This window comes from Bidens hawaiensis, unplaced genomic scaffold, assembly GCF_021521415.1.
Source record: "Bidens hawaiensis isolate Kalapana, Puna unplaced genomic scaffold, B.hawaiensis_p1.1 tig00001685_1, whole genome shotgun sequence".
NCBI classification, from domain to species: Eukaryota; Viridiplantae; Streptophyta; class Magnoliopsida; order Asterales; family Asteraceae; genus Bidens; species Bidens hawaiensis.
In genome coordinates this window covers 1397524-1541702 of record NW_027491095.1, presented here as the reverse complement: position 1 = coordinate 1541702, position 144179 = coordinate 1397524, and the positions used below count along the sequence as shown (strand labels likewise).

Sequence of the window (144179 nt, the reverse complement as noted above, 5' to 3'; positions counted from 1 at the left end):
CTGCGGGAACAGCCGGCGTACTGCGCGTAAGGTCTTCATCTCTGAGCATGGTTGGTTCTGCGGAACCAGTTGGTCCTTGCGCAGACGTCCCTCTTCAAGGTGAGTCTTGCGGGTCCAACTGGGCTCTGCTAGGACCTACCTCTTCACCATCACCCAAAAAAAACCCATAAAAGACAATGGTACATGTTTGCCCACACTTGAATACTATCAACATAAATCTTGATTCTTAATTCAGTAACTATGCTGGACTAAGGCACCCAAATCATTACACATAAACACACTCAGATGGCTAAGCATGTCCCAGTAACAATTGTGAATAGATTTAAACTTAAACACATCAAAGATTAAATCGTACAAACCACACATAATACTATCAACACATACAACAAGCATACAAAGAATTTTACCTGTACCAAAGCCTAATTGAACATATTCGATGCACCGGTCGGGAGATGATTCGATTTGGAGGAGATTAAAATGCTTAAATAACCAAGACCGGGAATACCACCATCACTACTGCTTCATTGTTCAAGGACCGACTCTGATTTTTGAAACTCAATTCGATGCTTCATTTTACCAAACTAACCCAAGCCTAACTGAAACATAAGCCTAACATATAATTTACTTATAATGTAATTCAAAAATTAGGGGCCTTAATATGTGGAGGTCTAATTTTGCCGCTTGGGTTGCTTGACCTTAGAGTCGGCCCTGACACACACTAATTCATCTAACAACAAGCTCTCAATTAAGCAAACTAATATCACCTCAGCAGCTAGTTATCCGTCAGATTTCAATCACCATCTCCATATACTTTATATCTCTAATATGCATATCTATATTTACTGGTTATGTACTCTTATTAGATAAAATCGCTAACGTTAAGTGTCAAAAGATGATTCAGAGACCTTAGTCTCTAGTTGTAACATCACGGAAATTTTGAGCCAAAAATGTCAACTTTTCAAAGTTAAGGGACCAAATCTGCCAATATCCAAACTTCAGAGACTAAAATGAAAATTCTGTTTTCTTGTCCTATCGCGATACGCGACGGGACAAAAGACAAGCCCATCGCGTACCGCGATGGGGCTTGGTCAAAGTTTCTAGAAGAGGTCAACAGCGATACGCGATAGCTGTTGAGCCTACGTCATCACGTACCGCGATGACGTGGCCTGACATGTCTGACACCATTTCACCACGTGTCCACACGTGGCACAACGGTCGCCACGTGTCCTGACACGTGGCCACACGTGGCATGTCGTCCGCCACGTGTTAACACGTGGTACACCGTCTGCCACGTGGCGACACGTGGCAGACCTACTGTGTGCGTCACCAAGGCTACGTCGCAGTACACGACGGGTGCCTTGAAGGCGGTCGCGTACCGCGATGGGATCCCAGATTTTGGCTATAAACAGCAAGGTTCGGGTCTTCACAAATCACACCTCAAAACCTGCTCTCATATCTCTCTCTAACATTTCACTAAACCTCGAAAAACGTACCCTCGATCCACCTCGAAAACCGTGCCCGATTTCTCGTTTTTCGTGCCATACCTCGATAATCGAGCCATTTGCCGACGACTTATATATCAAGAAGGTGATCCCGTACCGACGTCCCGACGATCATTTTGGAGTACATGCCGTGAAGTGTTGGTGCCTCAAGAAGCGTGCCGACGAGTGATTCGTTGACGAGGGAAGTGTTGATCAAGTGACGAGAGGGTGCTGCTCGAATCCGTAGAACTTCCAAAACGCCAACAAGGTTAGGCGTAATATCAAAAGAATAAAATATAATATTTTATTAAAGGCTTAATACCCTAAGTTGAGATTATAATTGATACCTCGAAAATAAAAGAAATAACAAAGAAAAAAAATAAAGAAAAGAAATGTATATACATATATGTGTTATATAATTCTTTGTTATAACTATTATTATTTAAGTATAATAAGTATTCTTAAATAATAAAGAAATAAATACGTTTCTTAAAGAAGAAGAAACGTAGGGTTTTTATATAAAAACTAAAGGTTTATAAACAATACTTTTAAACTAAAGGTTCTCAAGTAAACGAGAATTGAACTAAAGGTTCAACGAGTTAAAATAAAGACTAAAGGTCTTAAGTCGGATTGTATATCCGACTAACAAATGGTTATACTCGTACTATAGGTGCGAGATAGCAAGAAAGAGACTCAAGGACAGTGTTGGAAACTGATCCCAATCAAAGGTGAATACGCCCCACTTTTACAAACTTGTTTTCAAATAAATAAATGTGTTATGTGTAAAACTTTACATGAGACCAAGTGTCTCTAAAAACATTATGAATAAGAGTAAAAGCCTAGCCCTCAGGCTGTAGTATACGTTTGTCTGGATCCTTACATATGTGGTTAAACGCGGTGGGCACATCGCACCACGCCTGGTCACGACCTCCAGCCACGATGGGCCGAACCAAAGTATGTTCGAGTGAGAATGACATTGTGTATATTTATGGTACCTAAGTACGTCGAAACGCCGCGGTGTTTTGCTGGGGTGACCTAGTGTAGAGACTCGAGTTTATAATGATGTTGTTTTAACTTTGTTATTCATAAGCCAAGATGGGCCGAGGCTTGCGTAACCCTCGAGGGGTAACAAAGTAAAAGAAAATATTTTTGCGTTAGTATATTCAACAGCAAATGTTTGTTGACGTATTTATATAACATTTTGCAGGTAACCAAGAATAGATCTTGAAGGACGAAGGCTCAAGAATTCGATGGCTCGGATATTTTTTTTGAATATTAAAATATGGTGATTTTGTTAAAACTTATAAACAAGTAAATTTAAACGAGACTTTCGTCTCGTCTTTTGTAATGTAAATATTAAACTTTAAATCCACATGTTTTATAAAGTCTTCCGCTTAAACTCGTAACTCTGATTTATTTACAAATGTGATACCAACTGTCGAGTCGCACTCCTAGACAGAAGATGAGGGCGTGACACTAGTCCCTTTCTAATGAATCCTTTCGTGTTGATAAGTACACGCTAGAATGTGATGAGGCTTATTCCTGAAACGTCCATACCATCTCCTAGCCATATTATTGTTATAACAATTGTAATTTAATGAAACACTCTAGAAACACTAGTCTAGTCTAATCTCTCCTATTTATCTATCTTACCTTACCACAGCAATTGTAAATCTTGTGGTAGTTTGATTGAGGATTTGGGGCATCTTTTCTTTGATTGTATAGTGGGGAGACGAGTATGGTTAGGCGTCCAAGAGTGGACTGGGCAGAAGACAACCGAGTGCAACTCGCTTAACCAGCTGATATCAATCCCGTTTGCTGGTACCATGCACAAAAATCTAAGAAACACAATTTATGCGGTGATTTTGTCTAGTTGTTGGTGGTTGTGGAAAACTAGAAACGCCAAATTATTCGGGGTGATTTTATTGCAGTGGAAAAGATTTTGGAAAATATTAAAATTAGCTCATACACTTGGATTAAACATCGGGCTAAGATACATGCTATAGAATGGCAGAACTGGTGTTTGTTTGATTGTTGTAGACTTGGTTAGTGGGTTGTATATTTTTCTTTGGCTACTTCCTGCTGTGTTTTTGTTCTTGGTTTGGGTCTAGCCTCTGGCTAGTTTTCTTATTATAAGCATGCAGTTCTAAAATAAAAGTATAGACACGATAAATTGGTTATGGCTCAATGATAGAGCACTCACTTTGCAAGTGAGAGGTATGAGGTTCAAACCTCACTACCACCAATTTATATGGGAGATATGAGGGATGACCCTGGCTTGCCAGGGTTCGAGTCCTGATCTCACCTGGGTTTACCGGCTCCTCGCTGTCGTGCCATTTGGCGGGCGTGGGGGTCGGGTTTTATCCGAGGAATCCCTCAATAGGTGGATCGCTAGGGACTCCGTCCGTCCAGACTAGTGACCGACTCGGGCTACCTTTAACCAATGAGGGCTGCGTACGAAATACCCGACGTTATTTAGCTGGTGGTTAAAAAAAAACAAGTATAGACACGAAAAGAAAGATAAAGAAAAGCTATTAAATGTTGTTATTATCATTAAATGTCCGAAAATTCAAAAATCAAATAGACCTACCTATAATTATTGAGCAATATTGTTGTGTGAACATACAATATATTAAAAGCTAGATATGTGTGGATGAGGTCCCGACCAAAGTTGATACGGTGTGGGCAATTAGATCCAACCGCCATCAACTTGACACATATTAAAATCCAATGGAGAAGAAGAAACTTCTGGAAAATGTATTCTCTTTGCGTACCTTCTCGTTCTTTCCTCTTCCTATGCAAATTCAATTACTCTCTCTCTCTCTCTTTTTCCCTTCATTTTCTCTCTATCCTCCATTGCCTTCCTCCTCCTCTCTATCCACCCACCCAGAACGTTCTAGAATCCTCATACTTACTCTCCGATCTATCAATTTTCATCAGATCTCGTTATCATCCGTCAACATTAATTGATTGTTGTAGCGGTTGTTTACGTTTCTTGTGTTATCTAGAATCGTGATTGTTTTAGGGTTTGGTGTTGTTTGTGATGGCTCCCCCACCGGGTAGTGAGTCACCTGGCGGAGACGCCACAGCCAGATCGTTGCCCACGCCTTTTTTGACCAAAACCTACCAGCTTGTTGATGACAAGGCGATTGATGACGTGATTTCATGGAACGACGATGGATCTACGTTTATTGTGTGGAATCCGACGGAGTTTGCCAAGGATTTGCTCCCGAAATACTTCAAACACAACAATTTCTCTAGCTTTGTACGTCAGCTCAACACCTATGTAAGTTGTTAGTGTTGTATTTCCATATTAATACTTGCCAGATGATATCTGTTATTTGTGCTTATAGTTTGTTAAGGTTTCGGTTAATATTAATTAATAGGGGTTCAGGAAGGTTGTACCTGACCGATGGGAGTTTTCAAATGATTGCTTCCGTAGAGGTGAAAAACGATTATTATGTGATATTCAACGTAGGAAGCTCACCCCAGCTCAACCGGAACAAGTACCTGTACCTGGTTCGGTTCCAGCTGTTGCAGCTATTGCGGTTGGGCCTCCGCCGGTTAGAACGGTGTCTAGTGACTCAGGTGAAGAACAAGTGTTGTCGTCTAACTCGTCTCGAGGTGCTACGACTAATTTGTCTCGAGAAACAACGGCTTCGGGTGGAAGTAATGCCGAGCTTGTTGGTGAGAACGAGAGGTTGAGGAGAGAAAACGTTCAGCTTAATAAAGAGTTGAGTCGGATGAAGAATTTGTGTTCGAATATATACGCCATGATGTCTAATTACACGACGGGTAAACCGTTGGAAGAGAGCGGTACGCCGCAAGTACAACAACAGGTGGAAAGGACGACCTTGGAAGCGCTAGATCTGTTACCGCTGAAGCGATTAGCGGAGGAATGTATAGGTATCGGTGGTGGTGGTGGTGGTGGTGGTGGTGGTGGGAGTAGTGGCGATCAGCTAGAAACGATGGAACGTTCGGGGATCAACCCGAGGTTATTTGGTGTAGCATTGGGTTTGAAACGGTTGAGGGAGGGGGGTTCTTCGGGTGAAGCTGGAGATCAGTTCAATGATCTCCAGCTTCAGCCGCCCGGGGCGGGCGTTAAATCAGAGCCGTTGGATCGAACGGATCGCAACGAGAGTGGTATTAGTGTTGATAACCAAGAATCATCTACTTGGATGATGAGGCAATCTCAACGGTCAGATCGTAATGCGTAAGTTGGAATGAAGACTTGACTTTCTAAGTTTAAAAGTCGAAGGTTAAAAAAGGTGAAAAGGGAAAAGTGTAAATTTGGTAAAAGTTGTTCATCACACGAAGAGAAGGCACGTGCGAGTCACGTGGCATGCATATCTACTGTTGTCGGCAGACGTGGACCAAGTACCAGAAGTTTCTTGGAGCTTTTTTGCATTTTGGTCTTAAAATGTGAATTTTTAATTAATCTTTATATTATTCATAAAAGAGATGACCGTATGAGAATCCACTTATTTGAAAAGTCAAGTTTTACAATAGTGAACGTGAACAATTAATTAACTACTATGAAGATAAAGTAGTAGTTATCAAGTGTCAAAATTGTTGAACCTTCTTGTAGCTGTTGTGGAATTATCTTTTATAAATGCTTTTTTGCAAATTTTACATCAACTTTGAAATAGCCTAAAGGTTCCTTTTTAATATGGATTTTGCTGCTAAATTGATTATTGACTACAGGATAGATTAAGGGTTACCCATTATGCCCAAGTTATGCCGCATATTAGACATGGTTGAAATAATTAAAAAGTTGACGCAGCTTGTTGAATCTACACTAGCTTATATTGTCTCTCTTGAATATACGATATGAAATCTCTACAAATATCTATTTATTCAAAAACTGTGTGAGGTTAAGAATAAACATGTAATATTTAGAAACATTAAATATAAATCTTCTCTCTTTTTTTGAACGACCAACGAAGTAACGTCGGGTACTCTGTACGCTGCCTTCACTGACTAAAGGTAGCCTGAGCCGGTCACTAGTCCGGACGGACGGAGCCCTTAGCGGTCCACCTATTGAGGGATTCACCGGATAAAACCTAACTGCCACGCCCGTCAAATGGCACGACAGCGAGGAGCCGGTAAAACTGGGTGAGATCAGGAGTCAAACCCCTGGCAAGCCAGGGTCATCCCTCATATCTCCCATATAAATTGGTGATAGTGAGGTTTGAACCTCTAATAATTATCAAATTTAAAGATAAATTTCATACGATGAAATTTTTACAAAATATAAAGGAAAATATATGTAAAAACATCATTTTCTTGTATGTATTCTTATTCCATTATCCATCTCTATCTCTATAATTACACACTAAAAACATCATTTTTTCTCTTCTATTTTCAATTAAATAATATTTTTTATACTTTTATCATTACCTTTTATCTTTTCTTCACTCATAACCACTTTCAAAAACATTAGAAAATTATAGAGGTGAAAAGTGTGATTCTCCAAATTTAACTATGAATAATAACATTTTCTCTCCTTTTCTCTCTCAACAACTTTTAACCATCTTGAAAAAATGTTGACTCTCCTCACATTATTTGAAAAATAGAATGGGAATGCTGTAATATACTCAAATATTCAAATAATGTTTTGATATATTATAGTTTGTTTCTAGTTTCTGCTATTGCTATATTAAATAAAAAAAATACATGCTAAGAAATTCATCATGGTCAACTAAATGCTACTGATTTTTGACTAACCAAGCTGATAAGATTAACGTGTCACAATATGATATTATAACTTCTCCAATATAAAATCGTTTATGTATAATTAATAGTTTCTAAATGGATAGGATAGTCACATTATACTTTTGCTTTGTGTAAATTTTCTTGTATGTATTTAATACTGTTACAACTGGATACTTATAATGTTCTAATGCAGGTTGTATTTACTTGCTCATTATAATATTTATTACAAAGTTCTCATATAACTAACAATCACAGCTAATCCCTCAAATTAGTTCCTTTATTATAATACTCAGTTGTGATAAATGAATTGAATGAACCAAGCTTTCAAGAAAAAAAAAAACTTAATGAAAACTAATGTTTGATTCCTTTCAAGAATTTAAGAACGCCCGAAGCATGGAGGAACGATTTGCCAGATTTTCTGATACAATCGTTGGACCGGACACATGAGCGGCCTACATTTTCTTGATCTTATTGCACAGCCAGTTTACTAGTTGAACCAGTTTCAGGAACTGGATAACATCATAATATCCTTGGTCGCTTTCTTATCCAAATGATGGAACCTATAGATTTTGGATTAAATTTCAGATGTATTTTGATCCACAAACAACAAAAATCTCATCTATTTTGTGTTTGAAAAAACATAACAGGCTAGAGTGGTCCTTTCACAGTTTCAGGGACCTGCTTAGTAAAACTTCAAGTGGGCCGTGTCGTGACAGCGATAAGAGAGGCTATGGGGTTCAAGTTTTATATCCTTAAGTATGTAAAGTAAAACCATAAAGCTTTTGCAAATATACTTTTTACACTGACATAGTAAAACATCAAATATAAATGGGTGATATATAATATTTATAAGTAAAATGGAGAAACACAAGTTTGACAGGAGCCTAACCGGTAATGGTTAGTTGAGAATCTTGAATCTAAGAGCGCGATATGTTACGATCTGCAAATACAAAGATGCAAGGAAAACTATCATGTGGTTGTGGTTAGAAGGGAGAAACGTTTCCAGCTCAGAACAGTGTCATCGCCTTCATGACGCGGTCTCTCTATGCACACAACTACACAAGAAAGTGAACTATGTGTAGTGGAGGGTATACAAAATAGTGCGACTTGTATCATGTGACGCCCACAATTTATAAATTGTGAGTTTTTGTTTTAGGAATGTAATGGTGTTGTAGCCTCATATATATATATATATACACATCACACACACAAACAATTAATAATAATAAAACAAAAGTGATAAAGGGTGACAAGAATTCACCCCCCCCCCCATTTCGCCCTTTTGTCGCGCGCGCGGGGGTGGGGGGGGTTGTGTTCACCAAAAAAATCGCTCTCGTTTTGCCTTGTTTTGTTGCCCCACTACGGCTACCTTTATACCCAAATGTGTGAAGTGTTCTGGAAAGCTTGTTGGGCCACGTATGTGGGAATATTCGACATGTCCCTTCTGCAGTGGTTATAGTGGAGATCGTGGGTGCTATTTTACGCGGGCCCACTGTTCAATACTATTGTCTCCTCTGCATAGCTTTCGTAGTGATCCTCCGCGCACCTGCTATACAACTCGTTGCTGCTTTTTCTTTCACATTTCTGGTACTGATGGTGGTCTAATTATACCCTTCTGCGTGGCGCTTTGGATGTATCCATTTACAACACTTTGGGTGTTCTAGGTTCGAGCCATAATCCGAAACCATCTCTCTTTATAAAATAAGGTTGATACTCTCGAGAGCTACTCTAAAAAAAATAGATACCTGAAAATAGACAAATAAATAAATATAAATAGATGATAATATCTCAGCCGCTCAATGTGGTATAAATATATCCCGAAATTAGTTATTTTGTTGATTCTCCCTTCAATTATTGATCTTCTATACCACCACCAATTTCCTGCACTACGTTTAATAAACGTGAGGGGAAAGTTTATATTAGCAGTTAATTTTGGCATTGTACTTTATAGAGGTTCTGAATGTGACATGCAAAAGGAATAATATATCGACCTTTTAAATCAGATTCATATCTTAAACAAAGTTAGGTTGACAAAAACACATGAATATAACACCTAAAGTTTTTTTTTTATTAAACATTGTGTTTTGGAAAGAAAATTGTCCAACTAATGTGTTTTTGTTTTTTTCTTACCAAATTACCTGCTATTTAGGGTCAAGTCAAAAAAAAATATAGATGTATTTACCCGGGCCGTGGATGGGGAAGCTAAGAAAAATACTGAAATAGTAACCAAGTTTGTGCCTTGGTACCCTAACCCAAAATCTAAGCTGGGCCCTATTTTTGATTTCTTGAATTTATTGGAGTTTGATGAGTTGTAAAAAGTTTTGACAAAAATTGTGTTTGGTAGCACATGTAATTAATTTCATAATTCATTAAATTTTATCATCTACTTCCACTTTCACTATAATCAATCTCAATCTCAATCTCAATCTCAATCTCAAGTATTATTATTATTATTAGTATTTTACTATAAGGATTATTCTATAAAATAATAACCAACTTTGAAATTTGTTTTAATCAGGTCAATGATAAAAACTTTTGTTTTAATTAGGTCATTGAACTTTCATTTTTGTTCCACTCCTATATATTTTAACTGCATAGCAGGTAATCTAGGTTTTTTTTATTTTCCAATGTTTTTATTTTTGCATAATAACTTTTAAAGGTTGCTAAAATTAGTAAATATGCAAAATATAATTTTAAAATTCCAAAAATTTGTAAAAAAAATTCAAAAAATTGCAATAAATTGCAAAATCTGGAAAAAAAATACAAAAATATTCATTTTTTTTGAAAAATTGCAATAAATTACAATCCTTTTATTATATTGTTATTAAAGGTGGCAAATAGGTTGGTTGGGTCGAAACGGATCATGGGTCGGAACAGGTTAGGGTTGAAACGAGTTAGGGTCGAAACGGGTCACTTAAAAAAAAGGTTGTTTTGGTTCGGGTCGGAACGGGTTAGGCTCGACAGGTTCGGGTTAGAACGGGTCAAAATGGGTTTCGGGTCAGTTTTTTTTGGACCGACGAATCAGCGCGTTTTCAACACGTTACAACTCGTGTTAACAACAAAAGCTCGTTTAAGCGATTTTTTCTGTTCATTTAAGCACTTAACAGCTCGTTTAAGCGATTTTCAGTTCATTTCAGCACCTAACAGCTTGTTTAAGCGATTTTTTAGTTCGTTTCAACACGTAATAGGCCGTTTAAGCGAGTTTTCAGTTCGTTTCAGCACCTAACAGCTCGTTTAAGCGATTTTCAGTTTGTTTCAGCACCTAATAGCTCGTTTAAGCGATTTTTCAGTTCTTTTCAGCACCTAACAGCTCGTTTAAGCGATTTTTCAGTTCGTTTCAGCACCTAACAGCTCGTTTAAGCGATTTTTTAGTTCGTTTAGCACTTAACAGCTTGTTTCAGCACATTTTGACCAAAACGGGTTGTTTTGGTTCGGGTCGGAACGGGTTAGGGTCAACAGGTTTGGGTCAGAACGGGTCCGGGTCGGAATGGGTCCAGGTCGAAAAGGTCAAAACGGGTTTCGGGTCGGTTTTTTTTTGTTTTTTTGTTTGTTGAACGAGGACAACAGACGAAACGTTTTAGTTTTTTTTTTACTCTTTGGTTTTTTTTATATATTTTGAATTATGGTTTTTTAACTAATTTTTTTGAATTTTTTTAGGGTTTTTTTTTTAAAAAAAAACCTAGATTACCTACTATCTAGGTAAAATATCTAGGATTGGAAAAAAAAAATGAAAGTTTAATGACATGATTGGAATAAAAGTTTTTATCAGTGACCTGATTGAAACAACTTTCAAAGTTGATTACTATTCTATGGAGTAATCCCTTTACTATATATAAAGGACTAGATTTAGAGTCCGTGTAATACACGAGATGATCTAAATACTTAACTTACAAATAAGACAATACATCTACCCGATAATACTAAACGAATAGATTCAAATGGATAGATTATATATTAACCGAAAAAATAAATGGATAGATTTAAATGATAATTTATATATTTATATGACAATGTACAAAAAAACCAACAGAAAATAGATTTATTTAAAAAAAATGTATCGATTTATAAAAATATATTTTAAATTTAATGATTACAAAATTACTTTTTAAAATGAAAACAATTTAGAGTTTTTTTATTTACAATCTATAACAATATGTATAGTATAATATGGTAATGATAACATTTAGAATTATAATTTTTTTTTCAATCTTTATAAACACGGTTTGTTGTTGATTTTTGGATTTCACCAAATATGTTATGAAATATATTCTACCAACGTATAATAGTATAATATGTAAATATTTATTTTTATAAAAAGTGTATATGTACAATATAAATAGAGTTTAAAGAAAAATGAGTAATTTAATAATTTAATAAATATAATATAAATGGAGTGTAAAAAGAAAGTGAATAATTATTATATATTAGTTTTGGAGGGAACAAAATTGTGAGGATTAACCATAAAGTGACATGTGTATACAATTATTTTACTTTATTAAAATAAGTAGATATGTAGATAAATTTGGTGTCCCGAGTGGCCTATTGGGCCGCTTGGCGGAACCGTATTGGTCGATGATCCTTTTTTTTTTGTTTCTAGTTCAGTTATCATAATAAACGTAATGGAAACAGACCAAACGTCAAATTTTTTTGTTTTAGTTCCGGTATCGTAACAAACTTGAAAGAAACTGACAGAGTTCGCGCATACACGCGACCTTATTTAAAGCCCATGATCGACAACGCTTGGGTTTTACCAATGTGCATATTTACCGACCGACACCCCCCTCCCACCCTTAAAAAAAATTTGGCCGTTGGTCTGCCTCAATTTTTATACATTCTCTTATTTTAGCTCTGGTTCCGTAACGTACGTAATCAAACCGACTGAATTGTGTTAAGTTACCGCCCGGGTTTGCCAACCAAATACACATCGTCTTTAATATTTTATTTTCGTATATGTTAATGTTTTTATATGTTAACTTGACGAATTAATTTTTTGGCTTTTAACGATCAAATTTTATCAAATGTGTCTATATCGTAACAAACGCAACCAACACTGACCGAGTGACTCTTTTTCGTAACGCTCGGGTTTTACCAACACCCGTGTTTCAACGATGGGGTTTTTCCAGCTGCTCCGGCGCAACTTGTGACATTTGTCAATTTCGGGTCTTATTTGTATTCGTTTATGCATTGTTTTACGTTGTAAACCGACCCGTTTTGTAAACCGATACTCATGATATATAAAATGTTGGATTTTTATGTTACCAAATTGTTCCCATTTGTTTAATTTGAAAAACCTCTTTTACGGATTCGAAAACGGACTTAAAACGAGCAAAATACATCAAAAACGAACTTTCGGACGCGAAACGAACCACTAGACGAGCTGGGCCCCCGGGCACGCCGCGCCGCACGACCAGAGGGCTAGGAGGAGTCCGCACGGCGTCTAGCACCCCCTGTACACCATTTCGTTTTTGTTTGTTGTTTTGTGTTTTGCTTGTTTGTTTAAACAACCTATTTTCATATAAAACATAAAAGAGAACCTTGTAAATAAGCTTTGACCCTTATCCTATATATACAAACTCATCTTCTTCATTTTACACCTGCTCTTGCTTCAAATTCTCTCTCAAAACTCCATAGATTCAAGATTGTTTGTTTATGTGTTCTTGAAGTTTTGACTTCCAAATGTCAAACTAAGTTTAATCTTTCTTTCTAATTTGTTCATCTAACTTTACTAACACTTGTTTATGGTTGTACAACATATATATAATAATACCCCTTGTTACCTTTGGTAGTTACTTCTCCGACTCCGGTTGGTTAAGTTTCGGACCTCGTAAGGCAAGACTTCATGGAGAACTTCGTGTTCTTGATATATATAGGATCAGGATCATGAGAGAACTTTTTTGAAATTGAGAACTATGAGAACCATTTGGACCACCAAAAACCCAAAAAATAAAAAAAATCATAAAATAAAAAAAAACACAAAAATCAAAAAAGTATAAAAACCAAAATTCTTATTTTATCATCCCGGTTTCATAAAAAAAACTCGGTTTACCTAAATTATATACACATATATGTATATTTACATGTTTTTTTGGTACACATGTGTATAATTTAAGATAAATGATACTGTACATATGTGTATATTACGTAACTAAATATTATATAAAATTATACATATGTGTATAATACGACGTTTTTTTTTTATTTTTTATATTTTTTTATTGAAACCGGAATGAAATATAAGAATTTTGTTTTTTTTACTTTTTTAAAATTTTTAATATTTTTTGTTTTATGATTATTTTAAATATTTTTTAAATGTGTTTTTAGTGGTCCAAAATGATTCTCACAGTTCTCAATTTGCAAAGTGTTCTTTTAGGATCCTTACCATATATATATATATATACTTATATAACTTGTTTATACATACTAACCATGTTTAACTTATGCTCTTTTTAGTTTGTTTGTCATATTTATGAAGTTCCATGGTGGGGGTTTGTAAAGACTAACTCGGTTTAATCGTAAATAGTCCAAACCGTGAACCGAACTTGTTATTAGTTTTGTTAAATAATTGTTTTAAACATGCTTTATGTTAGATTTAAGTTTTTAAAATTCATTTATACAATTTCTTGGTTATTTGGGCATGTGGAGACCATCAAGGAACGTATTGTGAGATGGAAACCGAACCGATCCGATTTTTACTCGCTTAAGACACACAAGTGTGTTTTTAGCTATCAAGACTTGTATATTTCTTTAAAAATAGTTTACAAACTGATTTTAATTATTTTCTTAAGTACATGGAAATGTTGAATCCAACTTGATCTCATAACAATGTTTGGACCAATAAAAACCGAACACTCGCTTAACGTACGTTGTTAGTTCTAAAACAATAGATCTACATACTTGGTTAAGTCTTATAAATTTTTTGTGAGTTATCTCATAACAATTAATATTTTGGAAAGTTGACTTTGGGTTTGACCATTCGTCAAGACCCGAACCAACAACACGAACACTCGTTAAAGACCCGTTTTAGTATCTTTAGCCCAATGGAACTTGCATTTTAGCATTTTTCCCACCTTATTACTTAACATTGGTTAAGTAAATATTAAGGTTAGATACTTTAACCCGGTTTCGAGCAAACTTACATTTTTAAAGGGTTATTATTCTAAATTCTTAATAGTTACATTTTAAACCTTGAACTTTAATTGTTTACTTTTTGCAACAATTATTTTATTTAAAGATCTTTAAGGCAACCTTTCTAAATCAAAGACTTTCTTTTATTTAGGCTTCATACGTTAAACCCGTCGTTCCGGCAAATCTCCAAATTACCAACTTTTCAAGTTTAGTACTTGAACGTGAGTACTTTCATACCCCGTTTTCTATCTTTTATTTTGGGGGTGACATTTCATCTTATCTAAACTACATGTTTTATACTTGGGTCTTAAACCACAAACGTTATTGTATACTTTACTTGAATAATTGCTCGATTTGGTGTTCTATGCTTAAATGTCTATATGTTTATCGCTTTTGGATGGTGGAACTATAAATCCTAGACCATTTGGCAACCCCTTATGGCAAGGTGTCGTTAACGTAATGCAATTAACGAAAACTATAAAATCCTAGACTATTTGGCATCCCCTTATAGCTAGGTGTCGCTAACTTGTTTAGCGATAACTATTTATCCAAGTTTATAACTTTTATTTATTGTTTCGTATACAAGTTTTGTGGATCTTTCATACTATATATCTATATGTTCAAACTTATGAATTGCTCACCAACCTTTGTGTTGACAAACTTTATTTGATAAAATGTTACAGGTTTACAACTTGGTTGATTTTGGATGCTTGAAGAAAACCTCTCAAATACCATTAGGATATTAGCAAAATGAACAATATTTGATTTGCTATATTTGTTATATTTTTTCGTGACTTGTTATGAATATTGTTGTGTGACATTTTCGATGTTGTGAAATGAAATGAGTTTATTAAATATTGTCACTTTAATAGTGTCATGTTCTTATGGGCAATTGTAACACCTCGGCGTGTTCCGCCGCCTTTGGTCGGGGTGTGACACAACTTACCAGGTAGAAAAAACTAGTTCATTTGTATTTCAACTTTAGTACCTTGTTTGTCCTCTCTACCTTGGGTTGTCGCGTGATACCTTCTGCAGCTTGACCACGTTTGTAACAACTCGGATTATCAAATTTATATTTTATATCCGTTACCCGTCCTATTTCCATGTTCGGGAATTTTTACCAGTAAAATTCCGCGTCTATCAAACTATTATTATTTTATTATTATTTGTTATTATATTTATCTAATATAAATAAAACAACTTTGCTATATATACATTATTAACCCTAAAACAATAGTTTAACCCATTTTGTATCCTCGTCAATAATTCAAGGACCTTTCTATAAATTCTGGCTATTATTATCCATTATCCTAATAACCCAACCTGTATCCATGAACCAAGAACCAAACTCGTGGCCTGTTTACGTAGCTTGCACCTTAATCTTCACTCTAAACTTGGAATTGATTTGTAATATTAATTTCTCTTGCCTTAATCGACCTTGACGACACTCGAATTTTGGTATCCAAGATCAAATTGATACGTATTAACCTTATTAACTAACTGTTCTTAACTCGTTTGGATATTATACATTAGAGATCGCTTTGATACAATTAATCTTGCCTGCACAATCCTTCTAGCGTCGCCAGTCGAAGCCCAATAGTTAATGTAATTATAAGCGTATGCAAATACCCGTCCTTAAGCGTCTTATTGTCGGCGGCTGTTGATCAAATTAACCATCAATTATTCTGCGTTTTAGGATTTATCCGTTGATATTCTCGACAAGCGTGATGTTTATTACTGTTCATATCGAATTCATTCCTCTTGCTTATGAGGTGAGTATTTCACTCCCATTTTTACTTAATTTTTAACCCTTTCGGGGACATATGCGTATCTTATGATATTTACCTAAAATAAAGTATTCACAATTGCAACTGTTTAATCATTGTGTGTATATCAGTTTAAATTCTAACTTGCTATATGTTTATTTGCTTTGTTTTACCGCATTCGAAGAGGTCCATCATAATCACGATAATAGTATGATCATACGACTGTCGTAGTGGCCGGCGTCCAATCGCATAACAACGGTTTCCCCGACAACTCACTCATAGTAACCAACGCCCGATTCGCATGACAACGGTTTAGCCCATATTTTATTACCTGTTTGAATTTTTTACATGCTATGGCTTAATTGTTTATTTCACAGGAACAGTTTGCGTTTTCTTTTATATATTATATTATATCTCAAACTAATTGGTGTTTTACCCACTCAACGTCGTGTTGACAAAAACTATTTTATTTTATAAGCATATGCAGGTTATCGATTGAATTGATTCAGGATTTGGTGAAGATTTAGGATTGCTTATGTTAGAAGAGATATTATCAAGGCTAAATCAAGACTTAGTGAAATTTAGATTTTGAATTATTTTGTTTACATGAATTATGCATTTTGCGTTTGATTTATTTGAATAATTAATTAAATTTAATAGATATTGTCATTTTTTAATTATTGCATGATAACAAGACTGATAGTACCTTGAGAGCTGTAAGTAATCGGCTCATGACCCGACATTTTCGTCTTAGATTGGGATGCAACAACGTGTACCAATGAGCCTTGTTGATTAATTTACACAAAAGAAAACAATTATATATATGCTATCAGGGGATAAAAATTTTTTTTTATGTTGTATGAACCTCCACAAACTTACCATGAATACTCATTGGATTTTTTACCTTTTTTTTATAAAAAATAATTTATTTTTAATGTAGCACTCAAATAAAATATTCATCTCTTTTCACCAATCTTTATTAAAAGCATACTCAATTACAAATCACACGCCACCTAAACTGATGGAAAAAAATGGACTTCATAAAAACAATGAAAATAGAAAGAAGTTCATGGGCTTCTTGTGACAATTCACTTATCATCTACACAATTTATCTCTTCTATTTTTTCTTCATAGTATAACCTAGCCCAAAAGGTTTTATTAAAACGTGACTACTGGGATTTGAATGTTCAAACAAGTTCAACAGGCCTTGGCCCAACCATCAATGGACTCGGACTGGGCTCATGAAATGAGCTTGACTTTTGTGTAGTAAATCAAACGAAAAAAAATTGACTTTTGTTGCCCCCGTTCCTCTTACGGAGGACCCAAGGGTTGTTATGGTAGTCAACCATAACCGCAACCAAGACATATGGAAGAATTGGGATTTGATTGTGGATGACGAAGGTTATCAAAAGGCTCGTTGCAAACTATGTGGTTCAATATTAAAGCACGATTCCAACTCTACTTTGAGAAAGCACATCTAGAAGCCATATTGCAAGGCGTTGAAAGGGATTGGCGCGACCGATCAAATTGACTTGGGTAAAGATGGTACACTATTTCGTTACAACACGACTCAAGTTCAAGATAGAATGTCAAAGTTCGTTATTCAACGAGGTTTGCCGTTTAACCACTTTGATGACCCGGAGTTGACGTCGTTGATTCGCGAAACTCTACAACCGAGATACACACATGTAAGTCGTACTACCTTAAGACGTCATTGTATCAGGTTGTGGGAGTGTGCTAAAAAAGAGTTAATCGAGTCTTTTCATTCTTTAGAAGCCATGGTTAGTTTAACTACCGATGTTTGGTCGGCACCACACGGGTTGCCCGAATCATATATATGTGTCACCGCTCATTGGGTTGATCCGGTGACATGGCAATTGATGAAACGCACCATCGCTTTTGAAAACTTCCCGTTCCCACATACCGCCGAAATATTGTTTGAATTACTTGATGAAGTTATAACGACTTACAACTTTAGAAATAAAATATTTTCGATTTCGTTTAACAACGCTTCAAACAATACTAAGGCGGCTGAAAAATTTATCATTAAATATTCACCACCTTGTTTCGGGGATTTTTTTCATGTCCGATGTGTTGCACATATCATCAACTTGGTTGTTCAAATAGGTCTTGACAATGAAAACATTTGTGATGATTTAAAATACTTTAGACTTATGTTACAAGATGTCTTCAAAAGTGGTAAAAGAAGACATATTGAATATAAGAACTATTGCAAGTCGGTTGAAAGAAAGTATTTGGAGCCGAATTGGGACGTTCCAACCCGTTGGAACTCAACTTGTCATATGTTAAAGTGTGCTTTTGCCCAACGCCAAACTTTACAAGCTTTTCATAACAATCTTGTTGAAGAACGCGGGGCCGATATGTTTCCGGAAAGTGTTTGGGTCCAAGTCGGTTATTTGTTAGAGTATCTTGACGTGTTCAAAAAGTCAACAACAAAATTAACGGGAGTCTATTACCCTACTAGTTGTTGGGTTTTGCAAGAATTGTACTATATGTCTTGTGTTTTTAAAAGCTTTGCGGAGAAGAACAAACTCTTCGAAAATATTGTTGCGGTGATGAAAGAAAAGTTCATAAAATATTTTGAAAACATACCGCCGGTCTTTACTTGTGCCGCCACATTAAACCCCTATTGGAATGTTAATGGGGTTGAAACAACGATTGAGGAAATATTCGACAACTTAGGTATGCACGAGATTGACCCGAAGTTGTCGACGGAAGCGAAGGACAAGTTCAACAAAAACCTTAAAGACCTTTATGACCATTATTTTCAAATGTATGGTCCAAGCACGAGATCGTCTTTTGTGAAAAAAACAACAACTAGTAGGCCGTGCAATGACCCACTTATAAACTTGATGAATGGGATTCGTGAATCGGCATCTAAGAGGCAAAGAGGAAACACACCAAGTAGCGAACTTGGTCGATATAGTGGAGCAAACTATGTTGAGGGCGCAACGGTCGACGAAATTCGCAATATTGATTTGTTGGCTTGGTGGAAAGGTAAACAAAACGAATTTCCCATTCTATCCGCCATGGCTCGTGATTTGCTTGCCGTACAAGCCTCAACGGTTGCTTCCGAATCGGTTTTTTCTCTTAGTGGGAGGCTGTTATCTATGCGAAGAACAAAACTAACTCCCGAGTCTCTAGAGGTTTGCATTTGCCTAAAGGACCATTTGGATGCGGTGGATCGTGTAAAACACAAGGCGAACTTTGAAGACGAAATACCAATAGAGCGTCATATTCATGATGAGGAGGCGGAGGACGGGGTTTCTTCCGATAACGAAGACGAGGGTGAAGACGAGAATGAAGACGAAGAAGAGTTGTAATTATTTGTTTTGGTAAAATTATTTGTAACTTGTTCAACTAATATTTAGTTTTGATTTGTTTTATTATAATTACTTTTGTTATTCATGATTAATTTTTGTTACTTTTTTAATAACGACGAACATTTTATTTATTTAAAAAATAACTATTACAAACATTATTAAAACATAAACGATACTAAACATAACAACTAAAACATAAAAAACAAAGTCCGTCGTTTTAATCCGGGAATATTTATTTTTGGGTTGTAGAGCCGGACGACTCTCCCACTTCCGTTTTTTTAGCTTCCAAACTTCTTTTCTCTCGACAATACTTATTCGTATGTTTTCGTAATGTCGAGTTGGACCCTGCTTTAAGAAACTTCGAGCAATATTTGCAACGTCCCAACACATGTGAGTCGGTCATGAGACACAAATCATAATGAACCCAAACATCGGGGCATCTTGTTGTTTCGATCACCATAACAACGTCATCATTAGTTGCCATTTGTTGTCGGTTTAAGGTTAATTATGGTTTGGAGTGTGTTTTATAGTTTTGGAAGTGGTTTAACAAGTACACAAACAAACCTTGCTATTTAGAGTAAAAAAATAACCTATTTATAGTTAAAAAACCAGTTCCAACGGTCAAAAACGGATATATAGCCGTTGGAACCGGTTCCTAACGGCTATGATATTTAAATTTCAAAAAAAAAACGGTGGAACCGGTTTTTACGTAAAAACCGGTTCCGGTTCATACCCTACCCGGTTCTTAAAAGTTAGCATATCTGGGCATCGGTTCGGGTAGGGAACCGAACCGGTTCTTGATTGGAACCGGTGCCATTTTACAACCCGGTGTGAAAAAACCGGTTTCGAACCGGTTCGGGTTTTCCAGTTGAACCCGATTTGTGCACCTCTATAATAATATATGACATGTCTTGTCGTTTTCGAAATCAAGATTTTATCCACTGATCTGAGATTGCAATCCATTCGGTTTTCAGAATTTTGGTTTGGTAAAGGTAAGGTGCGAGTTTGGACACTTGTCACAATTGTTTGTGGGAAAAAGACTAGGACAAAAGTGATGATGATGGACCAGCTACCAATCTACCATGCATTATATTGTATTATTGTTGATTCATTTAATATAGCGTCTAGAATAAACTACAACCACTCTACTTGGCTCTAAAGAATCCCAGAGAGAGACATATTTGTATATGCTTTCTATGCAAAGCTTACCCACTTTCCATGTCGATCTATTTCGACCATATGTTACATTTTACGAACCCTCAACCCTAGATATTTTTAGATATTTTCATGGGACATGATATATTTGTTGTATAGGTAACTAGTTATGTATATGTTCAGATTTTACTTGACATAATGAACCTGTATTAACTTTGACTTGTACATCAATCTTATGTCCTAACAGAATTACTTTTTGAGAGATCATAGTCAAACCATATTATCGTATAAACTTTGGCTCGCGTAATATACATTTTGGTTGTAAAATTTAGAAAGTGATACATGCTAATGTTAGGATACTTAATAATATTATAATCAACAATAAATATGCATAAAACTTATGTTTTATTCAATTTAAAGGTAAAACGGATGAATTTGAATGAAAATAAAGATAAAATATATCAAACGTTACATAACAAATCAATCATGTCTTAAGTTAAGTTTGTTGTATAACGTACACCTTCGATTTTAAATGACTTTCTAAGTTGGCAATGACAACATTTTGCTAATGTTGACATGCTTTTTAAGGTCAAGCATCCTCGCGCTATGTATAATATAAGGTGTGTTAAATATGTTACCATCTTATTAGTTGTAGATTGGTTTAAGAAAAGAATCACACCTTGATGCCATAACATGTCTCAAATGTATTACAAGTTTTACCTAAACAAATAGGTATTCAAGAAAAAGATCAAAAGCACTTTATTAGGAGCGTTTATTATCACCAGGTGTTTGTCCTAGCCTATTTTTACAAGGTAGAAACTCTATTGTTGTGATTGCTTCTTGTCACCTCCCTAACTCCCACTCTTTAAAAAAAATGAGAGGCTACTAATGATGTATTATTATTTTTTTTAATAATGCTAAAAAAAATAATGATGTATTTATTGTTAAAATCGATCGCTAATTTAAAAAGACAAAACAATAACTAGACATTATCAACATGTTCAAAGATGAGGAGGTGTAAACAACATTGATGGTGTAAAATGATGAAAATGCATAACCTTGGTGGCCGATGCTAGTTGGCATGAGCTAGTTGCTATTTCTGGACGAAGTTGAAAAGGAAAATAAGTAGGGGCGCGACATGGATAGTACCGGTACGTGCCTCCCTCCTCTATAGTTGCAAATTTTGAGCCCCGGTCTGGGAGTACATCTCAAATGATTATTGATGCGCATTTAACCTGGTACAACACTTAATACGTGATGTACAATAGATGTTACAATTTTTTTAATTTAGTTTTTTATGAAACAAAAAACCTAGTGAAAAAGTACGTGTAGGTTTTAGTGTTTCTTATGGTTAATGAAAAAGAAAGGTAAATTTCACAATTTCGTTTTCAGTCTTGTAACTAATGGTAAAATACATATTCAATTTACAGGTTTATGCTTTTTCAATAGTAAGTATACATATGTATTATTCATTAACTTAGATATAATTTTTTAGACACCTTTTCACTTAATTAAACCTACATTTTTATAAATGTATTTAATTGTAAAATGCATTATTGTTATTTATTTGATTAATATTAGCTTTGATTGTTTTAATTAACTAACTGAAAAATAGTTTAGTTATGAGAAATATGTGTTCCATGGGATTAGCGATGGGATCGGATGGAAGGTATGAAAAAAGCATTCCCTCCACCCTAAGCAATTTGAGTTTATTAAAATGAAGATTCACACATTCAAGCATTTGCAAAAAGAGCAAAAAACAAGATGTGTGTCCTACTGTCCTACCCGTTAATGGTCAGATACTCAGATTTCATGAAAACATGTAGCTATGAAGTCTCGTCATTCGTATTCTGACATATTTGGTCTTAAGAACCAAATATAATTGTTGATCATCTTGTGATTTTAAAGAGAAATATATACTTGGATCATATGTCATTTATAGAATACTATTGATTCATATTGATATCCTAATTTAATGTATATGTTTATATGAGTTATGAAATTAGTTTATAGACGTGGTTATGTCTCAAATTCATGCATTAAATAGTAACACCAATAGCTAGATGCATAAATAGTACGGGGAATACGAGTCAGGCTAGTGGATTAACTGGATTTCATATGATATGCAATGTGAAGTGACAAGCAAGCTGAGTTGTTTCGTGCTTGATGTGACTTTAAGTAGGCGTTTCATGTAATAAAGACGGATACTTGAGTTAAGGTGAATACACGATTATTGTGTCTCGTATTGTTAATATACACAATAATTTGTGTTAAGCTGATCATTGAGTTAAAAATATACGTCGTATATACATATACGACATATATACATATTCACACATATCTCCAAATCATGTGTTATTATTTAATCAGTGACATATGTAGTAACATGTCTATAGGGTATTGCTCATAAAAAAAAGAACATTTTAACTTACATCCTTTTAATTCTAACACTGTACCATTCTTGTTTATTTATTTTTTCGAACGGCAACTATTCTCATTTATTTAATCTTTTTAATTAACATCATAAAACACTTACATGTGAATTATATTCACCCAAAAAAAATTACATAACTATTATAACTATCAAAACTGGGATATATTTAGGGTGAAATCAATTAAGCAAAGAAGGTTTCTTAAATTTCTTTTTAACAAGCCTTATAAGCATACTTTAACTATCATCCATATAGAAGTTGAATAAAGTATGCGGCCAGTAATTCTTGATCGTTAACACTAAAACTTCAATGCTAAAAGTCGAATTCTAATTCACCTAAAACGTAAGGGAGTATATTTTGAAGGTGGAAAAGTGTAGTGGCTAAAGAAAAGGCAATACCTTTATTCTTCATGCATCATAACCTCAATTCCTGATTTGGTAGAAAAAGTTATGATCCATACAAACTTGAATATATGAATGAATCTTTTTAGCTCTTAAGATTAGCCCACCATATTATGCATATGCATATGCATATGCACTTGCACACTTTTTGTGTCTATAAAAGGCCACCTTACATCTTGTTTCTTTACGAACAAAATCATATTTGACTTCTCAGTTAAACTCAATTCCTGAGTATATCAGCATGTCACTTGCAGTAGGGAGGGTAATAGGAGATGTTGTCGACCAATTCACACCGAGTGTAACGATGGAAGTAGCCTATAATTCCTATCATGCGGTCTTTAACGGCCATGAACTCAAGTCTAATATCATAGCCTCTAGGCCTCAAGTTCATACTGGTGGTGTTGACATGAGATCATCTTATACTATTGTAATTAGTTCTGTATATCATATTTTTAATAACTTATAATTACATTCAGAAATTAATATCTACATATATTCATGTACTAACCTTTGCTATGTATGCATGTATCCACTTAATTTTACTTGAAGGTCATGACAGACCCGGATGCTCCAAGTCCAAGTGATCCCTACTTGAGAGAACATCTTCATTGGTAAGTTTTGTCACTATACCATTAATAAAATATATCTAGATGGATGCTCCAAGAGTACTCTAAGTGCATGCAACTAATGAAACTCTATGTTACAGGATTGTCACAGACATTCCTGGTACAACTGATGCAACTTTTGGTATGTCAATATATAATGCATTAACCAATATTAATAATAATAATTAATAAAGGGGTTGGCTAAACGTACACCGTGTAAACATAATAAGGGTTTCTACTTTCTTTTGGTGCGAAAATGATAGAATATTGTTTTGTTACTGTCGAAACATGAAATGAGGATTCCCAACCTTTTAGTTTGGCGTGTGGCCAATGGGTTTATGAGGATTCCCAACCTTTAAGTTTGGCGCGTAGCCGTATGGGTTTATGAGGATTCCCAACCTTTAAATATGGCGTGTAGCCGTATGGGTTTATAGGTGACCCGCGGCGTTCGTAATGATCCGCGATGATCGGTGTTCGTCTAACGGAGCGTTGATCTGCGGTGCGCGCATGCATGGAGGCGGAGTGGTGATCCAAGGTCACGTATGCATGGCGGCTGAAAGTTGAGCGCGCATGCATGGCGGAGAGTTGAGTGCGCATGCATGGCGAAGAGTTGAGCGCGCATGCATGGCGGCGAGTTGTGCACAAGCATGGTAGAGGGTTGCGTGCACATGCATGGCGTTGGAGTCTTCTACGTAAAACCAAAAGCATGGAATCGTCTTTTGAACTCACATGGTGGTTTCCGCGGGCGCGCATGCATGGATGCGGAGTGAGGATCCGCGGATGCAAGAATCCAAATTTTTGGAGGCGCCCATCCATAATGACACGGTGTTGTTCCGCGACGGCGCCCACACGTGTGGCGCAGTGTTCTTTTGTGACGTGACTGCGTAGTGGTGATCCGCAAGTATGATGGCGGTGTGTTGTTTTGCTGAGTTGTCCACCCTTCATTGGCAGCCGTCAACATCAGCACATTTTTTATTCCTTAAAAGATATCTTCTGGAAGGTTGTCTGATGAGTACAATCATGGTTGTCCTTATCCTGATTTGGATAAGGACGGGGTTGGTTGTGTGCGTATGTGATATGCGCCACGCGCAGATGTTTCATGCGCAGATGTGATATGCGTGAGCATATGTGATGCGTGAGCATGTCATCTGCGCCACGCGCAGATGTGATATGCGTGAGCATGACGATGTTCCCACGGATTTTCGAGATGAACGAACCACGACTTGATCTTCTTCTCCGATTGCTTGAGACCTGCAATGGCTTTTCGGGGGTGTGGAGGTGACTGCTAAGAAATCTCGAGGATCTCTTGTTTACAGACACAAAAATAGTATAATGGTGGCCCTTATTGAGAGCAACAACCAACCCTTAATAAGGAGGTGGAGACCTCCTTATATAGGGAGCCTCATGGCCACCATCATGGTACCCTAATGGGCCTAGCCCAGCTAGGGTTACCTCCACAAAACCCCCTCAGCCCAATAACATTGTATTAGTCCATATAATAAAATAAGCCAAACATAATAAATTTAGGGTCGTAAAACCGGGTTTAGTACCATACCCCTACACTAGGCAAGACAAATACATAAATACATGTAGTAACAGTAGCAACAGCAACAACAATAGTAACAGTAGTAGAAGCAGCTAGCAGCAGCAACAGCATGAGCAAGAGCAGGCGCAGCAACAGTAACACATTTTATTATGAAATGATAAGGAAAAGAAATTGAAAAAGAAAACAATATAAAAAGACAAGGATAAGAAAACATCAAACACGTGTGGTTTTATATGACACATATGGCCTCCAAGGTTGTGTATAGTGATCGGCACTGGGTGTTTTTTTGTGTGATTTTCATGTGGAACATTGCCCCTAAGTAGGGAGAGAGGGTGATATAGATTTGTCGTCAGGTTTCGGTTGTTTAGGGTTGTAAAATATAATATAATATAATAATAATTTTGTAGCTTCTCTGTGAAATACCACTATATCCCTAAAATAAAAATAGATTCTCTGCTGACGTAACACCACATATCAAAAATCCCCAAAATTCTGTAGCCTCCACAACACATAGTCTAAGACTATGTGTAATGGGGCTACATTGGAAGTGATTTTGCCCAACATTGCCCTCCATATCTGTCACAGCCCCCGACCCCTATACTCTGGGAGGGAAGCCGTGAACATTGATTGTGATATCGGTGTTTATTAAATTATTTTGCAGCGAAAAATTTCATCAGAGCTGTAATTAGAAAAAATGATCAGAGTTATAAAAACACCATGATTATTATTATGATAAATCGGGAATTTAATCCCTTTTAATACAAACATAAGTTTTATAGGGTTAAACCCTAATTTACAAAACACGTTTCTTTATTCTGGTGACAAGCCACTTATTTAAGCTGGAAGCACGCAGGCATCATTCCTTTGTCTCTAACAAGTCACCTGAAATATGTTTAAAATATTTGATCAGCAAGAAATACTGGTGAGTACATTCATTTGTAAATGACACATTTTACAGTTACAACATTAAGATGTTTTTACATCTGCCTGCTTAAAAATTACCGAAAGTGTAACATCCTACTTTCGGTTATATTAATAAAATAAAGTTCGTTTATTTTATAGCGGGTCGTTATCGGTTTAGTTGAATAGAATACGAGATGGACTTGTGTTAGGTAAATGGATATGGGTTATGGACTTGGGTTATGGAGGAATGAAGGAAAGACCATGGACTTAAGCCCATGATCAAAAATATATATACCCTTAATCCTCCATTTAATTCATTTACACATATCCCTTACACCATCCAAAACACACACTTAAGATTCTCTCTCTAGTTCTCTCTCTCTCTCTCTAAACCGATATCAAGAAGGAAACCGAGAACCGACCCGAGGTAATGATAGTATTTTATTGTTTGAGCTTAAATCCGTTAGATATAATCATGAAACGACGAGTCGACACCGTTAAACCGTTTAAGTCATGAGATCCGGGTGGAATCGGGTATAAACCGAACCTAATATGAGCTTAGGGGTCACCCTAGCTCAGATCTGGATCGAACGAAACGAAAAACGATGAAAAAAGGTGTAAAACGGTGAAGATACGTTTTTCCGGTGAGTTTTCCGGCAATGGCGGCGCCGGAAAGGTGGCGCCGGAAAAACGTGTACGAGGTTGTCAGGGAATGTTCTGACAAATCTGACCTAACCCTAGTTCTCTAAGGAATAACTAGCGAATTAGAGGTAATTCGCCAGCTGATTCGCTAAGGAATAACTAGCGAATTAGAGGTAATTCGCCAGCTGATTCGCTAAGGAAAGATTAACGAACTAGCTGTAGTTCGTATCCAATTCGTTAAGGGAAAAGGGTAACGAATTACCCTTGATTCGTTATGACCAGTTCGTTAAAGGAGATAACGAATTAGAAGGTCCAATTCGCTACTTGGACTGGTTCGCTACATGGACTGATTCGTTAAGAGTCCAGTTCGTTAAAAGTCCAATTCGTGTAAGTAACCAGTTCGTCATGGCAAGTCAGTTCGTTAAGAATAAGTAACGAATTAGAAGTTTAACAGAATGACAGAATGGTCCCTGGACTTAGAAAAGAATGATTTAATTACAAATAAGCCCTTGAACTTTTAAGTAGCATATTATTCAATGATTCAAAATGCCAATGGAAAATGTGTTAAGACAGCTTAACTCCAGCTAGGGGCTCTGCCCCTTGGACCCCGCTAGGGGCTGCCGCCCCTAGAACCCCGCTGCCAGGGGCGCTGCCCCCGGACCCCCGTTCGTTGAGGGTAATAATTAAACTAGAAAGGCGATATGTGTAGTGATAGTTTACTGAAACGTATAATTATTATACAGTTAGTCGTGCACAGCTCAAGAAGGGAATAACCGTAAACGGTGAACGCAACCGCATTAAGGTGAGTTTCTAGCCCCACTTCCTTGTTATGTTTTCGGGGCTATGTGCATACTCGATGTGATAGTTAAGATAAGATGCATGTATGAATATTTATGATGTATGCATAATGTACGTATGATAAGTTAATGGTACGTGAACGCTCTTCGGAGATTGCACGTATTGTCAGGAAAAATATTTAAGGACAGGTATAGTGTGAAGCTATGGAAGAAAGGGTACCAGACCCTAATAATATCCGAGGATGAAGGGTACCGGACCCTAATAATATCCGAGGATGAAGGGTACCGGACCCTAATAATATCAGAGGATGAAGGGTGACCGGACCCTAATAATATCCGATGATGAAGGGTGACCGGACCCTAATAATATCCGAGGATGGAGGGTACCAGACCCTAGAAAAAAATATCCGAGGTATGTAGGGTGAAACACCCTTTATAATGTATGGTTAGATATGAATGTGTATGGTCGAATGCTGATCTTGATATGTTGTAATGCGTACCTTCGGGCACGTATATGTGTATGAAAAGTAAGTTATGTGATTAACTAGAACTCACTCAGCATAGCTGACTTTTAGTATGCACGCAGGCAAATAGGTTGAGGCAGCTCGCGTGACTGAAGACACATGGCATGGAAATCGAAGATACTGGCATCTCGACAAAATGTTGTGATGTTTTAAAGACTATGTTTTGTTTTAATTGACTACAAATGTTTTATAAGACATGATTTGATGGTTATGTAAAATGTTATGGTTAAAGTTTTATTATTCCGCGAAAGTTTTTGTTAACTCTGATATTTAGAACTGCGTTTATGAGTAAGTCCAACGTTAAAGTAGGGCTACCGGTAACGGGGCCTTACAGAAAGGTACTTGTCACTCGATCGTATCTATGACTATGGTCATATTACTTATTGGCTAACACTTGTCCAATAAGTAACGTGTAATAGCCCGGTAGGCAAGCCTTGTATACAAAACCCCACAATACCAGTAGTAACCACCCCCTAAGTCTACAGAGACTTAATCACTGTAATGTATTTAAAATACTTTATAAATACATTTGAAAATATTTTGACAATCTATCATGTGTTTTATAGGTTTCGAAATCACCATGACAGTGTCAGAAAATAGTTGTCTCACGTAAATGTGAGTGGTACAAAAACTCGAATGTCTCACCTTGCAAGTTTACACTTAAATAACACCTCCTGGTATTAAGCACCTGGTATTAAGCACCTAGGATAAACACAATGTAGTATACCTAGATTAGTATAAAACCAATAATCATAACGATAATCACGAGAGTAGAAACTTTACACGATGACACAATGGCATACCTTAACAGGCAGAGCTTTCGGATTCGTGTATTTTTTCGATCGGGTATCGTTACAATAACTCGGGTATTATACTATTACTTAATATTATGTATGTGTGTGAAAATAGAGAGAATTCAGAAGTTTTTGAGCAAGAAATGAAGTCCCGTAGCCAACCTATTTATAACTGATTTTGGACCCCGTCGCGGTACGCGATGGCCATGGGCAAAGGCGTCGCGTACCGCGAAGCATCTTATAGCTTTGCTAAGGTAGCAAACACGTCACGTGGCAAGTGACGTGTCTCACCATCAAAGTGCGCCATCAAAGCGCCACATTGCGCCCATCGCACTTCACCCGTGCCCGAGCCCGTGCGCGTGCGTGTTCGGGTGCTTCGCACCCTCCGCTAGGACCACTGGGTGTGATATGTCTTATAAGAACATTAACTGATGTACATATAAATATACATCTTTTCGGCATCAAATAATCTCTAAAAACTGCAATTTCTATCCAATAACATAGCATAAAAGACTTATCATAATAAAACATAATTTCAGGTGAAACCAAGCCTCAAACGAAGAAACAAGCAAAAAGACGAAGAAAAACAGAAGAAAACACAAGAAAACAAAGAAACACGCCCCCATGCTTCTGACACAAGAAAAGACAAAATCTGGAAGCAAAAGCACGGGGCCGTGCTCTTCATGCACGGGGCCGTGGACGAGAACACAGAAAAGACAAAGAAGAATTGAGCACATGTCACTAAAAATCACGGGGCCGTGCTCTTCATGCACGGGGCCGTGGACGAGAACACAGAAAAGACAAAGAAGAATTGAGCACATGTCATTAAAAATCACGGGGCCGTGCCTTCCAACCACGGGGTCGTGGCCACGTCACAGAAAAGACAAAACAAATCTGACACATGTCATAAAAATGCACGGGGCCGTGCTCATCAAGCACGGGGCCGTGCTTCACAATCCAGATTGCCTATAAATAGTGGCTCTTGTGCCATTTGAAGAGTGTGCATTGAAAAGAATTCTCTCCGGTTTTCACTTATAAAAACACACACTAACACTCACTTTGAAGATCTAGTGAAGAGTTTGAAGGTTTGGAGGTCATCACCACTAATCATCATCATCAACCATCATTACCATCATTAAGAAGAAGGATTCATCTACATTTGGTTAGATTGTTCTAAGTTTAATCATGTAATTGTTATTATCAATCATCTTAATGTTCTTCATTATGCTCATTATGAGCTAAACTCCTTTTACCATCTAAAATCTATGAAGAAGCTTTGTTTTACTTGATAATTAATCAAGACATGTGATGTAGTCTAGTAAAGTACATGGTTATATTACAATTATCTTTTGATGAGAAATGTTTCACCATCTTAAATCACTAAATCAAAGTTGGTGGTTGTCAATATATTTGGAAATCGTTCATGATCGATTCATGTTCTTGAAAGATAGAAATACTTTGATACATTATCGAAACATGGATCCTTATATTGTACTTAGAAATGATGAGATATAAGTTATGGTGTATTTTTCTAAACCTTGGTAATCCGAAAATGGCTTTGCTTAGGATATCAAATTAGTTAAAGAAACCATATGTTAACGGAATGTGTAACTATAACCTACATAAATCAACCAAGGGTAGGTTGTGTGACTAAACTACAACCACCCGAAGTTGTTAGAATTGGTATTTGAGAAATCGAAGTCAATCCTAATCTTTCTACTTTACGAAACTACTTGCCAACTTAAATCGACATCATTGAGATGGTATGACATTAGGAAATGGTGGACTTTAAATGCGCATACCATCTCCTTAGTGCTAAAGATGCTCACTTAAGGCTTAAGGAGCTATCTATCATATATTTCTATGGCAAGTTTATCACATGTTTACATATTAATTATCAATGCTAAAATGGAGTGGATTCTTGATCTTAGATGGTAACCTTCGCATAATTGAACAACTCGTTTAGAATCTCTTTTCTCGGTCACCTATATATTATATATATATAAGTATTTATATTTTATAAAAAGTTTAAAAATCAACCACAAAATGATTAAAACCTCCGATTGAAGTAAAACAACGATTTATTATTAGAAACCTTTGTATCCACGGATCGATACTTGGTTCTTACCAATACTATTCTACATATACGATAGGTACACTTGCCTGTTTTGTGTGTGTTTAGTCTTTGTAGAAATCACTTTTATAAATTTAAAACACGATCTTGTGCAAAAGCAAATCATCCAACCTTTTATAATTTTAAGACGCACGCGCACGCACACATCAAAAGTTTTTGGCTCCGTTGCCGGGGATACACGCTACGTTTCTAAGAACAATCCAAGTTTTAATTTAATCATTGTTTATAATTGTACAATTTTTTTTTACTTCCATTTTTATTTTTTTATTTTTTTACTAAACTATATAATTTTACTGCTAGCCTACTTTTTACCTTTAGTTACCTTACTTTACTCTAGCATTAATTAACTTAGACCTTAGATAGTTTAAAATAGCTTAGCCTAACTCGTAGTTTAACTTAGACTAACCTTTAGATTAACTTTAGCTAACTTTTACTTTAGTGTTTAATTTTGATTTAGTCCCATGTATGTCCTCTACTTTTGAGCCCGAGCTTGTTTCTCCACTTTCTGAACCGGAACGACTCTTTCGTCGACGAACTCGCAAAAGTAAACGAGCTACAGAAACCACAGAAGAAATCAAGGACGAATCAGTAGACGACACCACATCAGGAGAAAATTAAACCGAAGAAATGATGGCGGCCCAGAACAATGAGCCGAACATGAGCCAGTATGCCAAGCCAACTCTCGAAGGCTACGGTAATGGAGTGGCTCCACCAGAAATTACCGAAAACTTCGAAATCAAATCTAGCACCATTCATATGGTGGAAAATTCAGTTCAATATCATGGTCTCCTCGACGAAGACCCTCTTTCTCACATATCTCGATTTCTACGAATCTGCGGAACCTTTAAAATTCAAAATTGTTCAGACGATCAAATCAAACTCAAACTCTTTCCTTTCTCTCTCAGGGGCCAAGCCCTAGAATGGATAGAATCTATTTCTTCTGGTTCCATTACCACTTGGGACCAGATGGTTGAACAGTTTCTCCTCAAATATTTTCCGCCCGATAAAACTGCCAAATACCGAGCTAGCATTACCGAATTCGGAACCGATGATGATGAATCGCTACACGCAGCGTGGGAAAGATACAAAAGTCTTCTAAGAAAACGCCCACATCATGGACTAAGCGTGTGGTTACAAGTCCAAACTTTCTTTGACGCACAATCCAGTCAAAACAAACAGGCCATCGACCAAATTGCTGGTGGAGACCTGGGATCCAAATCACCTAACGAAGCATTTGAAATCCTGGAGAAAGCCGCAAAGAAGAGTTTCGCCTACAACCCACCAAGATCTACACCTACCCATAAAGGAATACACCACGTTGACTCCAACACTCTTGTCATAGCACAGCTTGAAGCTCTTTCTAAAAAATTCGAACAACTTCAAGCCGAACTATCAAAAACCAGACTCACCTGTGACACTTGTAGACGAAGTCATAAGACGAGTGACTGTAAACAAGTCATTATGGCCATGGAAGAATTCGATTTCATCGCTCGACAGAACAACGCTTTCAGCAATAACTACAATCCAGGATGGAGAAACCACCCGAATTTCAGCTAGAAAGACGGAGGTAACACTCAACCTTTATCCGGATTCGAAAAGAGACCTATGAATCAACCCTTCTAGCCTAAACCTCAATTTCAAGATCAAAGTTCTAGTAGCCATCAAAACCCAAGCTACTCGAAGATCGAAGAAATGCTAATTCAATTGATGACCAAAACAAATGAAGCAGAAAAGAAAGCCGACTCAAGAGCTGTTGATATCAGCGGAGTATCATTAAAACATGAAGCCGATTTCAAAAGTCAACAAGCATGGCTTAAGAACCTAGAAACCCAAATTGGACAAATTGCCCGACAATTATCCGAAAGACCACCTGGCACTCTTCCAAGCAATACAATCACCAACCCAAATGCGACAGCTAACGCCGTCACACTCAGGAGTGGTACAACCACCGTTGTTCCACCAACTTTGGAGAAAAAGTCTCCTAATGAAACACAGGAAAGACTGACCCCAACAAGCACAGTACAGCCTAAGGAACCAGTCCGAACCTATGTTCCGCCTATTCCATACCCTGGAAGACTGAAGCAGGAGCGATTAGAAGCCCAGTACGGGAAGTTTCTAGAACTTTTTAAGCAACTCCATATCAACATCCCTTTCGTCGAAGCCATTGCTCAAATGCCAAAATATGCCAAGTTTCTCAAAGAAGTGCTGACAAACAAAAGGAAGCTGGAGGAGCTCTCGCATGTTACCCTAAGTGAAGAATGTACAGCTGTCCTCCAAAACAAGCTACCGACAAAGATGACCGATCCAGGGAGCTTTACTATCCCTTGTCTCATAGGAAATTTATCTCTTATCAATGCCCTGGCTGACCTAGGAGCTAGTATTAATTTAATGCCTTATGCGGTTTTTGCAAAACTAGGGATAGGAGAACCAAAGCCTACCCGCATGAGCATTCAGTTAGCTGACCAATCCGTTAAATACCCCCGGGACATTGTTGAAAACATGCTTGTCAAAATTGACAAGTTCGTTTTCCCAGTAGATTTTGTGATTCTAGACATGGAGGAAGACATAAGCGTACCTCTAATTTTAGGAAGACCCTTTTTAGCCACTGCAAAGGCTATCATTGATGTTTGCACCGGCAAAATCACTCTTAGGGTCAATGACGAGGCAATCACTTTTGACATAGGAAAATCTATGCAATATCCGCAACAACACGATGACACCTTATACTGTGTTGATATCATAGACTCCATCGTAAGTTGCTATATGCGAGATTCCTCCATCAATACTCCCTTAGAAACACAAGTCTTAGACAAAACACTAAACAAACCAATTTTAGAAAATGAAAATTTCAATCAACTACCACGAAGAATCAGAAACGATATACGAAATCATTGAAAACAATGAAAAATCAAAACCATCAATCGAAGAACCACCAGCCTTAGATTTAAAAGAACCTCCAAAACATCTCGAATACGCCTTCCTAGAAAAATATTCTCAACTCCCAGTAATTATTTCATCTCACATTTCCAAAGAAGAGAAAGACGAACTTCTTAAGGTTCTAAAAACCATAAGAAGGCTATCGCATGGAAGATCATGGATATCAAGGGCATCAGTCCTTCGTTTTGTACTCACAAAATTCTCATGGAGGAAGAATACAAACCCGTGGTCCAACATCAAAGACGTCTCAACCCCAACATGCAAGATGTGGTGAAAAAGGAAGTAATCAAACTGCTTGACACTGGATTAATCTACCCAATCTCAGATTCACCTTGGGTAAGTCCCGTTCAGGTAGTACCCAAGAAGGGAGGAATGAAAGTCGTAATGAACGAGAAGGACGAACTAATACCAATGAGGACCATCACAGGCTGGCGAGTTTGCATCGATTACCGGAAGCTTAATGACGCCACAAGAAAAGATCATTTTCCACTTCCTTTCATAGATCAAATGCTCGAACGATTATCTGGAAAAATGTTCTACTGTTTTCTTGATGGATTTTCCGGATACTTTCAGATCCCCATTGCTCCTGAAGATCAGGAGAAAACCACTTTTACATGTCCATACGGAACCTACGCTTATCGAAGAATGCCATTTGGATTATGTAATGCTCCAGCCACCTTCCAACGCTTCATGGTGGCCATCTTTCATGAAATGATCGAAAACTCTATGGAAGTTTTCATGGACGACTTCTCAGTCTTTGGAGATTCCTTCGATCATTGTCTGAAAAACCTAGACAAAATGCTAGCTAGGTGTGAAGAAGTAAATCTAGTGCTCAACTGGGAAAAATGCCACTTTATGGTAAAGGAAGGCATTGTTCTAGGTCACAAGATTTCTCAAAACGGACTAGAAGTTGATAGGGCCAAAATAGAAACCATATCCAAACTCCCACCACCAACTTCAGTCAAAGCCATTAGAAGTTTTCTAGGTCACGCCGGTTTCTACCGCCGCTTCATAAAAGACTTCTCAAAAATCTCAAGACCTATGACCAAACTTCTAGAGAAAGACGCACCATTCGTCTTCTTTGAGGAATGTGTTGAGTCATTCAATACACTGAAAGACAAACTTGTCAACGCACCAATCATGACTACACCCGATTGGACCCTTCCATTCGAGATCATGTGTGATGCAAGTGACTTTGCAGTTGGAGCCGTACTCGGACAACGCAAGGAAAAACACTTTCACCCAATTTACTATGCTAGTAAGACTCTTAATGATGCACAAGAAAACTACACCACAACAGAAAAAGAGTTACTAGCAGTAGTCTTTGCCTTTGAAAAATTTAGATCATACCTCGTTCTTTCCAAAACCATGGTTTACACCGATCATGCCGCAATACGATACCTATTCAACAAACAAGATGCCAAACCTAGACTCATCCGATGGATCCTATTACTCCAAGAATTTGACATCGAAGTTAAAGACAAGAAAGGAGCAGAAAATGAGCCGCAAACCATCTTTCACGATTAGAATGTCCAACTCCCGAAGAGCTTCAAGAAGAAATTATCAACGATAATTTCCCACATGAGGTTCTCATGCACATTCAAGGAGTGATAGAAGAAAAGGACGAAAGTCCCTGGTATGCCGACTTCGCCAATTACTTAGCTTGTAGGATCCTCAGAAAATGACTTACTCATCAATAGCGGAAGAAGTTCTTCTCTGATCTTAAGATTTACTTCTGGGAAGATCCATACGTGTTTAGGATAGGTGCGGATCAAATCATTCGTAGGTGCGTAGCAGGAAAAGAGGCCTTAGATATTCTCAAACACTGCCATGAAGGACCAACAGTCGGACACCACGGTACCTCCACCACAGTCAGGAAAGTGTTTGATGCAGGATTTTTCTGGCCCACTATATACAAAGATACACATACTTTGATCCAAGCATGCGATGATTGTCAAAGAGCCGGGAACATTTCATCGAAAAATGAGATGGCTCAAAAGGGCATTCAAATTTGTGAAATCTTTGATGTATGGGGGATAGATTTCATGGGGCCATTTCCTAACTCATTCGGAAATAAATACATCCTTGTAGCAGTCGGTTACGTGTCTAAATGGGTAGAAGCACAAGCTCTTCCCACCAACGATGCTCGAGTAGTTGTACGATTTCTGAAAAAGTTATTCTCAAGATTCGGTACTCCAAAAGCCCTCATCAGCGACAGAGGTACTCACTTCTGTAACACCCTGATGGACAAGGTCTTAGCACGATATGGGGTTAACCACCGACTGGCAACACCATATCACCCTCAGACCAGTGGGCTATTAGAGGTCTCGAATCGAGGAATTAAAAGGATTTTAGAAAGGACTATAGGAATGAATCGCAAAAATTGGGCATAAAAGTTAGATGACGCATTGTGGGCCCTCAGGACGGCCTACAAAACTCCCATAGGAACGACACCCTTCAAGCTCGTTTACGGGAAGGCATGTCATCTACTAGTGGAATTAAAACACAAAGCTTATTGGGCTCTCAGAGCGGTGAACTTTGATCTTACGTCCGCTGGAGCAAACCGGGAAGATCAAATTCGTGAGCTCGAGGAGCTGAGAACAATGGCCTACGAAAATTCATGGTCCTACAAGGAGAAGACTAAACGCATACACGACGCTCATTTAAAAGGAAACAAAAAATTTCAAGTTGGCGATCGTGTACTGTTATACAACGCTCGTTTACGTCTTTTTCCAGGAAAACTGAAATCCCGATGGACAGGTCCATACGTAGTTGAAACAGTTTTTGACTATGGAACCATCGAAATTTCAAGTTCAAACGATCAAAAGTTCAAGGTCAATGGACATCAATTAAAACCATACATCGATGGTCCACTTAAAGAAGTTTTGGAGGTACTAACCCTCCAAACTTTTTAAATAAGACTTTAAGGAAACAAGGTCTGGCCAAGACCTTCGCAAAAATAGGCCTTGTAAGCTTTGTTTTAAAAAAATAAAATAATAATAATAATAATAATAAAATAGAAAATTTTCAAAAAAAAAAACACGGGGGTGTGCTCCTTAAAGCAAGGTCCCGTGCCTAAAAATGCGGGCCGACATCTACGCTGCAAAAATCTCAGTCAGACTGGTTTGTAACAGAATTGTCAGAGTTAAAACATGGGGGCGTGCTTCCATAAGCACGGTGCCGTGCTCGGTTTCCTGTTTGGTTATAAAAGGCACCTTGTGTCATTGCATTCCTTGCACAAATCAAAACCAAAACCAAAAACCTCTGATAATTCAGCATGCCAACTGAGATGAATGAAGCAATTCCCGTTTCCCGACATCCGAGAAACGATGCCCGCCATCTTTCCAAAACCGAGCTTCTCTTGAAACTTCAAGAACTCGTGAGAGAACTCACCGAAATGAATGTCCTCGCGGAAATGCATCTCATACAACTCACCGAACCGGTGGAGAACATGAAAATGGAACTCCGAGACATCAACGAACAACTCCAGTTTCAAGTTCTCGGTTTCACGTATTTTCTATCACCATGACCGTTCGGAGGGGGAGCGCCTTTCGGAGAGCTCTAGGAAACTTAATTTTATGTTTTTATATGTTAAAAAAGTGCATTAAGCACAATGTGTTGGGACTTCGGGCTTAACCCAATTATTTTCTTTTCTTAGGAAACCCGGGCTTATCCTGTAACTGTTCTTGGATCTTTATTTAATGAAAAGTAATCTTTAGATGACCAAACTTCCAAATTATTACAATAAACGTCATTCTAAAAATTCTGAGTCGTGAATCATGTTGAAAACTAAAAAAGAAATACAGTCTCTATATAATGCATGCATAAATTCACTATTCCATTCACACCAAACAAAAACTACCTAAATGGAAGGAAACGGGTTGAATGGAAACCAGTGAAGAAGGGGAAACAACATGAATCTTCCTTCCTTGAGGAACAAATCATGAGACTCCAATGCATCGTAAGAGACCAAGTTGAGAGCAACATGCAAACCGAGGCTCGAGTAGTCGAGTTGATCAACAAAGTCGACCTGCTTAGGTTCGAGAACTTCCATGTTGTGGATGGCCACCACAAAGATGTGACTTCCAAACTTAACTTTCTCAACCGAGAACTCGTCACGCTCAACAAAAAGCTTGACGAACTTTTGGAAGCCAAACGAGCACCACCACACATCCAGGACTTGTTCGGGGGTGGTGGCCGTTGAAGTTCTGACTTTGTTTCGTGTTTAAGTTGTTTCCGCTAGTACTATGTGTTAGGACCCGAGAATTGTTGTTGTACTTTTAATTTCATCTATCTTTAGTTATGTCTTTAGTTTTATGTTTTAATGAAATTTATGATTTTTAATTACCATGTTAAAATAACCAGAAAATAAAAACCCAGTAAAAACAGAACCAATCTCGACAAACAAAATAAACAAAACAGTACTGTCTGCATTAAGCAGCACGGTACCGTGCTCCAAAAGCACGGGGCCGTGTTTTTGGTGTCAGGGCAGTTACGAGTTTTAACTTAATAAAATAGCTTTCTCCAACCACCAACCCTATTTTTCACTGTGTTCTGAACCAAGAAACCGCCGACCTTCAATAATTTTGCTAATTTCTTCATCTAATCTTCGATTCTAAACCTAATGTATGTTAATTTAACAATTGCATTATTCAAATTCGTAATTTTAGGTCTAGATTAACCCTAAATTTGTTCAAATCGACCAAATCGGGTCAAAACCTGTAACATCCTAAAATTTATAATGTTAAATAAAGAAAGTTACGTTTAGTGATTTCGCATTATTAATTAATTAATGTCGAGTAAAGAACGGATCATGGACTTAGATTAATTAAGATGGGTTAAATGAGAATGGGCCTTAGGTCCATGGGCTTTAAGGGATATAAATATCCCCTAAACCAACCTAAAACCCTAAACCCTCATTTCATTTCCATCATAATCTCTACACACTCAAAAACACACACATACACTACACCATATTCGGCCGAGAGAGAGAGAGACATCCGAGACCAAGAATCAAGCCGACCATTATTAGATCTTCAATATACGAGATAACCAAGCAAACCGCGACCACACCAAACGTATAAAAGGTATGTTCTTGACCTTTAAAGTTTACGTAGTATTGAACGTTTTTACCTTAAAGGTCCAAGCTTTATAGTATATACGGGATATGTATACGAACGAAAACGGTTAGGGAACGTAGGGGGTGATGTCGAACCATAACAAGGGTATTAAAATCGCCAAAATGCTTGATAAAAACCAAACCCGTAGCTGACCTGAACAACTTCGCCTGCAAAAGCTTAACTTCGCCTAAGGCCAAGTTCGCCTGATTGATAACTTCGCCTAAGGCCAAGTTCGCCTGATTGATAACTTCGCCTACGGCCAAGTTCGCCTGATTGATAACTTCGCCTACGGCCAAGTTCGCCTAACTGATAACTTCGCCTAAGGCCAAGTTCGCCTAACTGATAACTTCGCCTAAAGCTAAGTTCGCTTAAGGTTTAACTTCGCCTAAAGTTAAGTTCGCTTAGAAAATAAATTAAAAACCTAATGGAAAATGTGTTAAGACAGTTAATGTAAATAAAAGGTTTAACTTCGACCCCAGCCAGGGGCTCTGCCCCTTGGACCCTGCTAGGGGCTGCCGCCCCTAGACCCCGCTGCCAGGGGCGCTGCCCCCGGACCCCCGTTCGTTGTGGGTAGTAGTTAAGACTAGAAAGATGATATGAGTAGTGATAGTTAATTGATACATATACTTGTTATACAGTCAGCCGTGCACAACTGAAGAAAGGGATTACGATTAACGGTGAACGTAACCGTGTTCAGGTGAGTTTCTAGCCCCAATTATGTGTTATGTTTTCGGGGCTGTGTGCATACTCGATATGTTTGTTAATACGCTTATCCTAAGAGATAAGTGTATGCCTTATGTGAATGATGTGATATGTATGAATGATGGCTTGACGGTACGTGAACGATCTTCGGATATTGCACGTACTGTCAGGTTGTAACGCTAAGTATAAGGTAAGTATGATATGTATGCTTATGTGTATGAATGTGATAAAGTTAATAAAAGAAGGAAAGGATGGTTGTATGGTTACGAAGAGGGTACCGGGCCCTAATAATACTCGAGGTATGATGTATGGTTGTATGGTAATGAAGAGGGAATCGAACCCTACTAATATTCGAGAACTAGGGAACCGAACCCTACTAATATTCGAGGAAAGAGGGTACCGAGCCCTAATAATACTCGAGAAAAGAGGGTACCGAGCCCTAATAATACTCGAGGAAAGAGGGTACCGAGCCCTAATAATACTCGAGGAAGGAGGGTACCGAGCCCTAATAATACTCGAGGAATGTAGGGCGTAATGCTCTTTATAACGTAAGATATGAAAGTAAGTTAATACAAAAGAAAGTATGAAAGTATGAATGAAAGAATATAAGTTTATGTGTATTGTATAGTGTATGATTAACTAGAACTCACTCAGCGTAGCTGACTTTTAGTATGCACGCAGGTGAGTAGGATGAGGCAGCTCGCTTGAGGAGACATGTGGCACTGAATAAGAGGCTGGCATCGGAAGACTCAAGACGTTTAAGTTTAATGTTTCGTTTATTTTGAAAGACAAAATGATGTTTTAAGACAATACGTGTTTTGTTATGAAATGTTTTATGAAAGCTTTTATATTCCGCGAATGTTTTAATTAACTCTGATATTTAGAACTGCGTTTATCAGTAAATCCAACACGAAAGTAGGGCTACCGGTAACGGGGCCTTACAAAACCCGAAAAGGGTATGGGTTATTATGCTTGATTATGATGAATAGATTGTTGAATGTTTGATGGTTAGGGATTAATTGAAAGAAACAATTCGGGTTTTGGGTGTTAGGATAAATACCCAACAAACAATTAAACCCAATTGATATAACCGGTTAGAAACGAGGGTTCGAGTCTAAGTAAGATAGAAGTCGGTATTAAAAACACGAGCCGTGGAAACGAGTTTTTAACCAGACAGGGGATTCAATAACCGAACTTACAAATGAGTTCCTAGCCTCATTCAACATGAAGAAGAAAAGGTTCGACATGTGGGATACCAAGGCAATAGAGTTCGATGTGGGGGTATTTGGCATACAACCTCTGTCACTCAACTGAGAATCGATTTGGGTATCTACACAACCGAGGAAACTGACACAGATATCTGGTTCGAGGCTAAAACGACTTTTACAGATGAAAGTGATGATGACGAGGCTGAAGCAGGTGCCATTACGGACGAAGCTTGGGAACAGTTGAGTTATGGAACAGCAAGCTATAGGCCGAGCGTTTCAAAGAGCACAACACTGCGTGACCCACTCATGAGGTACATCCACCGTTTGCTGAGTCATACCGTCACAGCTAGAGGTCAGAGCGGAGGGGTTGTCAACCTAAGGGATCTTTGGGCATTGTACTACATGAAAAACGAAATACCATGCAATATCACTATGCTATTCTGCAAGCTTTTCATGTCAAATGCCATTGTCCGAGGAAATACCCCGATCTTTGGTGGTCCCTGGATCTACAACCTCTACAGAGCCTATGGTGCATACATAGAAGGAACTCCGAGCCCAGATTCGATAGCTCTCAACCTTGATTACTGTGAGAGCATGCAGATGGTTCAGCAAATCAGCCCGGGTGTGTGGAGATTTTGTGACAAGTACAACCAGATTTGGGACCCAGAAGACCCGTCAGAGATGATGATACATGATGTGCATGAGAGACGACAATCACCGCCCAGACAACACCGCCGCCAAACCTACCATCAGACAGGAGGCCCATCTTCATCAGGGGCCGGCCCCAGTTCATCACATGATAGCTGATACTCTTTGGAGGGCATTTATGGACTGATCGATCAATTCTCAACTAACACTATCGCCTCGTTTGACAGGATCAATGAGCAAATGGCTGCCTCCAATGCACAACGAGCAGCCGAGTATGAAGCAACGAGGCGAGAGATTGAGCGATTGGACTATCGCATGGACAGGCAGTGGGGACCGTTTGACCCGGACACGGGTAACTGATGACTGACGGCACAGGTAGATTGGGCATGGGCATGGGCATGGGCATGGGCATGGGTTGGTAGTTACTTCATGAACTTATTATTATTTGTGTTTGAACAATTTACTTTTCGTCGTACTTGTTTATTTGTGTTTGTGTTGGTTTGGATACTATCATGGCCATGAGTGCCAAAGACATTTTATTAGGGACTAATTTAGATCGATAGGGCAAGAGATGGATGATTTCTTATCCAATTTTCAGTAGTTATGCTTGGTTGTTTGTGGATGTTTGCAGTTTTATATTATACAGGTACAAAAACAGGAAAACGGACAAAAAACAGGGGACGCTCTGTCGAAATTTCATTAACCCGTAGGGAAGTAACTCTCCATTTATACCCATAAATTAGAATTTTAATATTTTCATGAATCTTGTCACATTGAGGACAATGTGAGATTCAAGTGTGGGGAGGGGAATTACTTGACCAATTGTTTGTCCAACTAATAAAAAAAAAATTCTCTAAAACAAATATTTTTTTTGCAGCAGACAAAGATTATTCGAAACCTAAAATCCAAGAAAATTTTTTGCAAATAACCAATCATTTAAAAGTGAAAAAGTAAGAAAAGGTTTTGTAATACTGAGAATAAATCAATGCAAAATATGGCGTTAATACCCAATTCCTTCGTTACTGTGAGATAAACCTCATGCCGTATAAATATTTTTTCGAAAGCTTTGAGTGAGTCATATGTTTCATGTGATTTAGAACTTGTCGCAATTATTCATTTCAAGACCGAACGAAGAGTTGTATAAAGAAGAAGGTAATATTTACACCATTCCATCAAACCCGTTACAAAACCCAAAAAACCCGATCACTTTATCCATTTTCACAGGTAAAATACAACACTGGTCTTTTACCGACAGACCCTAAAGAACTGGAAATGCATTCTTTCGATTTCAATTTCCTTTGCTGCATACATTTCGCAAAACCTAGGTTGCCTCCAGAACTTAGGGAGAGAATCTTTCTCTTTAGCAATGGAATAAGGAAAAAGTGGCGCCAAGACGAACAAATGCCACCATTCTGTGGAATTTCAAAAACGCAGTGAAGAGAAGAGCAAAAAGATATGAACGATGTTTAGGTTGCGGAAACTGGTCCCACGAAGGAAGATGTAGAAAAAGTCAAACTCAGTCTCAGCATGAGTATACCAAACTAATGAGGATGGGGGCTATTAGGCTCAAAGCCGAACGATCCATTAGAGTTGGAAGTTATATTCAGAACAGGATTGAGGAAGAACTAATCCACATCCTCAATAAAACTGGTCTTGAAGATCTGACCTTAAAAGAGTCATTAAATATAAAAAAAAAACACTCTCGGAGAAAAAGGAGCTAACCATTGAAGACATCTCAAAACTCCCAAACAAGTGGAAGTTGTATTTACCATTAACCCTTGAACCACCACAAAATACCAATTCCGACTCACACTAAATCAAAACCCCTCTTTACCTTCTAAGCTATGCAACCCTTCAAAAGATGAAGATTTGAACTTGTTACAAGCTTATTTATCACAAGTTGCATTTTGGCTAAGAGTGTTCACATACTTACATCACAGGTATGATTAGATATAAAACCGAGTGTGAGTGAACATTGTGAGAACGTGACGTTTTGCATAAACGTAAACTCATAAAAACAAAAGTTCTATCTTTTATCACTAACATAAAGATTGGTTATTTTGTTTCGTCTTCTTGAAGCTCACTTAAGGGGTAGCTATGATCTAAATTTGCTGTTTTTAGAGGATACTTATAAGAGGATTGCTTGAGGACAAGCAATGTTCAAGTGTGGGGATGTTTGATGTACATATAAATATACATCTTTTCGGCATCAAATAATCTCTAAAAACTGCAATTTCTATCCAATAACATAGCATAAAAGACTACTTATCATAATAAAACATAATTTCAGGTGAAACCAAGCCTCAAACGAAGAAACAAGCAAAAAGACGAAGAAAACACAAGAAAACAAAGAAACACGCCCCCATGCCTCAAGAAACACGCCCCCATGCTTCTGACACAAAAAAAGACAAAATCTGGAAGCAAAAGCACGGGGCCGTGCTCTTCATGCACGGGGCCGTGGACGAGAACACAGAAAAGACAAAGAAGAATGAGCACATGTCACTAAAAATCACGGGGCCGTGCTCTTCATGCACGGGGCCGTGGACGAGAACACAGAAAAGACAAAGAAGAATTGAGCACATGTCACTAAAAATCACAGGGCCGTGCCTTCCAACCACGGGGCCGTGGCCACGTCACAGAAAAGACAAAAAAAATCTGACACATGTCATAAAAATGCACATGGCCGTGCTCATCAAGCACGGGGCCGTGCTTCACACTCCAGATTGACTATAAATAGTGGCTCTTGTGCCATTTGAAGAGTGTGCCTTGAAAAGAATTCTCTCCGGTTTTCACTTATAAAAACACACACTAACACTCACTTTGAAGATTTAGTGAAGAGTTTGAAGGTTTGGAGGTCATCACCACTAATCATCATCATCAACCATCATTACCATCATTAAGAAGAATGATTCATCTACATTTGGTTAGATTGTTCTAAGTTTAATCATGTAATTGTTATTATCAATCATCTTAATGTTCATCATTATGCTCATTATGAGCTAAACTCCTTTTACCATCTAAAATCTATGAAGAAGCTTTGTTTTATTTGATAATTAATCAAGACATGTGATGTAGTCTAGTAAAGTACATGGTTATATTACAATTATCTTTTGATGAGAAATGTTTCACCATCTTAAATCACTAAATCAAAGTTGGTGGTTGTCAATATCTTTGGCAATCGTTCATGATCATTCATGTTCTTGAAAGATAGAAATACTTTGATACATTATCGAAACATGGATCCTTATATTGTACTTAGAAATGATGAGATATAAGTTATGGTGTATTTTTCTAAACCTTGGTAATCCGAAAATGGCTTTGCTTAGGATATCAAATTAGTTAAAGAAATAATATGTTAACGGAATGTGTAACTATAACCTACATAAATCAACCAAGGGGAGGTTGTGTGACTAAACTACAACCACCCGAAGTTGTTAGAATTGGTATTTGAGAAATCGAAGTCAATCCTAATCTTTCTACTTTATGAAACTACTTGCCAACTTAAATCGACATCATTGAGATGGTATGACATTAGGAAATGGTGGACTTTAAAATGCGCATGCCATCTCCTTAGTGCCGAAGATGCTCACTTAAGGCTTAAGGAGCTATCTATCATATATTGCTACGGCAAGTTTATCACATGTCTACATATTAATTATCAATGCTAAAATGGAGTGGATTCTTGATCTTAGATGGTAACCTTCGCATAATTGAACAACTCGTTTAGAATCTCTTTTCTCGGTCACCTATATATTATATATATAAGTATTTATATTTTATAAAAAGTTTAAAAATCAACCCCAAAATGATTAAAACCTCCGATTGAAGTAAAACAACGATTTATTATTAGAAACCTTTGTATCCACGGATCGATACTTGGTTCTTACCAATACTATTCTACATATACGATAGGTACACTTGCCTGTTTTGTGTGTGTTTAGTCTTTGTAGAAATCACTTTTATAAATTTAAAACACGATCTTGTGCAAAATCAAATCATCCAACCTTTTATAATTTTAAGACACACGCGCACGCACACATCATTAACATAGGAATTTTCTTTCTTATAAAGTGCTTACTAGTTTTATAATCTAGCGATGTGGGACAAGAAACTTACACTCCTATTTATACTAAGGTGGAAGCCTCTCCTTTCCTTTCCTCCACCAATGTGGGATTAAGTTTTCTTTCTTTCATTTCCTTTCTTTTTCCTTTTTATTTATTTTGTGGTTTGTTATAACATCGCTCCCCTTGGCGATTGGGGGGGGGGGTGCAAATACATGCCGTCCAAGTTTTTTAGAAAAATATTATTTGTATGTAATATTTATATATATATATATATATATATATATATATATATATATATGGGTGAGTTATAATAAAAAGAAATAGTACATAGGAAAAGTAAAAATAAATCTAAGTCCTTAGATCTATGATCTAGTGGTTGAGATTGATAGTTTTTTAAACTACCAAATAGTTTCCTAAGATCTAAGATTTAGGTTACGTAGTTTCCTAACTCTAAATTTTATGCCATTCACACTATTCCTAACTATATAGAGTTTCCTAACTCTCTCTCTATATATATTTAATGTGATGGGGCAATTAGGTTACAAACCACTGCACAATTAAAATGAAAATAACTACCCCTGTTAACGTGATGTCACGTGTCAAAATTTGTCCCTAAGTAACTCCTCCATTACACATGATGTAACAAAGATAACAAATCATTGTCTATGTTGTAACACCCTTGACAAACACATCATCATCTCACTCTTAGGCTATCCCACATCGGTCGTGGACTAGAGAGATCCTTGGTTCATAAGTAATGTCCTGCTTCTTTAATCACCAACACGTTTTGGGCAACCAAAAACAAATCCGTGAGCTCTTCGTGGGCAGAGCGGACAATATTGGTGGTGCGAGGGACCGGGTGTTACATATGTCACATCAGCCTAGCTTGTGGTAAGCCATACGACCAATAGGGCTTTCATTTTGGCTTGTATACTATTCCAATCAAATAACTCGTATGAAGCCATATGTCCAGATGATCATACGCATATCACTCTTAACATGTGTTCCAATCGACCCATATGAAGACATGCAACATGTATGGCTTGTCAACGGTAAACCTTTAACAACATAAAATAAATGAATTATTGTTAGCGCCAAAGCATGACTATACTGATGTTTGATTTTCCCTGCGCACTACTAGCTTTGTCAAGCCATTCGCTAATCCTCCTATCTACTCATGTAATCTAACTATAAAGTCAAGCCTTCCTTCACCTCCTAATCCATGTCTCTACTTCTCCGGGTTTCTCACCCAAAGGTGAGATCCATCCAACACCGATACACATGTCTCTCAGTATTCATATCATTCAACAACATCATAATACCACCATTCACTTCTCCACACCTCAACATAACCTTTTCAATCAACCTTCTCCGTTACTCGAAAGAACATCCAATTGTAACTGCGAAACGAGAGGAACGTGATACAACTTGATCCAAGAATAAGTAGATTCTTACATGAATCAAATATACTAAGACAAATGTGACATAAGGCGAGCTTCTTCCGGTCCAATGTTAGCTTTTGCTTCCTAATGCTACACGTCGAATAACTTTTCCATACTATTTTCTTTTTCACCAGGATTTAGTCAACTGTCTAACCTAGTTTAGGATCTATTATATATATTATATTTCATTTAGTTATATATCGAGTTTCTGTTTTCGAGATTAATTTCTATGTTTTTTAGTGTTTTCGTGGTATCGATAGGCATAAATATTATATAAAAAATAAATAACTGTATATACACACTAAACTATATTTTTCTAGCACCAACTTACTCATTTTCTTAATTTTGAACCTTTTAGACCTACTTACATGTATGGTACATTCTTTGAATATAAATTAGTAAATTAGTTGGGCAAAATATCGTAAATCTAAACTAGAGGGACTATAAATAAAAATACTGTAAACACACACCGATGATGTTATATAGAACCCAATCGTATTAGGGTTTCATTCATCGAAGACATAACTTGTTGCAGCGGCCGCCATGGTTCTCAAGTATGATTCCTTACATTATTTCATTTCCTTCGATCCTTAATTCCTAGTTTTATATTTATATATTCGTAAGCTTGTCTTATTGATTCAAATCTCGATCAAATTAACCAGTTTTGTAGCCATTATTTTAGTTTAAATTAGGGCTTGAATTTGAATCCTGAATCAATTGCAATGTTTTCATTCGAAAATTGTAATCGGTTATGCGTTTAGTTTATTTTCCCCAAAAATTCGATCGCATTGATATTATGTTTAGTGCTGGATTGGATTATTTGTTGTAAAAATCTCGACTAGGCGTCGATCGATTAATCCCGATTAGTTTATAACGTGAGATGGAATTATTATTATTTTTTGGTTTTTGAACTGGACAAAACTACTGAGATTATTTGTATGTTCAGAGTAATAATAATGTAGTCATTTTCAATTTAGATTCTAGATTATGACAACTTTTGTTGGTAATTATTAGGACTGAACTTTGCCGATTTAGTGGCCAGAAGATTTATCCAGGAAGGGGCATTAGGTTCATTCGATCCGACTCGCAGGTATATTAGTAAAGGTTTTGTGTCTGTTTAATTATAAATTAAACATACAGAAATAAAACTTGTTTGTTGTGAAATTAGGTCTTTTTGTTTGCAAATTCGAAATGCAAGAGGTATTTCCATAATAAATTGAAGCCGTCGAAGCTCACATGGACTGCAATGTACCGAAAACAACACAAGAAGGTAAGGAAATATTGTTATTTTTGGAGGTTTTTTGTTGTTTTTAGTGTAAATTGGTTTAACTTCATGTTTGATAATATGATTGAACAGGATCTTGCTCAAGAAGCGGTTAGGAAGAGGCGTCGTGCCACCAAAAAGCCGTATTCTAGGGCTATTGTGGGGGCCACATTGGAAGTAATTCAAAAGAAGCGAAGTGAGAAGCCTGAAGTTCGTGATGCTGCCAGGGAAGCTGCTCTTCGGTATGAAAGTTTTTTAATATTGCCAATTTATGTTAACTTGGTAATTGTTTTTTAATGTGTTACAGCTTAATTGATGGTTTGTTAATGTCTTATTTGTAGTGAAATAAAGGAAAGAATTAAGAAAACTAAGGATGAGAAGAAAGCAAAGAAAGCTGAGGTAGTATCGAAACAAAAGGCGCAAGGAAAGGGTGGAAACGTGACAAAAACAGGTAAGGGACCGAAGCTTGGAGGTGGTGGTGGGAAACGTTGAAGTTTCGGATATTAGGAAACTAATGAGTGTTTTTGTATGGTTTAAGATGTTTTCTTTACTGTTTACAGTTTCAAATATAGACCTTTTTTCTACACAATTGCTCTTTGATATGTTTTGATCTTAGATTGCAATGCTTATCAAAGTTTATTATTCTAAGATCATGTGTTCTATCGCACACTAGTTTTGTATCATTGTATTTTTGCACAAATACATCTTTTTCAGAGGAGAATCATTAGTGTTTTTGATCTTTTTCTAAAAGATTGTTAGGTGATACTGGTTCTATGTTGTGAAGAATGTTCTTGAGGCTTTCGTTTTGGATTTAGCGTTTAGGGCTTTGATTTAGGATAACAATCTAATTAGTGTTCTTTAAATGTTGCAACAATGCAACTAGATGTAATCACTAAACCTGATAACTCATTAAAAGCTTAATTAAGATGTTCATCCTTATTTGTTTTGGTGAACTGATCAATGATCTGCTCTTCATACCATATGTTGATTAAACTGGTATTGCTTTTTGTTTGATTGTTTTTTAGAGCAAACGTTATATGGTGTCCACGAAACTGCAAAACCGCACCAATACCACTACATCTTTCAAGAAAATGGGCGTTGCCCCTCTAAGCGTTAAACATGCGTGGCGTTGTGTCATTTTTGAATCCCACTTTTCATCAATCACCAATATAAAAAAAAAATTAAAATTTATTTTAAACATATTTTTTTCCATTTTTGGTGGAGGACCCTGATGCATATTATTTTGGAACGTCTTTTACCCACGTAGCAGTGGCGTGTGGCTTGAAGCTTTGAACGGTCCTTTGGTCCTCTCTTTTTCTCTATCCTTTATGGAGCTAACAAACATCTAGTGAACCTTTAACTTTTGAAAATGACAATATGAACCTTCTACTTTTGAGCTTTGAAGAAATAAGATTCTAGTCCCTCTACCTTTTGATATACCTTTTTAATATTAACACTTTTATATGGGGTTTCACTGGCTATTGTGTGACGATGGATCTATTGCGGCGATCGATTTGCTGTGATGGTGAGGGAGGAGGGAGAACGACAGTATGGCACCGTTAAGATAGTGAGGGAAACACAAGTGTGGTATATGATGGGGTTAAAATAAGAATTGGAGTGTGTTTAAGAAGTGTAAAAAGTAATCTGGTGCGTAAGATATGTTGATCTAACGGTGGATACGAAACGTGTGTTTGTTATGCGATGTGTTTTATTTTAATGGTGGTGTGTTTATTGTGCGGTGTATATTATTAGATCTAATGATGAAAACACACTTTCTACAATTATTAAGAAAAATCTACTTATTATAACATTGCTCTATATATATAATATGATATCTAATGATGGTTTGATGTAGTTGTAGAAACGAGGCTAGGGTGTCGATTACAATGCAATTCGGTTTTTAATACGCCAAAAGAACAAATACAAATAAAATACAACTTATTTTTAATACAACACATAATAATATTAATAACAATAATAATAATAATAATAATCTACCAAAATACTATCCGTAGATTTGGGGGAATTATGAAACGCTAAAGTCAAAGCCGACTTTTAAATATGCTATTAAAATTATACTCGTCGAATGTCTCTTTCAGTGATCATATCCAATATTCCAATTACAAAAAAACGAAATGGCACGTTACCATGATTAATTTAATTTAATAAAATATCGCAATAGAAAACTTAATATAATAACAAAAAAATAAATAGGAAATAGCTAAGTTTGACTTTTAGGAAGCTTGGTCCGAATCAGCAGGAGCAGTCCAATACAATTTCACAGCAAAAAGAACTTTCTCCCTCTCCAATGGCCCATCTTCATGGTCAACAATTCGACTTTCCCAATTTAACCCTTCTGCTATTCTTTTTATTTTCACCAATATATCCACGTCATCTCTTATTATCACACTACCTTCTGGTCTTAATATCCTGTCCATTTCCAACATAATATCTTCCATCTCGCATCTATAACACATAATATCTAATCAGATAACTCAAGAACAATATAGTTTAAAGTCTTTTGTAACGAGCGAAAACGTGACAACATACCTGTCCTTGTATAAGGTAAATACCGAATCAGCATGGATGAGATCGTACGTCCTAGGATGAGTTGACATTGCTTCACACCTATATAAAACCGTTAAGTTAGTCTATGAGTTTAGAATATGTTTTGTGTAGCGTATAATTTTAAAATGACCATTTTCATCGGGTAAGTTTGATAAAATAGCCTATACTTTCAAAATTCTCCAACCGAGCATTGCGTATTAGATTTCTATACTAGCGGAGCAAAATTTCAATGCCTTTGCAATGAATCCATTTTTCCGCGCCTGATAGAAATCTAATGTGACAGCTGATCAGAGACCGTGTCATGTAGAAGCTTCTATGACTGAAAACTTCTTAACTAATAATAAGAAAAATCAGAGGGTAGTTTTGTAAAAAAATAGTTTATAAGGTTCAAGGCTATTATCAAACTAGTCGGTCAAGAACTCAAGATGGCCATTTTAGTGATACTAAAATGTCCCAATTAATAATCGATGTTATAGTATTATACCAGCTTTGATAAGTTCCAATGAGCCCACGCTCATAAATAGCGCCTAGCGTATCGGCCTTAGCTTCAACCGGGACAACGTTCATGACCCATAAAGGATCTTCCACAAGTGAGGCCGCGAAACCACCCAAGAACGCGTTCATGTCAAGAAGATTTCGGTATCTTCCAGGTTGTCCAAGTTGATTATTAACATTCTTATAATAAGAAGCTCTTTTCTTCCATAAAATAACATCTTCTTGGAAAATATCCGAGGTCACACCATCAATACTTCCACTACTAACTCTAGGTGGCACCATGTCTAATCTCTTTGGCCAGTTCGCAATTGCACCACCCGCAACTTCATCTTCGTGTGATACTTCAGGCAATCTAGTCAAACATGTTTCTATGTCGGTATACCAAGCTGAATCGGGGTTTTGAACCGGGCAAAAAGGGGGTGTTTGGGTGAATTTGGGGTTGGTTTTACAATTCAAATGGTTAATTGGTTTTTGCCATATTGCAAGATCACCCTTTTGGATTACTTTTGTCCAACAAAGACTTTTGGCAACCTTTTCAATTTGGGTTTGTTCCTCGTTCAAATCCTCTTGTGTTCTCTCCCAACCTCTCCAATGGTTTTCCCAATTAATCGGAGGCCCGGAGAGGATCCAGTATCCACCAGGTCGAAGAACACGATCCACTTCGATTAAGTATATTCCATCTATAAGTCATTATCCCAAATTAATTAGCATGCTAGATAATATTAATAACAAACATTTTAAGTTTGGTTACAAGAATAAAAAGGTGGTGAGGGGTAATTACCATATTGACCCCATGGGATGAGACAACGTGAGCAATGAGCCATGTCGAAAGCCCTAGATGGGTACGGAAGGCGCTTAGACGCCATGATCCCGATTAAAGCGGGAACACCGCGTTCTAACGCAAACTGTACTTGAGCTTCGTGTGTGTCCCTTGGAGCAAATGACATCGCGGTACTGTTTCGTGACAGAAGATAAGCTCCCCAACTAGCTACCTAAGAGTGATATTGATTACAATTCAATTACACAAAAACTAAAAAAAATGTGTCTAGACAGACAAGAAAAATGATCACAAAAAGTTTGTGATGCAACAGTTTTTAATCAAGTTGACAACAATACTTTATGTACCTAATATAATCCTACATGCAAATTGTCGATGGTTAAAATTATAAATAAGATACAACAAAGCAATTTTTCAAACTTATTGTATACAAAAATATACTCACCATTAATTGCATGTCTCACCTATTAACCAACAATTAATTACTAATCAATAGTCTACAAATCGCAAATTTCATTGGGGTGGTAAATAACTAAATATAACCAAATTCCCAGTTTCAGAAAACTGAAAAAACAGGCGTGGAGGACAGTTGACCTAAATAAAACCAAAATGTTTTTCTAAAATATTTACCAAATTAATAAAATAAAAGTAAAATGTTAAGCTGGGTTTGACTTTGACTTTAACTTAATAATCTTATCCCACAACCAGTATCAATGGCGGTACGAATAGACCCGTCGTTAAGATTAATCAGTTCCCCAATATCGTCGATATAAGCATCGGCGCCATTGGGAAACAGGGTCCCACCACCGGGGAATCTAAACCGGTCACCTTCGAATCTGATCCAGTTTTGAACCGCTTTCTCGACCGTTAGATCTTTATGTGGCACATTGGCATACCATGCAAGATCCCTACTCGTAGGCCACTTGAACGGGTTCTTGTAACCGTACGGCGCGGGTATTCGGCATTTAAGAAGCTCATGTTTCTCTGGACAATGTCTTTCTCGGTATATTAATCGGTCACGTGGGAACTTTAAGGATCGTTTTTGGTCTTGGCATGGTGTGTATTCGGAGAAGTTGAGGTTGCATGGTGGGTAGGTTTTGATGGTGACGGTGTCGGCGGTGGCGGCGGAGTGGTGGGTGGTGAAGTCAAGGCTTTTGTCAGACTCGGCTGCGGTGGTGGTGGTGGGGCAGTTGATGGTGGCGGCGGTTGTGGTGGTGGCGCGTGGTTGCCATGTGCCGAATAAGTAAAAGAAAGAGCATAAGAAGATGACAAGACATGCTAGTAAAATGTTGTCTTTACGGAGGAGATGGGTGGTGGTGGGTTTGGCGGTGGGGTTGTAATACAATGTAGTTTGTCCAGCCATGGTTGAACTATATAGAGAAAGTAAACTACTCGTATTAATTAATTAATATTAATATTGATATCAATATTAAAAAAATTTGGAATATGAGAAATATGGAGAGTGGTGGACTCGGAAAGGCCAGGCTGGGTCGCAAGTCGCAACCATGATCCGGAGCGAAGTTATTTAATTAATTAAGCACTTTTATATACTTCAAATTTATATATGTTTATATCGAAAAGTTTTGAACACGATTAATAGATTTGTAAAATTGAACCAAGAATAATAAGATATGGATTCTTAAGTTGGTTTGGCTTAAATGAAAAAAGGTTTGAGAAAGTTTGTGAAACTTTTATTTAGGGTTGTATAAAAGGTCGGGAACTCGTTAAAAATCTTCCTAAAATTTTATACGTGGTATAATTTACTCGTTTTCGTCAATATATAGAATCATAACTCAAATAATTATAACTTGAATTCATTGTGTGTATGTTAAAATAATATGTATGTGTTTTCTTTATATGTATCAAAATGTGTAAAAAATGTTAAAAATAAATACTTTTTTAAAGGTAAACAGGATGGCTAAAGTGCTGTTTGTTTTTCCTCAGAAGCACTTCTCCACCTCTTTTGTCTGCACTGAGAAGAGGGCGCGCAGACGTTGGGCTTTGCAGTGTGTTTGTTTTTCCAAAGACGTTTCATTAAAAAACGTATGTGCGCCCTCTTCTCCCAGAAGTGTTGGTATTGCTACTTCTCACCTCTTCTAACCCAATTTCTTTCCATCATTCTTCTTATTCCATCAGAACTCCCAAACCCTAATCCCCTCCTCCTCTCCACTGCCGCCCAACTCCCCCACCGAACCCCGTCGCTCCACAGCTTCAGCGCTGCCGCCCCACCGCTGCAACCTTGCCGCCGCCTTTCTACCTCCTCTGGTGCATTCCGACTGTATTCATACAGTAAGGACCAAATAGAAACATATAATAATAATAATAATAATAATAATAATAATAATAATAATAATAATAATAATAATTGTTTCTTCCGGTGCTGAATTGGAAGAAGTCAACGTCATCTTCTTCTTCGTTGACTTACCGGAACACAGTACCTGATGGAGATTGAATGCTTATTAATTGATTTATAGTTTATGTATTGATTTGTTATTCTTTTGATTCAGATTTGAAGTTGTTTAATAATGTTGTTGATCAATTAATATGTATGTTTCACTCATGCCATTGCTAATTTGCTAACAAAAGAGAAATTATTATTATCAGCTTATTTTAGTAGTCTGTAGATGTTAAAAAACAAACAATCTTCTTGTTACAGACTGCAGAGTTTTGGTCCACCTCTTCTACTACAGATGTTGGCAGATGTGGTTTCGCAGACTTCTAACATTTTACCTCTGAAAAAACAAACAGCACCTAAGATTTTTGACAAGCCGAACTTAAGGTTAACATGTCAATTCATTAAGATAGAGGATCCGAACTCAAGCCAACTTTGAATCAGCTTAGCTTGTCTCGACTTGTTTATAGCCCTGCTTGTAAGTGAAAATCAGTTTGTCACTTCTACGTTTTCAATAAAATGCTAATGCAAATCCATATTTTATAATTTTCTTGAGTGACTGTATCATAGTTATTAAACATAAATACAGCCTAATTAAGGATATTGTACGTAGGAGAAAGAAATAATTTGTTTGATTTTTTTTATTAGAACAAATTTAAGGATTGGTCCAAACATGTAACTAATAAATATTAGTACAGCATAGTGAGAATAACGTGGGGGTGCATGAAAGAACAATAGCACATGACCCCAAATAAACAAGGCAACGACGTACACAACAAATCAATTTCTATTATTATCTTTATCGGATGTTGCCTAAGTGACAAGAAGTGATAAGGGTTCAATTAAGTTGATTTTTTTTTTCTACATATTTTGAACGGTTAAATGTTGCATTGTATAAAGATTAAACACTTGATATATGAAGAGGTAGGTCCCAGCAGAGACCAGTTGGTCCCGCAAGACTCACCTTGAACAGGGTTGTCTGCGCAAAGGCCATCTGCTCCCGCAGGACCCACCATGCTCATAGAATCTTACGCGCAGTACGCAAGCTGTACACGCAGGGAAAGCCTCCCAATGGTGAAGTACCCCGCCTGTTCCCGCAGTTGCGGATACAAGCCATCAGGGAAGGCTACCCGCAGACAGCAGGGCTACACGTACAAGATTAGCTACTTCAGCAGTCACGTGAAGGCATGAGCAAGGCGGGAACAATCCCGCCCAAATGAGCCAGTCTGATTCTGAAAGATCTTTTGTACCATACCTACCAAGGTATGGATAGGACAGACGATCTGACCAGAACAGCCCATGAGCCAATCACAGGGTGACAGCTCACCGACAACAGTGCGAGGAGGAGCACCCTCTAGTACTGTTTGTCACTATTAGCCGCTGCCTACTCACCAACCCTCACTGTGGAGCAGGCGCAGCCTACAGTTGGTGGAATAGTATTACTGTTGGCCGTAACCTATTCACCAACCAGCATGGCCTGCGTACAATCCACAGTCAGTGGGACGTGCATGGTCTACAGTTGGTGGAATAGGGCAGCCGACTTTATTACTGTTGGCTGTAACCTACCCACCAACCAGTATGGCCTGTGCGTAATCCACTGTTGGTTGAACAGGAATACTATTCAGCCGGCTGTACCTTCTAGAAAACCTACCTTCGGCTATAAATACTCCAATATCTTGGAATGGTAAGATCATCTACAATCTCGTATAACTTACTTGATAACTGCTCTTATAGTATTCATATACTTTTATATTCAAAGAGCAATATAGACTGATTCTCACGCCGGAGGGTGGTCACAAGGAGGAACCCCCCCTTCTCAGTGACGAGCTTACGGTGTCTGTTTTGCAGGTTCCCTGAAGTACAACTTACTCTGCTGGACCTAACCTTCGTGGGAAACATTACCTGGCCCCCAGATTACCTATAATCTGCCCGGGGTTACTTAGTGTTTCTTCATTGGCGCCATCCGTGCATAAAGCTAGAACTACATCCTTCTCCAGTTTTTCAAAACTTCCAAGATGACTAGAGAAATTCCGGTAACCACAACCCCAGCCACTGGGGTAAACACCGGCAACACAATGTTTACAAACACTACCCCAGCCACCCAAGCTGGGGCAAGTGAAATACATTTTACGAACACTACCCCAGTCACTCATGTAGGGGCAAGTGGAGTAAATATTCCACTGGGATTCACTGATGCCCAGCTGGAAAAACGACCTCGAGCCCCTCGCCAAACACTTGATCAAGTGAAGGCATGGGCCGAGGCACGTCAAAGAGAATTTCAGGCTGAGTTGGACGAACGCTTGCGTTCAGTCCAACAAGCTGAGGAATTCGGTAGTACTCGCCAGCACCTCAACATGAGTAGTGAGTACGAGTACTCAGACGGCGAGGGGGAAGACTCCGACACCGACGCGAACCCTCGCCATAGGACGAAAGGGAAGCGTAAGGAAACGGATCCCCAGCCAAAAAGGAATTTTGGGGAAGCATTCCAACCAGTCACAGAAAAAAGCGAGCGTGACTTCTCCAAGGCCTTTAGACCTACTGCTACAAACGCAGGAAGGTCAAAATTTGCAAGGGACATTGCAGAAGCAATCGCCCCGAGGAGTGCCAAACAAATGTCCAATATTGGCACATACGATGGTCTATCCGACCCAGATGACCATCTGAACAGGTTCATTGCGGGGGCAACCGTCAGTAACTGGACGGAACCCACGTGGTGCTACATGTTCCAGATGACTCTGGTAGGAGCAGCCAGAGCATGGTTCGACCGTTTACCGGTCCACCACATTTATGACTGGGCAGACTTCCAGAACAAGTTCAGTCAACAGTTTAGTCAACAGAGGAAACACACTGAGGAGCAGTGGACGATCCTCAACTGTGTCAGAGAAGAGGATGAATCCTTACTGGACTTCATCACCCGCTTCAACTCCAAGAAGGTGAGTCTGGGCAACATCAGTGAAGACCTCGTTCGCGCCGCTTTCATTCAGGGCGCTGAATACCCAGAACTCATCCGCACTCTGACGGGTAAAGACGGTATGCCATCCACGTGGGATGCCATAATGACGGCAGCCAAGCGCTTTGCCGAAACAGAGAAACAGCTGGGAAGAGATCTCCCCCACAATACAAACCTCTACACGCAGAGGACAAGGGAGAATAATGTAAGAACCGCACGGCTAAACAAAAAGAGGCGGCAAGGTATTTGGCAGTCAAGGATAAACTTTGACGCCCCCTCAAGCTCTCGCCCTCTGGTTGGCGGAAGGGACAAAACGCACCCTTTGAACCGGAAAAACCGCTGGACGCCACTCACCAAGAGCGTCACGGAGATATTTGCCACGGAAAAACTGCCATGGCCAAAAGCTCCAGTGATCCGACAGAAACCCAATGCGGATCAAAGCAAGTCTTGTGACTTCCATGGGACAAAGGGCCATAGCACTGAGGAGTGCACATCCTTGAGGGACATCGTCGAGACATTCGTCAAGGATGGGAGGCTCGCACACCTCGTGGCATCTATCAAGAAGGGAGGAAGGAACGACAACAGGTACAGGGGTAACGGACGGAAGCCCGTCGACATTAGCATCAACATGGTCCATGGTAAGGTCAGAGGAAGAAAGAGACCAATGACCGAACCATGCGCATGGAAGGAAGCAGAAGTGCGCTTCCCGCGAGTGCCGGGAGGCCCAAACAAAGAAGGCCCCATTGTCATTAAAAGCCAGCTGGGGCACTACATCACCTCCCGCACCCTCGTTGACAATGGCGCATCGTCGACAGTGATGTACAGGCAGTTCTTCGACAAGCTCGATGATGAAGACAAGGAACGCCTGGAGACGGTCTACGCTTCAATGGAAGGGTTTGACGGCAGCATGAACACTCCCTTGGGCATCCTATCTTTCCCCGTCACTCTCACTGATGGGAATTATTCACGCACGGAGGATGTGGATTTTGTTGTGATGAAAAAACCACATCATACGTATGACATCCTATTCGGGAGAGACGGGATGGCAAGAGTCAACGCTGTGGTATCCTCAGTCCACGGCATGATGGGATGGCCAACAACTGAAGGCGTAGCGATGATCACGGGCATTCCCCAGGTATGCATCGCATCTGTCTCCTCTAAACCCAAACCGAAGATGGCCAAACAAACCATCACTGAGCCTGAACAGTGGGCATTCAATGGGAAATATCCCGATCAGGCCGTTACCATTGGCCCGACAATTGTTGATCCAACACGCACCTTACTCAAGCGCTTACTGCAGCGAAACGCAGACATCTTCGCGTGGACACCAGCCGACATGACTGGTGTACCCCGGGGAAAGGCAGAGCATAAGCTCAAATGCGATCCGGCCGTAACGCCGATCGTACAAAAGCGCAGAGTAATGGGGCCCGAGCAAACCAACGCGTGCAGAACCCAAGTCAAGGAACTCCTTGATGCGGGCATCGTGCGCGTTAGCAAATATCAAACATGGGTTGCAAATCCCGTAATGATACCGAAGAATAACAAACAATGGCGCATGTGCATAGATTTCAAAGATTTGAATAAAGCATGCCCCAAAGATTGTTATCCGTTGCCAGAAATTGATCTCAAGGTGGATTCGGTGGCACCATTTCGCCTTAAATGCTTCTTGGATGCGTATAAGGGGTACCATCAAATCCACATGGCTGTGGATGACCAGGACAAAACCGCCTTTCGGACGCCCGATGGCACATTTTGTTATAAAATGATGCCGTTCGGACTTAAGAACGCGGGGTCCACGTACCAACGACTAATGGACAAAGAGTTTCACGCCCAAATTGGGAGAAACTTGGAAGTCTATATGGATGATTTGGTCATCAAAAGCCCCGAGCCAGAGACGATGCTGAAAGACATTGAGGAAACTTTCAACACGCTCAGAAAGATAAACATGAAGCTCAACCCGAGCAAGTGTTCATTTGGGGTGGAAGAAGGGAAGTTCTTAGGGGTCATTATTACTAAAGATGGCTTCAGAGCGAACCCTGAAAAGGTCGAAGCCATTGTCAAAATGGAATCACCTACCACCATAAAACAGGCTCAAACACTTAATGGACGATTAGTCGCGCTTAACCGCTTTTTGGCAAACCATGCGGATAGGTCGTTCCCTTTTGTGTCAACACTAAGAAATTGTTTAAAGAAAACGCACTTCCGCTGGACACCAGAAGCGGAAGCAGCTTTCCAGGAGATTCGATCACGCCTGATCGAACTCCCAACACTCACAGCACCACAAGCGGGAGAGGAGTTAATCCTATACCTCTCCGCAACAGATAGAGCAACCGGGGCAGTCCTGCTTGTAGAACGAAAAGGCATCCAGATGCCAATCTATTATGTTAGCCGCGTGCTGGCAGACGCGGAAACCCGGTACTCTACCCTGGAAAAACTGGTCTTGGCACTTATACACGCTTCACGCAGGTTGAGACGATATTTCCAGGGTCACCCAATCACTATTCTCACCAACTTCAAACTCTCAAATGTTCTAGGCAAACCCGAGTTATCGGGACGCCTAGCCAAATGGGCAATTGAATTGGGAGAATATGCGATTCAATACAAGCCGAGACCAGCCATTAAAGGCCAGGTCCTGGCTGATTTTATTGCCGAAGTCCCCGCTGCGCGGGAGAAAGAGTGCCAGGAGGAGGTTCAACCCTCCCCAGCACACGAAATCGATGAGGTCTGGCGACTCTATACTGATGGAGCAGCTAGTAACGAGGGTTCAGGCGCAGGGTTAAAATTAACAAACCCAGCAGGCCAGGAATATACTTATGCTATTCGGCTGGATTTCCCAAGTACGAATAACGAAGCCGAATATGAAGCATTCCTGGCCGGATTGAGGATTGCGCGTAAAATGGGTGTAAAAAATTTGGAAGCCCATGTAGATTCCATGCTAGTGGCAAACCAAATAAACGGGACGTACACGGCTGTAAATGACACAATGGCCCTGTACCTTGCCCAGGCCAAAGCCATCATGCGCGATTTTAATGATTGTAAAGTGATACATGTCAAGCGCAGCGAAAACAAATCTGCGGATGCGTTAAGCAAGCTTGCATCACTGGCCTTCACCCACTTGGGTAAGGACATCCGCGTGGAACTCCTCGAAACACCATCAGTCCCGCACAAGGAAATTTGTGCCATCCAAACCGGTACAGAAACATGGATGACCCCAATAATAAAATACCTTGAAGCAGGAACGTTACCAGAGTCGAAGTCACAGGCAAGAAAACTACGCTGTAAAGCACTGAATTATCAGCTGGTCAATGACACCCTTTACAGACGTAACTTTCTTGGCCCATTGTTAAGATGCGTGGACAACCAAGATGCTGACTACCTCCTAAGGGAGGTTCACGAAGGCATCTGTGGAGTACACGCAGGTCCCCGCGCTGTGGTAGCCAAGCTAAACAACGCGGGATACTTCTGGCCGGGTATGCATATGGACGCGTTGGCATACATCAGAAAATGCAGATCTTGTCAGCTTTACGCACCCAACACGCATCGCCCGAAAAATGAACTTGTTCCTGTCACTTCCTCATGGCCATTTCAGAAGTGGGCCATTGACGTGACAGGCCCATTTCCAACAGCAGCTGGGAATGTTCAGTTCCTAGTGGTGGCCATTGACTACTTCACCAAATGGATAGAAGCGAAACCTTTAGCCCAAACAACCGCAAAGCATATCAAAAAATTTATTTGGGAATTTATTATTTGTCGTTTTGGACTTCCACAGAATTTGGTAAGCGACAATGGCACCAACTTTGCTGACAAGAAGCTACAGCAGTGGCTGAAAGAACTTCAAATCACCCACACCTTTACCTCAGTGGCACACCCGCAAGGTAACGGTGAGGTAGAAAGAGCAAACAAGAGCATCGTCGAAGGCATCAAGAAAAGACTCTTGGAACACAGATCCGGCTGGGTGGACGAGCTTCCGCACGTCCTTTGGGCAAACAGAACGCTGAAGAAGACCAGTACGGGAGAAACCCCGTTCAGTCTCACTTATGGCACTGAAGCCATGATCCCAGTCGAAATCGGTTTACCCTCACCAAGGGTCTTAATCCAACCAGAAGACAATGATGCGGAAAGACGGTTAGACCTTATGCTAACCGAAGAGCGCAGAGACTTAGCCGCCGTGCGTGAAGAAAACTACAAACGACAAATGCAAAAGTACTACAACACGCGGGTAAAACTCTGCAACTTCAAGGAAGGAGACTACATACTGCGTAACAACGAGGCTTCGAACCAACAACGCCCAGGAAAGTTGGCCCCGATTTGGGAAGGGCCATACATCATCAAAGAAGTTCTGGGAAAGGGCGCGTACCGGCTCGAAAGGCTCGATGGCACTCCCATCCCTAGAACATGGAATGGAGCTCAATTACGCAAATGTTATATGTAGATCAATTCCAACTTGTAAAGAAAAGGCCTAGAGCCACTTCTAATGGAAATGATTCTCCTTTCATGATGTATTGATAGCTTGTAACCTATGAACTTCCCTTACGGGAAGAAGTAGTTGCGTGTGGAAGGCGGCAATACCCGCATAAACACAACGCCAAAATGTTAAAAAGTTCTAAGGAAAACCTACACGCAGGTCAGATGAAGGTAAAGTTTAGACATCCTTGTAAGTGCAAGTGACGGTCTTACCCGCACAATCGCGAACAAGGAAGCCAAACTTAACTTACCATCTACCACGTTAAAAGGTTAACTTATGAACACTTAAAAAAGAAGAAAAACCTACACGCAGGTCAGATATAGGTCTGAAGTTAAAGCCATCCTACTAAGTGCAAGTGACGGTTACACCCGCACAATCACGAAAGAGGAAGCGAAAACTTTAGTCCATTATCAACCACGTTCAAAGGTTTAACTTAATGCCTTAGAAATTTCGAAAAGGAAACCTACACGCAGGTCAGATAGAGGGTAAAGATTAGCCATCCTACCAAGTGCAAGTGACGGTTTTACCCGCACAATCACGAGGGAGGAGGCGAAACTTTAACCCATCATCAACCACGTTCAAAGGTTCTTATTCTAAACACTTGGAAAATTGCTAAATCAAACTAAGTATGCAAGTCATAAGTTTATAAAGCAAGGAACCCAAGGAAGGAAATAACAATCTTATACGCAAAGAGATTAATATTTCACAATCAATTACAAGAATGGCTGGGTAACTACCCGCCTAAAAGAAATCTATACAAAGCTAAGTCTATCCTAGCAGCGGGAAGGGATCTTCAGGATCAGGCTTCAGGGCCACCTCCGCTTGGGCCAGCACCATCAGAGCGCGGCTGCCCAAGGAAAGCCTTAAGGATGTTTAGCCCATCATCAGCAGCAGCGACTTCATTCACCTTCTCCACCACTGGATGCGGGAAGGCAGCGTACTGATTCACAGCTTGGTCATAAGCAGCTTCAGTATTAACATTGAATAAAGGGAAGTTGGAGGGCGGAAAGCCTCTCTCAGCAAACCCTAGACCAAGCAGGAAGCCAGTCTTCTGCCCATCCTCATGAGAAGCGTTGAGGGCTGCGCTCATTGCATCGTCGTAAGAGGTCTCTGAGAGGACCTGACGCACAACCTACAAAAGAATACTTAGAACATTTTCTAATTACGAGCAGAAAGCGTAAAGAAAAAGAGGATACCTGAGGCAACGCTTCTCGAAGCAACCATTGGAGGGTAGCTTGACTTTCTTTACAAGCACGTTCGGCTCCGCTTTTATCAAGGTTGGCAAGTTGAACTTCCTTGGCGGCAGCTTCTTCGACGCTTTTGAGTTTCCTTTCAGTACGGTCAAGCACCCCCCTCTGGTCAAGGATCTCCTGCAGCTTCTTGGCATCTTCCATTGCCAAGGCGTCATGAGCATGCTGAAGAGCCTTTAATTTGCATTTAAGCTGCTCATTCTCTTCGCGAAGTGGCTCAGCAACAGCTTCAGCCTTGGCAGCCCTCTCAGTTGAGTTTCGCGCAGTCTCCTTGGCCAGCCGAAGCTGTTCATTCACAGCTTGGGCAGCCTTGGAACGGGCCTCGAGTCGCGCCTGGACTTCAACCTCAAGGGCCTTGAATGCCTTCTCCTTCTCGGCTGCGGCAGCGGCCAACTGCCGGTTCTCCTCCCGAAGAGCCCGCGCTTCAGATATATCTTTGGCGCGAGCTGCTTTTAACTTGTCGTTTTCACGACAAAGCAGCTCGACGCGGGGCTGCGTTCGGGCCTGGAGAACCCGAAGCTCATTGGTTAGCCTACCCTCTTGGTAGCTAGCCATGGCTTCCCCCAACGCACCATGAGGAGCAGCGTGGCGAGCCCAGTCCACGCACTCCACAGGGGTGCGAAGGGTTGTTCCTCGGCGTATGTTCCATCTTGGAACATACACTTCATTGGAATCCGACACTGCAAAAGAAACAAACGCAGTTAGGAAAAGATGATAAAAATATGTAAAGGAAAAAGAACCCTACGTACCTGTAGGGTCAATAACAGGCCGATAGCCGCCAAACCCATCACCTGAACCTAAAGGAAATCCATCCAACAGGTCAGGCAGACGGGAAGGTGGCATAGATCGGCGGGAAGCCTGGCGCATACCTGAAGGTCCGGCCGTCGATGCCGGTGGCGCAGGTATAGTGGCAGCCGCTGTGGTAGCCATGGTTGGCGCCACCTCCTCAGCAACAGTAACCGCCGGCTCCATGAAAGATGCTGTAAAAATTGCACTCACGGCCGGCGGAGACACCTTCTCAGCTGGAACAGCCTCAGGAAGGCTGGAACCAGCGGAAGCAGGCGTAGACGCCTGGGTCGATGCCTCGGGAAGGCTGACCGAGCCTACCGTCATTGGCGGGGGAATACTTGCTCCAACTCCACCCTGGAATGCGTCAACATCCACACCTACACAAGCAAAAGTGTTAGAAAAATTTATTTTAAACAACAAATCTAGACAAGAATTATGGGGGTACTTACGGGGTTTCTTGAGCTTGAACGCACGGACGAGCGGGGGCGAACCCGATGGAGCCGGCCTCTTGACACCGGTAACCGTCGTTGCCGCTGCCTCCTCGGAGGTGACACCTGCAGCCTCCGGAGCGGTGGTCTCGTCACCACCGGGCTTCCCCGCCACCTCTGCATTATCTGACTCCGAGTCAGATAGGACTACCGGGTCGGCCGTAGAGGCCACCTTCTCCTTGCCCTTCGCGACGGCAGCCTTTCTCTTCCGCACCAGTGGAGGACCTTCTGCGGATTCCTCAGAAGAAGAAATGTCATGAACTCCAGCAGCAGGCACAGCTTTGAGAGGTTCAGGGTAGAAGATAGGCTTACCTGGCCGACGGTGGCTCAGGATCTCTTGGCCTGGCGGGTAAACCTCCACGAACCGACCCGCAGTCTGCTCGAGGATGGGCAACTCGTTCTCGTCCAGAGCACGAGTACCCATCCGCGCAGGACCATCTTCCTCCCGCGGATTCAGGAGCGACTGAAGATCGTTACCCTCTGAAATCAACAAGAAAGTTAGAAAAAATCGTAGTCAGCAAAAAAGAAACAAGACATACCATAAGGGGTAGAGTTCGAACCATATTCAAGGACGATCGGAACCTTATCCGCATTCGCCGCCTTCCACACCCGGCTCATCCCCAGCATCACCATCGCCGACTCCGGAAAACGGAAAACCGGGGACTGGACCCGGGATATCTTCGAAAACCATTCCGCCTCCTCGTAGTTAAGGGCGGGAAGGTTCGGAAGCGCCTGGCCATTCTTAAACTTCATGGCGATGGGGACGGCGCGAGCGGATATGAAGAAGAACTCTCTTCTCCATGAGCGAAGACTCCGCTCGGTGGTACAAATCTTTAAACCCTTTATACGGGTTGTAAGAGTGTACCACCCCTGGATGCACCTCCAAGTGTAGAAGGTCATCAGACGGTCAACAAAGGGCTCAAGGCCCAGTATCCGGCACACCCACTCAAAGTGCCGGACCTTGGCAATGGCCATGGGGTGCACCTCTGTCAGGTGCACACCGTGCCTCTCCAGGACACGGTACACAAACTTTGTCAACGGAAACCTAAGGTTTCCGTAGACAAAGAATGCAGCATAAACCCCGATCTTGCCACTAGGGGCATCGTACACAGTATGGTGGGGTTCAGGAAACTCAGGCTCGAGAGACTCGAGCATGAACTTCCTGACGATATACTGGTACAGATCGACAGGAAGAGAACACTGGCATTCGCCAGCAGTCTTCTGATCATCAGTATCATGAGAAGACATGGTGGAAAAAAGAAAAAGATTTCAGAGTAAGGCTTTACTGAACAGAAAAATTTGCCGGAAATTACTTGAGAAGAAGAAGAAAGGTGAAAGTGTGAATTACAGATAACTCTCTTCCCCTTTATATAGTAATCGCAATTAATGCGGTGAATTTAATGCGGAGGAGAGAGAAATCAAAGGTGCAATGAAACTATGACACGTGGCAAAAAGCAGGCTGGCAACAGCTGTTGAAAGGACGTGTGCCAGTAATTTCGCGGCCACGCGCCAGAAAACTCACGCCCACGCGCCTGAAAAAGCGACTGGAATGACCATGTTCTGTCACGTCACCATAACTTCCTGCACGTCCTGACACAGTCAGAAGAAACTGTCGCGCGACGTTTCAGAGGTTTGGACTGTTCTTATCTTTTCACCAACTCTTCGAATTTCAAAATTCAAAATTCGAAAATATTAAAAAGTAAGCGGGAAAATCCCCCCTTACCTTGGCAAACAAGTAACCGTAAGACGGATGCGGGTACAGTGTTAAGGCGAAACCCTTCACACACCTAGCACCCGCAGGGAATTGACGCCAGGAATACCTTGGAAGTAAAGTAACCGTAAGACGAGCGCAGGTACAGTGTTAAGGCAAAACCCTTCACATACCTAGCGCTCCGCTGGGAATTGAAACCAAGAAGGATCTTCTGGGCAATGCTTGCGGAAACGGAAATAACATCCCCGCATAGCGGGAGCGTCGAGAACTGCGTTGTTTGAAGCTCCAAGATGGAATTGGTGGTCTTAACATAATTGATCACTATGTTCGAAACTACCAAAACCTCATGGAAAATACATACAACTGGGACTCAATGCTCCTGACTTGCGAGGAGGTTACAGACCTACCCGCATCATACCCAAAGACCAAGCAGGAAACTCGGGCATTTCTGCAAGTGACAAGGACTTCCCATGGAAAACCTTACAAAACCCTTTTCAAAACCCTTTGCTTAAGTCCAAAAGTTCACCTCACTTTATTAAACACGCATGAGAAGAACATTGGACTGGGGGGACTTGAAGAGGTAGGTCCCAGCAGAGACCAGTTGGTCCCGCAAGACTCACCTTGAACAGGGTTGTCTGCGCAAAGGCCATCTGCTCCCGCAGGACCCACCATGCTCATAGAATCTTACGCGCAGTACGCAAGCTGTACACGCAGGGAAAGCCTCCCAATGGTGAAGTACCCCGCCTGTTCCCGCAGTTGCGGATACAAGCCATCAGGGAAGGCTACCCGCAGACAGCAGGGCTACACGTACAAGATTAGCTACTTCAGCAGTCACGTGAAGGCATGAGCAAGGCGGGAACAATCCCGCCCAAATGAGCCAGTCTGATTCTGAAAGATCTTTTGTACCATACCTACCAAGGTATGGATAGGACAGACGATCTGACCAGAACAGCCCATGAGCCAATCACAGGGTGACAGCTCACCGACAACAGTGCGAGGAGGAGCACCCTCTAGTACTGTTTGTCACTATTAGCCGCTGCCTACTCACCAACCCTCACTGTGGAGCAGGCGCAGCCTACAGTTGGTGGAATAGTATTACTGTTGGCCGTAACCTATTCACCAACCAGCATGGCCTGCGTACAATCCACAGTCAGTGGGACGTGCATGGTCTACAGTTGGTGGAATAGGGCAGCCGACTTTATTACTGTTGGCTGTAACCTACCCACCAACCAGTATGGCCTGTGCGTAATCCACTGTTGGTTGAACAGGAATACTATTCAGCCGGCTGTACCTTCTAGAAAACCTACCTTCGGCTATAAATACTCCAATATCTTGGAATGGTAAGATCATCTACAATCTCGTATAACTTACTTGATAACTGCTCTTATAGTATTCATATACTTTTATATTCAAAGAGCAATATAGACTGATTCTCACGCCGGAGGGTGGTCACAAGGAGGAACCCCCCCTTCTCAGTGACGAGCTTACGGTGTCTGTTTTGCAGGTTCCCTGAAGTACAACTTACTCTGCTGGACCTAACCTTCGTGGGAAACATTACCTGGCCCCCAGATTACCTATAATCTGCCCGGGGTTACTTAGTGTTTCTTCAATATACTATTCCACATCCTAAATTCAAACCATCCTACCATCCAATCAAAATGTGAATGGCTTCAATTAAGTTGTGAACGGTTAAAAAAGTGGAATTTAGAACTACAATTATAAGGTATAAAAGTTACCGGTCTTAAAAAAAGTTGTTGTTATTATTATTATTATTAATCATCCAATAAATAAAGGTAGGTTACGAATATCCAACAACAAACAGTTTCTTTTGTCTATTTTGTTAGCAATTTCCCTCTTGTTTTCATTTATATAATCTTTGAAATTACAATAACCATAAAGAATCATAATTACACGCAAATATTTTTTTTATTTTACATATCCTTTGGTTGTATGTCTTTTTCGTGGCCGGTTTTGAGGGGTCTAATATTCAAATAAGTATGAAGAATAAGAACATGCTTGGGATTGAGTTTAAAAAATTCTTATTGACTTATTGACGTTTTTAAAAAGTCAATAAGTACAAAATGTATTTGACAATCACAAAAATCTTTTTTTATTTTTGCTTTTTAAAAGGTTTAAAAACACTTCTTAAAAGCCTCAAAAATAAATTTTTGAAAAAGTCAATAGGGTAACAAAAATTTTCAAACACAATCCCAAACATAAACTAAGACCACTTAACTTGCATAGATTCTAAATATACTTCTAAATCTATAGATTTATTCATCAAAGGACTAAGACTCTCAATTATTTAAAGATGAACATTTTGTTCACATAACATGATATTGCTAGGCTATAAGCCTAAACCCTTTAGTAATTCCCACATATGTAATAAATTAGTTTTTATTCCCCGTATTACGGGGGCTGTTTTACATTACTCGTTTTAAATATTTATATATTTTTTTGGGTTTAATTTTATTTATTGTAATGAAATTTATAATATACTTAGAGTTTGATGATAAAAATGTTTCACAAATAACTAAGATGTTATAACCCGGTTTAAAAGTTATCTTGGTTTGGTAAGACCCAAGACCCGCTTATTTTTTTACTATAAAATTGTTTCTTAATTATAAATAATATTTTTTTTAAAAATAATATAATAATTTTTAGTATATCCTATTTAATAGGATTTTACAACAATAATTTGATGATAATAATTTTTAATTTAATGAGATGTTATAACCCGTTTAAGGAATATCTGGGTTTGGTAAGACTCATACCCGTGAATTCGGGTCAAATGAATGAGAAACCTTTATTTAAAAATCAAGTAAATCTGATTACTCCAAAAAAAGGGGGAGCGACCACATCGCGACACGTAGGATTTTTTTTTCCGTTTATATATATTATAGATTTTTACAGAGGTTATAAAAATATATTGATAGTTGTTAGTTAGTGAACATATATTTTTTACAATTTCTATTTATAGACTTGAATAATGCTATATTTATAAGGGTATATTTTAATTTATTTTGTCTTAACTTTATAACTTAATTGTAATATTTGTATAACGTACATATGATGACTATGGATATACTTAATAAGATGTGTCGTGTAAACATATAGGGACGATGACAAAGTTTACATAGACAGCACCTACACGTAATAACCCTATTTAGTCTTGGATTAAATTATAGTATCAAAAAAAAAACTATTCCGACACATTTAAAAGGGTAAATTTATCAAAAAGATTTTAATATTATTATATATTCAAAAGAGCAGTTGACCGAGACATTTAAAACTGTTAAGTTAGCCTATGAGTTTGGTAAATTTATACATGTTAGTTATGTTTGGCAAAACTAGCTGATAGTTGTAACTAAAAGCTGAGATTTATGCGAATTACTTTTCCTTAAGCAAGAAACTTACTACTAATGATATCCCCCTTCCAGTTACTACATGCCCGTCAAAATATCTCTTTTGTTTAACATTACTTCATCATGAAGTAACGTTTATGAAAACATGATTGTGAATGAATGTTTGTAAAATACGATCAAGGTTAAAGACCATAGCCTCGATTAATAGTCTAAGCTATAATTCAAATAACTTAAACATAACTCCAACCTTAATTCGGATGCTTAGATTGATAACACGATAAGGCAGGACTTGATCTACTCGCTTATGTGATTGCTAGCTTAATTCCAACTTCGTTTCTTGCACGTATTACGAGAAATGGCACGTCGGTGTCACACCCTCAAAATCCACTAACGGAGTTTTACCGTCAGAGGGTGTGAACTGGCAGGATCGGAATCATTAGTTATAATCAAACCAAAGAAAAACGTTTAAATGTAAATAAGTGCGGAAGCGTAAAACCTTAATTCAAAAGTTGCGTCACGCAGGACGACTTAAAACCAAATGTAACTGTTAAAATTAAGTTTGCAGAATAAAGATGTTTTCAATTAATGCATGCTCCTAAACCGCGCGCCCGCCTCGGCTACCTGAGAATAACATACTAAAAGTGTCAACACAAGGTTGGTGAGTTCACAAGTTAAATAAGATAAATCGTTTAGCGTTTTGCGTAACCTCGTTACGGCGTTTAAGTGTTGCGTAACCACGTTACGGCGTTTAAGTGTTGCGTAACCACGTTACGGCGTTTAAGTGTTGCGTAACCCCGTTACGACGTTTAAGTGTTGCGTAACCACGTTACGGCGTTTAAGTGTTGCGTAACCCCGTTACGACGTTTAAGTGTTGCATTACCAGATAGTGTTATGTCAAATTATATATCGATAGGTAGCTAATCTATACAACAAGTATCGCTAAGTGGTTCGCGACCGAAGCTGACTGTTTATCAAGTGCCCGTCACCAGGTCAATCCAGACCATGATAAGTGTTAGCCAAAATTACACCCACTCAACCTCCAGTTGAGCTTAGCGTCGGGTGGGGTTTGTCAAACCCAGTAGTACTACTCAACAGTGACTCGCTATTCCAAATATTAACCGGTCCGATGTGTGGGACTTCAAATGTTACGTTTGCCACTTAGCATTTACAAGTGATATATAATTTATAACAAAATCTTAAATATGCGTTTATCTCAGAAAATACGTTTATCGGAGTATGTTATCTCCCCCAAGTGAAAAACGTTTGAAAACAGTTCAAAGAGCGGGGTAAGTGAAACTCACTGTTTGCGAAGAATATCCCGATCTAGATCACCAAGTGATGCGCGTCGTAGAAACTCTCTAGCGTTCTAAATAACAAAGAGATTTTCTAAGTATCGGTACGTTTAACGAGTCTCTAGACTCGGCACATAATACCTATGCACGTGACAGATTTCGTGTTTCGTTTGTGAATTGTGTGTGACTTAAGCAAGTACAATTGTGATACGATACATGAGTGAGCAATTACTTTCGTGTCACGTACTAATAACATACTTTACTAGCAATTATCCCCGTAAGGGCATTTTGGTCAACAAACAAAGATTAACTAACCATTATTCCCCATAAGGGCAATTTGGTCAATTCATGGCAATCAATTAACAACTATTCCCCGCAAGGGTATTTTGGTCAAAACACAACAATTATATAAAAACTATCATATTTCATGCATTTTTACACAACTCAGCAGCTAGTTTCGTTATGACAGAATTTCTACTTGAAAGATTGCCCTAGTTCACCGATCATAACGTCTCAATTAATTCACCAAAAATCACCACATAAGCATACATATCTTAGGTTTCCAGAACATATTTTATCTTATTTTTATTCCACATATTTTTCTTATAATGACCAAAACATTACAGCAAACTCATATCAGTCAGATTCATGTGCAACAGAATGTTATTTGCAATTCCCATTAAACGAAAAATCCAATAAATGCAAGACCACTTGGGTTTGGTTCCTAACTCAGTGAGTCAACTTCCAGAAGTGGAACCAACCCAATTGGTCTCGTAGTTCATGAGATATAACATTTACAACATAACCTAACAGCAGGTCTAACAGCTCAGCTTTGCATCACGTTTTTGTAAAATCATAAAAGTATACTTCCACTTATCCAAAAATTACGAATTTATACTTTATAGAAACTAGACTCAACCTAGTTTACTGCAGTACCCACAATCTCAATCAATTTTCACGTTTACACTTCGTTACAGTCACTTAAACATCGTATATACATTCTGTCCAGAATCTGTTCACATCAAAACTCAACATAATAACAATCTATGAACTATCATGCATCCATATAACCCTCTAGACACTATAACTACTATCCATGCATATCAATTACACCATACATACAAGATTAGGGTTTGTGTTTTAACTCAAATCAAAGACAACAATGAATCATGCAACAACATCAATCTAGTTATCAATCCATTATCCAACTAACAACAATCATATTAATCACATACATGCACATGATCGGCCGATTAGGGTTTATACACAACCCATTAAACATCAAAATTAAACAACAAAGAGGTAAGAGGTGATCAAGTATACCTTCCTAGCACCTAGTTCTTGGATTAATCTCTTGATTTGATGTGTATATGTGTGAGTTGGTGGACGGCAGCCGTGGAGAACCAAGGAGGGGAGGGCCGATCGGTCTTGAGTTTATAAAATAGATTAGGGTTTAGTGTTTAGGTTATATTTATAGATAACCAAGTTACATTCTAGTCCCTAAACTTTCAAGTGCTACATCTCTAGCCTAAACTAGTTGGTTCTTGTTTCTTGTTTAACATTCCACATAACAATCAAGTAACACACATATACCTAACACATAATAATCACATAATTAATGTTTTGACGTTTGTCGTTTATTTATCAATCGCTCGCGTCAACTCGTTTGCGTTTCGGTGCAAATCCCGAAAGACTACACATGTAGTAAATGTTAAGCGTCATTTAAACCCTAGTTTAAATGTAATGAAGTATGCGTTATAGATTCAACGATCTTAAAGTTTGAATTGACGGAGTTGAGTTAACGGGGTTAACCTGAAATTGACGATTGTCACAGTCGGCTCGTCACGGCTATTGGGCACTCCTCCCTAGGTTAACTAAGTGGAAATGAAGGTGAGTTTGGGATGAATGGGGTTCATACCCGTCCTCCCCTTTTATAGTCGTTTTTGAACCCTATCGCGATACGCGATAGGTCCCTTGTGGCCCGTCGCGTATCGCGACGCCGCCATTTTACACCGCCTTATGCGGGATGACACGTGGCCTGTTATATCGTGCCACGTGTCGACACGGTGTTCAACACGTGTCCGGTGACTCACCAAGCCCATCGCGCTACGCGATGGTTTGATTGTTACCCCGTCGCGCATCGCGATGGAAACAAATTTTCAGAATTTGCACTTTTGGTCCCTGTACTTCCTAAGTTATTACTTTTAAGCTTAAATTAAAGAGGGTAAAAGACGTGGTGTTACATGCATGAGAGACGACAATCACCACCCAGACAGCACCAACGCCGAACTTACCATTAGAGTGGAGGCCCATCTTCATCAGGGGCCGGTCCTAGTTCGTCACACGATAGCCGATACTCTCTCGAGGGTATATATGGACTTATTGATCAATTCTCAGCTAACACTACCGCCTCATTTGACAGGATTACAGTGCAGATGGCTGCCTCAGATGCACAGCGAGCAGCCGAATATGCAGAGACGAGGCGAGAGATTGATCGTTTTGGCTATCGCATGGACAGGCAGTGGGGACCATTTGACCCGGACACGGGTAACTGATGACTGGCGGCACTGGTAGGTCGGATACGGGCATGGGATGGTAGTATTTCATGAACTTATGATGTGTGTTTTTAAACAATTTACTTTCTGTCGTACTTGTTTGTTTATTTTTATGTTGGTTTGGATATCTTTATGGCCGTGGGTGCCAAAGACATTATGTTAGGTACTAATTTAGCCCGATAGGGCAAGGGATGGATGATTCCATACCCAATTTTCTGCAGTTTATGCTTGGTTGTTTGTGGATGTTTGTAGTTTTATATTATACAGGTACAAAAACAGGAAAACAGACGAAAAACAGGGGACGCTCTGTCGAAATTTCGTTGACCCATAGGGAAGTAACTCTCCATTTTTACCCATAATACTCAATTAGAATTTTTATATTTCCATAAATCTTGTCACATTGAGGACAATGTGAGATTCAAGTGTGGGGAGGGGAATTACTTGACCAATTGTTTTTCCAACTAATTATAAAAATTCTCTAAAACAACAAATATTTTTGCAGCAAACAAAGATTATTCTAAACCTAAAAAGAAAACCAAGAAAATTTTTTGCAAATAACCAATCATAAAGTGAAAAAAAATTAGAAAGAAGTTTTGTAATATTAAGAATAAATTTATGCAAAATATGGCGTTAATACCTAATTCCTCCGTTACTGTGAGATAAACCTCATGCCATATAAATATTTTTTCGGAAGCTTTGAGTGAGTCATATGTTTCGTGTGATTTAGAACTTGTCGCAATTATTCATTTCAATACCGCACGAAGAGTTGTATAAGGAAGAATGTAATATTTACACAATTCCATCAAACCCATTACCAAATTACAAAACCCAAAAACCCGATCACTTTATCCATTTTCACCAGTAAAATACAACACTGGTCTTTTACCGGCAGACCCTAAAGAACTGGAAATGCATTCTTTCGATTTCAATTTTCTTTGCTGCATACACTTCACAAAACCTAGGTTGCCTCCAGAACTTAGGAAGAGAATCTTTCTCTTTAGCAATGAGGTGAGGAAAAAGTGGCGCCAAGACGAACAAATGCCACCATTCTGTGGAATTTCCAAAAACGCAATGAAGAGAAGAGCCAAAAGATATGAACGATGCTTAGGTTGCGGAAACTGGTCCCACGAAGGAAGATGTAGAAAAAGTCAAACTCAGTCTCAGCATGAATATACCGAACTAATGAGGATGGGGGCTATTAGGCTCAAAGCCGAACGGTCCGTTAGAGTTGGAAGTTATATTCAGAACAGGATTGAGGAAGAACTAATCCACATCCTCGATAAAACTGGTCTTGACGATCTGTGTAACATCCGGCCCCTCGCACCACCAATATTGTGAGCTCTTCGTGGGCAGAGTGGACAATATTGGTGGTGCGAGGGGCCTCTAACATCCCGGCCCCTCGCACCACCAATATTGTCCGCTCTGCCCATGAAGAGCTCACGGATTTGTTTTTGGTTGCCCAAAACGCGTTGGTGATTAAAGAGGCAGTACATTACTTATGAACCAATGATCTCTCTTGTCCATGGCCAATGTGGGATAGCCTAAGAGTGGGACAATGTTGTGTTTGCCAAGGGTGTTACAGACAACCCCCCTTTGGACTCATCGTCCTCGATGAGGCGTGTCCCAACATCCCGAATGGCACAAGAGTGGCTTTGATACCAACTGTAACATTCGGCCCCTCGCACCACCAATATTGTCCGCTCTGCCCACGAAGAGCTCACGGATTTGTTTTTGGTCGCCCAAAACGCGTTGGTGATGTTAAGAGGCAGGACATTTCTTATGAACCAAGAATCTCTCTTGTCCACGGCCGATGTGGGATAGCCTAAGAGTGGGACGATGTTGTGTTTGCCAAGGGTGTTACAATCTGACCTTAAAAGAGTCATTAGGGATATAATAAAAAAAACTCTCGGAGAAAAGGAGCTAACCATTGAAGACATCTTAAGACTCCCGACAATCAGTAGGAAGTTGTATTTACCATACTCATTAACCCTTGAACCACCACAAAATACCAAATCCCTACTCACACAAAGCCAAACCCTTTTACCTTCTGATCTATGCAATCCTTCAAAAGGTGGAGATTTGAACTTGTTACAAGCTTATTTATCACGAGTTGCAATTTGACTAAGAGTGTTCACATACATATATCACAGGTATGATCAGATATAAAAACCGAGTGTGAGTGAACATTGTGAGAACGTGACGTTTTGCATAAACGGAAGCTCACAAAAACAAAAGTTCATTCTTAATTATCACTAAAAATTTGGTTATTTTGTTTCATCTTCTTGGAAGCTCATTTAAGGGATGGTTATAATCTAAGTTTGCTATTTTTAGAGAATATTTATAAGAAGATTGTTTGAGGACAAGCAATGTTCAAGTGTGGGGATGTTTGATGTACATAAAAATATACATCTTTTCGGCATCAAATAATCTCTAAAAACTGCAATTTCTGTCAAATAACATAGCATAAAAGACTACTTATCATAATAAAACATAATTTAAGGTGAAACCAAGCCCCAAACAAAGAAACAAGCAAAAAGACAAAGAAAAATAGAAGAAAACACAAGAAAACAAAGAAACACGCCCCCATGCTTCTAACACAAGAAAAGACAAAATCTGGAAGCAAAAGCACGGAGCCGTGCTCATCATGCACGGGGCCGTGGACGGGAATACAAAAAGGACAAATAAGAATTGAGCACATGTCACTAAAAAGCACGGGGCCGTGCCTACCAACCACGGGGCCGTTGCCACCTCACTGAAAAGACAAAACAAATCTGGCACATGTCATAAAAATGCACGGGGGCGTGCTCATCAAGCACGGGGCCGTGCCTCACTATCCAGATTGCCTATAAATAGTGGCTCATGTTACACTCATTTGGTGTGCCTTGAGAAGATTTCTATCCGATTCTCTCTTATAAAAACACACACTAACACTCACTTTGGAGATTTAGTGAAGAGTTTGAAGGCTTGGAGATCATTACCATCAATCATCATCATCAACAATCATTTCCATCATTAAGAAGATGGATTCATCTACATTTTTGTTATATTGTTCCAAGTTTAATCATGTATTTGTTACTATCAATAATCTTATTGTTTATCATCATACTCATTATGAGCTAAACTCCTTTTACCATCTAAAATCTATGAAGAAGCTTTGTTTTACTTGATAATTAATCAAGACATGTGATGTAGTCTAGTAAAGTACATGGTTATATTACAATTATCTTTTGATGAGAAATGTTTCACCATCTTAACACCATTAATTCAAAGTTGGTGGTTGTCAATTCCATTGGTAATCGTTCATGATCGATTCATGTTCTTGAAAGATATAAATACTTTGATACATTATCGAAACATGGATCCTTATATTGTACTTAGAAATGATGAGATATAAGTTATGATGTATTTTTCTAAACCTTGGTAATCCGAAAATGGCTTTGCTTAGGATATCAAATTAGTTAAAGAAATCATATGTTAACGGAATGTGTAATTATAACCTACATAAATCAACCAATGGGAGGTTGTGTGATGAACTACAATCACCCGAAGTTGTTAGAATTGGTATTTGAGAAATCGAAGTCAATCCTAATCTTTCTACTTTACGAAACTACTTGCCAAATTAAATTGACATCATTGAGATGGCATGACATTAGGAAATGGTGGACTTTAAAATGCGCATGCTATCTCCTTAGTGCCAACGATGCTCACTTAAGGTTTAAAGAGCCATCTATCATATATTGTTATGGCAAGTTATCACATGTCCAAATATTAATTATCAATGTTAAAATGGAGTGGATTCTTGATCTTAGATGGTAACCTTCGCATAATTGAAAAACTCGTTTAGAATATCTTATCTTGGTCACCTATATCTTATATATAAGTATTTATATTTTATAAGAAGTTTGAAGAAAATTAACCCCAAAATGATTAAAACCTCCGATTAAAGTAAAACAACGATTTATTATTAGAAACATTTATGTCCACGGATCGATACTTGGTTCTTACCAATATTATTCTACATATACGATAGGTACACTTGCCTATTTTTTGTGTGTTTAGTTTTTGTAGAAATCACTTTTATAAATTTAAAACACGATCTTGTGCAAAAGCAAATCATTTCATCCTTTCTTATTTAATCGCACGCGCAGCACACAACATCATAGGGTATGAGAACCATTCCCAAAAAATAATTTTGTTAGACTAACATATTATATTTAAACCAAAAAATGAAAAAGAAATAAAATGTACAACCCATTGGAAAAATATATAACAATATAACCTAATACAACACATATTGAGATATAATTAACAAAAAAAAATTATGTTGTCATTTATGTTGTCACTTAGAAGACTTAAACTTGGGCAAACACATTATCAAGATCAAGAAAGTTAGAAAAGTTTATCAAAGCCATTGAAACAAATAGGCATATTGTTTGGTCTTTGAAAGTTATTATATAAAGGCCAAAATAATAGCTTTACCAATCCATCACACCTCAATCTAAGGCGGAAATATTGGGGTGTGAGCTGCTTGCTCACAGATCTCAATGTATTATCATGCAATAATTAAAAAGTGACAATATCTATTAACTTTAATTAATTATTCAAATAAATCCAGACAACCAAGTACATAAAATTAAAAATAAATGAAACAAGATAATTCAAACTTTCAAATTTAAAACTAAGTCTTGATTCATTCTTCTAACAATAAAAATCTCTAAATTCTTCACCAATCCTGATATCAATTCAAACTGATAATAAAATGTGGGCTAAACCGTTGCCATGCTAATTGGGCGTTGGCTACCATGACTGAGTTGTCGGTGAAACCATTGTCATGCGATCAGACCTCGACCACTACGACAGTCGTATGATCATACTAATTGTGAATATGATGGACCTCTCCGAATGTGTTCAAATAAACAGTTAAACATGTAATAAGTTAGGCACATAATTGATAACACACAAGGTTAACAGTTGCTAGTGTGGATACTAATAATAGGTAAATAATATAAGTACGCATATGTCCCAAAAAGTTTGGGAAACAAGTAAAATTAGAGAAATTGTTGCTCACCTTATTAATAAGCGAGAGAAATCAATGCAATAAGAATGATGGTATAATAAACGTCATGCTTGCAGATGTAACAACGGAAAGTCCTAAAGAATAATAATAATTGGAGAATACTACGAGTTAATAAATGGACTAATAAAGATTGAAAGAGATTTGTGATATGAACGAGTATTTGAGGCTTAAAATAGTTTATTAATAATTATGATTTCTTTTTAATTTAATATTGTAAATAGTAAATAATAACATAATCATTTATAAAATACTTGAACTTTTAACTATATTTTAACATGTTAAATAACGAGATATATTACGTATTTTAAATTATAAAACTTTATTAAAATCTTTGTTATAAAAACTTTTATCAGTTTTTAATAACCGTTATATATACATATACATAAAAATATATACATATCTATATGGTTTTAACCAATGTAAGAAAAAGTGACTGGTTAATATGTTGGTCTTAATAAAATATCAATTAATTATTATATTTATAATGTTGTTTAAATAATCAAATGTATTAATATAAAGATTTAAATGCCAAATATAACTAAAAAACCGGGATAGGTGGCTAGAACCCGCGCCCCCAACCACACCGAGCCTTAAATTCACACACGGCCACACGCAACCAACCATGCTACCAAGACAGTTGATTATAACTTGAAACTGATAAAATATAACATGCAGCCCAAACACCCAGTTTATACACATAAACCCTCGATTCGTCAATCGGCCAAAACACTTGATCTTTGCCCGAGTATTCATAGGCTTATTGAAATTGAGAAATCGACGAACTGAAACCTATATCAATTTACCTTAAACGGATGATCAATTAGAACTAAAATATGCCGTCATGTACAAGATCATAAACGTATATCAACACGTAAAATTATTGAAATTGATTAAGGGGGTTTAGTACGCTGACACAGGGAAGGTGCAGGCACCTGGAATTGCATTATGATCAACTGATTAAGTATATTACCGATCTAGGGCATGGGCGGTTTAGTATTTTAATCAATACGTATCAAACAAGATCTTGTTTCCTAATTCTTTTCGTCGACGAGCTCGATTAAGCAAGTATAACAATATGCACGATTAGATTCCTAGTTTGCAACGAGAATTGAGGTACAAGCCATCATCTGGATCCTGGTAAACGGGTCTGGATACATGGGTTACGGGTAAATGAATTGAATGATATAATTATTGGCAAATTTTGCTATTAGGTCCCTCTAGTTTAGGTATGGAAACAAAAACGGGTTTAAAGTATAGTTTAGGGTATATATTGTATATAAATAATAAATTAAATAAATATAAAACAAATATTAATAAAATAATAATAACTCGATCGACGCGATATTTTATTGCTAAAATTTTCTGAACATCGAAACGGGTCGGGTAACGACAAACCGAACATTAAAAGAAAAATCCGAATTGTTACATTCGGTACACCAAGTCAGCTCCATAACCGGGCTTTCTCCCCACCTCTAATTGCCTGCAATGTAGCTAGACTCTTTTGGGCTCTAGTTTCTTTTTTAAGCTGCAACGTATTTAGACCTTTTTTTTTTGGGCTGGATTCTTTTTTTGTGTTAATTTATTCGGCCTATAGGAATTTGGGCTCTAGTTTCTTTCTTGAGCTGAAATGTATTTAGACTTTTCTGAGCCACATTCTTTTCTGTTTTCACTTATTCGGCTTATAGGAATTTGAGGTTCTTTTTGGGCCGTGCATGCTTCTTTTTTCTTTTTGAGCAACAAAGTCACGGACACCTGAGATCCCAAATGAATCTACATTTTGCCCAAACATTCAAGAAGAAACCCATAACTGAAAAAACTCTTTTATTCAACTGAAAACAAATTGGTATAGATGAGATCTAAACCCACAACCTCTCATAATAAAAGTTATGGTCATACTGCTGGACCAATTAGCTTTTGGTCGGCATTCATTACATTATTGAAATTTGACATGTTTCATGAATATCAATAAAAGATAAACAATAAGAGGAATAAAACTTCGATGAATTACATAAATGATATCATAGTCCGCTAAAACATATATTTTGTTTATGAAAATACTACAAATTAAACACGCTAAAACTTGGTATGTATGCTCACCTAATCGATTATAAAGTGAATTCTATGATTCTATCCAAATCAAATTCCCATTTAGGTTTTTACCTCTTTGTTAGAAGGTAAATCTGGTAGGCCGGCCGTTGAAAAAACAAACTATATGGGTTTCACATGATTCATGTGGGTGTTTCTTTGACATAACATCATGAAAAATTACGACGTTACTATGTGATATTATTATTTAACTAATTAAATACATCGAAAAGCTATCCAGATAAACTAAATTAAAATGAAAAAAAGGTACATTTTAATGTGCAAGTTTTTTTTCTATTTCGTGAAATACTTGTGAATAAGCTTTAGCTTAACTCGCATTAGATGAGAAATAAAAATTAAACTGGAGACCGAAAGGTCTCAAGTTCGAATCCATTAATTCCAATCGAGTTGTATTGCAATGGGCCTTCGGGAGCTTGAGTTACCCAGCGTTATCTACGATCGCGGGCGTATGGGCTCACATTTTGTTGTGGTTACCTACGAAGCCAGGTTGGATTCGTTGGCCGTTTGAAAAAAAAAACTCCTTGAAATACATATATACATTTGCCTAAACAATTGTTATTTGCCCCCTTTTAAGGGTGTAAACGAGCCGAGCAAGCCCGAGCTGGACTAGGCTCGAGATCGGCTCGTTTCGAGCTCTTTTTTTATAGCTCAAGCTCGACTAGTGAGTTGATTATTCAAACTCGGGTACGACTCGTTTATTACTTATTCATTCATTTATATGTGTTTTTCATTATTATATATATTTTTTAGAGAAACCTTAAATGAGTCAAAGCTCATGTAGTACTTTAAACGAGTCAAAGCTCAGCAGTGCCATGTGAAATTAATACATAGAAGTAAAAAATAGGTAAACCAAAAAAAATAAAAAGGACTCGTTAAGGCTAAACAAGTTTAAACAAACTTCCCGTACTATAATCATAAATCATAAACGGTTCAGCTCTTTTGCATCTTTATTTCCTTTTTAATCAATAATTTAACCAAATTTTGCACAGAATGTTAAATATTTTATTCGGTGTATTCAAATTTCAATGGGATGATGGTGTTAACAGGTAAGACAACATGCATGACCGATCCATATCTATCAAGCGGACCCTACTTCAACAAGTTATCAACTAATACATTAATTAAAATTATACAAAATGGAAATGTGATTAAGAAGTTTATATATAAAAATGTGGATAAAAACAAAGAACATATGGATGATTGATGTTATGGTTCCAATCATTCGGGGACTCTGCGGTGTCAGTGGAAGCACGTTCCAAATCTATTGTTGTTAGTCGTGAATACTGCTTGTAGTTGTCGGTTAATTACTCTCCCTTAGTTTGCATGCATTTATATCGACCCTTATTGGTTGGTTTTAATAATAAATAATACTTGTATTTATAAGTGTATAAGAGTATCCACAAATCACAATAATTGGCTCGAAAACCTTATTCACGTTAACAATGTACTTTATGTCTTGGCTTACTCCCCTCATAACTCACTTTTTACAAAAATTTCCTACAACATGTAATTCTAACAAATTTCAAGACAAATTTCTAACAAGCACACAAAAAAAAAAAAAAAAAAAGCTAACACAAAAAAAAAATAACTATTTGGAATTAATATAAATATAATTATTTGTGCCATGTGTAGTGTTATACTTTTATCGGAAAGTTGTAGCAAATTAGAAAAATAAAAATTAATATATAAAGTAGATTTAGTTGGAAATTTATAGTAACTTTGCAACATACTTTTGTAGTAATTTTTAGGAAAGTTGAAGGTAAAATGTTGGAATTGATTCTTCCATCATGTGTTTTCCCCAAATAGCTTTTTGTAAGAAAATTGTTGGAAAAACAAATTTTTAACGAAAACCGTCATAGAAATCTAAGTCATTTTCGAGAAGTGTTATGAACACCTAAAAACGCAACATCTCTCTCCTCTCCCTCTCATGTAATCGTTTTTCGACGTTCTTACGTCCATCTTTCATCTAATCCAATCCCTTTAAAAAAATTCCAAAAAACATCCTATTATGAATTGTTCAAAACTTTCAATTATTTGAATAAAAACTACCAAGCAAGTGTGCTTTAAATATAAACTTGACACGATACCCGAATACTGGCATTAATTTTTATATACCAAAGTATAATGAAAATGATCCACTCTCATGAATTAAATAAGATTTTTGTTGATTATGATATCCAAAAACTTATAAAATAATAATAGGTATACCCTATGCATGTGAATATAATAACAAAGCGTGATCCACATTGGCCTATAACTTCTTCAACTTTTCACATATATACACTCTTCCTTACATAACCGTTACAACATATCACTATTTTCTTCTAAATGGGGTCCGGGTTTTCAACGGGTAACACAGACGGATCTCTGACGAGGAGCAGTGAACCACTGCCCCTCGGTCTTGGAGACTTACCAGAGAATTGTCTAGCTATGGTTCTTGCTTATTTAGACCCTCCGGATATATGTAACTTGGCAAGAATCAATCGAGCTTTTCACCAAGCATCGTCGGCTGATTTTATATGGGAACCTAAATTACCTGAAAATTATAGAAGTCTTGCAGAGAAACTTATGTTTTATGAAGGGAGTTCCCTATGTGTGGGAAAGAAAGACATCTATGCTGGATTGTGTTGTCCTGTTCGGTTCTCTAGTGGTACAAAGGTATGATCTTTATCTAATTTCTAATATATATATACTTGTTTCACACCCGCAAAATACGAGAAAATTGAACACGTACGCACACAATTAATGGTGTTGTAGGAAGTATGGATGGAGAAAGAAAGAGGAGGTATCTGCATGTTGGTTTCATGGAAGGGGATGAAGATAACAGGCATTGATGATCGTAGATATTGGAGCCACATCCCCTCCTTGCAATCAAGGTTTATATAATTATTTTAATACTTAACAAATTTACTTTTATTGATTATCTTTGACATGACTATTCGAAAACATTTATGATTTTTGTTTACTCTCTCTCTCTCTCTCTCTCGTTCATGTTAGCTTCATCACAATGATAAGTTTCTTAAAAATGGACTAAGGAACCAATAAGTTTTCTGGAACCGTTAATTCGTTGAAATACGAATAGACTGTATAGTTAAAGAAATGAATCAAGTTTCCGCTTGATTTTAGAATTCTACTTTAGCTGATCAAGCTAAACTAAGCTCAAACTTAAGAAACACTTTAGATTTTTCTCAATCTCATTATTATTGTTATTATTATTTATTACACAATATATGTTATTATTATTATTATTATTATTATTATTATTATTATTATTATTATGTACCTACATAGTTCTTCTAAGTGTGATAACCAATAACAACTAGCTATGAATCTAACATTTTAAATTAATTGACGTTCTACATAACCTTGATAGTGTACAAACTAAATTACATGTGTTTATTATTGTGTTTCATGCGACAACACACATATAATTACTTATAATATGTTGTAAGACATAGAAATTAGTCAACATTTCTAACACTCTTAACTTTCTTATATACGCTCTAACTAGAAATACACAACATTTTCCCAAATTCAATTTTTAAATTACGATAAGAAGGTATATGTCTGGTTTTCTAAATAATTAATGTATTGTTATTAGTTTGTGAATTGACAATACTTAATAATATCTGACAGCTTGCTTCCTATATGGGTTGACATCGAAAATTCGAAATGAACATTTATATAAGTGAAATATCTTGCCGTTGATAAAGATGAATGCATAATTAATTTATTTATACAATATAGTTTCTCTTCGTAAAAATTATTTAAAAGAAAATCTATACCCAGTCAATTGTAATTTGTTGGTAACTATTTCGGTAGGTTATTTTCAATACCGTGTTTATTTACATAACATTAGTAATTCATTTAGTACATAATGTGTAAAATGATCTAGAAAAAGTCTTCAGATTCCGAAGTTGACTCTCAAAACAATTATTTGCATTGCATCTCACGTTTTATATAAAGGATTTGTTCCAAAGTGATTACCACACTCCACACTTTACATTTCGTACAAGATATAAAGTACTCTTAAATAAATTAAATCATGTATATACTTTTATAACGTAAAATAAAAAGGTAAGTTATCTAATTATAATGACATTGAAACACTTGATTAAAGTATTTCATTATCTATAAATTGTAGGTTTCACACGATTGCGTATCTCCATCAAATATGGTGGTTAGAAGTCGAAGGTGACCTAGAGTTTGAATTTCCAGCCGGGAGTTATAGCCTTTTCTTTCGTCTCCAACTCGGTAGACCACCCAAAGGGCAATACACGACGACTCAACAAGTTCATGGTTGGAACATTAAACCTGTTCGGTTTCACTTTTCTGTATCCAATGGTGAGCATGCTACATCCCAACATTTTCTAAACGAGTCGGGAAAATGGTTACAGTGTCATGTTGGTGATTTTGTCGTAACGGATTCATATAAACCCACAAAAATCAACTTCTCAATGACTCAAATTGATTGTACTCACCAGAAAGGCGGTTTGGCCTTAGATTCAGTGTTCATTTGTCCTAATAAACCTGACCTAGTACGATGATACACAATGTCTCTTATTTTTTTAAACACATAAGGATTAATTTTATATGATGTCAGATAAGTTATTTGGATATTAAAATGTTTAAATTGTATCAAATATCATATATTACATGTTATAAGCCAAGATGTGGTACGTAAATTTGTAATCTTAGTTAAAGTTTATCAACCATTAAACATTCAACTTTGTTACTGGACATTCTTAATTGGTGTAACTTTTTTTCGTTTTAAGAGTAAAAATGTGTGACGTCTCATATCAGTTAAGAGGAGAACGAAACCTTCTTTATAAGGACGTCGATATCTTCCTTATCGTAACGCGTTTTGGCGATTAATGGTAGTGGACAATTGAGAAATCCACAAAAGCGTGCTCAAGTGGAAGTCGTTTTAGGATGGGTGACCTTCTGGAAAATCTTAACCTGGGCAACCAAAAGCAAATTTGTGAGATGATGGTGGTTTGTTCCGGCCAAAGCAGACAATATTATGATGCGGCAGTGGTTGGCTGTTACAAATGGTATTAGAACCAGGGTCAAACCGATGGTGCCTGGTCCAGCGAGGACATTGGACCCCAAAGGGACATCTCATGTCGGTTGGGGAGGAGAACGTAACCTTCATGATAAGAATGTGGAAACGTTTTCCATCATAACACATTTTGAACGTTTAATGGTAGTGGATAAGAGCAGAATTCTACAGTTGATGGCGCTTATTTGGAAGTTGTATCAGGATTGGTGACTTCTTGAAAAGTTTTCACCTGGGCAACCAAAAGCGAATTCGTGAGACGATGATGGTTCATCTCGATCAAAACGAACAATATTATGATTCGATAGTACTATAATAGCTTGGTTGTTACAAAATTCCATTACCTTCAATCAGGAACTCCTTTATCCATGGACAAATTATTATATATAACAATTAAGGGGTTTAGTGTCGCTGGATCTTGATTGGTTCACGTAGCACCAATCCCGTCTAGCCACATCAATTTTGATTTTTTTTTCGATTTTGTTTTCGTAAAGTCTGATTGGGCCACTTTGTGGCATAGTATGTGGTTTTTTTTGGTTTGTTTTATTGCGGTCCGACGGAATGTCAATTTTATATTTTGTTTTGTTTTAGTTCTGTTATCGTAACGAAAGTGATGAGAACCAACCGAATTCAAGTAGACTCAACGTTTTTTGTTTTAGTTTTAGTACCATAACAAACATGATGAAAACCGACCAAATGCCGTTTTTATTTTGTTTATTTTTATTTTAGTTCTTGTGCTATAATGAACTTGACAGAAACCAATCCAATTTATGTAGAATCACTGCCTCAACGTCCGGAGTCGACAACGGTCAGGTTTTTCCAACACCCGAGTTTTCTGGCCGACGCCACCCCATCAGTCCACCTCAAATTTTATTGTTTTTGTTTTTGTTTTTATTTTGGTTTTAGTTCTGGTATAATAACACACGTAAACAAAACCGGCCAAATTTGCGTCGACTTACCACCTCTACACTTGCGATCGACAACGCTTGAGTTTTATCATCGCCCAAATTTTATCAAGCTGTCTCGGCGCAGTGCGCCAGGTAAAACACTAGTTAATTATAAGAAACAAAAATTTAAACTAACGAATGACTAACAACATAGGGTTAGATTAAAATACAAAAGGTTACAAAAATAAGAAAAATGAAAATGATTTGTCTCCTAAAAAATAATTAAAAAATGGTTTTAGGTTGTTTGCTATATTACCGAAGCATGGAAACCGAAGGAGATGAGTTATAAATCAGGGTGAATCCCGGGGTCCTAGGATATTCTCAAGACACAAAAGAATACAAACATAGTGAGATCATCACGACTCGCGATGTCAGGTTCATGGAGGAACAATTCCCTTTTGAAGAAAGCAGATCGAAAACATTTGAGCCACCGTGTATGGATGAAGAAGGTTGATATTTTTCGATAAATAACCCCTCATCAATGCGCAGTCATGTTATGATATGTTGGGCCCTAATGTTTACAGCCCACATTCTTATGGTTGGCCAGATCCTTGCAATAAAAACCCACAACCCGAGGGTGGGCTAACAACCATCAGTAATAATTCTCCACGGCCCGATAGTGGATAAAAAAAATGTTTTAGAACAACCCAACACCTATCAAAAGTGGGTATACAAAATCTCAATAATATTCATTTCAACATAAACTTGCCACCATCTATTGACCATTCATGATTTCATGCATCACAGATAATCAATCTTCTTCCATATCACATTCTCCTACTAATTATCTATCTTTTGATAAATTCTCCAACTCTCTTAATATCATTTTTGGCGGCCATCACTTGTAAGTTGTAACAATGAGCCAAAATATTTTCAACAAGCCATGCAAAACAAAAATTGGTTAACACCATGAAAAGAGAAATTGAAGCCCTATCCAAAAGAAAGAAACGCTGACTTTGGAAAACCCACAAGATGGCAAACGAGACATTGAATCTAAGTGGGTATACAAAATCAAGACAAACTTAATAGTGCAATCGAGATATATAAAGCATGTTTGGTGGCTAAGGGTTTTACTTAGATGGAAGGTATTGATGTGAGAATGCTTCTTGCTAGCTATTGAAGTTAATCGTGACTAGGTAGGTATTACATCACCTTGGCCTGAATAATGCATTTTATGGAGACTTCAAGGAAGAACTGTATACAAAAATTACTCAAAGTTTGTCGACTCGGAATTTTCGTTACTTGTCTGAAACAGGCTTCTTGAAATTGATATCATAAGTTCCCTACAATCTTGATTTTAGTTGGTTACCATCAATAAAGTTGGTATCATAAGATGAAGCGGACCAAAGCTTTTTCACATGTGAAACTCGACATCAACAACTTGAGTTCGCCCCTAAAAGTATTTCTTGGGAATTGATGGTGGATACCCAACATTGGTTGGAAACAGGGCCAACTCTCGAGGACAACTGGGTGGCCGACACTCCGCTAGGCTCGATTTTTTTAATAAAAAAATTATATATATTTTTATGAAAAACAAAATGTATAATGTTTAAACTCAATTATATAACCACTAGCTTGGTCTAGTGGCAAAAAAGAGTATGACCCTCAACCAAAAGGTTGTGGGTTGTAGTCTCATTTGGGACATATCTAAGCCTATTTTAATTCAAAAGGTTTTTTATACAACCTAAATCATAATTAAGTAAGCTCATTAAAAAATTAAATCGTTTAAGCCTAACAAAAAACTCCTATTACTTAAAGCACAATTTTTTTCTGCCTCTGACCCAAATATTTTAACAATTCTCAGGCCCTGCTCGAAAACACTGTCCCTCCTGCGGTTTCGTCCAAACATCCTTGGTGCGGACTTGTTATGCCGAACATTAAAGAACCAACTTTAAAAGATGTACAACTTTACAAAATAATATATACACCCCAGCTAGAAATTGTTGTACATAAGAAAAAAGGAAAAAAAATGTGTATTACTATTTATGTATTTTAGTGGGCATCGAATGAAAAGAGCACACACAAATTTGGTTTTAATGACGACGTAGACATCAAATAATTGATTTCCCATCCATGTTGTTTGTCTTGTCTTTCACTCCTCCCATCAACAACAAAAACCTCCCTCATCCCCGACGGTTTTCGTCTTCCGTACGATTTCATCACCTATTTGTTTCCTTACTCCCGAATTATATTATATTATATTATATTTCCCAAAAGTTCAACAAATTAAGTTTAATGCGATTATTTCATCTCCTTTACCTTCTCTTCTCCACAAGTTTTGCCCTATATACAATTGCTACGTTTCTAAGTTCATTTGTTTGTGTAAATTTTAATGATGCGTTACTCCTAATATGTTACACACAACCTGATCTCATATTTTACACATGACCACCTTACCAACCCATCAAAGTGAGAATGCCTCCTAATCCACTTATTTTATAACTTTTTATTGTTTTTTATACACGAGTAATAAAATATAGAGGGTTGCATATAAGCTTCTTGATTATGATTATAGAAGTAAATTTTAGTTTCTATAAATTGTTTTCGTTATTGTAGAGAATCCAATGTAGTAGTGTTTTAGTTCTTTCAATTTTCTTCTTATGGTTATATACAAAAAGTAGGGATATAGTCTATAGAGGCTCCAATGTAAATGCTCTAAGGGGCTGTTTGGTAGCCTCTTAATGTTCATTAAGAATAGTTCATAACCTCTTAATTGTTAAGAGGTAGTCTTTTAACCATTCAAAATTAATTTTACCTCTTAACCATTAAGAGGTTATGATACATTAAGAGGCTTTCAAAGTAAATAAGCTCAGTTCTTTTAAAAACACTAATTACAATTATCAATACAATATCGCAATTACACTATCATCTACACACTTAAAGAGTTTAACTTGGTATCATAGCAGGGTTAAATTTTGTGCAGAATTGCAGAGATATATCACTCCTATGGAGGATTCCTGCGATTTTATACAATGGCTTGGAGCAGATATGTCGATAAAGATACTAATGTTCGTGGACAACCCTGCTGATCTTGTTCGTGCCACTGCTGTTTCAACCTCTTGGCGTCAGTTTGGTAACTTCTTAACTCTTTGCATCAATATAATGCTTGTAAATGTGCCGGACGAACACGAACAGTGCATATTCATGTTCGTTCATTCAACGCTAATTAAATGAACGGCACGGATAATTAAATGAACAGAATTTGCTTGTTCATGCTCGCTCACATTTGTTTTCGTTTATGCCCGTTCGTTTAAAACATAAATTAATGGTTCACGAACATAAAAGAACAAACGTAACTGAACATAGATGAACGAGCATAGTTGAATGAACACCAATTAAAAGTAAATGTGAATATCAATCTGCTGGACCAATTAAAATTAAATGGTTCACAAAAATGTGTTCATGTTCGTTTGTTTAAATCAACAAAAAAAAATTGTTCGTGTTTGTTCGTTTATTAAATAAACAAACTTCCTGCCGGTTCACTGAGCATATAAACGATTCTTACATATTGATCTTTCTAATGCAGTCATCATGAATGGGATTTTTAAACAACTTTGCATCCGAATGTATCCTGAAGTGTCAAGGGTTACTCATGTCATAGAAATGAATAACATGATAAAGCCTATACAAAACAGGTCATGTTTGGAAAGTGAGCATATAGTGTATGCATATTTAGCCCGCGGTTTCACCTCATTTATAACAAAAGATTGCATATCAGAGGCAATTGTTGCATCTAGCACTGATAACTACCCTCAAGAAAGCATCCATCACACATTAGAACCAGGCGACAGGGTTGACCAACGGGCTTCTTACTGGTCAAGTAAAGGCGAAGTTGACCCGATGATCCCTGAAACACTAGTATATAAACTGACTGCAAGTTTGTGTGTGATCACTGAGATTAATATCCAGCCGTTTCAAGGTTATAACCGTAATTCGAATAAATCTGTCAATAGTTTAATTTTATGTTGTGAATGTTTGCTGATAAAGTTTTTTGCCGGTTTTCCAGCATATTTTCAGTTTGGTTTTCCTATTTACTCTGCAAAAGCTGTGCGGTTTCGCTGGGACATTTGAAGCCAGGTTATGAATTTGAAAATAATATGAAACGCGAGCCTTCGCATCTTTTGAGGTCTTTTTCTGAGAATGTTGTGTGGACGTACACGTCACCATTGTTTCCAATGGCACAAGTGAGTTGGATTCTTATCAGTTATTAATAATTGCTAACACTTATTAAAGATTTACGCATTATAAGATAAAAAGTAAGGTATCAATAAGTTTGTAAACAAACCGAACTATCAGTGGACCGTTCTGCAAGAAGTTCATTTATAATAAACGAACGAACATGAACAAATCATTTTGTTGATTTAGTTAAATGAACGAACATGAACACGTCTTGTTCGTTTATTTATGTTCGTCAATGTTCGCTTGTGTTCATTTATATTTGTTTAACTTAGTTTGCTAATATATTCATTTAGATTTTTTTGACCCATTACAAGTTTACAACTTCGTTAGTTTTAATAACTTTTTACCTCAATGGTGTTCATTCATATATGTAAGTTATATGCGTTCGTGAACCGTTCGTTTATACTTTAATTGTAAACAGGAAAGCCGCATGCAAAAGTTTAAGCTACCTCAACCTGCTCTATGTATTGGTGGGTACTTGCAGATAGAGTTGTTGGGTCGGGTTCAGAAACAAGAAATGGATGAAAAATACTATATTTGGTGTGTTCTTCATCACCTTATTAAAATATGTTCACATGTGAAAATTGAATATTGAAAATTGATAAATCTGTGCGTGATTAAGTTTAATTCTTGCAGCGTGTCACATGTTCAAGTTGTCGGACAGCCACTTTCACCTGCATTTGATGTGGATATTATTGACCCGAGTGGAAAGTGTGCACTGAAATACTACCCGAATGCTGAGTGCTGCGGTTCGCTTGTGAAATCTAGAGGTGAGGCAAGTAGCAGCCCGTCTCGGTTCCGTTCATTCACTGCGAGTATTAGGGGCTTGGAACAAATGATTTTCAGCCCGTCTCGTTTCCGGTTTAGATGATGAGATTATCAGTATGGTATGTGGACTTACAAACAATTGATATTAGGGTCCTCTTCATGTTAACAGTATATGGTATGCGATATCATGATCTGAAATGAACGACCCGTGACAATAAAGCCCGACCCGACCCGACACTTGGATTAGGTAATGAAGTGGCAGCACTGAGGGCGGTCCTTCTATTACGATTGAGCCCGAAATGGTTAAATCTTATTGGAATTGAATGGTATAAACTATATAAGATGCTGTGTTGATATTTGCACATTGTACTTTGGTTGAAATGGTATATCAGATACTTATATGAATGTATTGAGGTTAAGAAGGTAGTTTCATACATGTTACAGTAAAACATGATATTAAGATTCCCTATTTAGTATTTACTCTTTCTGCAAATACTTTCATCGTTTATAAACTAACTAGATTTAGAGCCCGTGTAATACACGGGATTATCCAAATTATACGATTACAAGTAAAACAAATAATTACATAATGTACATGAATAAATACATTACATATATGCTTGTATCTATACTATGTGTACAGTTGATTTTATTTATATCACAAAATAATTTTTTTTAAATGAACTTAATAAAAAATGCACATGCAAAAAACGTACCTGAGAACGCTCATTTTATTGAAACTTTCATTGTCAGTATCATATATATAATTGAAAGAATTTACGAATAACACTTCTCTTACAATAGTAGTTCTGATTACTCATCCTAAATACCGAATGAGCATTACCTTTTTTGAAATATTTATTAATTTACAAGCCATAGAAGAAATCTAAACATTAAATTATTACGACGCTTGTTCTTCAAGAACTATGTTTTTCTGAGCTACATCATGAAAAAGATTTTGATAAATTTCATAGGGTTATCGACTTTGACATAATGACAACATAAAAAATTGCATGTTAACCCATTCAATTTTGTGAATATTTTGCTCCATTTGAGCATAGGTTGCATGACATGCTTCCAATACAACGTTCTGATCACCATTGAAGGAAAAATTAATGTTGACACAAATGTTTCAAATTTGATTAAAGTTAGAAGCATTGATAGACATGGAGTGTCATGTCAGAAGTGCTCACTATATTTTCTTAATTTTAATAGTCGAGGAAAAATAATCAATTTTTCAAATCTTGAACCTTTTAATTATTTCCAAAATGTCTTTGAATATAAATTTGAAACCCGAATCATGTTTAAAATTCTAACTTTCATCTGTTTGACATTTTTAAATCAACACTTCTTTCAACCCGTAACAAATTGGGTGATAAATCTATTTGTATTCTCAAACTTTTAAAAATATTTAGATTTCCCATTTTAACCCATAATAAATTTTGACCCAAATGTCGTTAACTTGTACCAAACAATCTATTCACCAACTTTTGACTATAAAATCAAACTTAAGTTTCACAAAACCCGAAACAATCATTGATAAAAAAAATCAATAATACTTGATGTATAGGCGAGAGTAGCATAGTACAATGATCAAGTTACATGGACCAGATTTCATCCTCATATGTTATGTTTATGAAAGCATATTCGAGTTTTGTTTTTCTTTATAATTTTCAACAATGTACATAGTACAATATGTTAATGATTACATTTGAAATTATATTTTTTTTTAATCTTTAACAAACATGGTTTGTTGTTAATTTTTAGTTTCACCAAGTATTTGGGAATATATAGTAAAATAAAAGTTAATATTTATTTTGGAATAAAATGTAAAGGGAAAGTGAATATGACATATATTAAGTCAATTAAGATCTTGGTTTTGGAGGGAAAAAAGTTGTGAGGTTTAACCACAGACCGACATGTGTCTCAATTATTTTCTTTTATTAGAATAGGTAGATAATTTATGGAAATGTGTTTTCATAGTCAAAGAGAAGTTCTCAAATTTCTCATATTTAAAATTCAAATCCGTAAACAAGCTGATTGGGCTCGACAAGGATCGTTTATCTTGACGAGATGAAATATTGAGGTTTAGCTTGACTCGTAAAAAGTTCGAGCCGACTAGTTTACTCATTTTTTTTTCTTACGTAAATTTTATATCCATAAACATAAGTATTTTTAACATACACATAATGTATAATTTTTAATTTATATTAAAATTTTGGTATAAATTTGTGTTTTAATTTATATATGTTCAATTGTGTTATAAAGTTTTTACTTCAACAAGCCAATCAAATGTGCTAATGAGTGCCTTGGCTAGGGTTAAGCTCGTTTACAAACTAAGCCGAGTCTCCTTAGCTTGTTTACAAACAAACTTTTTCCAAAGGAGCTTTTCCGAGCAAGCTTCAATTCACATTCCATATCAACAACTGAATTATGAACCCGTAGAAAGATTGAAATGTGCAAAAACACCCACCACAAAATCTACAAAACGGCCGATAGTACCCGTTTAGTTCGGATCGAAACTGCCAGCCAAAGATGAACAAAAAAATACCAGTTCCAAACCGGTTTACAACCCGACCCTGTATCACCCCAAAACCGGGTTACAAACGCTCATGTTTCTCTAGTCTATTATACATACACAATCTTTTGCTTATTATCACAAAACGTTTAAAATGAGCCACACCTGTACTCTCTTCCTTACTACTTGTTCCATCTTTGCACCCAAATTCATCTACAAACCTTCCAATTTCCAATTCAAGACTCTCAAAAACCCAACAAAACTATCATCCAAAATAACCTGCTCTGGGGCTGACAATTCTCAAAACCAAAACCAACAGCTCAATCTATCCGTCCTTCGTTTCACTTTAGGCATTCCTGGGTTGGATGAATCTTACTTACCCAGATGGATTGGCTACGCTTTTGGATCTCTTCTGGTTTTGGATCACTTCGCGAGTTCGAATCCCACCCCGGCACAGCTTGTGAGTAATTTATTTATTGCAGTTTTGATGACTCAGGACTTTTCACAAACACTTGGTGTGCAATACTAAAAATGTTATACAGTCTTTGAATTATACGGATTATGGCCTGAATTACGTAATCTGGCGTTTATAAAACGATAATGATCACTTTTCCCCTAAAATTTTGTGATGGATTTTTCACAAACAATTGGTGTGCAATTCTAAAAAAAAAGGTATTGGACAAATATTTGTGTTCATGTTCATTCATTTAGAGATGAACATGCTCGTGTTCGTTCATTTAACATCTAAACGAATAGTTCACGATCATAAATGAACATAACTGAACAAAGATAAACAAACATATATGAACAAACGAAACAAACATAAATGAACGAACGAAACTTGTGTTGATGTTTGTTTCTTTTATTAAACGAATAGAAACGCACTCCCCGCCAAACGGTTCGTGGACAGTTCATTGAATGTTTTGTTCGTTTACATGTCTACTTTGAATTATGTAATCAAAAGGTTATAAAACGTTGATCATTACTTTTCCCCTAATTTTCTTGTTGATTTTGTTTAATTTCATGATGGATTTCAGAGAACGGAGGTTCTAGGTCTTTCTTTGGCAGCATTCTCCGTCACGCTTCCTTACATCGGTCAGTTTCTTAAGGTAGAACATACCAATAATTAGGTGAGAACAAATGAAATAACCGAATTACCTGAACACGGCAATTAACGTATGATTCTGTTAAGTCTGAACCGCAATTTTCAGATAATCGGTTAATTGATCCGTCAGGTCAAAGTTGGTTTATTCGGTTATGGTTCGGATAAGTCATGTAACATAATTAAATGAAGTAACTTATTAACTGAAAATTATGGTTCGGGTTTGGTTTGGTTTGGTTTTGGTTTTGGTTTTGGTTTTGGTTTTGGTGTAAAACATATTCGATAACTGAATTACACATGGCTAGTTGTAATTTGATACCGAAACCAATCTACTTATCAAAATTGATTATTTTTGTTACGGACTGAAACCATTGCAAGGTATGGGACTTGTCCCATATCGGTTGTATGGGCAACTGATGTGGGGTTTATAAGCCAAATGGGTTCCCTCGCCTATCAGACTAGTCTTTTGGGTTGAGTTCTTCTGTTTGGCTTGTAACAATTTTTGATGATTTTCTTATGATGTTAACAAAATCGAATGATCTTTATATGAATTTCTGTAAATCGGATGTCTTAAATGAGTTAACATTATGCAGGGTGCTAGTCCGGTAGTTAAAGCAAGCATTCCGGAAGGTGCTGAGCAAATCTTCGCCATGTCACGCGATATATCCGATACAAGCAGAGAGGATTTAGCATGGGGATCATATACTTTATTGCGTAACACAAACAGTATTTCTGTGGTATTCAAAAAATCAAAACACTGATGAATAACTCATAACCACAAACCGACAAGTGCGATTTTTGACACGCTTATTCTCTTATTATTGATCTAGCTTATAACTGTCAGTGATGTACTGTGCGTACGTGGCTACTGGAACACGCCCAAAAACATGGATATATCAAAAGACCGAGCGATTGACTGGTTTAAAGAACAAATTCAACGTGTTGGGCTCGTTAATTTGACCGACATGCTTTATTTTCCTAAGAGATCAGGTAAATTATCGTACTGTTGAGTAGATATAAACTAATATTTTATTGATTTAAATTTAGTCAAATTCTGTCAACGTTACAGATTCTGAGCTCTGGGATATGCTTCCTGAAGGTACGCGTTCCGTTTTGGTTTTGCCTGTGATTAAAAACCAAGATAAAGATGACATGAGTGCGGGGTTTGTCTTGTTGGCATCTAGCATTAATTATGCATATAGTAATAAAGATAGAGCTTGGATAGCAGCTATTGCTAATAAGTTTTTGAGGTCATAAAACATGTTGTAGGAGATGGTTTTTGTTGTGTAATATATGCTCTTGATTTGTTAATTGTGTGACCAAGTTAGATTGTTTAAGAAAGTAGTAGATAAAATGAGGGTGTATTTGGTAGTGATCATAAGTGGTAGTTAGTTATTTAGTGTGTTGATGACGGGTTAAAATGAGACTAAAACGTGTGACAAGCTAATATCCAGATTTTAAGAGCGTTTTGAGCCCTATGTAATATGTTAGTATTATCAATGTAATTTATAAGTTACGTGCATATACGTTAGTTTGCAAAGGAGGTGATCTTTTATCAAGTTTTTAGATATTGAACTCAACTCGAGCTCTCTTGGTTCAAACCATATTGTGCTATCGAATTGATATCGAACCTGGCTTTGCTTAGATGAGTGTGATATTTGTTGGATGATGTATATGTAATGTCTGCACATCAGCAAATGTCCGCACAAAGTTGGGTGTGCTTTCAGTAGGGGGTTATAATGGGGCCAGAGCTGGATCGTACCATACAAGCGCAAATATTAGAAACAAGAACCAGTCTGGATAGACTATATCTAGGTTCTGATGGGTCGGATTTCAAGGGTTAGACCTGATTGCGATTCTGAATTCAACTCTGAAACCAATGACGAACAAGTACAAGGACTGGGAATTTTAATCGGTTTTGGACTGGAACAGAATAAACCATAACCCATCACTAGACTGGATAAACTATATTCGGGTTTTGCGGGTTTAAACCGTGTAATGCTCGTGTCATCTTAAGACTAATCGGTCAATCAATTAGCTTAGAAAAATGCATATCCAACGATCCCTTTGTAAATATGTATTCAACTAATCGGTCAATCAATTAGCTTTTCATGGGATTTCTCCAATTTAAATTATTATTAATTTGCCAGGTGAAAGTGCTTTTGCTTGTTTGCAATTGTATAATTGAAACCGCGATTTTGGCCTCTTATTGACAGTTTGATTTGGTGTCTTGCTAACCGCCTATCGGTGCCCAAAGTCTGTAAAAGACTAAAAGTTGTTCGAACTATATAATATGTAGTTTCTGGCAACTTCTGTACTGACATGTAGGCAGGGTTTTTTGGTAGGGACAAAGTACATTGGTTACATGTCTTGAGGCTTACGTTTATTTTGTTAGTAAGTAAACATACAGGCTGTTATAGCAGGGTTTGGGAACATGACACATGGCTGTTGCTTTTGTTCTAAAATCTTATGTTTTTTGGTTTTATGCAAGTCCACTTTTGGTGACTTTAGTACGCAAGACGAAATTGAGTTTTGTAACACTGTAGAATTGCTTTTGATGCATGTAATACATGTATTATTTAAAGATAGAAGTTATAATATGAAATTTGAAAGGAAGAAGGCGACATATGCAATTACCTTAACTACATTTGTTTGTCACTGGATAATGATGGACGACTCGAGGTGGACGTGTGGATTGATGAAAGCCATGAGTGATATGTATCGAGGTGATGTGCCATGAAAGAAAACATTATTCGAAGAGAGTTACGGTCAAGTATTAGGTATATGCTAGTAAGATGACTTGATTCGATTGGCCTATTTGAACCCCAACTGATGAAATTTCTAGGTCACTCACTTTGTAAGATCTAAAATTATAAACGTACTTTTGTGTTGGTGCAAGGTTACTATTACTGATTAAAATACGTAATTTTATTTTAAATAATTTTTTGATAATGTCTAAGTGATGAAATGAGTTTATTTTGTAGCTATCACAAGTTTAGGTATGCTAATTCTATTCAAGGGAAAGCAATGTCGTATCTAACACAAATTCTAGACAATATATACGTGGTTGTCTGTGAATTGTTTTATTTCATTTAATAAAATAAAAAATACGGCGAAAGCTATTGATTTTTACACATGAGCTAAAATCTATAATTCAACTCTTCTTACCAAAGATATTCAAAACTCTTATCTATAAATATTAAAAAGAAAATGTGTAGGGGAGAGAAATGAAAATATTTGGTAGCCCCCTAATGATTTTATTGATTTTATTAAGAGGTTCCGTATGAATCGGTTATCATAAAAGCGTGTTTGATTCACTACAAAGAAACATCTGAACCAGTCAGCTTTCTTTATAGCTTCGATGGTGGGTTTCAAACGGCCCCAACAATGTCAAATATTATATACGAAATAAATTAGAAGATTTGTATTTTTCATATTTTCATTGCTAGTATTGAATACTTATTCCTAATAGTGTAATACCAACTAGGGTTGGCAATTGGATACCTGTTAAAGACACGATAAGACATGTTAATCAAAAAAGTGCGTTATGTGATTTTTTTTATTTTCTTAAATAATTGAAATTAGTAAGCTAGACTCCCTCATTATCCCTTACTGGTACACAAAACTTAAAACTGTCTTATAGTCATGGCATATAAAGTAGTTAAACGAGCCGTATTCAAGTTTTATATTTGTGTCACGTGCGTCGCCTCTTACCTGTTAAACCTGTTAAGACACGAATTACCAGCCCTAATTATCAACTTAGGTACGTAATAAAGTTGTTGGGTAGTAGAAAACTGAAAGTGGTTCTAGAAAGGCAGTTGAAATTGAGACATCTTCTAGACAAATTCATAGTTGGTTTGAATATAGTAGCTGCCCTTGCATTTTCATGGTCACACGACCCCTCACCTATTTTCAGTTTTGGCCTAGCCAACTCCCTTTCATAACAATCTATTTCAAATTTATTTCACGCAATACTTATTAGGTAAATTAGATTTTAATACTCTTGATTTTTACCATATAACTTATATTACTTCAAACTAATATAATGTTACACACCAGTTTCAACTTAGTTTCTATCACTCGTGTCCATTCTAACATGAACATTTTTTGATTGAGCAGACATTCTTATGTGTCATATGTGGATTATGTGTCATATGTGGATTCCACCTAGCCAACTCACCTTTTTCATCAAATTAACCCTAGCCATCTTCACCACCACTCATCCTCTAACGGCTCCATTAACCCACAAACAATCACAGGGGTAGCTTTAGTTGGGGCCAGCGGTGGCCTCGGCCCGGCCCCTCCGTTTTTTCGCTCGGTAGTGTAAAGTTATCATTTTTCGGCCGAAATTTTTTATACACAATGTAAATTTACTCGTTTTCGACCGAAATATTGAATCCAGCCCCCACGGGTTTTTGCTCGGTAGGGTAAATTTATCTACTTTTTGTCTGAAAATTTTTATATATAGTGTAAATTACCCGTTTCCGGTCGATTTTGAGCCCGGCCTCCTTTTTTTTGCTCGCCAGTAAAATTTATCATTTTTCAGCCGAAAATTTTTATACATGGTAAATTCACCCGTTTCCTACCGAAATTTTGAGCCCGCCCCCCTCTAGTCTATGAATTTCTTTATACATATTGAGTCTAGCCCCCTCGACGTGTATGTCCAAGCTTCACCACTACAACAATCACATTTGTATTCTCTTCCGCTAAAGAGAAAGGGGTTGCAAGAAAGAAATTATGAGAGGGGGGGGGGGGGGGGGGGTAACAGAGAATTCATATATATTATATCATCTTTATATCATTTTTTGATAAAATAAATTCGTATGTATATTATACGTCACTAATAAGGGAAAAAAAAGGGTACATGACATAAAAGTTATATACAATATCGCATAAAAATAAGAAATCATATAAAATAAGGACATTATTTTTTTCAAGAAAATGACATAAAAATAAAGGATTACATAATATTTATATATGTCTTTCAAATACATTGGATTACCGCGAAAACGAGTAGTCACGAGTATATTGTAAGGCCAAACTAGTAGCGACAAGTTAACTAGTAATAAACTACTCATTTGAAAATGTATACTGGAAGAACTAGTCATAGACCAAGATCTACCCGTAATGACTAATTGAGCTTTCAAACTAATTGTTCAAGTTAGTCTTTTATAAAACTAACCGGTTCGATATATTTGGTAAACAAACACCTCGTCATGGTTAGTTCGGTATACGACTAGTGTCACGAAATGTTATAAGATCTACTCGTCGCGATAAAAGGATTTGTGCAGTAGTTGTGTGCGATGATTACGAGACATGCAACTTCTTTATTTGTGGCGACTAAATGATCAGTGATTGTGCTCGTCACGGTTAGTTTATGGCCACGTGACATGTTTTAATTAGATTTGCAAACTACTCATGTGTTAACAAAATCTACTCGTCACGACTTGTTATTATACCTATTTTTGGAATTTTTGACAAATGGTACATAAAACTTGAAATTTGTTTTTAGAAATACTTATTTTAGATTATTTCCCTACCTTTTATTATTTCGAAATTTGTTTGAAATTTTCTTTAATTTAGAAATACTTAGCTTGTTTTTTCCCTATCATAGGCATAAAACAATTCAACATTTAGCTTTTAAAAGAAAATCAACATTTAACGCACCGCCAACACACGGGCCTTATTTCTCGTTTGTGACTTTGTTCTATGATTTAAATCTAGTGTGTATTTATAAATGGAAGGGTGTTTTAGTGTTTTAAGTTTTAACTCATCTTTGATTTTCAATGAAAAAAATTGCAATACATAATTTTGTTGGTTGCAAAGTAATATAAAGGGAAAATTACCAAAATAAACATGTTTGACAAAGAATTTATCAAAATAGACATGTCTATTTTAGCCTACATTTCTACAATCGTTGGTTTTTTGACCAATAAACAAATGACACGTCACCGAAGCCGGCCGCCACTTTATGGGCACGGAATTTTATGAAAAGTACCTTTAGCCAATAGAAATTCGACACCTGTCAAAGGCGGCTAAACTTAGCCTACATCTATGGTTATTTAGCCGGCTTCGAGATACTTGTCTATTTAGTTAGCCGGCTCCAAATATTCCTTCTTAGGCGACTCCAACTCGGCTTGTAGGCTAAGGCTTTACTTAGCCGCCCTATTTTTTTCATTTAGTCGTCTAATTTTAGCCGCCAAAATTGAATATTTTACCAAACTTAATAACTCTATTAAATATTTAGCCGGCTTCACTTAGCCTTCCTCTTAGCCGGTGTAAATTTAGCCCCCAAAATTAAATATTTTTACCTACTCAATTAATTATTTAGCCGGTTTCGCTTAGCCGTCAATTTTTTTTCTCTTAGCCGGCATGTTTTAGCCATCAGAAATAAATACATTTACTCACCCAAATTTAATTTTTCACGAACCATTTTTATAAAACTATACAACCATATTCACTACATCTTATAAAACCATCTTCACCATCTCAAACTTTTTTACTTTCTTATCACAAGATCCTCGTATTTTCAAAAAAATATGTTTGTTAACGTCGTCGTTTACTCAGATCAGATTGTAGGCTTTACTTATCCGGGTTTTTTATGAATGAATTAACTTGGTTTATTTTTATTAAAATTATTTTTATGTACGTAGATACTAACAAAAAAGTAATACACAGAAATGTTCATTAATAATAAAAATTAAGAAACATAATAATAACAAAGCATACTAAATAAAGATTACAATCTACTTGATGGTATGCCGACAACGCCAAATATAAATTTTTGAGGGTATTTGTTTGTATGTTAATGGAACATTTATGTTTTGAAAAACAGCGTAATTTTGAAGGAGATTTTAAGGAAAAAATGCTTAAATATCGGAGGTTTGTGGCAGAAAAAATTTACATTTGCCGTTGTCGGCCTACCATCGAGGAGATTGTAATCTTTATTTAGTATGCTTTGTTATTACTATGTTTCTTAATTTTTATTATTAATGAACATTTCCGTGTATTACTTTTTTGTTAGTATCTACGTACATAAAAATAATTTTAATAAAAAAAGCAAGTTAATTCATTCGTAAAAACCCGGCTAAGTAAAGCCTACAATCTGATATGAGTAAACGACGACGTTAACAAACATATTTTTTTTTGAAAATACGAGGATCTTGTGATAAGAAAGTAAAAAAGTTTGAGATGGTGAAGATGGTTTTATAAGATGTAGTGAATATGGTTGTATAGTTTTATAAAAATGGATCGTGAAAAATTAAATTTGGGTGAGTAAATGTATTTATTTCTGATGGCTAAAACATGCCGGCTAAGAGAAAAAAAATTGACGGCTAAGCGAAACCGGCTAAATAATTAATTGAGTAGGTAAAAATATTTAATTTTGGGGGCTAAATCTACACCGGCTAAGAGGAAGGCTAAGTGAAGCCGGCTAAATATTTAATAGAGTTATTAAGTTTGGTAAAATATTCAATTTTGACGGCTAAAATTAGACGACTAAATGAAAAAAAGAGGGCGGCTAAGTAAAGCCTTAGCCTACAAGCCGAGTTGGAGTCGCCTAAGAAGGAATATTTGGAGCCGGCTAACTAAATAGACAAGTATCTCGAAGCCGGCTAAGAGTCAAAGATGCCGGCTAAATAACCATATATGTAGGCTATGTTTAGCCGCCTTTGACACATGTCGAATTTCTATTGGCTGAAGGTACTTTTCATAAAATTCCGTGCCCATAAAGTGGCGGCTAAGCCCTTAGCCGGCTTCGGTGACATGTCAATTGTTTATTGGTAAAAAACCTATAATTTGAGAGATGTAGGCTAAAATAGATATCTCTATTATGTAAATTTCCCTAATATAAAAAGGTTGAATAAAAGGTTAGATAATTGGTGTTGAGCAATAATTAAGAACAGGAGTGTAGGACAGGTATTGTTAACTGCCACACCCTCCTTTTAAGTAATACACACCTACGACGCCCTCGCCTTTATGTACTTCGTTGTCACTTTAACTCCAATTTATTAACTTCTTACCTTCTTAATCACGTAGCTTGTCATATAATTTGCTGTACTTTGTACTTTTTACTTGCCCTTTTAGCCCAACAAAAACAAGCTCACGCCAAACTAAACTACTCTCAAATACTTCTATAAATCACCTTTATCGATACACAATATTTATATATGCTCTTAAACCTACACTATTATCTATTATGTGATCTGAACTCTCTACAATTCAACATCATGATCGAGGTATTATACCACTACGTATATACCTTGATACCAATAGGTTACATGCCATAACGTAAATCAATTGTTAATTACATGACGAATTTGTGATTTACTTTTATGCGTATGTTGTCTAAGTTTAAAATATAATTGTTAGGATTACGTTGTTTCTATTCTGTAACAAGTTTTCGTTCTATTAATGACTTTCGTTAAAATCCGTGTTTAAATTCGTATTAAGTAATCATGCGTGTATCACCTAATTATACAAGTGTTCAAAAAACGTGAATTTTTCAATACTAATCTCATGCCTGATCCAAGTATCCTTATTTTGTCCAGTTACCCAACGTCAACGATTCAGGTTTCAAGTTTTTCGATATGGTTTTGGATTCTTTTGCATATTCTAAAGTTTGTGAAAACGCGATCCAAAATTATGTACAAACCATAGCCTGATAGCCAAGACAATGTGGGCAAGAAACTAAATCAAAAGTAGCTTACAAACCGAAGTTGAACACCGTTTATAACCTTATAGCACTACCACCCATATAAAAACCTTGGCATATGAATAAACCAACACATCGTAATTCAACAGAAAAACACAATTACATATCCCAAATTAATATGCTTAATCGGTGATTGAAGAATGTGAGGAAGGTTGCATGTTATGTAACCATGCGGTTTTCGGTTGTTACAAGGAGATGTTAATTATTGATTTGATAAGTTAAAAAGGAGGTAGAACAAATAAAATTATAAAAGAAAAAATGTTTTGAGGTAACTTTCAGCTAACAAATATATCTTTTGCATAACTATTGGTTATCACTTATCGTATGTATTAAAAACTTAAAAATAGTAACATAATTTTATTTTTTTTGAAAGGCGGTAAGATAATTATAGTATTATACCCTCACTATTAATATAACTATGATTCCAAATAATCAAAAACCAAATCTAAAATTTGTATATATTACATGTCTAGTAATGGGGTGGTGGTCCAGTAACAAACACAAAAACTTATAAACACCTAAGGGTCTTGAGTTCGAGTTTTGAAATTAAAGAAATTTACGTTTTATAAAAATATATAAAACATGACCCGTTAGTCATTTTGTCGCTAAATATTAAAAGAAATTCGTTATTTAAAAATATTCTGAGTATATATTTTTTCGAACGGTGACTTTCACTGTTAAATTATCTCACTGCGCGAACACGTCGCGCCCCGCCACCCCACTCAGGTCAACTATGTTGACATGATCGGGATCCACGCTGGCATCCGAGTTTGACTTGACGTTCCAAGTAAAACCCACTTAACTCACCTCGCCCAAAGACACGACATGTTTTAATGCTCTAAATCTATACTATATATATCATTCGCCATTCATTCATTTAAATTTAGTTTACAATGTTTACATATGAGTATATCACATCTTTCCACTTTCCTTCAATAGATTAGCACCTTGAAAAACATTCATTTACATTTACTTTACCCACTTTCCTAATTTGCTTCAGCATTCATTCTCTTCTCTCCACCAAATCCAATAACTAAAGATTGCAGACTTCGTTGGATACTTGTCGGCCATAACTAGACTCTTGTTTTCCGGCACCGGTCGGAACCTAGTACCACAATCTGACCACAGCAATTACGTACTTCTCTAGACACGTGTTGTCCTAGATTTATATATGATTTTGGTGGTTGTTTGAAACGATCATTATTTATTGCTATTTAAGATTTATGATTTATGACATGACACCACCGCCAATGCTTTGATCTGAGTCTTATCTCAATATTATTAATTGGCAAAGGTTTCAACTCTCAACCAGTTATACTGAATCTAGCAACATGATGCACATGAAGACCAACGCAACCGAGCCCGGTTCAGTTAACCGGAGATCCATGGGCCTCGGTGGTGATAATGAATGGGAGGTCCGGCCCGGAGGAATGCTGGTGCAGAAACGAGACCCGAATGATGAGCAGATTCGAGTGCCTCCACCAACTATTCAGATTCGGGTTAAATACGGGTCCATGTATCATGAAATCAATATTAGCTCCCAAGCAACATTCGGTAAAAGTTATATGTTTTGTTCAGATTTTGTGTTTTAAGTGTGTATTATAGTCAGGGGAGGCTCGGAGGGTGTGCGAGCTGCATCATCGGTCGGGGCACAAACGTTTTTATACATATTACACATATATGTTTTTTGGTGTTAAAAATAAGGTTATTCGCAATGGCTTATGAGATAATTACATGTTTAGAATGGTTTCTGCTAATAATAAATCGATCGATAAAAGTTTTATTCATGTACATTAGCAAATAAAATTTTTTTGTTAAGGTCTACGGGCCCTTTTATTTTGGCTCGGCCGAGCTGTTTAAATTCTCGGATACGGCCTTGATTATAGTTAATTATATATATTAAATTTTTTTATTTTGTTTATTATTATTAGTTGGTTAATTTATTTATCTATTATAGTTATTAGTTATTTATTATATTTGTCATTTTAGCTTTGGGCAGAGGGTCAAGGCTTTTGTCTTTGAAAAAAAAAAAGACCAATGAGAAAAACCTGCAGACTTAGGAGTATATTTTCTTTTAGAGTAATTTAAAAGTAGAGTAAACGGGTGTGTATGTAGTCATTTAAAAAAATTATATATATATATTATAATATTTTGATTTTGTTTATTATCATTATTATTTTTATTTTTATTTTGTTATTATTAGTTGTTTAATTTTATCATTATCTTTTTCTTTTTTATTTCCGTAATTTTTCTATACAAAGAGATCTAGTTTTCAGTAATAAAATACATCAACAATATTATTTACCAATAACCTTTTTAAAATTGTTTCAATAGGTGAATTGAAGAAGATGCTATCGGGCCCGACCGGGCTACACCACAAAGATCAAAAACTAATATACAAGAATAAAGAAAGGAGCTAAAAAACGTTTATGGATATTGTTGGTGTAAAGGACCGATCGAAAATGGTATTAGTGGAGGACCCGATTAGCCAAGAAAAGAGGCATATTGAGAGGAGGAAGAATGCAAAGATAGAGAAGGCCGCGAAATCAATTTCTGAGATTAGTTTGGAGGTTGATAGACTAGCTGGTCAGGTATAGAAATATAAGAATCAAAACTATTATCAATGTTATTATGTTGTAACACATTAATTGTTGCAATTTTGTACGCGAGGCAAGTGTCGGCGCATGAATTGGTTATCTCCAAAGGAGGGAAAGTGGCGGAGAAAACACTGTTGACTGTGATCGAGTTATTAATGAACCAACTGCTTAAACTAGATGGAATCACGACGGACGGTGATGTAAGATTACAGAGGAACATGCAGGTATACTTGTTCACAAAAACATAGGCGGGTCCAGTCTTACAAGACGGGCTAGACCTATACAAACAATAAAAAGTCTAGATTATTTCATATAAATACATTTCTTTGGGGCCGGTAGCTTGGAAATTAGAAGCATATGAGCACACACAGAATTAGAGATTAATTATAACTTTTACAACCTACCTAAGATCTTTACATCATTTATATTGTTTAAAACTTTTAATTTTCTCATAGTAATTAGAAATTAATTATGATTTTTGCAACTTGCAATCTCATATTATTTTGTTTTAAAGCTTTTTTCTTTTATTTCTAGATCTAATTTATTTTTGTTTAGTTAATTGTTACTTGTTTATGCCACTAAATTCTTATATTATATTTGCATTTTTTTAAAAGAAAATTTTGGCTTATTCAAGTTTGACCAAACTTAATTTTTCATCGATTCCATAGGTGAAAAGAGTTCAAAAGTATGTGGAAACTCTTGATCTTTTAATGAGTAAGAACTCAACCAATGGTAACGAAAACGGGAATGGGAATGAGGGACAAGTCCAGGAACTACCGACTTCACGAAATCAAGAGCCAAGATATTTCAAGGACGCCTCAACAAATCAACACCACCAGCCGTCGTCGTTCCCTAACTCCAAACGATCCGTTGGAAATTTATCAACCACTCCGGTGGCATGTCAACAGCGAAAACCATCGACAACAGGGGAAGTTGTGGTAACTACACAGTGGGAAACTTTTGATTCCGTTCCCACTCCTTTGCCTGCCCCACCATCAAACAACACAAATACAATACACCCCAAATTCAGCTGGGATTTACTTTAAAGACTACAATAAATAAGTAAATGAATAGGTAATAATATTATGGTGTAGTGTGTGAAACTCTTAGCTTTTGAAACGGTACCTATGCTCCATTCTTTGTTGTTTTCAGTCATTGGCTTCCTTTTTGTGGGGGTCATTTCTTGTACAATTAAAGCGGAGCGGCTACTACTATACTAATAAACAACATTTGTGTCGCACAACTAGAATTATTGTGTTGTTTGATCAATTAAATATATGTGAAGTCGTGAATGACTAGCCACTAGGTACATTTCTTTCCAGAACATACTGCTAACCAAATAACCCATTAGGTTTGGTTGCATTTTTTCTAGATAAAGAAACGAATCGGTTTAAATAATATGTACTTTTCAGTTAAACTTAAAGTAACCCGTAAGTAATATTATTATTTATATTGCCGCTAGGAATGTAAGCGAGCTTAGCCGAGCTCGTGAATGAGCTTGCTCATCAGTAGATTTTCAAAATCAAGCTATAATCGGCTCAATTTGTTTAGTATTTATCAAGTATATAAATGTTATATTGGTATACATGCATGATTATTTTATTTCTATATGTGATTACAATTTTTTTTATATAACGTAATTCATAATATTTAGTTTTCACGATCATAATTTTGTATAAAACGATATTTATTATTTTTATATATATATTTTATATGTTAAGAAGAAAAGTTTATGCTCGAGTTCATTATTCAATGTGCTCTAATACATGCTTGAGTTCATTAAAACTAAGTCGATTAGGGCGGTTTACCACTTATCTAGATGATCTAAAGTAGACCACAAATATTGGTGCTCATTTACACCCTTAAGTATCTGGAAGGCTAAGCTGGAATACATAAACGTACCTCACATTGTAGGATTGGTATAGGACTATAGGTATCATATGTATTAAAATTTTTCTAAAATTCTTCGTTAGTTTAGTAACATTTCGTACCCATGTGACTACTTGTATACAAAACCGGTTTTGGGCCCAAATCAGATATGATCGAGTCAAAGTTAGTCAAAACCGGTTCGTCTTAGGTACAGGTCTCAAACTGATCACAAATCGCCCGATCAAATCATGACCGAACCGGTTTCTCCCAAACCGGTTCGTATACTTGATATCAAAACCCACATATTACATATACTTGATTTTGGGCTTTGTAGATTGTAAGTGGACTTTGGCCCAATCAGAGTGCTTCTTATCTTTTTAAATGAGCTTCGTTTCTTGTTAGGATTACGTGAACTTCAAAGAGAAACTTACTTATTGGGCTTCGTTCTTTCCAAAATAATACGTACCTTATTGGCTTATTCCCCCTTTCAAATTAGGTTATATTAAATAGAAAAAAGATCCTTTTTTTTTCATTTTAAAAATGTTCTTTTTTTAAATAGATTTTTTAAGAAAGCTTTTTTCACAAAAATAAACTATTTACCAAATAGTGCCTTTTGAAACTTCGTTGTTTGAAAAAAAAAGTTACAATTAGAACACAATTTAAAAAATTATACTCAAACTGAGATTGATCAACTGAGTATATAATTTATAGATTTGGTTTATAATTTATAAATAAAACAGGACAACTTAATAGTAAAATAGCTAGATGTTATCAACCTCTCAAATCTCTTTCATTTTCAAGAAAAATAGGATTGTTTTTAAAGAATTTATTTTTACATCATTAGTTATTTATAAAACTGATATAATCTTGTTACGATTAATGGGTTAGTGTCCGACACCAAAAGATATAAAATTCAAGTCAAAGTCACACAAAAGATATAAAATTCAAGTCAAAAGATATGTTTAAATTAGTTATAAGTTATGTGTTTCGTTCAAAAAAAAAACAACAAAACAGATAACTTATAACTAATTTAAACATATCATTATACAAATTAACTTCTTTCATAACCGAACCAGCCTGCCGATTGGAAGGGAACCCGACATGCCGGTTCGGTTATGCGTTTCGACACTATTTAATGAAACTGGACCGCCATCATCACACACCTTGTTTGTAAGTGGACTTGGGCCCAATTAGAGTATAACTTTTAAAACCTTTTTCTTGTTACCAAACTTGAAATAACACATACTAAATGTCTTTCTGTTTCAAGAAAGAAATAATCTTTTACTGAAATTATTATTTATGTAATCATATTAGAATAGTTATATAAAAATTGAATAAGTAAACTTGTTACGATCCCATGAGCCAGTGTCGATACCTTAACATATTAAGTTCTAAGTCAAAGGTCAATTTTGGAAGTCTAATATAAACAACAAAAAAACATAATTAATTTTGAAGAAGTGAGTATGCAAATGTGACCCTCAATTGAATTCAAATCCAAAGATGGGATGCATTGGGTAGTTTGTTGAGGAGAAATATTCAGCTAAACAGTGGTATACGAGTTAGTCTAAGGAGTTTACGAATTGACCTTTTTGTTTTTATAAAACTTTAAATTGTGTTTTTTTTATAACCGAAACTACTTGATTTTAAAAGCTGAAGGATGAATAAACGTGAATAAACGTCAAACGTTATAGTTTAGGAAAAATTGTTTATAACATGAGTTTTCAGGTGTAAACTTATAGACTTCAAGTTGCAATATATGCAAACATAATAATAAAAATTTTCAGACAAACAAATTATGCTTGTATCAACCCACAAACGTATGAATAGCGTTTGAGTTTGGCCCACCGACCCGTTAACACGACATCTTTTTCTCTTCTCTTTGTCTATGTTTTTTTTTTAAATAGAGATAATGCTTTTTACTTGTTTAGTTCTCACAACCAATTTGCACCTTAGCAAATGAAACTTATACCATCATCACTTTGACGGGGTCGTTTTGAAGGTTTTCCCTAAGTGTTTCATCTATGAGGAAGTCATGTGTTCAAGTCTTGAAGGAGGAATATTAACGGTATCCCTTACATGTTAGAAGCGTTAGTTTTAAAAAAAATTAAAAAATCTATGTCGACTGCTCAAAACAAGGTTAATTAGCACACAAATTATGCCTTGTGACATGATTACTTGATAACGACGACGCTTATACTCATGTTTATCTTGCTTTTTTGAGACTTTATATTTTATAATATCCACGAAAAGTTGGATCTCTCACCTGAATTTTCACGTTTTTGTATTCCTTTAATTATTTAAATCACAAAAAAGGTTGATTCTATTAAAATAATTATTTAGAAGAAAAAGATTTTGAAGGTATGATAGAGATTAAAGGGAAACTGATGGGACTTTGACACGTGTCAAAAAATTATAAAAAAGAAACATTTAAATCTAATCTAAACCTATTAGACCATGTGTAGTCGTAAAGCTTCATATCCAGGGGTTATGCGTCACGTGGCTCACAGTCAGAGTTATGGTTTTGTACAAAAACAGGCTGTAGTCATAACTCTCCACATCCAGGAGTTATGCGTCACGTGGCGCCCAGTCACGTTTACACTTTTTTGCACCCACTACCGGATCCAATTATTCCGACCACCACGAAACCCACCGGATCCAACTATTCCGGCCACCATGAAACCCACCACCACCATGGTGTCACTAGATTCTCCGATTTGACGCCGTCGGAGTTCCGGCCACCATGAAACCCACCACCACCATTTTTCCGGCGATCCCGTTACCACCCACCACCACCACCCTTTTTCTCCTTCTTCTCCGATCTGTAACTCACCCACCACCATCATTTTTTCTCCTTCTTCTCCGATCTGTAACTCACCCACCTTTTTTTCCGGCGATCCCGTTACCACCCACCACCACCACCATTTTTTCCGGCGATCCCGTTAACAACAAGACCCACCCACCCAACGGTATTTTTTTTGGATATGTGTGCCATTCTCGCGTTGTATCTAAAACGCACCAAAAAAAAATTTCAACATAACGCGCGGGGGGGGGGGAGGGGGCGGTGTACCCCCGCGTTTTCACCCAAAACGCAGCCACAACGTGACCATTACACATGGTCTTAATATTCTACGCGTTACAAAAGAAAAAAAGAAAAGGGTGACGGGCTTCAAATTTGACATGTACCATTAAATTAATACAAATATTACTTCATATTTTAAACAAGATCAATTAAGCATTTACAAAAACACATTTTTCATTGAATAAATTAACTATAATCATCTAAATATTCAAACTAATTTTATCTCTTGAAAAAAGAGTTTTTGTAAAACGACAAGACAGAATTCTAAAAATATTTATTAATAATATATCGATTGTCATCTTTGTCGTAGTTAGATTAAAAAATGTGTTGAATTGTTATTACGATTTTGAGGAATAAGAAGTCAGACCTGATGGTTGGATTGTTCGGACGAAAAAATTACAAAACCTTATTTGGGCCTAAAATGAAATTTACTTTGAGACTCTTTCTTATATACAAGACTTTTAGTTGCCATTTTATAACACGGACGTGTTAACATGAAATGACACGAGTTTTAACAAGTTTGAGTTTAACAGGTTTCATGTCTTAAACAGGTCGACCTGTTTCAGGGCTGGCTCCGAGAAGACAAAAAATATTTTGGGCCAAAAAAAATTTGGGGCTTACTTGGAAATGATTTGAGTTGTGTAAAAACTTTTGTATAAAAATAAACTTAAAAATGTCTCAAATAAGACTTAACCCAAAACCTATTAGTTAGATGTCATACCTCTTTGTCACTAGATCAAAATAGTGTTTATGTAATTGTGTTGAAACATTGATTATACATACTTTTTTTCATAAAAAAATATTTATTTTTTTTAAAAAAAAAAATTCGGGCCTGGAGAGGTGTCGGGCACGTGGCCGTCGACTACCCTGCCACACCCTTTGGCCGGCCCTGACGTGTTTAAGACATGTTAAAATTCGTGTCATAACAGGTTAAAGACTTGTCAACATGTTAGTAACTTGTGTAGATTTTTAACTTAAAAGAAATAAATAAATATACACTCCTAAAGTCCTAAGCCTAATAACTTACTTATTTCACTCATGTTCGTCAGAACCCGCTATTATATTTTCAATAGATGTTATGATTCCCTTCTATGGTTATGGTTTTTTGTTTCAAATATGTTACGAATTTTTGGTTTTTTGTTTCATGTGTTAAGGATTGTGGATTTTTGTGTCCAATATTATATGGATTATATTGATTAAGACTTTTATGGTTGCTTTTTAAAAATTTGTTTCACATGTATTATGGTTGTTTAAACAGATCCCTTAACAGGTCTTAACAGGTTAACTTGCTACTAAACAATTCGTGCTCGTGTTTCGAAAAAATGACATTAGTTATTGTGTCCTGATCGTGTTTATTATAACAGGCAATCGTGTCTTATCGTGTCGTGTCCGACATGTTACGGTAGCCCTAGTAAAAGGTTTTCCTTCTAAAAAGGCTCAGGTTCAAATCCCAGTTCACGTATGCGCTCTGAAATATAGGTAACATCATTGTAAGGGGGATTTGGAGTTGGGTAACGGTGCACGACAAGTGTTGATCATTTAAGAGAGACACTATTACCACTATGAAATGAGTTCAATTTCTATTGAGTGTAACATTTAATTATTAAAAAAATACCAGCTAACAACTCCTTCTCACTTATTACTAAAACTCTAGTTACTAAATATAATTCTTTTAGTTTATACTTTATATATATAGTTTATATGTAATTAATAAATTATAATAACACAGAAAAATTAAGTATAGTTACTAAATATAATTCTTTTAGTTTATATATATAGTTTATAAGTATACCAAAAAAGAACCATGTCAATTTTAATGCATAAAGTCGTTGCTGTTCAGCCAGTTTTAGATATATTAATACGGTCAATGCTTCGAATTTGGCATTTTGAGGCGATTTGTTTTATTGTTTTCAAGAGGTTATGTACTAATAAAATTTCAAAACGATAAACATGGTGCATTATTATAATACACATGTATATGACTAATTAAATATAATAACTTATCTTACATTACGTACACGACCCTATCAAGCGTCGATTTCAATTACACGCGATGACATAATTGTAATTAACCTAAACTAATTCACTCGTTCTTCTATCGACCAACAATTGTAACCATTTCCTCCATCACGATCAGATCCAATTTGAAATCCACGATCAGATCCAAAATCAAATTTGACTCAAAACATATCATGTAGTGAAATCTTGAATCTATTAGAAATTGAATCTGATAAATGACGAGGATGAGGAGAGCTATGAGGATGAAGAAAAACAAAGCATAATTGATTTGAACGTTAATTTTTAGCATAATATTCTGAACTCTAATAAGAGCTTAATTGAGCATATTCAAAAACTTCGTAGGATATATTCAATTGATTGTGATTTTATTTAAGAAAACACAACTATGACATAATAAGTAATAAGCTCTGGTTTACGTTCTGAATTAGTCTCAATTTATTGAATTTATGTTTTGTAGACGAATTACGCTTAAATATGTGTTAATGACATATTACGCTCTGAATTTGAAGTTATTAGTAACATTTTACGTATTTAGATTCATGGATTTATTAATTAAATGACATATTTGAACTCATTAATGATTCCGAGCTGTAAAAGTTATACATATACATATCAACAACATTTAGTACCAAAAGAAGGGTTCAAAATAAATATTGTTTGCGGGCGTAAGTTGTCTCATACGTATTGTATGATAACCAATTATTCTATTGTGTGATAAGCAAATATTTGTGTGCATAATAAAATTTAAACAACTTGTGCAGTTTACATGGCGAATTCAATGTTCTAAATTAGACCTAACCGTGAAAAGAACCATTCTAACAACAAAATTTTATAACCGAACCTATTAAATATCAAATTTCGACCAACTTGATTAGGTTTTGACAGTTTGATCGGATTTTATGTTTTGCTAACCCTTACTAGTCTCCTGCTAATTAATACTATAAAATGTTGTTGAACAACTAATAAAAACATTGCTAGCAATAAACTAGTCTAGTGATTATCAAAACACGTGTAATTTAAAAAAGAAGTAAATAGAGAGAGCATGAGTTACGATTTCATGCGCCATAAGAAATATATAAAATGTGGAGCCCACCACTATTATCAATTATGCAAATTATTGATTATTAAACTTTATTTCATGCGCCATAAGAAATTTGTAACGTGTTTCATATATGTCCGTTAAAATTTGTATATATGTTATTCTTGTTTATTCGTCACAGCTATTTGTTTATTGGGGGAAATTGGAAGACTGTAAACAATATAGGGATGGAAGCTAATAAAGTAAAGTTGTCGATAGGTTTAAATTTCAATTGGGCAGGGGGGATAAAATAAAGTTCTGGATTGATGTTTGGGGGGGGGGGGGGGGGGGGGTGAAAAACCATTAAAAGATGAGTTTCCTTTATTATTTGCAAGAGAATAGAAAAAAGATGTGATTGTGCATGAGTTAAGCCAAGTTAGGAGAAGAAGTAACTTGGAATTGGAGATGGGTCATGCCCATTAGGGTTGCACAAGCCTAACAAGAGCTGTTAGCCTGTCCTAGCTTATTGTCGAGAGAGGAAGTGACAAACAAGCCAGATGTGTGGCTTAAGAAAGATAAAGTTGGTTTGATTGGCGATTACTTGGTTAAAACCTTAAGATGGGATCTCGATAACGTGCAACATCAGGTGGGGGAGGGCAATATTTGGTCAAAATGCATTCGAATAAAAGTAAACTGCTTTGTTTGGTGACTTTTACTTGATAGCGCTACCCGGGTATACCTCATCAGATTCCGTCTGGGTGATCATTAAATTAATGAATATCCCACCACGCTCAAAGGAAATAAGATGGAATGCGAAGTGATTCAAACGATTATGTTAGTAATATGCTGGATGATTTGGTTAATGAGAAATGAGATGATTTTAATAACAAGGTTTTTTCAATGGCGAAAGTAATACATGACATAAAGGCCTTCTCATTCCTTTGGGGGAGTAATCGAAACAAGAGATGAGGAATAGATTGGGAGAAATTGTGTCATTACAACTTCGTTAACTTTTCTTTATAAATCACTTGTATTGGTTAGTAAGTATGTTTGTCTTCCTTTAAATTCTTGTATCTTGGGGTTCCCCTTGCGTCTTGCAAGCATTCCGTTTTATTTTGCTTTTATAAAATTGGCCTAAAAAAATATTTTTTTATTCATATAAAAGTAAAACGTGAATTATCCTATAAAGTTCTAAGTTTAAAAAGTTTAAGGACAATTTCATAGAATAGTAATCAAGTTTCAAAAGTGTTCCAATTAGGTCACTCAACTTTAAAAAATGTTCCAATTAGGTCACTCAACTTTCATATTTTATTAAATTAAAGGTTTTAACATGTTTCTTTAACGCTTTTAATTTTTGTTTCACATAGAAAATCTTTTTATCTTTTTTTTTATGTTGACGTTAAGTGACGGCGTGAATTTTATTTTTTATTTTTGAATTTTAATATAATTAACGTTTTTTAATTTTTTAGAAATATAACTACCTATATTGCAAATTCCGACTCCCACATCTTATCCTCCATTTCTTTCTTAACAAACAAAAAAATCGGTGAGACTCGATTTGAAGATTTAGTGACCCAATTTGAGAAAAATATACATGAGTGACCTAATTGGAACACTTTTAAAAATTGGTTAATATTTTATGAGATACTCCCGTTTATAAAAAGTACTAAAAGTTTACAGTCAATTAACATGTGGTGGTTATAGAATATTGGAAATATATGATATTGTGTTTACATTAGTCACATGCAATACTTATTAAAATAACATAACGAAATTATATTGTTAAATAACGGCGAAAAAAAGTACAATATATCTTTTATATAAAGAACACACTTTAACTAATATTAACTTGTAAATTGTAATCGAAACGTGAGGGGATGAGTTGATAAAGAGTTAACATGATATAATATGCCCAAAATTATATAAAGTATAAACCAGGTTACGAGCAGAGTTATAAGACACATAATTTATGGATATAAAAACCTTAAAGAGGCAGATAATGTGAAACAACCATAGATGTTTTAACCCATTTGTTGCAGTTAAATCTATTAATTAGGGCTCTGATTTCATCACCAAAGACTATGCTTTTAGCCCTTTTCTTTTCTTGTTGGTGTGAACTTTTAAATCATTTATCGTATTGATTTATGCATCTATCTCAGTTTTAATTTTTTGTTTAAATGACATTTTGCAATTTCAAAACTTGCGTAATGTCAAATTTCAGAAAACCAGTAAAAAAACACCTATCACTTTTCTTGGTAAATCACTCATGTTTATTTTCTTGCTTCAACTCGTCATCAGCTAGTCATGACTATCCATGATGAGAGTGTCAAGAACCATGAGTATAGATTTTTGACACGAAACACTAGAATCCAAGACTTTCCTCTTCAAAACTTAGGTGTTTAAAGACTTTACATTTGTCAATAAACCATCAATACATTGGTTGCAGTTTGAAAAAAAAACACTATTAATATTTTATATATTAAATAAGTGAAAATGTGTTTATTTAAATAATTTATAATATTTGAGGTTCTTATGATTGGAAAAACAGCGACTATACATGCAGGTGAGCACGCATGACGGTTTTTGATGTTCACCTTTCGCAAATAAATCTACACCGTCCACTCATCCGTCCATTGTAACACCAGTAAATTCTCGCAAAGTGAAAACACTTGTATAGTTTTGTACTACTGATGAGTTTGTTATTTGGGAAGTAGAGGGATCCTGCGGTTTGTGATAGCCAAAGTGGACTTTACTTATATTTGAAAACATTTTTATTTTGTGCATCATGGCATTTTATTTTACTGTATGACCCGACCTGACGTAAAAATTCAAATGCTAAATCGAGACCGTGCATTAAAAAGACCAATTCTAAAGAAAATTAGTCGGTGTCTATGTACGTTTATTTACACACCGTCTTCTGCCGACGAACCCTACTTGGCTACTTTAAAACCTTTCTTCATACATGCATGCATCTGAGTGTTTGGTTGAAGTTTGAATTAAAATGTGATTTGATGATTGGTTCAAGTAAGATAGTCTAAAGTCCAAATGTCGTATCTTTGTTCTCAATGTCAAATGCGGATTTATTGAACTTACTGTTTATCTTGTCAACACTTTAATTTAGACCAAATTATATATATATTTTTTATATAATAGTAATACTTAATTTCTCTCTTAATTTTTTATATGAAATACATATAGAGTATAAATTATTTGTACCAAGTGGTTACACATATTTGTTATAGGTTGTTTATAAAATTTAAATTTGAAAACTATAGGGGTGAAATCCAACATAATTAACTAGAAAACACAAAACGAACTAATACGAAATTTATAGGTTTGTGTTTAACCTAAATAGGTTCAGTTCTGAATTAGCAGGTTTGTGGGTAGGCCAGTTTATTTTGGGAAAGAGATTAAAAAACGTGTTTTCTATCATTACTTTATGTCTAAGTTTAAAAGATAGAAGACAAATGACATCTGCTATACAATATATTATTGAATCTAATCACATTGTATGAGTTTGTATTTCTTTAATTGTAATTTTAGAGTAAAAAGTTCTTCTTTACGATTGTAGATTTCCCAACAATGTTAATCTTTAAGTGGGGTTCACAATGGAAATCGCCTTCATACATGTCTTCAAAGAAAAGCAGGCAAACGTAACGATGATGTATGACACGGAAAAGAAATCGTGAGTCAGACGGGTATATATGCATCGTATCATAATATCTCTCTTATTGCAACACAATACTGTTGTAGTGTTGACATCTTGAACCAAATTTGCACTTGACAACAAAACTAGAAGGCAGCTAGGGTGACCAAAGGTAAAGGTTAAGGGATATGACCCTGCCTTATCTCTTTTACATGGTGCACTCATTTGTTCTAGCTAGCTAGTTGATAAGCCCTCATGAGGGGGCCATCTTATCTTCAATGCATAAAGTTTAGGGCTATGTATGCTAAAAGGCCATAATTTCAGGAAGCTCATCGTGCATGCCCTTATCCATGCTAGCTTTATGTTATATTACATTTGACTGATTCTTGGATGCAAAATCTTCCACATTTCTAGGTGATCACATGCCTTATCAACATCACACTGTTTTGATTGATTAGTGTTCAATCATTTTTTGAGCTTAATATGATATTGTCACTGGAAAAATTAATTGATTCTATCAATTACAATGTATTTATCCATTTACAAGTGCATTAAACTAGATCATATATCATGCGTTGAGTTTTGATATCTTTATATTTTGCTGATAGAAAATCTACTTTATTTTCAATTCAACTTCGCAATCAACTCTATACCATGATTTTGAAACCCCAAATGAGTAAAAACAAAACCCAATACCATACCGATTATGGGGGTACAACACCCTTTTCGCTACCTTTAATGCAACAATACCATAAAATACCAATACCAACTCGTATCAAAACTGATAACCACAAATTAAGTTGAATGTCGGTACCAGTATGTTGTTCGGTAGATATCACTACAACATCTATACTCATTAGAAAATGTTGTTCATATACTCTCATCATGATCATCATAAACTATTAATAGAATCTTACTTTTTTCTTTGAAAGATTATAACATGTTATTCCAAAAAACTATTATCGTCATGATCATCATAAATTGCCAAAAAGCCCTTAATTACATATTTGCATACATGACATCTATATTTTTTATATTCAACTACACAAGAACATTTATAGTAAGTTCAAAACAACATTATAATAAAAATCCTATACCCTAAAATCCTCCAAGAAATCACATGTGTGTAGTAGGGATACGTATGCAAACTATTTTATTATTGAATCATAAAGTCTATAGGCCACATGGCTACCCTAGTGGCAGGGGCGGATCTACAATGATATCGGGTGGTTCCTCGGAACCACCTGAGTTTTGAAATAATAGTGTAATTATATATAGAAAATAATAAATGAACCACCCTATAAATTAGAAAGGAACCACCATATAACAATTTGAAGTGTTTGTCTGTCTGGTAACACGCCGGTTTTGTAACCCGGAGGTCGCGGGATCGAATCTCGTTTTTTTAATTTTTTTTCTTTTTTTACTAACTTACCTAACATCAGTTAGGGTTTTAAACAAACACAAACACATAACCAGCACAAACAACACAGCGCCTCTCCACCCCTTACCTGATTTCAGCCCCTGACTCGGTCACTCCCGCACTCCGGCAGCCTCACTCAGTCACTCCCGCACTCCGGCACCGTCACTCCGACCATCGCCGTCGGCCATCCCCGTCCTCTGTCAGCCGTCTCCTTATAGTTCTTACCCGAATCCTCTTAATCTCCCACTTTGAAGGTAATTTTACATTTATAATTCATTGTTAAATGTTAATTGTTCTTGACTTCTTGTTAAATGTTAATTGTTCTTAATTGTTAAGTGTTAACTACTTAATTGTTTAAGTTATTTGTTAAATTTATTTTTAGTTTGTTAGATTATTGGTTTTAATTTGTTACTTTCTTAGTTTTAAATTTGTTAGTTTGTAATTGTTGATTTGTAGGTATGTTGAATGTGAAGATATATTATCAAAGTGAACCATAGAACCTTGGATCATAAGCATTTTATTTTTAATTCGTAAAGACTACTGTATAGATATTATGTGTTTTTTAATTTCTAATGACGGTGTCTCTTTTATTAATTTATCGTATATTTATTATGTAATGAACTTTTCACGAACCATCGAACCGACCGGAACCTCAAACTGACCCGGAATTTTTTATACCTGACACGGTGAAATTGAAACATCTAAAAGTAGTGCACCACCCGAAAAAAATTTCTGGATCCGCCACTGCCTAGTGGTGGGGGCTTGAAATCTCCAAGTTCAAACCTTACGGCCGGCTCACGCCTGCCTTCTATTAGGGTCCCGACTTGAATTGATAATACGTACAAGTGGCAAAATGGTTGCAATCAGTTTCCAAAGTGATTAAAGTTGTATAAAGTGAAAGTTTTCAAAATTTCCTTAAGTGGAAAGTTTGTTATTTCAATCAACAACCAAAAAATCCCAAGTTCTGTCACGTATGCAACTTGCAACATCGATCTTTCCTTCTAATGATCAGCTTGAAGTCTTGAACCAAAAAATTCCACCTTAAAATATGCATGTGAGGTACTAATAATCAGCACTGCATGCATATGTCATTAAAATGTTTAATATTATAATAATAAAACAACTTTATTATATATATGAATGTGTAGAAAACAATTAAACAATTTCCATCTAGTTTTCTGTAGTTTATGCTTCATAATGATACTCGTTTTGAGCCAAATGCAAGGCTACCACACTTGCATCTTCAGATAAACCATAAAGTATTTCTAGAGAACGAGAAATTCTCTTATTTGAAATTCGAATTGTTAATTCAGTGCTTTAAAATCAGACCATATGATTTCTTTATACAGGTGTCGAACAACATACTAATTGGGGTGAATCCGTGAATAGGTACAATATAACGTAAACGATTGGCAATTGGGATGTAACTGTTTTAGTTATACTGTTATTGGGAATTCTATTAATCTGAACTGCTACAAAATTCATCTGCTAACGTTGAATCAAGTTGTTAAACAGGTCAAAGATGTTGTCGATCTTTAGTCTAGGTCCCTATTCAACTTCAAAGTTTCTAGCATTGCAGAAAGTAGCTACTGACCTTTGGTAACCAAGAAGTAGTAATTTGGTAGTTAAGTCCAGTGGCGAAGCTTGAACAAGTTTGTCGGTGGGCCGAACTCAAAATGTATTGTAAAAATCATAAACTCGGGTGGTGGTGGTGGGGGGGGCTCAAATTTTCGGCAAAAAACGGGTAAATTTACACTACATATATAAATTTTCGGGTGAAAAAAGGGTTAATTTACACTACCGCGCAAAAAAACCGGGGGGGCCTAGTTAAGCTTCGTCCCTGGTTAAGTCCGCTAACTGATGAACATCATTTTTGCATGCAATTTTGAGCTAGCCATCTATGGTGATATGACGTGTTTGACATGAAGCATCATTTAAGAGCACTCTCAATCTATCCTTTATCCTCATTTTTATAGTTAAACTAAAAAACACTACATTTCTCTTTCATGTTCAATTAAATAATATATTTTTATACTTTATCGTTACAGTTTTCCCTCTCCTTTACTTACAACTAATTCAACATATATTAAAAAAATAAATATGGACAAACTTTGTTTCCCCAAATTTACAAAAAAATCACTACATTTTCACTCTTCACCCTATAATTTACACTTACAACTACTCAAAACCCCACCCTATAATTTGCAAACTTTCCACACATAAATTTGAAGGATAGGATGAGAATGCTCTAAGTTAGCAATCTAAGGACGCTTCCCCTTTATCCTTATCAGGGTGCTGGGTGCTGCTTTGACCCACCAAGGGGCGATTCCCCTTGAAAACCCTAGCTACTGTAGAGTTTCCATAATACTGAAACCATGATAATATTGAACGAGTGTGAATCATGATTACTCTAAATGGCTTGATCATACTAGAGTCATCAACATCGGCATCCTAATTCGTCATTGTATTTTTATTTTATTTTTTTTTTTTGTAAATAAAATTCGATAACTCACGCTCTCTAAACCTCTTGTTACATCAATGCCCATTATAAGACTAAAACCTACAACAACTTGAGAAACGACAATGTTAGCACACACCGGCCTTGATAACGTTGGGTTACAAGCCCTTTAGCTCATTGTTACGGTTTGTATTTTATCTAAACATTTTACGTATCATTAATTTGATCAAACACTAATGTCAATATCAATAGAAAGAGTATGATTATGAGAACTGCACTCCACATGTCTTGTAATCTTCTATAACATGAATTTAAAAATCATGCTTATCTTATTGTTCCTGGATGAGTTTTAAGATTAATAGATGTATGACCCCTTGTAGCCAGTGAAGGGCACCAACTTGGAGTGCTCCAAGGGACGTTGGCTATTAAGGAGTAAACAATGATTAAACATAGACCCTCATCCCTCAACACGGATGCTTATACTATTATACTAATAACTTAACACACAATTAATAATATTAATTAATCTTAACCTGATCCAGTTCCATCGATACAATAAGGAGTTTTACAAAAACATTATGATAACAACTGTGCACTTATATTAAGTTATTAATTCCATACGGTACCAGGATATTGTCGGTCAAATGACAACGTATATAAAGAAGTGGCTGATTCCTCACAAACAGAAGAGCTTTCTTGAGTTGATGTTGCCGAAGCTGAGCTTGAAGAGCGGAGTTCAACGAGAAAACTCTTGACAGGGAGGGGATGGAAGCTATCTGCTATGCTATTAGAGGATTTATACCGTACACACACAACTTCCCCCTGTTGGCTGTAGTTTTAGCTTGTATATGTGAAAAATGAAAAAGAAAATAAAGGATATTTAAAAATGAATTAAAATAACATATTTTTCTACAAATTAGGGAAAGAGAATGAACTAGAGAGAAGCAATTTGTTTTCATTTCAACACTACAAGCATTTTGTTAGAAGCATTTTGTTAGACTAGACGAGTGTCTGCGCGATTCAACGTCTTTGAACGCGGACTCTATTAATCACGTAACAATTATAAGTGTTCATGGTTCGGTTTAAAACCTTGAAACCGTTTAAACTGGTCATCGGCTTGGTTCCACGGCTGGGTTGTTTACTTTCAGTCGTTTTTTTACTTCCTTTATCTTTTCAAGTATCATATTTTGACTTAGATGGAATTAATGATACGGTTATATTAATAATCATTTTAAGCAAATTTTATTATCAAAGCTTAAACTCTTAAACCAAACCAGAATCAGACCGTTAATAACAGTTTGGTTTCAATTTTTAATGGTTTAGTTTTCATTTAAAAACAATCAAAATCGGCATTGAACACCCCTACGTAACATATTAATTTTTTCAATTGAAAAAATTATAATAATATTATATACAAATTAAAGAGAACAAAATACTCATTTTTATGGTGCAATATTTTTATAACAATATTAATGTATGAAAAACTTATTGTCGTTTAAAAATCGTGGGTGAGAAGTTTGTTTAAAGTAGAAACTAAAGACATGATATGGTTAAAGATGATGGGGCAAATTTGTAAGTTGAGTGAATTGTGTTTAAAAGACAAGTTTACCCTTAATTACACATGTACTTCATGCTTTAAGTGTTGTAACTTACTTAAAAATGAGTGTTTTAATTTGTCCTTGTTTGATGTATTATATATAGTATAGATATAAATGAGAGTACATCTAATTTTATTAGTATAACCATGAAACCACATTATCTCTATCTCCCTATAGAACCATCATAATCTTTCATTAATATGTGTTAGTAGGTGTTGTTGAGATGTCTTAAATTAGATGATGTTCAAGAAACAAGTTGCCTTTTGTGAGATCTCAAAATTAAAGATGTAACAACTAGAACAGAGTTGTTCATCATGTTTTATGATATTAAATATTCATCATGTTGAGGTTGACGATAGTGTTGTTGGGTCGGAAATTGTTGTTGGGGCTGCTTGGGGAGAGACGGAAATCGATTTATGATTGTTGTCTTAGAAATGGTGGTCGGAATTGTAATTGTTCTTTTGAAGTTTGACAAAGTAGGGACTGATTTGTGCGAGTTGCAGAAAGAATTGTTGGTTGAATTTGGCTGGTATTATGGTTCATTTTATGAGGGTTTGGGTTGATTGCGAGGGCCTAGGCTAGCAGTTTTTTTAGCCTTGCGATGGGTTAAAGCCATTGAAGTTTTGAGATTCGAGAGAGAAAGTATATTTAAGGAGTTGATTTAATAATTTTGTTTTTGTTTTTATTTTTAAGAATTGCAAACTCACATATAATCTAATACTATACATAATTGTGTACCTTTATGTCTCGGCATGTGATTTGTATCCTCACCATTTATGGTAGGAAGACATATCTAGCATCGTTAAATCACTAGATCAAATACTCTTTTAGTAAAGTCATCTCTATACAATCGGCTAACGCTTCCCGATCAGGATTTATTTATTTTTAACTGGTTACACGTCACCTTTGTCATCCATCCTTGCGTTCATATCGTGCTCCCTAAGAAGGAAAAAAAACTATTCATACATGATTATCACTACTTCTAGAAAGAAATACTTAATAATATCTTCAAACATAACTGGCAATTGAAAATGAAAGGTCAACAAATTACAAAAACCGCAAACATGTTATAAATAGAAAATACATTAACGTAGGTTACAGTCAAACCCTTGACTTTGACGTTTGCATTTTCTTTGGTTTCTATATTATAAATAAATCATCATACTCCCTCGTCAATAAAAGCAACATATAATACAAACAATAAACTTATTAGAAAATTATTTAAAATAGCTATTTGTCGAAATTTAGTATAGCTCAAATCTATCGACTAACTTTGCAATTATGCAAAATGTATAGCTCAAAAGAGTAGGTACGTAGAAATATTAACTTACATTACAAGTTCATTAAGGTAGAAATACTAAATTTAGAAAATACTAAATTTCCATCTGTCGACTAACGTTATGATTGTTTAAATATCCTATGACGGTAATTATTCGATGGGCGTAATTATCGTTTTGTCGTAATCAAGGTTTCCCCTGGATATATAAATACAGGTCACTAAAGATAGTCAGATAGACCAATACCCTTAACTTAGCCATCAATATCATCTCTCTCTCTCTCTCTCTCTCTCTCTCCCCACCATGGTCATAAATTTTAAACGCGAGCCCAACAAAGAGAATCATAGTGTCTACTATCAACACGTAAGCCGGAATCACAGGTACATGATTTATGTTATAATCCGCTCCTATCTTCATCTCCATAACACATAATTGATCAATAAGGAGGCCTAATCTAGTGGTGGACGTGAGGAAATGCTCGGGGTGCAACATCAATTCACCAATTACATGCATGCTTTTGTTTATTAGCTATTTTATTTATTTAATTCATTACACACGTTTGATAGTTCACTTGTTAAAATGTCCATTTGTCTACGTGACATTGACAATTTAACATTACACTATTTTGTTTTGTTAGTTAAAACACGTCTACTACACATGGTTTAAACATCATTTTAGCGTGGTTAACTTTTTACAAATAGTGTACACCAAATTCGTAATATCTAAAAAGAAAAAGATAAGTGACGCAATGTTATCCTATCTAGCTAAGTCCATATGCTTATTTGTCTATCTTAGAAACCATTTTTTTTGTTGTCTTCAATTGTTCAAAAGAAGATATAGGAATTTAAAAATAAAATAAAAAAGGTTCAAAAAATTGTAATTCATTTGTTAAGCCTTAAACTATCAAAAATTGGTCCCGCCACCGTCTCCTCCACTATATACTTTACATTTTACAACACATTACCCAAAATACAAATATAAAAAATAATAATAATAATAATAATAATAATAATAAAATAAATAAAAATCTAAATCGCTGAAGTCATTAAACTAAATCAGCCCCAAAACCAAGAGATTCTTCTTCCTTGATTTCAGGTTTTATTAACTTATACTCTGTTTCATTAATCTCTACGTTGTCAACAACAACCACCTTGTCGTCACCGCCGACTAACGTCAACTCCTTCGCTCTTTCTGCTTCATACTCCCAATCTGTCCGCCCCAACACCACCAACATCGTCAACACACACCACATCTGCGCCGCCATCATCCCCAACCACAAACCTTCGAAATCAAACCCCATAAAGAATCCTAGTACCACCGCCACCGGCATCCCTACCAAATAAAAACACCCTAGATTAATATTCGCCCCGATTTTCGGCCGTGCGGTGCCCCTCAGGACACCGCACCCCGTCGTCTGCGGACAGTTTCCCAGCTCGCAGAGACCGATAATCGGCAAAACCATCGACGTCAACGCGATAATTTCCTTATCCCACGTAAACATCGTGGCCCACAAATTCCTCACACTCGCGGCGAAAAACAACGCCGCGAACCCGAACATAAAACTACACGAGCCCAACAACCGCGGCCTGTTTCGCCCGTCCGGGCCAGCCCGCACCCAACTCGTTTCCAACCCGAGTCGACACGCTAAAACTCAACGACTAGGGGAAAATATAAATCAATGCGGTTGTTTGAATTAATATCCCCATCGACGCGACCGTGGCCCGCGGGTTCACCAACAACCCGCATAATAATATCATTATTTCGTACCACCACCATTCCAAACAAACCGATATGCAACTCGGAAGCGCTAAGTTTAGTAACGATTTCCACCCTTTAAGACACTCTTTTGTTAAACCTCCCCATGTTTTTTTATAAACCCCGGAAATTAATATGTAAACCATCAATGAAGCCACTAAGTTAAAATTGGTCCACACACTACTAATTGCTACACCTTTAATTCCCATATTTAGGTAATGTACGAGATAATAATTGATGGGTATGTGAACAATAATGGAAATGGATGCGCAAAATGTGAGAGGTAGCGTTGTCGACTGCGAACGGAGGTAAATCCGTAACGGGTGTAGTAAAGATTGCGCCAATAAATCGGGTAGTGAATATATCAAATAAGTTTGCGCTTGTGTCGCGATTTCTTCGTCTTGCCCGAAAAAAAGCAAGATGGTTTTCATATTAAGCCATAAAATGGATATCGGTACTGATACCAGTAATAATAACAGAATGGTCTTTTGCAAACAAAGACCGAGAAGCGTGTGTTTTTTAGCTCCAAAAGCCTGGCCACAAATGGGCTCCATGCCCATGGCTAGACCGGATAACACTGAGTATCCGGTAATGTTGGCGAACCCAACCACCAAGGAGCCACCCGCGAGTGCAAGCTCGCCAAGGTGGCCCAAAAAGAGCATGGATATCATTGACCGAGAGTACAACAAGAGGCCCGTGAAGATCATGGGGATAGCGATTTTGGCGATTGAAATGACTTCATTGACAGCTAAGGACAGCTGACTTTTGGTCTTGTTGTGCGGCTTGTTAAACTTTTGATTACTAACAACGGTTGGAGTGATTATTTTCGGCGATTTTTCGACTTTTCTAGGGATTAGGAACGGGTCTAAAATGTCTGGGACTTGTTGGGTTGTTTTACAATTGCAACAACAAGTAGGTTGCTGGCACATTTTTGAAGGCTATGGTTTTTGTTTCTTTTTTGCCGTGAGTTTTAGAGAGAGAAAGAAGTGTAGAGAGTTTTAGAGAGGTTTAAGAGAAGTGATACGAGTGGTGGGTATTTAAAGATTTTGAAGGACGGCTCACGGCTGGCTATAAAATTATATTCAATTTCTTCTCCCTTTTTTTTTTATTCAATTGAATAAAAACAAATATTCTAAATTTCTTTGTGTAATAGCAATTCGGAACTCAAGATCATATACTTTTGTTTTACAAGACCGTGTCGTTTTTTGACCGGCTTTTAACAGTGGTTTTTTTAACGTTTTCTATTTTTTCTCACGGGAATAAAATAGTATTTGATTTGTTTAAAACAATAGAAATCACATTTTTTTAAGCAAATTAGTTCACAGTTAAGCCGTCTTATGTTTGTTGTTTTATTTGTTTTTTTAAAAGTAATTAGGGAACGAGGAGGATCTTGTATGGTTTTAGATCAAGATTCCTAAGCATTTTAAATACACATTATGGATAGAATATTAAATATATAACAAATAGTTTTTTTAGTACAATTTGACTGAAAAACGAAGAAAAAAACATGTGGTTCATGTATGTGACATTCGTCAATTTCGAGTCACCTTTGTTATGTAAACCCGACCCGTTTGTAACCCGAACATTTCAAATATATAAAATATTGGATCTTGTCATTTAAAATATATAAAATATTGTTTTTTTATATTATGCATTGTTTGACCATTTAAACATACCCATTTTTATGCAAACCATAAAAGAATCTTTATACCCAACCCTTCACTCCTTCCCTATATATACACACCCATCTTCTTCATTTTACTCTTGCTACATCTCCAAAAAACTCTCTCAAAACTCCATAGATTCAAGGTTGTTATTTCTTATGTATTCTTGAAGTTTTGACTTCTCAAGTCAAACTAACTATAGTATTTCATTCTAACTTGTTCATCTAACATTACTAACTCTTGAATATGGTGGTACAACATATATATAATACACACCCCTTGTTTCCTTTATTTGTTACTTCACCGACTTTGGTTGGTTAAGTTTCGAATGTCATAAGGCAAGGCTTCATGGAGGACTTCGTGTTCTTGATATATATTTACACACACATAACTTATTATACATATCACTTATGACAACTTCTAACCCTTTAGTTTGTTCATCTTATTTACAAGTTCCATGGTGTGGGTTTGTATAAGACTAACCTCGGTTTAACCGAAACTAGTCCAAACCGGAAACCGAACTTTTGTTTACTAGTTTTGTTAAAATAGTAGTTTAAACATGTTTATTGCTAGATTTGAGTTTCAAAAATCATTTTTACAAGTTCTTTGATATTAAGCATGTGGAATCCATCTATGAACTTGTTGGGAGATGGAAACCGAACTAAACCGAAACTTTTGCTTAAAAGACTTGTAGTTAACTTTTTTTGTTGTAAAATTTAAGTTTTCTTCATTTATAAACCAATATACAAGTTCTATGATATTTGGGCATGCAGAAACCATCTATGAACTATTTGTGAGATGGAGACCGAACCAAACCGAACTATACCGACTTTTACTCGCTTAAGACACACAAGTGTGTTTTTAGCTATCAAGACTTGTATATTTCTTTAAAAAATAGTTTACAAACTGATTTTAATTATTTTCTTAAGTACTTGGAATAGTTGGATCCAACTTGATCTCATAACATAGTTTGGACCGACAAAACCGAACACTCGCTTAACGTGCGTTGTTAGTTCTAAACAATAGATCTACATACTTGGTTAAGTGTTAGTATGTTTCAATGAGTTATCTCATAACAATTAATATTTTGGAAAGTTGAATTTGGGTTTGACCATTTGTGAAGACCCGAACCGACAACCCGAACACTCGTTAAAAACCCGTTTTAGTATCTTTAGCCTAATGGAACTTGCATTTTAGCATTTTCTCCACCTTATTACTTAACATTGGTTAAGTAAATATTAAGGTTAGATACTTTAACCTGGTTTTGAGCAAACTTACATTTTTTTAAAAGGGTTATTATTATAAATTCTTAAATAGTTACATTTTAAACCTTGAACTTTAATTGATTAGTTTTTGCAACAATTATTTTATTTAAAGATCTTCAAGACAACCTTTCTAAATCCAAGACTTTCTTTTATTTAGGCTTCATACGTTAAACTCGTCGTTCCGGCAAATCTCCAAATAATCAATCTTTCAAGTTTATTACTTGAACGTGAGTAACTTCATACCCCGTTTTCTATCTTTTATTTTGGGGGTGACATTTCAACTTATCTAAACTTAATGTTTTATACTTGGGTCTTAAACCACAAACGTTGTGTAACATCCTAAAATTTTAATGATGAATAAAGGAAGTTATGTTTAGTGATTTCGCGTAATTAATTAATATCGGGTAAGGAGCGGGTCTTGGACTTGGATTAATTGAGATGGGTTAAATGAGAATGGGATTTCAGGGATATAAATACCCCCAAAACCCCAAAATACCTTCATTTCCATCATTTTCCTAAAAACACTCCATAACATACACACCACCTACAACCGCCGGCGGCAGCCGAGGAGAGGGAGAGCGAGGTCCGAGAAAGAGAGAGCGGTTGGTTGTGATTAAGCAAGTAAACGAGATCCAAACAAGCCCAAAAAGGTATGGTTCTTGATCTTTGAAGTTTAAAGATCCAAGCTTTTTAGTGTATAAACGACCGAAAATGGCCGGGTAGCGTAGTGGGTGATATTGAACCATAGCAAGGGTGTTAAAATCGCTCGAAATGCCGATCAGAAGCTAAAACAGCGGCTGTCTGGGCAACTTCGCCTTCATCTGGGCAACTTCGCCTTCAAAGCAACGAACTTCGCCTGCAAGCTAAGTTCGCCTGATGAACTTCGCCTGCAAGCTAAGTTCGCCTGATGGCAACTTCGCTGTAAAGTTAAGTTCGCCTAACTGGTAACTTCGCCTGAGGCCAAGTTCGCCTGATGACAACTTCGCCTGAGGCCAAGTTCGCCTGATGACAACTTCGCCTGAAGCCAAGTTCGCCTGATGGCAACTTCGCTGTAAGGCTAAGTTCGCCTAGCTGGTAACTTCGCCTAAAGCTAAGTTCGCCTAAGGTTAACTTCGCCTAAAGTCAAGTTCGATTAGAAAATAAATTAAAAATCTAATGAAAAATGTGTTAAGACAGTTAATGGAAATAAAATTTTTCCAATCTGACCTGGCAGCTCGACCCCAGCCAGGGGCTCTGCCCCTTGGACCCTGCTAGGGGCTGCCGCCCCTAGACCCCGCTGCCAGGGGCGCTGCCCCCGGACCCCCGTTCGTTGTGGGTCATATAAAGATAGAAATACATTATAAGTAGTGATAGTTAAATTGATATGTATACTTGTTATACAGTCAGCCGTGCACAACTAAAGAAAGGGATTACGATCAACGGAGAACGTAACCGTGTTCAGGTGGGTTTCTAGCCCCATTCCTTGTTTTGTTTTCGGGGCTGTGTGCATACTTGATGTGTTGTTAATACATTTATCCTAAGTGATAAGTGTATGCCCTATGTGATATATGTGTTATGTAAGAATGATTGCTTGATGGTACGTGAACGATCTTCGGATATTGCACGTACTGTCAGGTTGTAATGCTATGTATAAGGTAAGTATAATATGAATGCTTATGCGTATGAACGTGATAGAGATAATAAAAGAAGGAAATAATGATGTATGGTCGTATGGTTACGAAAAGGGGTACCGAGCCTAATAATACTCGAGGTATGATGTATGGTTGTATGGTTACGAAAAGGGTACCGAGCCCTAATAATACTCGAGGTATGATGTATGGTTGTATGGTTACGAAAAGGGTACCGAGCCCTAAAATACTCGGGGTATAATGTATGGAACGAAGAGGGAATCGAACCCTACTAATATTCGAAAACTAGGGACCAGACCCTTATAATATCTGTGATGTTAGGGACCAGACCCTTATAATATCTGTGATGTTAGGGAATCGAACCCTTCTAATACTCGAAACTAGGGACCAGACCCTTATAATATCTGTGATGGTAGGGACCAGACCCTTATAATATCTGTGATGTTAGGGAATCGAACCCTTCTAATATTCGAAAACTAGGGACCAGACCCTTATAATATCTGTGAGGTTATAGGGCGAAAGGCTCTTTAAAACGTATGATTATGTATGTAAAGAAAGTATGAAGGTAAAAATGAAAGTAAAAGCACTTAAGTGTGTATGAAAGAAAGTTAAGAGGTTAAGTATGAAGTGTAAAGAATGTATTGTATGATTATGTGATTAACTAGAACTCACTCAGCGTAGCTGACTTTTAGTATGCACGCAGGTGAGTAGGATGAGACAGCTGGCTTGAGCGGGGACACATGGCAGAAGAATAAGAGCCTGGCATCTGAAGACTTACGATGTTTTAATTTTAATGTTTTAATGTGAAAGACAAAGGACGTTTTGAGACAAGTTATGAAATATTGTAATGTTTTATGAAAGTTTTATATTCCGCGTAAATGTTTTAATTAACTCTGATATTTAGAACTGTGTTTATGAGTAAATCCAACACGAAAGTAGGGTTACCGGTAACGGGGCCTTACACGTTGTTGTATACCTTACTTGAATAATTGCTCGATTTGGTGTTCTATGCTTATTTGACTATGTGTTTATCGCTTTTGGATGGTGGAACTATAAATCCTAGACCATTTGGCAACCCCTCATGGCAAGGTGTCGTTAACGTAATGCAATTAACGATAACTATAAAATCCTAAACTATTTGGCAACCCCTTATAGTTGGGTGTTGCTAACTTGTTAGCGATAACTATTTATCTAAGTTTATAGCTATTATTTATGGTTTTGTATACTAGTTTTGTGGCTTTTCATACTATATATCTATTGTTCAAACTTATGAATTGCTCACCAACCCTTGTGTTGATAAATTTTATTTTATGAAATGTTACAGGTTTGCATCTAGGTTGATTATGGAGTTCGGTGAAGAAAACATCACAAATACCGTCAGGATATTAGCAAAAATGAACAATATTTGATTTGCTATATTTTGTTATATTTTGTTGTATTTGAGTTATGAATATTTGGTTATGTGACATTTTCGATGTTGTGAAATGAAACGAGTTTGTTAAATATTGTCGCTTTAAATAGTGTCATGCGCTTATGAGCAATCGTTGCACCCCGGCATGTTCCGCCGCCTTTGGTCGGGGTGTGACAGATTGGTATCAGAGCCATGACAATTAAGATAGGTGGTTAGACGTAACGACCTAGAATTGTTATTCTTAGGGTCCTATACGTGTGTTCATACGTGTTTACTCTATCTAATTGTTCATATCGCATGTTTATTTATTAACTTGTTTAAAATTCACCAATATCCTAAATGATCACATACACACACTTTCATAGTATTTCCAAGGTATCCTTACCTTAAAACGCAAAAAGTAGATTTTCATTGTGTTTTATGGATTACAAGATTAACTTGGATCCCGTTGTTTCAAATCCCTTGAAGGTTGCGTTTATTTCGGGTTTGTAGCCATCATAGGAAACGAGAAATTATAAAACGACCATTTGACAAAAAGATTCCAAGAATCAAAGGTGATATACTTACCTGGGATGGTTGAGTTATAATGCTCGTTTTCTAGGCCATAAATCGTGTTATAAATGTCAATACTTTAAGTAGTCGAATGCGAGCGTTCCGGTCGCCATCCTAATTTTCGGTGTTAAAACAATAGAACTACGGTGATTTCGTGGACTAGTGTTTTGACATGACGTTATATCTCGATTTATTGTGTTATTATCGTTATTTGAGTCGAAAACATGAAAAAGTTTCGGTGGTTCGTACACATGTTTAGACTCCAATATGTTGTTTTATAAAACTTTTTAGTGTTGGAATATCAAGTCATGGTGGTTCATGCACGATTTTTCCAACTCTATAAATCTCAAAATCTCAAATTTTTAAGCTTTAAATTCTCGAAAAAAAAAACCATTTACTATTGTTTTCGGTTTTGTTATTTATAAACAAAGTTTTATATTTTATCTAACACTAACATCTTCTCCATACTAACTCTAGGATTCACAAATCAAAAATCGAAATCTTATTTTATTTTATACACCTTTATATTCATTTCCTTTTTACCCAAAAACTTATCCTATTTTCTTTATAATTTTTTAGCATGCCTCCGCTAAGACGCCAACCGCGCAAGAACTCCACTCGACGTATGGCCGCCATCATCGCCAAGCAAATGGCCGCTGTGATTCCCGAACTAATAACCCAAATACAAGCAAACCAACCCGCACCCGTTGTTACACCTATTGAGCCCAAACCCGCATTCTACCTGCTTAAACAATTTACTAGTGCCAACCCGTCCGAATTCTATGGATCCAACTGTGCGACTACGTTGTTGCAGTGGTTCGAATCTGTGGAGAATGTGTTTTTACACAGCGAATACCCCGAAGCGAAAAAGACAAACTTCGCTTCAAGCATGTTTAGGGGAACCGCCCTAACATGGTGGGGTAGTGTCATGCACCTCCAAGGTACGGATGTGGCCATGGCTCTTCCATGGGCCGAGCTCAAGGCGCTGATGAAGAAGAAATTCTGTCCTAAACACGAGCTCCAAAAGCTTGAGGTAGAATTTTGGGACCTAAAACAAGAAGGGGGTGATAACGCCACTTACTCGCTCCGTTTCCACGAGCTAAGCGTTCTTGTACCTCACTTGGTCACCCAAACCGAACGTGAAATTGACAAATATATTGGGTGTTTACCGATGAAAATCCGGGACTCAGTCATGAGTAGCAAACCCGCGAACCTTGAGGAAGCCATCAAGTTAGCCGGTTGGCTATCGGAAAATCACGTGAAGGAGGGTACCCTAACCCTCAAGAAAACAATCGAGAAAGCCAAAACCGAGCCCGCTCCCCAAGCCAAGATTGAACCCGCACCACAAGCTATAAACTACTCCAACTCCTCCCGGCACAACAACAACAACAAGAAGAAACCCAAGACTAATTACCGAAACTTTGCCGTCACCCAACCTCAACCACCACAACAAGCCCAAACTCTTCCCCAAAACCGAAAACCTTATATTGGTAACTCCCCACTATGTAACACTTGCCAACTTCACCACCCAACGAACTCGCCGTGTCGCCATTGTACAATTTGTAACCGATTTGGTCACTTCCCCAACACATGCCGATCCACCCAACGAAACCAACCCAACCAACCTAACCCACCAACCCAACCGAGAAACTTTCCCCAAAATGCCCAAAACCGCTATGCACCATACCCATCAAACCAACCCCAACAACCCCGAGCTTGCTTTAATTGTGGTGATCCCAACCATTTCCGCCAAAATTGCCCACGTTTAGCTTTTGCCAACCAAGCTCAAACCGTAACCATACCATGCTACCAAACACAAGCTTACCAAGTTCAAACTTATCAACCCCAAATTCCACAACTCAATGCACCACTCATCCAACCCATCCAAACAATCCAAGCACCACCTCCACCTCCATAACAAGCACATCAAGTCAACCATGGTAATCAAGGGCGGGCGTTTATGATGAATGCAAACCAAGCTCAAGTGGCAAACGATGTTGTGAACGGTATGTTTTTGGTGAACTATCATTTGGCTTCTATTTTATTTGATACCGGTGCCGATAGAAGTTTTATTTCTCTGAAATTTGAGTCGAAACTTGCAATGCCTCGAACTAAGCTTTCCCGACCGTTCTCTGTTGAAGTCGCCAATGGCAATTCCATTACCATCAATTCCGTCGTCCGCGATTGCTTTCTTATTCTTTCTAAGCATAAATTCTCCATCGATCTCATCCCGATGCAAATGGGTAGCTTCGATGTCATAGTAGGCATGGATTGGTTGTCTTTGCGCCGTGCCGAAGTCGTTTGTTTTGATAAATTCATTCGCATTCCGCTTGTCAACGGCAAGGTTCTTAAGGTCTTTGGAAACACAACGTCTCGAAGGCTAAATCTCATGTCGTGTGCTCAATCGCAAAAGTACTTACGCCAAAAGTACGTTCCGTTTTTAGCTCTCTCGGTGACAAAAGACAAAAAGGAAAGGAAGATCCAAGATATTCCTATTGTTCGTGATTTCCTTGATGTCTTTCCCGATGATGTTACCGGTCTTCCTCCCGTTCGTCCGATTGAATTCCAAATCGATCTTGTGCCCGACGCGATGCCCGTGGCCAAGGCTCCTTATCGTCTAGCCCCGTCGAAAATGCAAGAACTATCAAACCAACTCGAAGAACTTTCCGATAAAGGCTTCATTCGTCCAATCTCTTCTCCTTGGGGCGCTCCTGTTCTCTTCGTGAAAAAGAATGATGGTTCGTTTCGTATGTACATCGATTATCGAGAACTCAACAAACTTACTATTAAAAATCGTTATCCATTGCCACGTATCGACGACTTATTCGACCAACTTCAAGGCGCAACTTGTTTCTCCAAAATTGATCTTCGATCGGGTTATCATCAATTGCGTGTTCGCGAAGAAGACATTCCAAAAACCGCTTTCCGTACTCGATATGGACATTTCGAATTTTTGGTTATGCCCTTCGGGTTAACAAATGCACTCGCGGTGTTTATGGACCTCATGAACCGCGTTTGTAAACCATTCATTGATAAATTCGTTATTGTCTTTATTGATGACATCCTTATCTTCTCTAAATCCAAAGCCGAACATGAACATCATTTGCGTTCCATTCTCGAGCTCCTTAGAAACGAACAACTCTATGCCAAATTCTCCAAATGTGAATTTTGGCTCGAGGAAATTTAATTTTTGGGAGATATCGTAAACGACAAAGGTATTCATGTTGATCCCGCTAAAATTGAGGCTGTTAAGGATTGGAAAACTCCAACGAATCCCACGGAAATTCAATCCTTCCTCGGTTTGGCCGGATATTATCGGCGTTTCATTCAGAATTTTTCCAAGATCTCTTTGCCTCTTACCTCTCTCACCCATAAGGGACAACCCTTCGATTGGGGTTCGAAGCAAGAGGAAGCATTTTGTACTCTCAAGGACATGCTTTGAAATGCTCCTATTCTAACTCTTCCCGATGGAAATGACGATTTTGTTGTATTTTGTGATGCATCCCATCAAGGACTTGGTTGTGTTCTCATACAACGAGGTCAAGTCATCGCATACGCATCAAGGCAACTTAAGGTCAACGAGAAGAACTATACGACTCACGATCTCGAACTTGGTGCCGTCGTTTTCGCTCTCAAAATATGGAGACATTACCTTTATGGAACAAAATGTGTGGTTTTTACCGATCATAAAAGCCTTCAACACATTTTTGACCAAAAAGATCTCAACATGAGACAACGACGATGGGCCGAATTACTTAGTGATTACGACTGCGAGATTCGCTACCACCCCGGTAAAGCGAATGTTGTCGCCGACGCCCTAAGTCGAAAGGTTAATGTTAAATCCGTTCTGCTTCTAAGCGTCATTGTTCAAACCGATCTTCAAATTCGTATCTTTCAGGCTCAACGCACCTCCGTTGAAGAAGGTAACATGTATGACGAAATGTCATGTGGAGCCGAACTTCAACTCGAAACCAAACCCGATGGTCTTTTGTATTTTCTCAATCGTTTGTGGGTTCCCGATCGCGATGACCTTCGTACTTGTATTCTCGACGAAGCTCATAATTCGCACTATTCCGTTCATCCCGGTGCGGATAAGATGTACTTCGATCTTCGTGCTACCTTTTGGTGGCCGGGTATGAAAAAGGACGTAGCGTTGTTTGTATCTAAATGTCTTACTTGCTCAAAAGTTAAAGCCTAACATCAAAGACCTTTTGGTCTACTCGAGCAACCACCGATTCCCGTTTGGAAATGGGAAGACATTGCTATGGACTTTATCACCAAATTACCCAAAACCGAAAAAGGCAACGATAGCATTTGGGTGATCATCGATCGATTAACCAAATCTGCTCATTTCATTCCGATCCGTGAAAAGTATTCTGTCGAGCAGCTTGCTCAAATCTATGTTCGGGAAATCGTGTGCCGACACGGTTCGCCATTGTCTATCATCTCCGACCGCGATGCCCGTTTTACCTCTCATTTTTGTCGTTCACTTCAAGAAGCTTTGGGAACACGTCTCGATCTTAGCACCGCTTATCATCCTCAAACGGACGGTCAATCCGAACGTACAATCCAAACACTCGAGGATACGCTACGAGCATGTGTTCTTGATTTCGGTGGGAATTGGGATTCTCATCTTCCGTTCGTCGAGTTTTCCTACAACAATAGCTACCACTCTAGCATTGATGTGGCACCTTTTCAAGCTCTTTACGGTCGTAAATGTCGTTCCCCGATTTGTTGGAACGAAATCGGTGAAGCTCAAATCACGGGACCCGAAATGGTCCAAGAAGCCACCGACGTCATTGATCAAATCCGTAAAAATCTCCTAACCGCTAGAAATCGTTAAAAGAGTTACGCCGACAAACGGCGAAAACCGATCGAATTTAATGTTGACGATCTTGTCCTTCTAAAAGTATCTCCTTGGAAGGGGGTAGTCCGTTTTGGAAAGAAGGGTAGACTAGCTCCTCGTTTCGTTGGTCATTTTAAAATTCTTGAGCGTGTTGGGAAAGTAGCGTATCGACTTGAACTACCGCAAGAACTTGCCGGTGTTCATCCGACATTTCATGTTTCGAATCTCAAAAAGTGCCTAGCCGAGGGTAATCTTCATATACCCCTCGATGAAGTTCATGTTGATGAGTCTATGATTATGGTTGAACGACCCGTTGAGATTATGGATCGCAACGAGAAGAAAACCAAGCGTAGTCGTATTCGGTTAGTAAAAGTTCGTTGGGAATCACGGCGTGGCGCGGAGTTTACTTGGGAGCGAGAAGACGCAATGAAAGAGAAGTATCCACATTTGTTTGCATCGTCGTCTTCATCTTAATTTCGGGACGAAATTTCCTAAAGTAGAGAATACTGTGACATTCGTCAATTTCAGGTCACTTTTGTTATGTAAACCCGACCCGTTTGTAACCCGAACATTTCAGATATATAAAATATTGGATCTTGTCATTTAAAATATATAAAATATATAAAATATTGTTTTTTTTATATTATGCATTGTTTGACCATTTAAACATACCCATTTTTATGCAAACCATAAAAGAATTTTTATACCCAACCCTTCACTCCTTCCCTATATATACACACCCATCTTCTTCATTTTACTCTTGCTACATCTCCAAAAAACTCTCTCAAAACTCCATAGATTCAATGTTGTTATTTCTTATGTATTCTTGAAGTTTTGACTTCTCAAGTCAAACTAACTATAGTATTTCATTCTAACTTGTTCATCTAACATTACTAACTCTTGAATATGGTGGTACAACATATATATAATACACACCCCTTGTTTCCTTTATTTGTTACTTCACCGACTTTGGTTGGTTAAGTTTCGAATGTCATAAGGCAAGGCTTCATGGAGGACTTCGTGTTCTTGATATATATTTACACACACATAACTTATTATACATATCACTTATGACTACTTCTAACCCTTTAGTTTGTTCATCTTATTTACAAGTTCCATGGTGTGGGTTTGTATAAGACTAACCTCGGTTTAACCGAAACTAGTCCAAACCGGAAACCGAACTTTTGTTTACTAGTTTTGTTAAAATAGTTGTTTAAACATGTTTATTGCTAGATTTGAGTTTCAAAAATCATTTTTACAAGTTCTTTGATATTAAGCATGTGGAATCCATCTATGAACTTGTTGGGAGATGGAAACCGAACTAAACCGAAACTTTTGCTTAAAAGACTTGTAGTTAACTTTTTTTGTTGTAAAATTTAAGTTTTCTTCATTTATAAACCAATATACAAGTTCTATGATATTTGGGCATGCAGAAACCATCTATGAACTATTTGTGAGATGGAGACCGAACCAAACCGAACTATACCGACTTTTACTCGCTTAAGACACACAAGTGTGTTTTTAGCTATCAAGACTTGTATATTTCTTTAAAAAATAGTTTACAAACTGATTTTAATTATTTTCTTAAGTACTTGGAATAGTTGGATCCAACTTGATCTCATAACATAGTTTGGACCGACAAAACCGAACACTCGCTTAACGTGCGTTGTTAGTTCTAAACAATAGATCTACATACTTGGTTAAGTGTTAGTATGTTTCAATGAGTTATCTCATAACAATTAATATTTTGGAAAGTTGACTTTGGGTTTGACCATTTGTGAAGACCCGAACCGACAACCCGAACACTCGTTAAAAACCCGTTTTAGTATCTTTAGCCTAATGGAACTTGCATTTTAGCATTTTCTCCACCTTATTACTTAACATTGGTTAAGTAAATATTAAGGTTAGATACTTTAACCCGGTTTTGAGCAAACTTACATTTTTTTAAAAGGGTTATTATTATAAATGTGACAACTGCCCAATCCGACCCGACCCAGGTACCCGTTTTCGAATCCGATTCTTTTTATGATTTAAAAATTTGATTATTAATCTTTGTAATTTCAACATTAAATAAATCATATATATATATATATATTTTTATATTACTTACTAATAATAATAATTTCTTTTCCGCCGATCCGTCCCTTTCTTCCTTCTCTCCGCCGTCCCGCCTCCCTTTTTCTCTCTTGTCGCTGTCCCGCCCCTCTGCTTAACCCTTAAGCCTGGAACCCCTTTTTTTCTCTTAACTCTTTGCTTGTCCTTTGGTTCTTCCCGCCTAAGGATGTCTGCGCAGCTCCACGCGCCAGACTCCTTACAAGGAAGCCTGCGCGAAGACCAACTGTTCCTGCGATACGCGAGGCGAACTGTTCCCGCGGCGCGCTAAGAATTGTAGTTCTTCCTGCGACGCGCTAAGGATTGTAGTTCTTCCCGCGGCGCGCTAAGGATTGTTCTCTGTCTGCCTTCGCCCTCGCGCGCGCTCGAGTCTTCTCGCGCTAGACCTTAAGTCTTTTCTTCAGTTAAGTCAGCCTGTATTCTTTTGAAATATCTTATCTTTTGTATGAGCACTGTAGGTCAGTTCCGACATCTGTCCGAAAAGCCACTTTCGGCGCAGCATGCGCACCAATCCTATTGGTTGACAGAAAAAGTGACTGACATAATCTTTTGAAATCTTCTGTTGCATGTCTTGAACAGTGCTTTATCTGACACCTCCCATGCTTTGATCTGTAACCTGTCAGCTTTTCCCCATCCCCTGCAGCTGCCGGCATATCTTTTGATATCTTTTGCTTTTGGTTTCTTGTGCTTTTTAATATCTTTTGCTTGATTTGATAAGATCTTTTCCCCTTTCAAGGGATTGTGTTCCCTTGGGTTTTCCTATAAATTAAGCTAATTTCTTGTTTATTAACACTACACACACTACACTTAAACACTCCCCAAATCTCTCTCCCTTTGCTCTCTGCCGTAGTTCCTCAGCAACGCCACTCCTCTCTTTGCCTCCGTCTTCTCTTCTGTTCTGCCCAGAATCTCGGTAAATATATAAATATATATATTTTGTTTTAATTTGTTTAACTAACAAAAATCGATACTTACTGCATATATTCAAGACATAAAAACCAATCGTTAAACCAATAACCTCTTATTTATAGGTTAACTTGTGCTTGTTTAAAATTGGATTCTTGCATTATCTTTCAACGCACCGTTTACAAGTGAGTAATCTCGTACTTAATCCCCTTTTATTTTTAACGTTTTGGGATGTTCATGTGTTCGTACAACTTGAGTCTTAAACTTGTTTATGAAATTTATGTGCGCAAAACCCCATGTGTTATGGACGTTTACTTGGCTGTTTATTTGTATGTGTGAATCATTAACCGCTTTGTTCGGCCTATTCCGAAGTTTTCATGGATCCATTAGATGAACACGGGAGACCTATCGTTTACGGTTTTCTTGTTTTGTTTACACATGCACGTATGATTATTTGTTTTTGTGCTCGTTTGGGAGCACGGATTGAACTATGAGCTATGATCTATTTAGGCTTGATCACAATCTGATTACACCCTATGTTAAACCCCAGTTAAGCACATGTTGCGCGCAGTGTTTGTTATTATCTATTTATTTCTATTAAACTTGATTTCTCACCGACACGCAAGTGTTGACGTTTTATTTTAACACATGTTCAGGTTTGCTGTAGCTGCTTTTGGGAATCTCAAGGACACGTAGGATGTTTTCTTTTTCTTTGGACCTAGATTAAAATGTAACAAGACAAATTATGTTATTTGAATATTTTGAGTTATGATATGATTTATGTTACTTTACGATTTGTGTTCGCGCGTGTGCGCAATGAAAATGTATTTATTAAATATTGACACCCAAATAGTGTCACGAGTAATGAAACAATACGTGGCGCCCCGATGTATAATCCGCCATCGGTCGGGGTGTTACAGATTGGTATCAGAGCTCCGTGACTTTAGGATAGGTGGTTAGACGTAACGACCTAGAATACCTAAGAGTCCCTTCTCGCGCATGAGAAATATCTCATGTTTGCGCGCTAATTGTTAATTACTCGATATTTATAAGATATGCTTGCGCATACGCAGCACATGATTTCGTGTTTTATCCGCGATCTTTCGATTTTTATTGTTAAATTTCAATTTATTTCTTTACTTACATATTCGTTTGTTGTTGGGATTTAGCATTGAAAATCCGAAAAGTCATGGTGATACATGAATAGTTGATTTTCAATCCCCATTAACTTAATGTTTTAAATTGAAGATTTGAAAAGTCATGGTGATACATGAATTGTCAATCTCCAATACCCATTAACTTTATGTTTTAAATTGAAGATTTGAAAAGTCATGGTGATGCATGAATTGTCGATTTTCAATTCATTACCTGTATTAAGTTTGCATTTAAATTCATATTTTACTTCAAAATTTGATAGCATTTAACTCCGCGAAACAAGCTTTACAATGATATACTTTGCGCTAAAACGATTTCCCATACCAAGATATTAACAAAAACTAAAACTTTTATAGAATGCCTCCGCTATCAGCTCGCCGTCATCAGAGGAGAGAAGCCTCGCGCAGACGTAGGCAGCAACGTTCCCAGGAAATGGCCGCCGCAATAGCCCAAGCCTTAAACCAAAATAATACCAACCCCTCCGGATACAATATTAAATCCTTTAATGCGGGTAACCCTCCGAAATTCACAGGGCTTGAAGGAGCCACCGTAATGCTCCAATGGCTCGAGAAAATTGAAAACACCTTCCTCCATACCCAATGCCCTCCAGACCGACGAACCTTATACGCCTCAAGTGTCCTAGAATCAAGGGCGCTTACTTGGTGGAACGGAGTAGCTCAAGCGCGTGGCGCAGAGGCTGCTTCTAGCATGCTCTGGGAGGAATTCAAGGAACTTTTGACTAGAGAATTCTGCCCTCCCAACGAAATAAAGCGCCTTGAGGAGGAATTTTGGAACTTGAAGCAGTACAGTGGCGAAGCGCGCGAGTACGCTACGCGCTTCCACGAACTAAGTTTGCTTGTCCCGCACCTAGTTACCCCTTCCCGCCGAGCCATCGAGAAGTTTCTTGGGGGTCTCCCCATGGAAATTCAAGATTCTGTATGGGCCAGGAACCCAGCAACCCTCTCTGACGCCATCGAGTTGGCCGCTGTGCTCAGCGACAACCATGTCAGGGCAGGAACCCTGTTCCTGCGGGGAGCCGAGAAGACCAAACTCACCAAGACTGTCCCAGAACCAACAGAAACCAAGCCAGAACCCTCAAACCGTAACAACCTCAAGCGTAGGCGCAAACCCAATCATCAAGCCTACGCGCTTACCAACCCGCTCATTGTCCAGCAACCCGCCTACCAGCCTCCAGTATACGCTCCTAACCCACTGTCAACCTACCCAACACCCCCTGTAGTCCATAACTATGCCTTAACCAATCCCGCACTCCCTGCCCCGTCAACTAAGAAACCTTACACATGAAATCAACCCTTTTGCCCAACCTGTATACTTCACCATCCAACTCAAGTCCCGTGTCGACAATGTAACCGATGTGGCCGTACTGGTCACACTGCTGAGAACTGTAGAGTCCTTCCCGCCAACCCAATCGCGCAAACACCACCAACTTACCCGCTAAACCCACAACCAACATACCCTAATCCAAGACCCAGGTCGTGCTATAACTGCGGTGACCCCAGTCATTTCCGGAACGCGTGCCCGAGACTGCAAGTACAAATTACGCAAGCTAATCCGGTTAACCAAATTT

At 37.1% G+C, this 144179-nt stretch overlaps 6 protein-coding genes and 3 pseudogenes across 9 annotated transcripts; 7 read left to right on the top strand and 2 right to left on the bottom strand.

Moving 5' to 3' along the window:
• The first annotated feature begins 4478 nt into the window (after positions 1–4478).
• On the top strand, positions 4479–6058 carry LOC143592898 (heat stress transcription factor B-2a-like). Its single transcript, XM_077072689.1, has 2 exons — positions 4479–4767; positions 4868–6058. The coding sequence occupies exons 1-2, from the start codon at positions 4525–4527 to the stop codon at positions 5696–5698; spliced, it is 1074 nt and encodes a 357-aa protein (XP_076928804.1). The 5' UTR covers positions 4479–4524; the 3' UTR covers positions 5699–6058.
• Positions 6059–23175: 17117 nt separating this feature from the next.
• On the top strand, positions 23176–24285 carry LOC143591109 (CEN-like protein 1). Its single transcript, XM_077071418.1, has 3 exons — positions 23176–23846; positions 23969–24030; positions 24126–24285. Exons 1-3 carry the CDS (start codon positions 23661–23663, stop codon positions 24211–24213), a joined length of 336 nt encoding a protein of 111 aa, XP_076927533.1. The 5' UTR covers positions 23176–23660; the 3' UTR covers positions 24214–24285.
• Positions 24286–47959: 23674 nt separating this feature from the next.
• LOC143591090 (large ribosomal subunit protein eL24-like) lies at positions 47960–49279 on the top strand. Its single transcript, XM_077071405.1, has 5 exons — positions 47960–48039; positions 48500–48575; positions 48654–48755; positions 48843–48991; positions 49091–49279. Exons 1-5 carry the CDS (start codon positions 48029–48031, stop codon positions 49239–49241), a joined length of 489 nt encoding a protein of 162 aa, XP_076927520.1. The 5' UTR covers positions 47960–48028; the 3' UTR covers positions 49242–49279.
• Positions 49280–50798: 1519 nt separating this feature from the next.
• LOC143591099 (putative methyltransferase PMT15) lies at positions 50799–53956 on the bottom strand. The gene is made up of 5 exons (XM_077071414.1): positions 53275–53956; positions 52594–52800; positions 51802–52492; positions 51300–51377; positions 50799–51215 (listed from the first exon to the last, which is right to left on the bottom strand). Exons 1-5 carry the CDS (start codon positions 53951–53953, stop codon positions 50984–50986), a joined length of 1887 nt encoding a protein of 628 aa, XP_076927529.1. The 5' UTR covers positions 53954–53956; the 3' UTR covers positions 50799–50983.
• Positions 53957–83016: 29060 nt separating this feature from the next.
• Positions 83017–85608, top strand: LOC143591082 (F-box protein PP2-A11-like). Its single transcript, XM_077071399.1, has 3 exons — positions 83017–83688; positions 83788–83906; positions 85175–85608. Exons 1-3 carry the CDS (start codon positions 83359–83361, stop codon positions 85575–85577), a joined length of 852 nt encoding a protein of 283 aa, XP_076927514.1. The 5' UTR covers positions 83017–83358; the 3' UTR covers positions 85578–85608.
• Positions 85609–89947: 4339 nt separating this feature from the next.
• LOC143591074 (F-box protein At4g00755-like) lies at positions 89948–92281 on the top strand (annotated as a pseudogene). Its single transcript, XR_013145599.1, has 5 exons — positions 89948–90109; positions 90563–90955; positions 91043–91220; positions 91637–91755; positions 91852–92281. The product of XR_013145599.1 is annotated as an F-box protein At4g00755-like (transcript).
• Positions 92282–94411: 2130 nt separating this feature from the next.
• On the top strand, positions 94412–97989 carry LOC143592881 (protein COFACTOR ASSEMBLY OF COMPLEX C SUBUNIT B CCB2, chloroplastic-like). Of its 2 annotated transcripts, none has more exons than XM_077072685.1 (5): positions 94412–94961; positions 95539–95610; positions 96197–96337; positions 96434–96593; positions 96673–97989. In XM_077072685.1, the coding sequence occupies exons 1-5, from the start codon at positions 94656–94658 to the stop codon at positions 96858–96860; spliced, it is 867 nt and encodes a 288-aa protein (XP_076928800.1). In that variant the 5' UTR covers positions 94412–94655; the 3' UTR covers positions 96861–97989. The 2 variants fall into 2 exon arrangements, with proteins under 2 accessions (XP_076928800.1, XP_076928796.1); XM_077072681.1 differs by having other exon boundaries at positions 96197–96340.
• Positions 97990–105492: 7503 nt separating this feature from the next.
• On the top strand, positions 105493–106928 carry LOC143591065 (BAG family molecular chaperone regulator 1-like; annotated as a pseudogene). The gene is made up of 2 exons (XR_013145598.1): positions 105493–105870; positions 106651–106928. The product of XR_013145598.1 is annotated as a BAG family molecular chaperone regulator 1-like (transcript).
• A 19238-nt stretch (positions 106929–126166) lies between these two features.
• Positions 126167–128150, bottom strand: LOC143592870 (protein DETOXIFICATION 49 pseudogene; annotated as a pseudogene).
• Between the last annotated feature and the right edge of the window lie 16029 nt (positions 128151–144179).

Excerpts from the sequence above, each read along its gene's own strand:
- LOC143592898 (XM_077072689.1), top strand. The coding sequence starts at position 4,525 with ATGGCTCCCCCACCGGGTAGTGAGTCACCTGGCGGAGACGCCACAGCC. Across the intron at positions 4,768-4,867 it reads TACGTCAGCTCAACACCTAT|GGGTTCAGGAAGGTTGTACC; the intron begins GTAAGTTGTTAG and ends ATTAATTAATAG.
- LOC143591109 (XM_077071418.1), top strand. The coding sequence starts at position 23,661 with ATGTCACTTGCAGTAGGGAGGGTAATAGGAGATGTTGTCGACCAATTC. Across the intron at positions 23,847-23,968 it reads TGAGATCATCTTATACTATT|GTCATGACAGACCCGGATGC; the intron begins GTAATTAGTTCT and ends TTTTACTTGAAG. Across the intron at positions 24,031-24,125 it reads TTGAGAGAACATCTTCATTG|GATTGTCACAGACATTCCTG; the intron begins GTAAGTTTTGTC and ends TCTATGTTACAG.
- LOC143591090 (XM_077071405.1), top strand. Across the intron at positions 48,576-48,653 it reads TCATTCGATCCGACTCGCAG|GTCTTTTTGTTTGCAAATTC; the intron begins GTATATTAGTAA and ends TTGTGAAATTAG. Across the intron at positions 48,992-49,090 it reads GCCAGGGAAGCTGCTCTTCG|TGAAATAAAGGAAAGAATTA; the intron begins GTATGAAAGTTT and ends TCTTATTTGTAG.
- LOC143591099 (XM_077071414.1), bottom strand. The coding sequence starts at position 53,953 with ATGGCTGGACAAACTACATTGTATTACAACCCCACCGCCAAACCCACC. Across the intron at positions 52,801-53,274 it reads TTGTGGGATAAGATTATTAA|CTAGTTGGGGAGCTTATCTT; the intron begins GTTAAAGTCAAA and ends ACTCTTAGGTAG. Across the intron at positions 51,378-51,801 it reads ATTGGAACTTATCAAAGCTG|GTGTGAAGCAATGTCAACTC; the intron begins GTATAATACTAT and ends GGTTTTATATAG.
- LOC143591082 (XM_077071399.1), top strand. The coding sequence starts at position 83,359 with ATGGGGTCCGGGTTTTCAACGGGTAACACAGACGGATCTCTGACGAGG. Across the intron at positions 83,689-83,787 it reads GGTTCTCTAGTGGTACAAAG|GAAGTATGGATGGAGAAAGA; the intron begins GTATGATCTTTA and ends ATGGTGTTGTAG. Across the intron at positions 83,907-85,174 it reads ATCCCCTCCTTGCAATCAAG|GTTTCACACGATTGCGTATC; the intron begins GTTTATATAATT and ends TATAAATTGTAG.
- LOC143592881 (XM_077072681.1), top strand. The coding sequence starts at position 94,656 with ATGAGCCACACCTGTACTCTCTTCCTTACTACTTGTTCCATCTTTGCA. Across the intron at positions 94,962-95,538 it reads ATCCCACCCCGGCACAGCTT|AGAACGGAGGTTCTAGGTCT; the intron begins GTGAGTAATTTA and ends GATGGATTTCAG. Across the intron at positions 96,594-96,672 it reads TTATTTTCCTAAGAGATCAG|ATTCTGAGCTCTGGGATATG; the intron begins GTAAATTATCGT and ends TCAACGTTACAG.